The 115,070-nt window shown below is 37.2% G+C and overlaps 2 protein-coding genes across 4 annotated transcripts; both read left to right on the plus strand.

Moving 5' to 3' along the window:
• Nucleotides 1–1,263: 1,263 nt before the first annotated feature.
• LOC145684037 (uncharacterized) lies at nucleotides 1,264–45,912 on the plus strand. 2 transcript variants are annotated; one of them, XM_081755865.1, is made up of 2 exons: nucleotides 1,264–1,372; nucleotides 40,514–45,912. In XM_081755865.1, exon 2 carries the CDS (start codon nucleotides 40,883–40,885, stop codon nucleotides 45,638–45,640), a length of 4,758 nt encoding a protein of 1,585 aa, XP_081611991.1. In that variant the 5' UTR covers nucleotides 1,264–1,372; nucleotides 40,514–40,882; the 3' UTR covers nucleotides 45,641–45,912. The 2 variants fall into 2 exon arrangements, with proteins under 2 accessions (XP_081611991.1, XP_081611999.1); XM_081755873.1 differs by lacking the exon at nucleotides 40,514–45,912 and adding an exon at nucleotides 29,498–34,330.
• Nucleotides 45,913–50,501: 4,589 nt separating this feature from the next.
• On the plus strand, nucleotides 50,502–83,334 carry LOC145684049 (uncharacterized). Of its 2 annotated transcripts, XM_081755893.1 has the most exons (3): nucleotides 50,502–50,614; nucleotides 55,060–55,178; nucleotides 79,447–83,334. In XM_081755893.1, exon 3 carries the CDS (start codon nucleotides 79,770–79,772, stop codon nucleotides 83,217–83,219), a length of 3,450 nt encoding a protein of 1,149 aa, XP_081612019.1. In that variant the 5' UTR covers nucleotides 50,502–50,614; nucleotides 55,060–55,178; nucleotides 79,447–79,769; the 3' UTR covers nucleotides 83,220–83,334. The 2 variants fall into 2 exon arrangements, with proteins under 2 accessions (XP_081612019.1, XP_081612012.1); XM_081755886.1 differs by lacking the exons at nucleotides 50,502–50,614; nucleotides 55,060–55,178 and adding an exon at nucleotides 62,539–62,660.
• The last annotated feature ends 31,736 nt before the right edge of the window (nucleotides 83,335–115,070 follow it).

Genomic DNA, 115,070 nt, shown 5'->3' on the forward strand with positions numbered 1-115,070 from the left:
TAGAATTTTAAAAATGCCCACAATCATTAATAATATTAGCCTGGCAACATAGATTTCAGTTACACTTGTTAAAGAAATTTTCAATTTCGCGATAATACTAATCCATTTTATATGATGTCTTTACTGCCAAAAGAAATCTCGTTGCCAGTGCCGTGCCGTAGAAAATCAGCGCCCGGGGCGAGAGGATACCATGGTGCCCCGTACATAATATTTCCTCTCTTTTTTTCTTTCTTTTCTTTTCTCCACTGAATTTTGCGTCCCCTTACTTCGGCGCCTGAGGCCGCCGCCCTGCTCGCCCTTTCCACGGCACGGTACTGCTCGTTGCTATCCCTGACGGCATTAAACGAAGATAAGTAAAATGAGACAAGAAGCACCAAATTCGAATGACCTCGGAAGACTATATCTTTTTTAATACTTTAAAAATATTTTTACTCGAGACTTCTTCATAGTTTATTAAAATACTCACCAGTTAACATACCATCATTTTATTGTCCTAACAAACCAATATGGGTATGTTGCCGGTAAAATAGTTTAGATTGATCGAGCCCCTTGTGTGTAACCACAGTATTTCATGTCACTCCCCCCCCATTACGAAATATTGGCTAAACTAACCAGTATATGTTGCCAATAAAATAGTTTAGAATGATCGAGATAACCACAGTACTTCGTCATGAACCCCCGATATTACTAAATTCTGGCTACGTGCCTGACCCCAGCGCTAATTCGGCTACATAACATTCGTGCATGTTCGTGCAGGGCTATAGTCGATGGTACACCGCGGTACACGCTGTATACCCTCTGCTTAATCTTAGTAGTTAGAGTGTACCTTCTGCTTCAAAGCGTACAGTACTTTCTATTTTTGTTTCGTTTATTTATTTATTTAATCGGGCCATGACTCCAATGATAAAGTCACTGTATTACATTTTTCTCTTATATTCTTACCAGGGATACAAATATGAGTCATGAGAAAATAGCATGAAATGCTTTTAGACTATAAAACAATAATGCACCTTTTATATTTTAATTGAATTAATTAATACATTCGTTTTACATTGTTCATTAAAAAATGCCTTCTATGTCTTTTATGATAATCATAGATGATCACAAATCAGCGTATACCCTCCGAAAATTCTAGGACTACAGCACTGTATTCGTGACTTAAATAGGATATAACATGAAGAATTATTTATAACAAAACCTTGTGGTATAGTTGACTGGAATCTACGTCTGGTCCTGAAGATACGAAACCTTAATTCAGGTTAAGGAAGAAGAAACTCCTCGCGAGTGCATGTTACCACTTTCGCAACTTGTTTAGAACAAAATGGTCTTAGTCAAATTAGAGAGTTTTACTTGAAACATATAATATTCATAAGTAAGTATAGCATCATAAGTGAAATAGAGTCATGGTGTACGTTAGTTATATGTAATGTAAACCAAACATTGTGAGTTCACTAAAATGCGTCCTAAAATAGTGGAGAACTCCATGCAGATTAGCAATTTTAGGTACAGTTTTATGAGATGAGGTTATATATATATATATATATATATATATATATATATATATATATATATATATATATATAGGGTAAATGTGCCAATAGTCGTCACTTTTTGATTGCAACTTTGCCTTTTACTTCATAACTTTTAACAGATACAGGTGAATGCTTAAATTGTACATTGGTTCTAATATTTGTAGCTTATTGTGTGATACAGGATCATACTTTTGATATAAAACACATAGAACAAAGTTTACAATTAAAACAATCCAAACATGCGAAAAATGCCTATAGTCGTCACAAAAATTCTCATAGTCGTCACCTTAAACTTCCAGTGTTCGTCACTCTTTCAAATTCTTATAGTTCAAGCTTATGCAAGTATTAACGCTTAAGATGAGTGGCTAGCATGTAAAAGACGGTCAATATCATCATCACTATCACGCACATCGAAACAATTTTCGCACATGAATTCCACATCTGAATCAGAATCATCCACACGTGGGAAAAATTCTTTGTGTGATTTGCTAATACAATTAGCGTGAAAGATTTTGTTGCGTTTGATACATGTAGGGTTATCAGTAAGTATTACTAACTCATTACAGTTGGCACATAACTGAGATTCATTGCGTGGCTTTGTAATTGTTGTTTTCTTTCTTGTTTCAGCTTCGAGTCTTTTTCGTTTTCTTGCTTCTTGAGAGAGAGATTTTTCTCTTTTCTCAGCTTCCTTTTTCTCATAGAATTGCTTCCATTCACTAGACGAAACAGCTGATGGGAACTTCTTAGTTGATCTTCTGGTTTTCTTGCGTTCCACCTCTCTTGGCCACCAGAGATGTTTCTTAAACGGAGAAGGAAGAGCGACTTTTGATTTGATAAGAGAATCTCCATTAGAACTGCCTTCCTTCACGGGAGTTTGCGACGGTTTAGTTAATATTGGCTCACTTCCCACACTCGAAGACACAGAATCTTTGAGCAGATGATCGCTTATTTCTGCTTTCTTCTTAATTGATTCCCAGATATTGTAGAGCTTTTGGAGTTCAGGGTCGATAGTAGATTTTCCTCCCAAGACGTCGTTAAATTTAACAACTGTATCATGACCGATTTCATTCTGTAAAACATTAAGAGCCGTGTGATATTCTTCGATACTATACTTCATTGAGATGGTGCTTTGATGTTCGATAGTTTCTCCCCGTGTGTGGTGATCCAAACATTTCGAATAATCAACTGCATCTACATTTAAAGGGGCAAGTCCACACACCCGAAAGCTATTCTTTATCGTCTCCGGTGTGGCTTTGGTTTCTACAACGTCCACTAGAATTGGTGCAAAATCTGCTTTGGTCACTGTTCGATTTGGATTAAGCTTCTGCCACTCATAAACAGCTTTCCTCTAATGTTGTTTTATTGGTTTATAAACCCCTACATCTGCAGGCTGGATTATATGTGTGGCATTTGAATGAAGAGCATAAAGAACAATTCCATTCTTGTTGCAGAAACTGGGTTTATTAGTTAACTATTTAAATGACAAACGAAATGAATCAAAACTTATCTTTCCACGTGTAACAAAACTTATTACTACACGATAATTTGTCTCATTTCCTGGTTGTAACTGTACAAGTAAAGTCCTAGCTAGTGGGACGAAATACCTATAGTAATATTTTTTACGTGTGGAAGGATTCGTTTTAATTCATACTGTTTTTAATAACATGAGCAGAGTTAATTTTCGAAATTTTATCAGTTATTAACTCAATCATACGCAGAAAGGGCTTGTAAAGTATTTTATAATGTTACGGTCAAGCTAACAATGAATTGAAACAAACTTTCGTCCCTCAAAAATTGAAAAAAATGGCGAGGTAATAGGAACATTTTTGAAATGGAAATTAAGACATTTGTCCAGACGCAAATTGTACACCTAAGAAAGTTACATCAAGTAGGACGAAATATACTGTAATATTTTGTTTGCACATGAAACTGTTAGTTTTAATCCATACTGTTTACTAATAAAGCTAGCAGCATTAAGTTTGGAAATTTCATCAGATTTGCAATTAGTTAATCAAGAATAGAAATAAAACCTGGCATTACTTACTTTGTACCATTTTTCACCAGGTCTCCCCTCTGCAAAAGGTGACTTCCGGCCATCTGATTTAATTATTTTCTGCACAGTATCCAGGAGATCGTGCTTTTTCCTTGGAAATCCTTTCTTTGCAAGATCTACCAACAATGTCCTCTTCTTGTGGTGAGAGTACAGTTTTTGGTCCCATTTTTCTTTGTTCAGGCACTTTTCCACTAGCTTAATCTGATAACGTCATACGAGGAACACCAAAAATTGCAGCAGCCTTCTTGATACTCATAGACTTTGACCGTACTTCAGAAATGGCTTTGTGCATCGCATCTTCAGAATCTTGTAAAATCTTCCGTCTTTTGGTATTTTCGTTCACGGTTGCAGCACCTGAAAAAAAAAAATATATATATATATATATATATATATATATATATATATATATATATATATAAAAGAATATTAATATCGTAGGTAAGAAAAAGTCAGGTTCTAAGACGTTTCACCACCTACCAATAGCTCATAAATAAGCGAGGTAAGATTTTTAAATAAAACGGGAGTTAAATTCAAAATTCTGGTTCTAATGAAAACATGGCAAAATGATACAGTTAATTTGCTTTTCTTAAAATATTATCTCGTTATAAGACAATTTTAAATTTATACATTTGAAAATCAGTTACAGATATGAAACTTCTATAGTTTAGTCACCCCGGAGAGGAAAGAAGGCAAAATTATCCAAAAGAAATAAATTATTTCTAATTACTCTGTAGTCGTTACCCACTCAACCAGTGTTCGTCACCACTATGACGCCCTTTGGAAGGATACAAGATATTGGCGCCAAAATTTTGTAGCTGATACCACGCTGATAGAACTCTTTATTAGGCATTAGCCAACATAGCAGCAATAGACTTCGTCAATAATATCCATTATTACAACTCACTGATGATTATTAGTAACTAACTAACGCTAACTAACTCTATGGCTTATGGAACCCGGAGGTTCAATGCCGCATTCACAAAAGCTCTCGGCATTTATTCCGAAGTTGATCGTCCGCCTAGTTTTTAGTGGAAAGCGTAATAATGAGTTCCGTCGGTACCAAAGTTTAATATTTAATTCAAATAGAATTGCCGAGCGAGCGTTAGCGAGTGAAGGCGGGTTAGATCCCTGCAGGGCACGTTGTTTTCTGTCTTTATTACAATTAAATGGGAAGTGGGACCTGTATTCTAGAACCTTGCTATCATGTTTGTTATGTTACCGTTACATTGACAAGTATAACTTTCTCCACGTTTGTTTACAGTTATTTGCTTACCACATTTTCTACCATCTATTTTTAGATTTATTAAGCCATGACTTTTACTTACTTTTAATAGGATTTTCCTGATTATCACCAGCCTTGTTTACAAAACAAATGCTCATTTCATTCCCATAATCCTACCATGAAGTAACCTTGCGCCAAGTAGTTCCCTCCGCTTTCCAAATAGTTCCATGTTTAGAACCGTTTATATAAGAAAATAAACACAACTTTTACTCTCCTTATACATTATCAAGCACACAAACAAGCAAATTATTCATTTCTTCATGGTAAATTTTGAAAATTTTGCTAGAAACGGACGACCAACTTTGGAACTTAACCCAAGCTCTCCACTAACTTCTATCCTTAGCCAATTGGATCCAATTTCTACTTTGTATTCCTATCTCTGCCAGATCCATCTTAATATTGTCCTTAAATATGCAGCTAGGTCTTCAAAATGCCCGTTTTCCGATTGGTCTTCCAGTCAAGACTGAAAGCGTTTTTACTTTCTTCAATCCTAGCTACATGACCTGCCCACCTAAGCCTCCTCCTTGACCCTAAGAACTTGATGAACCTAACAATGTTTGGTAAACCGTATAAATTATGTAGTTCCTCGTTATGAAGTTTCCGCCATTCTCCATTCCCGTTCCTCTTGGGTCCGAATATTCGTCTCAGGTTCTTTTTCTCAAATACTTTCAGTCTATGTTCTCTCAGAGTAAGCTACCATGTTTCGCAATCATATAGAACAACAGGCATGATTATCGTTTTATATATTTTAAGCTCCAAATTCCTCGACAGAATTCGCGACGACAAGAGATTTTGAACTGAATAATAACACGAATTCCCTGCTTTTAGTCGACATTTAATTTCTTCGTGAATATGATTTTCGTCTGTTAATATTGATTCTAGATATTTGAAAGTATCCACTTTATCAAAAGTATTATTTGATATTTTAACTCATCCATATTTTGCCGTATTACGGTCCCGACGCACTTCCATGCATTTAGTTTTCTCTGCATTTACTTCTAAGGCTATGTCCCTGCAATCTTTTAATAAGATCTCTGGGTCATTCTACGTCAGTTGGTCAGTTCAACCAATGATTGTTTAATCCACTATCTCTGATTTGGATGAAATTTGGTAGTTATTAAACTTTTTATGCTAATTGGATGTGTGTGATTTTATTGCAATAGCATCAGCCCCAGCCGTTCAGAAGTTACTGCATTTCAAAAATGAGAAGAAAATCAATTTTTAACAGTCGCTACATGATATTTCTCCGTTCTGTAAGAACACTTAAAAAAATCGGGATACGGACAAAATCTCGGCCGAAACATCGCCGCCCAAAATCTCGCCGGCCAAAACCTCGCGGGACAAAATCTCGCCGGGCCAAAACCTCGCGTTGCCAAAACCTCGCCGCCCAAAACCTCGCCGCCCAAAACCTCGCCTGGCCAAAACCTCGCCGGCCAAAACCTCGCGGGACAAAATCTCGCCGGGCCAAAACCTCGCGTGGCCAAAACCTCGCCGCCCAAAACCTCGCGGGACAAAATCTCGCCGGGCCAAAACCTCGCGTTGCCAAAACCTCGCCACCCAAAACATCGCGTGGCCAAAACCTCGCTGCGAATGAAACTTTTCTTTAAAATTTACTCTATAAGTTTCTTAATATGCAATTCCACATTACAAATAATAATAATAAAAATCAAAATAATAATAATAATAATAATAATAATAATAATAATAATAATAATAATAATAATAATAAGAAGAAGAAGAAGAAGAAGAAGAAGAAGAAGAAGATACAAAACATCGTGTGCGTGGGCTTTCTCGGGTTATTCCCGTTTCGTCCCACTTTCTTTATTCGATCATTTCCTTTATCCTGGCCATCTACGTCTCCTTTAATCTACAGGACATAATAAAGGGACGTCGCAAAAACTCATATATTATTTCATACTTTCATAAATATTATTAGATTTTTGTTAAAATTTTAAGTTTTTGGATGTTCCAAAGTTCACGAAACTAACCCCGTTAGTTGTCATTACTTTCCTTATGCAGACTTTCTTTCCCTATAACCAGTTTAAAAACATCATCTCGCCTTACCTTCACATTGAAATCCTCTAATAATGAAATAGAATTTTCATATGGTATCGCGGGAATTGGTCAAATACCCGTGATACTTCTTCTGAAACAGCGTCTTGTATACCGACATCCTTATCATCTGTTGGAACATTTACATTTTGGTCTGGCGAGATTTTGGGTATGGCGATATTTTGGGGCGCGAGGTTTTGGCCCGCGACGTTTTGGCCAGGCGAGGTTTTGGCCCCGCGAGATTTTGGCCCGCGACGTTTTGGGCGGCGAGGTTTTGGCCAGGCGGGGTTTTGGCCCGGCGAGATTTTGTCCCGCGAGGTTTTGGGCGGCGAGGTTTTGGCCAGGCGAGGTTTCGGCCCGGCGAGATTTTGGGCCGCGAGGTTTTGGCCAGGCGAGGTTTTGGTCCGCGACGTTGTCGCCGCGAGGTTCTGGCCGCGAGGTTTTGTACCCAAACCAAAAAAATCATACTTTTTTCCTATTAATGCTAGAAACTTGTTTCGTTTGTATTCAGATTGTCTTGAAATTGTTTACCATGAAAAAATGAAAACTTTCCATAGAGCTGATAGAAAATTTATAAAGTCATTTGAAAGGTAAGATTTTGAGAAACAAACGAGAACGCCATTTTGTAAATTTCAAACCTTTGTTTCTCAAAATCCCCGTGATGGATTTCAATGAATTTGTTTTGGTTTGAAAGCTTATTACATCTAGTTTCACATATACAAAAATTGTGATGGGCCATCCAAGCACTGAGAAGATATCTCAGTCAGTGTTGCCAACTAATTGCGAAATAAACTTTTTTCAATAACTTCTATACGATTTAATATATCCACTCCAAAATTGGTATAAGTACTTTTCAGTATCCTAGAAACACGTCTGTGAGCATTACCACTCCTCCCAAGCAACCCAGTTGTCAGAGTTGCCAACTAATTTCAGGGTTACCTGTCATAGCTTTAGACGTATCTGCGCCACATTTTGCAGTAAGCTTATTACATCTATTTTCACTATACAAAAATTGTGATGAGCCATCCGTGCACGGAGGGGAAATAGTGTTTCGAAAATTTAAAATTAAGGGTAAAAAATATAATAATCTACACAATAATTGGGCATTAGCATCTTTTAATGTTAATCAGAATAACTACCAAAGAAGCAAATATAATAACCCTGGCAGTATTATGGGCCTACATGTTATGACACATAAAAAAATCTTCGGTTTTCCTGTAATTAAATATTAACATCAAGTACTTTTTGTAAACGTTTCCCAAATTGAAGTAACTTCTTTTAGAGACTTTGGAGATAACTGGTATACTCTGCCAGAAGCAGTTGTTACATTCACTTTACATAAGATGTGTTTAAATCGAACACAATAGGAGTCATTTTCAGCCCAATAAATGAGGGAGATGGACAATGGGGATGTAGAAATTTTACTGGTGCATCGCCTTAATCACTATTCATTGACTAAATCTTCATCCAGACTTAGGCTTTGCTCCAATCTTGAATGGACCAATTTTTTTCTTTTCAAAAAATGCATTGCATGTGTCCCCAGAATCGTTTTTGCTCTCACAAATCTTTGTTTAAGTGGGGCACGAAAACAGTCATTTCTTCTTTGTGCACAAAGAAAAACTTGGTGCTAAAGATGTTTTCTTCACAGAAGTAAAACATGCATTTATTTTAACAGACACTGGTGTCTGAAGACTTGCTTTTATCACAACCCACTTCCATCGTATGGGGACTTTCCATGGTTGGTAGAAAAAAAAGATAATTTTGCCACCATACCATGGAAATCACTTAGGTGGAACATTTAAGAAGGCTTTGTAGTTTTTTTTTTTTATATTGGACTCCACACCCATCATTGAAATATTCCACTTTTGTTGTGTGAGGAAAGTTTTGTTTTAAAAATCCGACATTACAAGTTTCTATGTGTGAAAGACCGTTGATACGTCATGTTCCACAGCATCTGAAAGAATGGAGTAAGTTTTTTGTTGAATAGTCATAATTAGTTGATGGAATCACATTGGGATAGAATAGTTTCCTTAATTCTAACGTTAACCATATACGTATACTACATTACAACAGCAGCATACGACTTTACTTGTTATAGATATACAAGCTTATACGCTCTCCGTTGTGTGGGGAAAACAATATTTGGAAGATGTTAAAATTCATTCACTAACTCTGACTTTCGGAAAGATTTGGAACTTTGAACCATGTAGTATTTTTCCTAGTGTCATGGACATACGAATTTCGCGTTTGTTTAGAAATGAGAGCAGAGTGAATACGGGTTTTGAACCCTACGTACAGGTTAGTAGGGCGTCGAGCACATAGTGTACTGTATAATATATATATAATGTTTTAACGAAATGTGTAGTTCAGTAATAAATTAGGGTATTTAGTTCACGCGATTTCGTATGTTAAATCGGCTTATTGCAGAAAGAGGCCTGAGCCACTTTTTCATAATTCTGAGAAAAAGGGGAATAATCGTATAACATTGATACTGCAACAAAAATATATCATTTTTGGCTCAAAGATAAAGCATAGTGAAAGTGTAATTTTTCAACCCTCAATGCGCCCCCTTGCACTTCGCTGCTAGAGACAGTGTGGATGAAAAAGTTGACTCCGGTACTGTTCTGCAATAAAAGTAAAAACTGTGGGAAATAAGACGAGAAATGTCCTACAAACGCTTGTTGTTGACGCTTTACCATAAGTTAAGTTATATGACAGAAAATTGTAGATTTGTCAACAATTACATACACCTAATACACCTGTCACTTACCTAATATCTTACAAATGCCTGTTGTAGTGACCTGACCGCATGAGTTAGGTTATATTTTCCACAGAAAATTAGAGTTTCGTTAATGAGTGACAGTGTAATGCATTTTCTGGATTTTATTATCGGTGTTTCAAGTACAATAGTGTACCAGCTCATACATACATGTGTTATTTAACATCTGAGTCTGCTTCATTGTCGCCTGCAGTGGACCACTGAAGAAGCTCTTTATAAAATCCTTTGACGTCGTCAGGTGCATACGACAAGGCAGTTCGTACATCCTTCAATTAGCAACCTTGATCGACATTCTTACACCTTTGGACAGGTAGAAGGTGTGAGACATCAAACCTTTAATGAACTCTGACATTTTGACAGTACTCTTATGTTCCACGCAGTATTCAAAGTATTGATACTTAGAAATCTGGAAATACTGCCTATTCTTGTGAGAACGCATGGTAATTTCCACAGATGGCACTTTTTTGTGTGTGTGGACATGAGGCCACGACGTTGCAAAATCAGTAATGTAACTGGTGCCGATAAGTTTGACAGTATTTTGACCACAACGAGTTGCATTACAGATTAACGTGCACAGTTCGTACAATGTATAAATTCGGCTGCAACAGGACGTCAAATAACACAAAACTTCCGGTCGCATGGAGGATATAAATAATCTCTGAGTGGAAAATGATGCACGATCTTCTGAAATCGCTCACAAGGAGGCTTACGGAAGTGTCACTCACCAATTTGAATGAAACTTTGCACACTTGTAGTACATCGAAAATGAATCGACACGTATTTTTTTTTATTTCGGCAATGGTGCGGGTTTAAGGATAGGAACCACCCTTTGAACGGTAGGCGTGGTATCGAAACATAGACAGAAAACAATCATTTAGTGTAGAAGAAAACATACTACCATGGGGGGTTTAGGACAACTGATTCAGAATCTGACGTCAAAATTACAAAATTCAAAATAGCGGATCCAATATGGCGATTACAATTACAAAAAGTCTTGTAGTTTGAAATGCTATATATTTAACCAAGAATAATCATAATTGGCAGGAATTACTGCGAAGAGGTTGCAGACCGATTAAAAACCCCTTGCTGTACTTATTTTAAGGAGATGCTTCATTAAAGTGCGTATCTGTAACTTCATTATTCGGGTTGCGTATTTAAAGTGACTACCCTTGCGTACCATTATTCGGGGTACTCATTGAAAGTGACTCCCTTCCCCTCTCACTAGTCGGGGTGCATATTTAATGTGAGTTCCCTCTCCTCTCACTATTCGGAGTGCTTATTTAAAGTTACTCCCTCTCTTCTTACTGTTCCGTGTGTTTATCCCAGTGTCTAATGCGAAGTCTAGTTTGTTATTAGATTCGTGAAATGGTCACGATTCATCAACTTTTGAACATATTTTAAGAACATAAGAGTACCTCAAAATACAAACCTATCCTGCAGAAATAACTAGTAGGATTCAACCTCTTGATGTATTGTTCTTTAGGCGATAGAAAAAAAAAACTTCTTGAGACACTTTTCTGACGTCCTTTTTTTTACAACTATAACATTAATTTACATCTCCGTAATAATATAACTAAAATAGATCCAACCACTGATTGATAATCAGTATTCTTCTTCCAGATTTGCAAATCTTATTAGGTATGCGTGGTATAAAAGTGATTATTTAGAAGAAAAACCACCTGCATTTGAAAATCATATAACATTTTGTTTCAATGGTTGTGCAGTATTTTGGGATTTGGGCACAGTTATTGCCGTAATAAGGTGTGTGTGTGTGTGTGTGGTATAAACAATGTTTATGCATCACACACCTTTTTCTTTTACGGAATATCATTACTGCAAAACGTTTTCTCAATAAATTCATAATTATAACATTTGAGAATGCATGAAGTTCTGACATAGTGAGAGGCGAGGGGACTCAGTATACATGAGCACCTCGAATGATGAGAGGTGCAGAGACTCACTTTAATCAAAATATCATGTTAAAAGAAGTACAGAAAGGGTTTTTCAAATCAGTCTGCAACTTTCTCGCAGTAACTGCCAACTATGATTGTTCTTGGCTAACTGCACAACATTTCAAACTAGAAGACATTTTGTAATTCTAATCGCCATATTAGATCCAGCATTTTGTATTTTGTAAATTTGACGTCAGATTCTGAATCAGCTGTTCTAAAACTACGTGGCATTATGTTTTCTTCTACATTAAATGATTGTTTTCTTTATATGCTTCGAGAACTCCCCTAACGTTCAAAGGTAGGTTTCTACCCTTAAACCCGCACCATTGCCGAAACAAAAAAATACGTGTCGATTATTTCTCGATGTTCTACAAGTGTGCAAAGTTTCATTCAAATCAGTGAGTGACACTTCTGTAAGTCTCCTTGTCAGGGTCCGATAATGCTAGTAGAACGCGACAGATTGTATGTTTTTTTTTTTTTTTTTTCATTTTGTCCAGGACAATTGTTCGAGGAAAAATGGAATTCTTTTACACAACGAGGCACATAGTATGCACTATAGAGCCTTATCAAGTGGAGTGAGGTTAGGTTTATATTGTAATTGCACCATTAGTGTCCGTCGCTACAGAGTAGCCAAGTTTATTGCAGAAAGGGCTCCGAGTCAGTGGCGGCGTAAGGGCGGGGCGAGCGGTGTCCACACCTCGGGCCCCACTTTCTGCGGCCCAACGACGGTAGGTAAAAAATAATTACTAAGGAACTTTGTTAGCATGAGCCGTACAAGGGCTGTCGATGTTTATAATCCACTCCTTCCCTAAAAGGAAACGCAATTAATTGTCAATCAATATTATACCAAATAACGGATGAAACAACAGAAATATCTGTCTAATAAAGCTAATCAGTGCCGGATTTCCGTATAAGCTATAAGCTTCGGGCCTCACTCTCTTGGAAACCCGAAAGAAATTTAAAGAAAAAACTGAATGTAGGTTAAAAATAAATAAAATAAAAGTTTCACTCTCTTGGGGCCCCAAAGAAATTTAAAGGAAAATATGTAGGTGGATTAAAATATGAATAAAATAAAAGATTCACTTTGTTCAATAACCTCAAAGAAATTTAAAGGACAAACCTGTGTAGAATAAAATATAATAAAAGAAAGTCAAAGTATATTGATTTGTTTACATTCTAAGATCTTATGATGCAAGTAATGGAGCCCCATCTGCTAGCCTGCTTCCTAAAACATCACTGTTTATTTATTTATTTATTCAATATCAGTCCAAAAGAAGGGTAGAAAGAAAGGATTAACGTAATGCTTTATTAGGGTACTAGCATTCTGTTGCTGACTGAAAGCTCTTAGGAGCAGACGCTATAGCCGCATATTCACTTCTTTTTCTTCTGTCTTTTTCTTTTGTCCTTTACAAGTCGAATTTTCAGCGAACGAAACCCTTTTGCTCAGCTGGTTTCCCCTTTTCTGCTCTTCTGTTTTAGCGTGTGAATTTACATTTCAGCCCACAAATTTAGAATGAAGAAAATGTTCAATAAGAAAATAGGTGTTCAAATATTCAAAATACTTCAGCATTATATTTAATTCAACTCCTGATTGTAGAACAGTTCTCACAAATCATTCGATTTGTTGGCATACAACGTGATTCTGTTCAAGTTCGGGAAGCATTTATTGATTTTATCTCTGTCGAAGGAAAGATTGCTGAGAGTATTTCTGCTGAAATACTGAAGTAACTTCAACGTGATAGGCTTGATATTAAGATTGCAGAGGCCAATCTTGTGATAAAATCAGCCTACAATGACCCGATAATATTCTGGAGTTCAAACTTTGGTACAGAATATAAGTCCTTTGGCCATTTTCGTTCCTTGTAACAATATTTCATTGAACCTTGCGGCTTACATGCTGCGCACGTTAACGTTCTGGCGGTCACTTTGTTTGGAGCAATGTAACGTTTTTGGTATTCTTCTCTAGATCTACTCATCGATGGAATGTGCTGCAAAATCACGTAAAGATTGGTCTGAAACGTAAAACTAACACTGGATGGAGTTCAAAAGCAGAAGTTTTGGAGACACTTTCTAGTCAATTGGATGAAGTAATTGATATGTTGGAAGATCTGCGTGACACTTCGACTGAAACACTTGATACCAGAAGAGATGCTGGTCTTCTTCTTGCAAGCATCCAGTCATTTAACTTCATCACTTTATTACATTTCTGGTCTGCAAATCTCTCATATATTGATCGGATCCAAAAATTCCTTCAATCTCAGGATATGAGTTTCAATCAAACTCTTATTCAGTTACAGAGCCTGGTTGACACCACTGATACCTGAAGATTTGAGCTGGGCAAGGAAATCATATCTGCAGCTGAAGGAAGTTGCAGGTCATTTAACATATCTGTAGATACACACAGGAGAAAGAGATGCATGCCTGGAGAAGCAAAGAATGAACCCCTGACTGCACAGACCAAAGTGAAGCGCTCTATCAATGAAATTCTAGATGAAATGAGACAACAAATAAATGATCATATTACTCAGATGCATGACCTGAACGACAGATTTGGATTCCTGTGTTGCATGGCCAACTTTGTGCAGCAGCTAGATTGTGAGAGCAAGGAAAGGCTAAAAGCATGTTGATCTGATTTGGCTTTGTTCTACCCGAATGACCTGGATGGCTTGGAATTATTTCAGGATTGTAAGGATATAATCCGTTCACTAAGGTGTGCTCAAAAAGCTAAAGAACAGCTTGACTTTTTCCCACAAGACATCCTGAAATATGTATCTTCAATAGGGCTTGAAATTTACTAAAGTTTGCCAACCGCTCTTCAGATTTTGATAACACTGCACGTAACTGTCGCATCGTGCGAAAGGTCTTTCAGCAAAACGAAATTGATCAAATTATACTTGCGTTCCACAGTGAGTCAAGAAAGATTCACGAATCTGGACATTCTTTCTATCGAAAATGAAATAGCATCTACTTTGGATTTTGATAATATAGTTGAGACTTTCGCTGCTACCAAAGCAAGAAAGGTATCATTCTGAAAGTTGGTGGAACACAGGCTAATATGCTAGTGGAACTACTGTCGAAAGTAGTTTCATGTTTGAAGTGAAGGCAATAAAAATACAAACATACCGAAAGAGCAATATAATAAAAAGCTGTTAAGATATGTCAATTGACTGGTGATAGTTGGTAATGAAAAGTAGGAGGTATAACCCGTAGTAGAATTCTGTGCTTACATATTTAATCTATAATATATTCCCAATTCAATACATTCAGGATTATTTGTTATAATGTATTCTAATACTATGTTGGTAAGAGGTAATGGAAATAATCATAAGTGACAGAATATAAACATGACTGAATTATTAAATACAAAATAATATAATCATAAAACAGGTATGAAATCTGGAAACAATAGTAAAATAAACAAGCAGGAGAAAAATATTCTAGTGCTTAACTATTCATTAATACTTCGGCAAAAGTAGTGGGACTAAATAGATAGTACATTATCACTGGAGAGAAACCTAGTGAAAGATAAATGGAAAAGACACGCAGGATAGAAATCTATTCTAGCTGTTATTTACTGATAGTTCGGTAAAAAAAGTGTTTAAGTATTGTGTATGATCACTGGAGAGGAACCTAATGTTAAAGTGAGTGAGGCTAATTGCAAAAGAAAAATCTAATCAAATAAAACCCATGTTGCGCAAATTCAGACAAGGAGAAACTATGAATAAACTGACTCATATGAGAAATTGCACAGGAGAAACACCAAAGGAGAGAACCAAACAAAGAATTCTAGAAAACATAGAGCTTACATTTAGAAATCCCATCGATTATATTATTATTTGTATTTTTTTCAATATCAGCTCATTGGTACATTTTGTAGGTAAATTTGTCTCTAAATGTATTATTAGGAGTATTACTTCCACTATTCCATCTAATTAAAGTACGCGTTGATACTAGGATAGTATAGGTGTAGGATAAATTCTGGATTCTTGGTTGTTAAGTTTTGTTTGTTCTTAAGATTATGTTATTTTTGACCTAGGTTGTAGTTTCCGTTACACTTGTATCCCTAATCCTTTTTCTACCGTGTCCTTTGTTTAAAAATGAATAAAGGGGAAACAATATGCAATGATAGTCTTGGTCCAGTTTTATTTTTAGATACCAGCCTGAAGGAGGTTCTAAGTATTAAAAAATAGACAGGGATGCTGAATGTCATCCCATTTGTTTAAATATAGGGGAAGTATTTTACAATTACTTATTGTTTTCGGATGCAGAATAATACCCGTTCATTATTACATAGTCATGGATTTTGGAAACATCACGGACTTTGATGAAGATCCACCCACTTCAACCGTTTGATCAGTGTTACTTTCCAAAAACATATTCCGGGGAATAGTATATTACTACTATTAACAAAGTCTACAGCTATTTGTTTTACATTTTTCTAAAGTACGTGCAACAAGACGTTCAAAATTGTCACTTATCTGTTCAAGCTTGGCAGTTAGAGACACATGGTACCAACCAGTTTCTGAATATGAAAAATAATGGCTTCAGCACGAGCTCTAGAACACTTGTAAAGTTGCAATAAATTTTATTTATTTATTTATTTGATTCCGAAACTATTTATCTCCCGGTGCTGGTATTATTCTAGTACGTATTAACCTGATCTCCAAAAAAACATGCCTGAACGAACACTGCTTAAGATTACCGTAGCAGATCGCCTTTTCATCAAAACTAACAATCTAGTGCATAAAATTTCCTGGGCATTCCTTACATTCAAAGAGCTACACACATTCAAAGAGCGGTTCTTCTTGGTCGGTGTCAACTCATGTGGCATCCAGGAGACCAACTTTTTAAATACAGACAACGCTTTTGTTGGCTGTGGCAACTCATGTGATATCCGTGAGTCCAGCTTCTTCACCTCCAGAACGATTTTGTTGACCGTGTGAACTCATATATCCGTTCAACCAAAATTTGTAAATAGGAACTTTTTTATATTCGTATGTATATTTTGTTAAAACATCAATATAACTCTTATATAATCCAAAGTCTTTTATCCAAAGAAAGCGTCTTACTATGTATCGTGATGAAGACAAATCCTACTTTGTTTCTGTTTAAGCATCCGAAGTTTCGATTTTAATGTTGCCCAGGAGCTGACACCTTCTTTTTGCCCTCTCGTTTCCTTTCGGACACAAATTCTTCGAAAGTAGTCCTTTCTTTTTCTTTTCCTACAACTTCAGTATGCTTATTTACATTCCAATAGGACGTAATATTGAGGTCTTAAATCTTCAGTAATAATAATAATAAATATAATATAATAATAATAATAATAATAATAATAATAATAATAATAATAATAATAATAATAATAATAATAATAATAATAATTGTATTAACATTTTTAAAGGTGCCCTAAAATTAGACAAAACTTACAGATAAGTCGGGATTTCGGGAATTTGTCCGAACCTCCAGGACACACCTCTGCAACTACGAAAATTTTAAACGAAAGCGTTCCACTATAGTTTCATGTAGAAATTATTCTACTGTACGTTTTAAGGAAAATAACTGCAATAAAAGTAACTGAATATCACTGAAGAGTAAAGCAAATAATAAAGTAACTTTTAGTATATGCAGAAGCAATTATAAAATCTTTGCTACAAAAATACCTACATAGAATATAATAAATTCTATGAGCTCCGAAATACAAAGTAACAAACTAGTGTATAAGATTCATTCTAAAAAGCAATTATTACTTAAAGAATGGACATAAACTATTTTGAGAATCGAGATAAAACGAAAAATGTTTACGATACTTTTCGCCTCGTCTCAATTCTCGTCTTCAAAAAGAGACAATAATTTGAATTAACCTTGTCCCGTCTCGAATGTACAATGTTAATTCTCGTCTCAATTTTCTTTGTTTTGTTTTAGAGACGAGATGAGAAATTCCTCTTCTCGTGGGCAACACTAAACAAAACCCTAATATTCTTGCCAAATATCACGTTTCTGGTTGTAACGTTATACCCTGAGTGATAATAAGCTCCTAACTTTTAATCTTCTATGAGACACTAATAATTATTATTAGTTTATTTTTATTAATGCTTTTGTTATTCCTAAAGATTTGATAGTTCAAGTATTGAAACATCCGAGTATTCAAATATCTGAAGATAATAGAACATGTGTCATCGCTGATCAATCGCCACCGCAAATTCTAATGTAAAAAAATGTACTTGTCGTTTGTGGTGGATAAGAGTTGATTACCTTCAGATTATTGGTCAAGCACCTTGACCACTGAACCACGATTACTACGCAGTAATTGATTCATATTTAGTTTGTTTACGACTATAATATCTGCGCCGTAATTCATTCAAAATAATGGACTTTTGTATTTTTTTTTTTTTAAATCTGAAATGTTAATGATTTAATGAATACAGTGATATAATACCCTTCGAGTTCTTAATTGCATATTTATGTGTTCTGAATTTGACTATTAACAAGCCACTGTTTTGAGCGAAAAAAGGCTCTTTATTTAACCGCACCCAACTAAGTAACGCTTTAGGTGAGTGGTTAGCATTGTGGTCTTCTAAACCGGTGATCCGAGTTCGAGTCTCCCCCTCGCCGTTTACAACTTTTTAAAAATATTTCATTTACAAGGCTGAGCTCCAGTTGGATGCTGCTAAATGAAAGATAATCTCCAGTATAGAAATTCAGTGATGATGTAATCCTAAAAATAAAGGAAGAAAAATGAATACAGAAGACGAGTTCCAGAGTTAATTCTGTTAATGGTACTATATTTGATATTAACCGTTCATTTCATGCATTTTTAAATTGTTGTTTATTGACACTATATTCTCCTCTTTCCTCCGCGTGTCTCAATGTGTAAATTTTCACAAATATTATTCAAATCAGAACCTTCAGTTATATTTATAATCTAAGGGGAAATACGGTTAGTACGGATGGGTTCTCCAACTCGTTTGAATGTTATCGAATTTTGCATTTTTAATATTTACAAATAAATTACTGCCTACCAAAATTTATCAGTTTAAAATGTCATTTAATGAATAATGAAATCGGACAAGTTCATCTTTCGAAGTAATATTACGTATCAATCAGTGGCGCCGGAACCTAAGAGGTCAGGCCCTGTTAGACACCCAAAATTTTCATTAGAGACTGGGTTCTTCCCCTTAATGATCCATTCATACTTTAATTGATTAGCAGGTAGGACTACTGTTAATAGTTTCAAAACTCTCCGCAAGGCTTTGTGTTTACTTAAAAAATAACCTACTACATATACCGCACCATCTACCCGTATATTATTTGATACGCATATATGTATAGTCATTTGAAGTAAATTAACTTGTTTATTATCCCTCATTTGAGTTAATTATAAGATTATTTAAGTCCCCTGACTGTTATCTTCTCATCGGTGCTTCTGGTGTCCGTATGTTTTTTTCTGGTATTGTGCTGTTTACTGTGAGTACAAGTATCCAAATACTCTCTTTTGTCATTTCGTCAGCCAGCGTATCGCTCCACTTCTACACAAAACACTCTTTACGATTTGTTCTTTTAACAGTTGGGGGCAACTTCACGATGCTGTGCTAGCTACTACCAGGCGTAATTAATCTTGGAGCAGACGTTAGTTGGGTTGCCTATCTCACGGATTTTCTACATCAAGAATTTCTGTGGCCCGCTGTACACTCATGTCCAAAATGATTGTCGCATATCTAAAACTGTCTTCATGTAAGAATAAAATTTGATAATGATTTTGCAGGGCACTTTTAATACATGTTTATAGTTGGGAAATATATTTCGTGGTAAATTTCATAAGAAAAGAATTATAAATAGGAAAATTGGAATGAGTAAAACAAAATGTTGCTAAATGGACAAGAAAGTTTTATTTTCGTTTTATTGTTCTTATTTACAGCTCTTGTGACATGAAATTTGCCACATACATGTCTTTGCCAATTATACAGATACTAACATTGTAAGAAATACCGGGCGAATTCGTTATCAAATTTTATTCCTACAACATATTTATAGACATACGACAATAATTTTGGCATGAGTGTACATGACAAATATTCAATATCTTTGGGTCTAAGAGTTCAGACAACTTCCTTTACAGGTGAAATGCCAACAACACAAAATTACGTCATCCGTATCAACCTTCGTTCGTAACTGGCTGGCAAGTAACGTATTTGCACAAGAATTGGTGAACACATAAGGGCTAAACACGTCTTTACTGCTGTAGTATGGGCAAAAAATGAGTTTCAAGGAATTGTCCTAGCTGTGCACAAATTGCAAATAGTGATCGAACTTGCAATAGAGATCGATAGTCACAAGAATGATCCTATTTAAGATGTCACCTCACCTTTCTACTTACAAGAGAGGCGAAACACAATTCATTACTATTATCAGCTAATAAATCTTTATATTCCATTTGTTGTTGTCATAAAATGATAATTCTATCTGTAAATCTATAAATCTAGTAATATTATTGCGTTCATGTGTAAACCTAAGAAACATCTAACTTCTGTATGTCTTTTCTGTTTCTATGAATACCTTCGACTATGTTACTTTTGCTTTCCATTGTGATAATAATAATAATAATAATAATAATAATAATAATAATAATAATAATAATAATAATAATAATAATAATAATAATAATAATAATAATAATAATAAAGGAATAACATAATTACAATACCAATTACATAAACATTATCTTCCCATTTAGAAAAAAATAATTGTCACGACGGGATTTGAACCCAAGTAGTTGCACCTGCAATAGGACTTTCTTGCTTTTACAATTTTTTAAAAAACAAATCGCCCCAACCGGAGTATTTTTCGCGTCTGGCACCTTAAGTCCTTTCGACGTATTCCAAACACTACAGGAACACGAACACAGAAATATTGAGGACAGTTAAAATTCCGACCTTGCTCTTCAGAGGAATTCGAACCCCTAGTGGATTGCGCCTCATGATCAGAAACCGAACGCCCGACATCACTCGGCTAGTGCCACTGGCTCAATTTGCAACGAATTTCTCATATGAATATAAGAACTAGTAGTTATGGAACATAAACATAGAAGTGTCTATTTCTACACTTGTTGATACAATTCAAAGAATGTGAAAATAATTTCTGTCGTCTTTTCTTCTTTGGATATTAGAAGTTATGGTAAAGACGAAATGTAATGCAAATCGGAACCATCTCTACAACGGATGACCAGCGCCGTAACTTAGATTCTTTTCTGGGGGCATTAATAAGCTTTTTTTGGCCCCTAGAAAAAGTTGTTTTTCTAATTCTTGGGCCACCTCTTTCCAACTTTCTCTTAATCTTTATGGGCTCCCCGGAGCCTGTGCACCGTCCCGCACGCCAAAATCTGCGATTCCGTTAGTTATTCCATGGGCCCATTTCATACATGACAAAATTATTAAGCAGACAATATTGATAAATCTCAAAGCCATACGAATAAATATAATTTCTAGAGCCCCTAATAGTAGACATTTTTTACTGAATTGGGTCCAAGACTCATTTTTGTTCTATTTACCTTTTGTGTGCTGTTTTGTTTATGTAATGTAGGGGCCCATTTTGAGGCAAAATTTTCTTACTCCATATACGATACGAACATAAAATTAAAAATGAAGCATCATTTCTAATTTCATGTTCGTATCGTATATGGAGTAAGAAAATTTTGTCTCAAAATGGGCCCCCTCGAACGGTGGGGAGCTTCTCTGGGGGGCAGTTGGTCCTCCACACGTTACGGCTTTGCCGATGACGTAGCCTCAACTTGAAGAACCTTTCGTGATATTTTCCTCATTCAGGAACGTCTATATAACTTGTTTTTTAGTTAAACAAGTACAAGTAAATCTCGAATGAGTCATTAAGAAACTCACACAAGTTGTTTATATTTTCTTATTTATATTTTTATTTATATTTTGTTTATATTTGTTTGTTTTGGTTATATTTGAGTATCTTGTTTATATTTTTCCATGAAGCGATTTTAACTAGGTATTAGTTTCGGTGGAAAGTTAAGTGGCGCGGTAGGTGACTGGTTAGCGCATTCAACTTCTATTCGGTAGACTCGGGTTCCAATTCTGGCCAGGTTGAAACTTTTTCAAATGTTCCTTTTTCAATTTCAATTTCAATGCATACTCAGTGTGACAAGCAAGATGTTGGAGTATAGAGAATTGAAGAAGGTCTGTCAATGGAGACAGTAATTTACAAACTTATTCCCAGCAGTTGTCTAGATTTGATATTTTCGTCTACTTTCAAGCATTTTCTGATTCATGTACGATCAGTGTTTTTATTTCTTTGAATTACAGTATATAATGAAATAATACATTGCATACACAGCAATATTGAAATTAACATATGATGTTCATTGAACAACACGCTCTGAACCAGAGAGATTGATCTCAGAATGGAGAAATGTTTCGTGCGTCATCTACTCACAATTTTACTTGCATAAAGACTTGACTCAGTGCTACCAACTTCTGTCAGTGCCAAGAAAAGTTACGTGTAATTTAGATTGCATCTATCTAGGCGTTCGCACAACAGCAAATGACCTGGACCCTTCTAAGTAGTGGAATTAGAGCGCTTAGGGGGGAAATACTTTTGTGAGTGGCTGTACAACCGGTAATAATACTATTCAAAGCAAAACAAGTGTGGTTGCCTCGCCTTCCCAAAATTTTTCTTGCCTCTGCTCTTGCCCCCTACTATTACAAGCTTAGCTCCGCTAGTGCATATTATAACATCGTTTCGTCCTGTTTACAGCCAGGGGCGGTGATAACGATGCTCTGTCAAATATAATTTGTACTAAATCTTTCTGGTTCGTGCCTACATCGGAGATGTTTGCTTTCTGGAGCGCTGAACCTCAATGATAACTAGCAACGGTACCTCTTGCGTGAGACAACCTCTTGCCTCAAACGGTGGAAGCGTGAACCTGTACCTCACTGGAATTCAAATCAGAATCATCCACGAATGGTTTAGTTTAATTGATTTTATTGGGTCCATCAAGTGACATAGGTGCTGAATTACTAAGAGATGTTAGAGTTTCAGAGGTGTGTGTCCGGAGAAGATAGACATGTGATTCTATGGAATAAGATTGCAGAAGACAAGGGACTGAGTCTCTATTATTATACTCTCAGTATTCTACAACTTGATGAAACAAAGACGGAAATTCTACAAATAGTTGATTGTCTGAGAGTACGGGATTGATAAAAAGTTTGAAGAATAAAATGATTAAATGTTTTCAAAATTCTTTAGAATTAAATATTCAATTGAAGTAGTTTGCGGGGGCAATCAAATACCTTCACAATTTAACTTGACCTATGTAGGCATTACATGTTTCGCGTATGGAATTAAGCTTAAATATGATTGTGATTGCCCTTCCTATGACATTGTCGTGAGTGGAAGAGGAATTTCCAAAGAGGTAACGTGTCTCTTACAGATGAGCCAAGACCTGTACTTTCATCAATAGTGAGGCGAATCGAAAAGCGATTCTTGAATACAACGAACAATTACTCATAACATCATGCAGCAAAATGGGCTCAGTTATGAAAGGGTGAGAAAATTAATTCATAAAGAATTGCATATGTCTAAGGTGTCAGCACATTGGGTAAACGTTTGCTGACTCCTCCTTAAGGACAAACACGGCGTGGCATCTCGAATCAGCTGTTAGGTATGGCATTCATATGAAGCGCAAGGTGTGGATAACTTTTTCCCGTCTGATAACTTATTGACTATCTTCAGAACGGTGGTACTATCTCTGCAATATACTTCTGCTCAGTTGTGAGGACGTTACGAGATGCTGTTAACCAAAAACTTCGCCGTGTGTTCACTAAGGAGATCCATCTCCTTGCGGACAATACAGCCTCTCATGCATCCCGAGTAATGTCTGTGGAAGCTGCTAGACGTATGTTTGAAATATGACTGCATCCGCTCTATTCTCCTGACCCGGTACTAAGCAACTTCTTCCTGTTTCTACAAATGAAGAATTCACTTCAGAGTCGCCATTTTGACAATACAGATGACGCCATAATGAAGATAGAACAATGATTCTCCATGCACTCTGCAGTTCTGCAATGATGGCTATCCTCAGACCAAAAAGCGGTGCAAGAAGTGTGTAACTCTGCATGGAGACTACTTATAAAAGTCTTAAGAAAGAACATAAAACTAAAGAACTCTGTGTCTATTAATTGAAGATGATAATTTTAGTTTACGATAGCCCTTTGTAGTCTACCAGCCACTATCTACTTATTTACCTAAGAAATTTTCAACATTCATCTGTAGCGCCACATTTCAAAGCCTGTATTCTCCGTTTATTCTCTAATTCTCGAGTTCATGTCTTACATCCATATGTCACCACGTGTCATGCAAATACTTTCTTAAGTTCCACATCAATGTTACTATTTAGAAGCTTTTGTTTCTCTTCAAATGTTTTCTTCGACAATCAATTCTGAATTTTAAATCTTGTTTGCTCGTGTTAATGTTCGTTAGAGTACTCTGTAAGTAGCAGAACTCCTACACCCCTTCCACCAGATGATCTCCTATTTTGATCTTCACTTTCTATTAATCTATTTTCTTGCGAATTTCAAAAGTTATATTTTGGTCTTGTTCGTCTTTATGTTGAATTTGCATTATACAAGACACTGCTTTGTTTTATTTAGTTATTTACCTATTTACATATTTATTCTTCAGTTTTTCGTCCTCCAACTCTGCATTTCAAACCTGAAGTACACGATGAATAATGACAGATGATAATAAAATTGAATCCTGAAAGGATGATGTTCCGTGCTAAACGGGTTAATGTCAGATACTACAGGGTGCGGCACGTAAAACCGGTCCGTCGTAATATTCTGGTATATTGTGTTTTTGGCGACACTTAAATAATCTACCTTCCTACCAAGAGATGGCGTGTCGAGGTCGGGTCGACTTACGTGACCTGCAGCAGTCACGTGCAGCCGCAGCCAGTGAAACTTGTCGAAACCAGTTGAGAAAAAGGCCTCGTTGTGTTAAGCCGGGTGAGTGTCTGTGTGTGATAACGCAGTATTCGATACTCGAGCGTGTTGCCATTGTTGAAGGGTTCATTCTCACTGGATCTTTTGTGAAAACAAAGAATTTGTTTCGGGAGAAATTTCCAGGACGTTGTGTGCCAGCAAAAAGCACCATTCAGGAATTGATTGAAAAATGGCGGCGTACAGGATCGGTTCAAAATGCTCCCAGGAACAGACGACCATCTGTCTGCACACCTGAATTAAAGATGCAGGTGGAGGAGATAATGACAAGAAGTCCTCGAAAATCAACCAGGAGATTGAGTCAACAGGTTCATGCGAGTGAGAGAAGTTGCAGACGTGTTTTAAGGGGACTGAAGTTAAAACCGTACCGGATAAGTATTGTGCAAGAACTGAAGGAGCCTGACCTGCAGAAGAGGGTGCATTTCTGTTCATGGCTGTTGAGCAATGTTGCCAGTGGTTTCTTGGATCCACTAATGCTCATCATGAGTGACGAGGCGTGGTTCCACCTGTCTGGGTACGTAAATTCCCAAAACAACCGGTATTGGTCGACAGAAAATCCACACGCAATCCACCAGGTACCCTTGCATGATGAGAAGATTGGTGTTTGGTGTGCCATTTCCGCCACACGCGTTATTGGGCCCATATTCTTTGAGACGACAGTGAACAGTGACGTGTATATGGGAATCCTGGAGGAGTTTTATACATACTTGACCGAAGAGGAGCGTCAGTTATGTTACTTTCAGCAGGACGGTGCAACATGCCACACATCAGCTGCATCATTGTCCCTTGTGCATGAGATGTTTACACCAGAGAGGACAATCAGCAAAGGCTTGTGGCCTCCTCGGTCACCAGACTTGTCCACGTGTGACTTTTACTTATGGGGACTGTTAAAGGGAAGAGTATACGAAACAAGTCCACACACAATTGAAGAACTCAAGACCAGGATCCAGGATGTCACCAATAGCATTACAACACAAGAACTGACAAGGGTATATATGAATCTCCTCAATCGTGCTCACATGTGTGTTGAAGTGGGCGGAGGACACTTTCAGCACCTGCTGTGAAGGCGAGTAGTCATATTCAATACATTACATTTCATTTATGTGTTGTAGTTAATCATATTCAATACATTACATTTCATTTTATGTGTTCACTTTACGGGCCGGTTTTACGTGCCGCACCCTGTACTTTATACTCTTACCAAAGAAATATCTGATTTTCAGAGTAAAACATGTGTATTACCGCGGTATTACAGTAACTATACAATATAAAATTAAGCTTAGTGTGAGCATTCAGTACTCACCTACTTTCGTATTGTTTTGTTATTAGTTAAAGTTGACGCTAAATGAACTGGCAAAGGTTTCAGAACTCTGTAGCAAATATCGATCAAACGAATGATAGTAAAATTATGGAAAGAATTTAATCTTTCTTGGTGACGTTATTCTAGTAAAGATTCTCGGTCTACCACTACCAGTCAGGTAAAAAAATATTGATGTTTTCACCTGGCTGATAGCCCGAGGAAATTTACTAGAATAAAATAGTAGTTTCGCAACAAAACGATGCAAGTACCAGTGACAAGGGGAGGAAAGTATTGGGTGGCTTTCTTACAAGCTATAGACGATTCGTGACCGCGTTCAGAAGTTCATCGAAGGCGGAATAAATGTTGCATAAAGTCGCGGATGTTCTCATAATATTGAGCATGATAGGGTTGAAACATTCGCCAAATAAGGGGAAATTGTGTCAATCAAAAATTTGGAATGCACTTGAATTTACTTATGAAACTGAACTCTCAAACAGAACTATTTTATGCAAAAAAAAAAAAAAAAAGATTTGTGGATTAAGAAATTACTTTACAAGTGGTTCCCACATGAATTTACATAAGATCAAATTAAATTCTGGAAAAAAATGTATGCCGCAACAATCTCTTTCCTTGCTGTCATCTACGGCTGTCATCAGAAAACCGGACGATGATGAAATTAGAATGGGCTTGTATATCCACCCAAGGGAAGTTTTGTGCTAAATCTTGAGTGTGCTCTGAGTGAGATATACCGTCAGCAATAGCACATGAAGACTTGCGTCCGAAGAAGGGGGTATTGTTCTTGACCATGGATTTCGATAGTATAGCATTCTGGGAATTCTAACTTTGATGAACTAAAAGCAACTATGATAATGAGAATAAACATGGCTTCTTTCAGGTACCAGCATGTATCCGCAGATTAAGTCAACAGTGACTGACACTACCTGTGAATATACTGATATCGCAGTTTTGTAGTATTTCCTGTTTGTTCTATATTGAAATAAATACATAGGCACGTTTGGCTGGGACAATCAGTAAATTACCGGCAATAGTCTTCTCATCTAAAGCTGAAGAAGATTGTTGCGTTACTTATTTATTTATATTTTTATTTGATAAACATAAAATTTAATTTCTCAAACTGCGAGTATTTCCAAATTACATTTTAATCAAGTATTATATTGCGTTAACTTTAAAGATGATACATTACTAAATTGTTAATTACAGAGGTTGTTCAGTCTACATTTGGCCATTTTCGACTTACCTAAAAATTTAGAAGAATCCATGGCGCCAGGTCCGTAAGTGCTCGATGTGTTTCCCTTGGTTGCTAACAATAGCCCGACAGCGTAATTTCCACTGTAATAGGCTTCTCTCAAGAACTGGGAGGGGAATCTTGTCCCATTCCCTTTGCACAGCTTTCCAAAGTCCTTCCACAGCTGTTACACGCCGTTTTCCCAAAGCCCGCTTCAGCAATTCAAATCCACAATAGTCCATAGGACTTGCATCTGGAGATTTAACAGGGTACCTCATTGAAAGGTGTCACCTGTATACCACTTGCCCCCTCCATCTCTCTGTAGAATGCGAGGGACGATTGTGAGGTATGTGATGAGGACTTGTTCATGTGAAAGCGCACCAGATTGGCGTCATTTCCGTACATTGTTGGAATCTCATGCTTGTAGATCGGCCGCATGATCTGCTCCTGAAAATACTGCGAATTTATTATGCAGTTCTTCGCCACCCTACGAATATTCAGTTTACCTCGGTAACAGTAGCCAGTAACGACCATGAAACCTTTTGGGAAGCATTCTTTACAGACATGGACCCACCTTTTGAAGTTCTTGGTGCCTTTCTCTCGGTACATTATGGCTCTCGGGTTTGTCGCAGTCGGAAAGGGAAATCCATGCTTCATCGAGCGTTACGATGTACATCCACCTTTGTTTTGCCAGATGCCGTTCGTAAAGCCTCCGGGCGTTACACTTTCGTTCCTTTTGGTGGGCATCCGTGAGAAGATGGCCGCGAGTTTTCATGACTTTTTCCAGCTTGAGTTGATGGTTAAGGTCCGGCTCACAGTCCCCAAAGACACGTTCAAGACGATTAGTCATACACCTTTGTGTTGGCGGATTTTCTTGATTTGCCATTTTGCGAAGTTTCCTCTGCATGGTGGAGGTGGCCTTGGTGCATTCCGGCTTCCTAGGCAACTTCGTTAGTGATCCAAATGGTGGAGCTTCATTGCCCATGTACTTTTTAATAACATTTTTATTCCACTTAAACTGATGTTGCAACCATTCTTCTTGCACTGTTTTCTAATGACAGAAACACTAAAGTGGGTGTCATAAAGAGGAGCAACATAGCCTTCCCAAAACCGGCTTAGTTTGGGCGGCATTTTGGTCACAGAGCGGAAATTCACACACTTGCAAACAAATTTAACACAACTCTCACAACAATGGTCCTGTTTTGTGCGTTATCGTCGTCCGCGCGGAAGAACAACTCCGTTCCCAGGAAGCCTTGCAAAACACTGCAGGACACCACGAGCCAGGTCGGGTGAGTCCATTCTGCCCGGGAGGGGGAAGGAACGAAATCCGCCAAACGTAAGCTGAACAACCTCTATATTCTTGCACTTAGTCGGATTTCTACATTGATGCGTTAGGCGCTTGCTCGACTGTGTAGTTATCTGATGTCTTTCCTGTTGATGACAACCGCAAATTGCGCTGAAGCAAACAGATTTCTACTCGCAAGTAGCCGTCGTGTCATAACTGCGAAGTATTAATTTCGTTTGTACTTAACACATACAGTTAACGCACTCACGAAAACTTGTCTTTATTTATAATAATATATACGGATATATGGACGGGTTGAGTTAGAGCGGTGTAAGTCACTTTCTCAAAAAGGAAGACTTAAACACAGAAACCAGATGTTTTGATTGTTCAATCTGTTAACCGAAGATACGAGAGACAGTGTTGTAAGTAACTTTCTCAAAAAGGAAGACTTAGACACAGAAACCAGATCTAGATGATAAGACAATTTGCTAAAATAATTCGTAACTTACAGTGGTGTAAGTCACTTTTCCAAAAAAGAAGCCTTAGACACAGAAACAAGATCTAGAAAAGTCAATCTGTTAACAGAAGATATAAGAGAAAGTGGTGTAAGTTACTTTTTTTCAAAAAGGAAACCTTAGGCACAGAAACCAGATCTAGATGAAATGAAATCATTCAGTTTTAGGCTAAGGAAGACACGAAATCTAGAGAAGTAAATCTTCTAACAGAGGACGTAAGCCACAATAGTGTAAGTCAGTTTTTCAAAAAGAAAGACTTAGACACAAGAATCAGAATTTATTACAATACCTTGTTAACAGAAAACGTAAATTAAAGCTTCATTCAACTTCCAACAGATGGCAGTGAAAATCGTAGTGATAAATATAACTGTTATAATACCTTTTGCATTAATATGTGGAAAATTGAGGAAAATGTGACTTACACCGCTGCAACTTTGCAGATATTACTATTAGTATTATACAAATTATTGCATTTCTTTTCCTTTCAGTTTTGAATATTGCCCATGGAAAATAGATGTTCAAGATAGCAATAATAGGATAATTTTACAATCGAATTGAACAAGTCAGTATGTATACTCTCTTCGTTAATATAAAATGCGTGTCATAAATATTACATATTTCCTTTGAGAGTCAATATGTTGTTATGAAAAAGTAGAAACTTATTTTCAAATTAGAATTTATTACTTGTATCCAGTTTCTCGCAGAGAACTTTGCCGGAACATTTATGTCAAAATTTCGAAGATATGGAGGAAGATCCCTTATCTGGCGAGGACTTTTCTATTAAGTGTTCGTAATCAACTTACTGCCAATCCATATATTATTCAAATATTTTACAAACTTCTTACAATTAAAAAAAAATGCTGCATGCTGTCAAAGGTCTCATATCAACAAGAGAGCGCAACACTAAATCTTTAGTCGCATCGAAGAAGAAGAAGAAAAAGAAGAAGAAGAAAGGAAGCACTGATGCTAGTCAATTTGACATAAATGGAATGTTTAGAAAACGTAGAGCAGATGTAGCAGGTGGAAGCTCATCTCAAAATATAACCTTGTCTGAATGTCAGTGTAAAACACAACCAAATAATAAGAATATTGCTACACTATTATCACAATCTACAGAGGTCCCCGCAAATAGTGGTTCTCTTGATATTCCATACTATGAAAACACATCTCATAATTTTCGAGATACATCAGATTCAGCTGGAAGCTCACACATGTCCATTAAGAATCGAAAGCAGTATCTTTCGTTCATAAATCCGAAAATAGTCCAAATAGAGTCTATTACGGATAGAAGTGAGCTCTCTGGAAGCAGTTACTCCTTCAATGGCAGTCAATCATGGCGCATGGACAATATAGCAAGGGAACTGGAAGCAAATACTAAATTTTCTTCATGTACTTCTGATTCGCCATTTCCATCTTTACTCTCGTTTCTGAGTGGTTTAAGAACAACTTCAGAGGAAAAATTAAGTGAATGTATCTGCTCAAAAAATAATATACCAAGTACTTCAATGTATGGCAAGTTTTGGAACTCAAGTATAGGAAAGCAAGAATTACCGTCAAATGTAAATGTTTCCTATGCAGATAACTTGCTGAAAGATTTACATGAACGAGTTGAAAAGCGTACAACTCCATTTGAACGTTCGATTACCAATTACGAAGTGTATTCTTTGACTTCAAGTGGATATCAAAAGCAGCCATTGAAGATTGAAGAGCTATGTCCGGAGAACAGAGGACGAGATTGCCCTGCTAAGAAAGGCAGAAGATGCCCTGTAATTGATGCTTATTCTCAAAATAACCTCCATTCATCTCTCGAGAAGAAAGTATGTGCAAGTGTTTCAGGTAGGAGTTGCCCGAGTCGAGTAGAATATGACCTTCCGTGTTCTAGAACGCATGATACATACGGACAAAAAATGTATGTTTCTAATATATTCAGTTCAAGTAATGATATTTCAAATCCATCATTTGCTGCAAGCAATTTGTTACCAGTTGAGAAAACATCTCGAAGCGAAAGACCACTATACCAACTTGGGAGCTTGCTTGCAAACAATTTACCTGTACGTCCACCTAATGAAGAAGAGATATTTCTCAAAGATAGTGAGGTACATTCATTGACTGATAGGGAGAAAAGTACAAATGAAAGCTTCATATGCACACAGAATCTTAGTGTATGTCCAGCTACTAACAGTGAGAAGTGTCCAGCTACTGAGGGAAAACAATGTCCAAGATGTATCCAGAAACCTTTGTATACTGATTTAGCAGATGAATATTCCGCTGTTACGATGTCATCAAGTTCATATTCAAGTGACATTACACAGAGTGACAGTTCGACTTCGTGTTCAATGTTCTCTGTTGATCAAACTCAAACTGGATCAGGAATAACCAATGAAGAATCTGCAAGATCTGTATGTCCTGCTACTCGAGGCGAAAAGTGTCCATTTAAACTAAGGGGACATCCCAAAACAGATAGATCAGAAACAAATTATGAATATAAAACCAGTATTGAGACTGAACAACGAATTCAAAAGAATATTGTATATCCTGCTTTCCTGCTGTCCTGCTGCCCGATGAAAAGGAGAAGAGCAAGTAAAAGCGGATATGGTCAAGGAGCTGAGGACGAATCGACTGAAAACCGTATTGAATCTTTTAATCGGGAAAGATCTATGCAAGTTGAGGATAAAAAGCTTGGAAAGGATGGAAGGATGAAAACTGTCCGTACACAACATCCTGATATATGTCCGGATGAACTTAGTTTACAATGTCCAATAGTTGAAGGTAAAACACTGCCGGCTAAAAAAAATATTTCGAGTGATAGACTTGATTGTTCAGGTCTCGAGTACCAAGAAGGAAGTTCTAATATATATGATTCAAGTGGCAACCTTAACCGGGGATCAGAATTAGGAAACAGGCTTCATGAAGGTTTAACGTTACAAAGTGGTAGTGATTCAAAATTTGGTGATCAAGGTACAACATCTGTATCTCGAATAGGGGACGGAACTCAAGAAGAATCTGCTATAGAAACTAAAAGAGGTTTTGGAAGTAGGAGAGAACAATCTGCTGGTATTCAAGTTAAAGGCAAGACTGCTGGAAAGCTATCTGCTTCTGAAGGAAAATTACTTATAGATGAGAAGGAGACAAGTTCACTTATTCCTAAAGGAGACAAATCGTATGGAAGGAAATCAAAAACTGAAGAACTCGGTCAAACTGGAACAAGACAGTCGTCTCCTGATCGGAAAACTGAATCAAATAAGTTAAATAAAGGAACACCTTCTGCGGATGGAAAAGAATCCTCTTCAACTAGAAAGAAATCACAGGTTGGCGATTCAGATGGAGTAGGATCTAAACGTTCGCTTGTTACTGTCACGGAAGCATCTCATCCAATTGGAAAGAAATCACATACAGCGGCTTCAAGTACAAGACGTTCTGAAACATTAGACACAGGCAAAATACCTTCAGATGTAACAGCATCTGGAGATATAAGCCACAATAGTCGGAAGTCGAGTTTCACGCAGCAAAATGGTGGAGACTCGCCAAAACAAGGAAAAACTACAACACGTACAAAACAACCAGGTAAAAGGACTTCAGGGAGACTGTCCAGTACGGAAGATGCTCGTCACCCTTCAAAGGATACGAAGGGAACACATTCCAAACATAATGCAGGACGATTATCGAAAGGAATGCCTTCTTCTACGGACGAAGTGCATCGCCACCGTTCGAAGAGTATCGGTGGTGGTCGAAATGTTTCTATGGGTAGAAAAAGCACAACAGCTAAAGGGTACGACATGGGTCCTCCACCATCAATGAGTTTCACAGTTGGTGTCAGTGCAGAGCGTGGAATGGACGATAGTAGGGAAAGGATGTCGAACATAGAGTGCTACTGCACTGGAGGAACGAGGAGCTGTCCTGCTATCGAACGCGAAAGACGAAATATATGTTTATGTGCTGAACGAAGTCCTTTGTCAGATTATAGGATACGTACACGCTTATCCTCTGTACATAAAGCGTATTCAGAAAATGAATTAAGACATTCATCTCATGACCAACGTCATATATGCTCTGACATTAGAAGAAACACATGTGTCGTATGTGATGATAATAGTTATTGGAGCTCTCCCATAGATCAAAATAAATACTTATTTCACGATGACGATCGTGTTGACATGGTTCCTTGCTTTTATCCAACAGCCACATATGTGAACCCATGTCCAGCTGTTCGATCTAAATTGTGTCCAGCCAACACCAATTTGAAATTACTGTTAAAAAAGCCAGGTAGATCACATCCATATACTCATCAGAAGCTAAAACGAAATAGGCTGCATTCAAATGTGCAAAGATTTAAAAGTTATTCTACAGTTTGTGGCAGTGAAGCTTCAACAACGAGAAGCATATACCAGAGAAGTCGAATAAACAATGAAACGCGTACACAATTTCAGAAAATTAAGTCTATTGAAGAAGATAGGTTTTATAATCCATCTCTGATGTCTTCTTGGAACTATAAGTGGGCATCAGCTCCAAGAGCTGGTACCAGTTATAGACGCCCTGTCCAATATGGGCCGTGCATAGCATATGATAAAATGACATCAGCAAGCGATGATACATATCACTATTGTCCCAGTTCAGATCTTTCTTCATGCGTACCATTCTCCTGGTGTGCAATTCTTGACACGATTGAAAGAATTCCATGCGACGTTATATGTCAATCAAATGACAATGAATCATCATCAGCATCGACAGCAACAAGATATGATATGTAATATATGTCCAACATTTCCCTCCGCATTCTCAGCCAAAGCAAGAGGCTGTATCTACAAGGTCAAACCTTGTTTTTAAGTTTCCTTAAAATAATAACAGAATTCCAATTCGAAACATAAATATTTATTGGATATTTTTTCTCTAATTCTTTGTATGACAATAAGTTTTCACGAATTTCTAGAATTATAAAATTTTGTTTTATTTACAAAACGAGGTAAATTTAATGTGGTGCATAAACTGCTTTCTTCATTATTACAAGATACAAATTACTTACCAAAATAAGCCATAATAAACAATACAAACATGATATTTTCTTTGTATTTAAAAGGGATGATTTGCGATGCACTATACTATAGTATCATCAGCTTTTAGTGACAAAAAACTCGCCTTTTATAAGCGAGATTGCAAAATTGATTTAGGCTTGCGTAAGATTTCTGGTACACAAAAATTGTGTCCACGGTATTTTTCGGTGTCGTTTCTTTGCGTTTTTACATTTCTTTTACGAATTGTGTAATAATAATTTGTTTGAATTTAATGTAACTTTCTTTAGAGTATATCCATGAGATATTAAATTTACTTCTAAAATAACTTGCAGTTATTTTGTCCTGCACAGGCTAAAAAAAATATGGAATATTAAATTGAATTCTAAGCTTATCAGCACTTACTTTGTGCTAAACTGCCGAAAAGATATGGATTATTTTATATTTAATTCTAAGCTAAGTAGCATTTATTTCGTATTAAATATGCTAGAAGATACGAAATATGAAATTAAATTCTAAGGTAAGTAAACATTTTCGTGCTAAACAGGCTAACAATACACAGGGTGATTGAGGAGGAACGTAACAGAATTTGTGAGGTGATTCTACATGTGAAAATAAGCCGATAAAGTCCTATAAACATGTGTTCGATTTTCGATCGTTACGGAACTGGAGCGGGTTTGAAGACTACAGACATCCATGAGTGATTATGAAGACAAGTGTGAATATTGCTTACCGAAGTGCTGTGTAGGCAGTGCGATGGACAGAATAATTGTGGGACAGATGACTCATCCATCCTACAAGAGGTCTGGCGTTCTCTAACAGATAGCAGCACTGTGACTTCGCACCGAGGCAATAGCTGCAAGCGTACCTAGTGTGCAATCGTAGATTGAATCTGTGAGCAATTGTGAGACCGTCTGTGTATCGTACTTGAGTGTTACACCGACTTACTGTAGCAGGGAAGTATCCCAGTATCTGAATAACACATTTCTTTAACGGTGGGTTGGTCGTGACGGACCCACTAACTGGCCTTCCAGACCACCCGATCTAACCCTATTAGACTTCTCTTTATGGGCTGGTTAAAGGGGGATGTATATACTACAGAAGTGGATCCACGTGAAGAACCTATCGTTCGCATCGCCGATGCTGTTGCCCGCATCAAAGCTCGTTGAGATGATGTTCAATGTTCAACACAACACACACCCTCCAACGCGTTGAACGTGCGTTGAGATTGGTGGGGGACTTTTTGAACACTTCTTGTAGGATGGATCAGTCATTTGTCCCACATTATTCTGTCCACCACATCGCCTACACAGCGTTTCGGTAAGTAATATTCACACTTGGCTTCATAATCATTCATGGATGTGTGGAGTCTTCAACCCGCACCAGTTCCGTAACGATCGAAAATCGGACACATGTTCATAGGACTTTTCTGGTTTATTTTCACATGTAGAATCACCTCACAAATTATATGAAATTCCTCCTGAATCACCCTGTACGAATTAATAAATTGGAATCTAACCTAAGCATCACTTATTTGTATTTATATTCTTAAAATATGGAATATTAACTTGAATTCTAAACTAAGTAGCACTTATTTCATGCTAAAAGGTTAAAGTATACTATTTAAGTAGCCGCGATCGCTACATATCCACTCGGTATGCTTTGAACAAAATATATAGTGGGGAACGTATTCACTTGTACCCATGTCACTAACTTAATAGGTTGATCATCTCTGGTGCATGGGTTCCTAGGTTCGATACCAGCACCAGCTAAGTGGGATTTGTAATAGACAAACACCGTTTGTGGGTTTCTCCCGTGTCCTCCCACTTTCTTCATTCCATCATTTCATTCATTACACTGGAGAACAACGTTTTTGTTGCATTGAAACCAACACCACATTTACTTTAATTTGGATGTGTTGTGTGTAAGCTCAAGTTTTTTGCAATTCGATGTTTTGTATTTGTTTTTTTTACTATCATGTCAATTTATGGAATTTATATTTTTACAATTGGAGCTTGTCGTATTGTGAAACAATGAACTTTAAGAAATATGGTAGGCCTAATATAGTCTCTATGCAAAATATATACAGGAAATATGCAAAATAAAATGCATTTGTTTGTGGGCATTACATATGGACCCTGTGAATATGAATATAAGTATTTACGAAAAAATGAACTTATATGTCTGAATACAAATCACGTCTATTACAGAAAGATGATATTAAGCGTTGCAAAATTAAGAAGAAAAAAATATATATCATATATACGTTAAAAATTGGAACTATACCACATTTCAGTGGTATTACGTACAAACTCGATATAGTAGTATAAAAATGTAAACTTAAGGCGTTTACGTGAGAATGGCACATTGGTCTACATAAAGAACACATGTATTAGAAAATGATAATATTGATAATTTAAAGTTCATAAATATGCATTACAGATTATATATATATTCCAATACGAAATTATTTGTATGTAGTAATTACACTCTTACATCTAATCAGTGGCGAAGCGTAGTATGAGGCTCTGAGGCCGGGCCTACCCTGTTTTCTACCGTATATTTTATTTATCTTTAGTTTCTTATAAAATAAAGTCAATACTTCAACATTTCGTTTGTTTTAGTGACAAAATAGTAGGTTAGAAACACTCGGAGTCCCTTCCCTCTGAGTCTCACCAGCTCGCTAGACAGGCTTATTTGCTATGCTGATCAGGGAGCGAAGCTATTATTGCTCGGAATTGCACGCATTGTTTGGGAAGGTGCGAAGGCTCGCCTCTGGGAGTTAAGTTTTAGCGTTGAAGGCATCTTTCAATGCCAGTATGTTATAAAATGATTTCCTTAGCACAGAGTAAGAATTTCGGTGTAGAATTATGTATTTTTGTTAGTGATCACTTATTTAATTTAGATATATACTATCTGGAGTTATTCAGAGTAGCTGTTTTTTCCCCTACATGGGGTCTGGACCATAATAGCTTGTAGAATATAAGTCTGATATATATAAATTTACCATACGCTACCGTACAAGATAAAATAATAATATTTGTGTGTAATTTTAATTGAATTTTCCATTTCATAGAATCAGTGAGGTATTTACGATTTCGTTTCGGGGTACTTTGCTTGTTTCGGGAGGAACTTTGCTAACTTTATTCCAGAAATGTGAAAACTCTGTAATATATAAAAAGCAATAAAAGGTTGCGATAAGATTTCGGTGAGTGCTTAAGTCCGGGAGTCACCCCCTTAAATATGGCACTCCATAGAATACAATATTAAATATCTTGCTTTGACTCAAAGTACCTTCTGATCATTAACATTTCTAATAAAGTCTTTATCATGTGATGCATTAATTAAATGCAGTGTTGTAGTTACTTTAAAGTGATAAAGTAACAAACGCTTATCCAATAAATTTGACAGCTAATTGTAAGCATGTACTCTTTTTTTCCTCTCCCTCCATTTTCAAATATGCAGGAAATGAAAACAGCAACTGAGGAGGAAATTTCCCTCATTCCCCCTGCAAATCCCAGACAGAAGAAAGTATGAACTGCACAGACCCTCAACCAGAGGGAGGCTAGGGGGCATGGACCCCCTAAACTTTTCGTGGCTCCTCCAAACCTCATTACAAAATGCTATTATTAATACAAAAAAACACACACACACACACAATTTCGATATTTGTAAGAGAATTTTAATGACTAGCCCCCATAACATATTTATGACCGCCATAGTTCTGTGGCTGGTTCTGTGAACTGCACTTCAAAATATTTGTAGTGGTGCTAAATGGGAATATTCTATTATAATGATGGATTATTTTCCGTCTATTTTTGCTTATATATTCATTCTTTCTTGTTAATTTAAATAACAAGAACAAAAAGTACTATGTATACCTGCACATAAATTCAACTCTAAACAGTGTTAGAAGTATAGCTAAGAATATTCTTTAAAATAAATAGATTTGGTACTTTTTTTTTTTGTTTAACTCAATAAGGAAAATAGAATTCTGGCTGTAATTTTAAACATTTTATAATACATTAAATGCTACTTGTGTTATTAGTTTGTCGGGCCTAATCTACTTGTGGGATTACGCTTCGCCACTGCATCTAATATAGAAATATATTTAAGGCCTTTTTCCTGATAATAACATATTTATCTAGACAAAGGACACAGTAATACAAAAACTCATGAAATCATGGAAAGTTCAAACACTTTCTATTCAGGCAAAAACTTGCGCTTATGGGGAACCACAGGTCACTCCAGCAGTAATCTGCCAACATATTTTTGTTTCATCGCCTTTGATAACGCTCTTCCATCGTTTTCATGTCTTGATGGAAACGCTTTCCTTGTTCATCGCTAGAACCCCCAAGGTTCTCAGGGAACTGTTCAAGCTGACTGTATAGAAAATAAATCTTTACACTCATGTTGCACCCAAGATCGTGAAAGGCAGATAACATTCTCTTATCCAGACCTTATAGTTATCCGACTTCTGCCTAGGAATTTTTGTTTATGACAGCCATGCTGCTTCCTCCTTGTAGTTCATCCTAGAAAATTCCTCATCACGCAAAACACGAATTTGAGGTCCATCGAACACGCCTGCTTTGATCTTCTCGTAAGACAAGGAAGGAAATTTAGAAATTAGATACTGAAAGCAGTCACTGTCAGTATTTAGTGCCTTCACAGACTGTTTCATCAAGCCAAGCCCTATGGGGAATGGGGGGAAATAATTGTATCTCTTCTGACAATTGGTTCATTCATAGTATTTATCATTCCTACTTTCAGAATGTCACGGATAGACCATTTTTTTGTGTGTTCAGTGCTGCTCTCGAGCTTGACTGTCCCATATACATAGACAGCACGGATATGTTTGTTGTCTAAGCAGAAAGTTGATAATTTTGAGATCAATACAAATGATCAAAGTATACTCCTCGTACTTGAGTAATCCGTCACATCTGTTTTCGCAAACGCACTGAATGACCAATTAGAACCGACCCGTAAGCATTGCCGTTGTGAGAAAGAACACACTTGAGATTGCGCTTCGAACTGTCAATAAATAACCTCCATTCAGTTGGACTACAAGAGCAAACGCTTAATTCAGTTAGAAGACCTGGGATATCATTGCAGTAAACAAAGTTGTTTTCTGAAAAGCATTCTACAAAACCCTTTTCTCGCTTTCGGAAATATGACGCTCGTGCTGAATGATGCAACAGATTCTTTTTCTCGTAGTCTGCAAGCTAATGGGTCATCAGCTTCCTTGGAGAGACCCAAATCGCGCAGTGTCATTCGGTTCAGACTGGATGAACTGCTGAGGTAGAAATGACTGTTCAGTGTCGGATGAGTCTTTGGATGCCATAGCTGTTTCTTCACAAACTTTATCACAAGCCGTGCGACCCTCCGTGCCTTATCACCCTTCCACTTTCTTCATTTCGGAAGTGCCGAAACCATTAATAACTGGAACCGGGAGTTCATGCGAGTGAGAAATCGGTCGAATTGCTGAGGAAATATTCGGATACAAAATAGAATGTCGTTTTCTGTTGCCAATGCCCTTCGTATTGACCAGGCAAAAATGACAGTCACCTAGATGGTCTTTCGGTTCTCGCCAGACCATGGGAACGCCGAAAGGCATGTCCTTTCGCTTTCCTTTCGACTATCATCTAACATTTCCTCGGAATTATGACACACAATATGAGGAGACCACTTTCTTTCTTGGTCAAAAAGGGAAACTTGAAAATATGTTCTTTAGGCACGCCTAACAAATGATGTTATATTCCGTCTTTGGCGGGGAAGTGTGTATAGCAGCCACGTACATAACAAAATACGTCAGGTTTGTTCTCGCTAGCAGGCTCCGTATCATAACTGCGACATGTAGTTAATTTCATTAATTGTTTGTAATTAACACATACAGTTAACGTACTTATGAAACATTGTCTTTATTTATGATAATAGATATAGTATATGGATGAGTTGAGTTACAACGGTGTAAGTCACTTTTTCAAAGAGGAAGACTTAAACAGAAACCTGATCTAGAGGATAAGTCAATCTGTTAATAGAAGACGTAAGAGACAGTGGTGTAACTTTCAAAAAGGAAGACTTAGACACAGAAACCAGATCTACTTATGTAAATCTGCTAACAGAAGATATAAGAGATAGTGGTGTAAGTAACTTTTTCAAAAAGGAAGACAAACACAGAAACCAGATCTAAATAAGAAAATCTGTTAAAATTAGACGTAAGTTGCAGTGATGTAAGCCTCTTTTCCAAAAAGAAGGACTTAGAGACAGAAAAACAAATCTAGATAGGTCAATCTGTTAACAGAAAACACAAGTCAGGGCTTCAAGCAGCTCCCAACAAATGGCAGTGAAATTTGTAGTGATAAAAATAACAGCTTTACCGAATATACTACAATACCTTTTGCATTAATTACTGAAAGTCAAAGAAATGTGACTTACACCGCTGCAGCTCCGAAAATATTACTATTATTATTATACAAATTATTGAATTTTTTCTTTCAGTTTTGATTATCGTACCATGGAAAAAAGACGTTCAAGATGGCAATAATAGGATAATTTTACAATCGAATTGAAGAAGTCAGTATGTATACTCTTTTCGTTAATATAAAATGCGTGCCATAAATATGACATTGTTCCCTTTGAGAGTAAATATGTTGTTATTAAAAAGTGGAAACTTATTTGCAAATTAGAATTTATTACCTGTATCCAGTTTCTCGCAGAAAACTTCGCCGAAACAACCATGTCAAAATTTCGAAGATATGGAGGAAGATCCTTTATTCTGCGAGGATATATCTATTAATTGTTCGTAATCAACTTTCGGTCAACGCATGTGCTATTCAAATATTTTACGAACGTCTTACAATTAAGGAAATGCTACGTACCATGAAATATAGAAAAAGAAGTAGAAATGCACAGTCTTCCAAACGTGCCATATCAACAAGAGGGCGAAACTCTAAATCTTTAATCACATCGAAGAAGAAGAAGAAAACAAGCACTGATTCTAGTCAATTGGACATAAATGGAATGTTTAAAAACCGTAGAGCAGATGAAGTAGGAGGGAGATCATCCCAAAATGAAGCCTTGTCCGAATGCCAGTGTAAAACACTACCAAATAGTGAGAATACTGCTACACTATTATCACAATCTACTGAGGGTCCCGCAAATAGTGCTTCTTTAATGATACCATGCGATGAAAATATACCTTATAATTTTCCAGATGCATTTGATTCAGCTGGAAACCCACAAATGTCCGTTAAGGATCGAAAGCAGCATCTTTCGTTGATAAATCCGAAAATAGTCCAAATAGACTTTATTACGGATAGAAGTGAGCTCTCAGGAAGCAGTTACTCCTTCAATGGCAGTGAATCATGGCGGATGGGCGATATAGCAAGAAAACTGGAGACAAATACTAGATTTTCCTCATGTACCTCTGATTCACAATTTCAATCTGCATTCTCGTTTCCGAGTAGTTTAAATACAACGTCAGAAAGAAGATTAAGTGAATGTGCCTGCTCAAAAAATAATATACCAAGTACTTCAATGTGTGGGAAGTTTAGGAACTCAATTATAGGAAAGCAAGAATTACCGTCAAATGTAAATGTTTCCTATGCAGATAACTTGCTGAAAGATTTACATGAACGAGTTGAAAAGCGTACAACTCCATTGGAACGTTCGATTACCAATTACGAAGTGTATTCTTTGACTTCAAGTGGATATCAACAGCAGCCATTGAAGATTGAAAAGCTACGTCCGGAGAACAGAGGACGAGATTGCCCTGCTAAGAAAAGCAGAAGATGTCCTTTAATTGATGCTTATTCTCAAAATAAAAGTTACGAAAATAATCACTATTCATCTCTCGAGAAGAAAGTGTGTCCAACTGTTTCAGGTAGAAGTTGCCCAAGTCGAGTGGAATATGACCTTTCGTGTTCTAGAACAATAGATACATACGGACAAAAAATGTATGTTTCTAATATATTCGGTTCAAGTAATGATATGTCAAACCCCTCATTTGCTGCAGGTAGTTTGTTTCCACTTGACAAGACATCTCGAAGCGAAGGACCACTGTACCAACTAGGGAGCTTGCTTGCAAACAATTTACCGGTATGTCCATCTAATGAGGAAAAGATGTCTCTTAAAGATAGTGACATACATGCATCGGCTGATAGGGACAAAAACGCAAATGAAAGCTTCATATGCACACAGAATGTTAGTGTATGTCCAGCTACTAGCAGTGAGAAATGTCCAGCTACTGAGGGAAAACAGTGTCCAAGAAGTATGCAGAAGCCTTTGTATAGTGACTTAGGAGATAAATATTCCGCTGTTACGATGTCATCAAGATCATATTCAAGTGCCATTACACAGAGTGATAGTTTGACTTCGTGTTCAATGTTCTCTGTTGATCAAACTCAAACTGCATCAGGAATAACCAATGAAGAATCTGCAAGATCTGTATGCCCTGCTACTCGAGGTGAAAAGTGTCCATTTAAATTAAGCGAACATTCAAAAACAGATCGTTCAGAGACAAATTATGGACATCAAACCCGTATAGAGAGTGAACAACGCGTTCAAAAGAATGTTGTATGTCCTGCTGGTCAAAAAGGAACTTGCCTGTTTCAACAAAGCAAATATTCAGTAAACGACAATGCCAAACAGAATTCTAATGATCGAACGTCATCTCATCTAGAGACTGAACTACATAGTTTTGAAGATAAGTCTATATGTCCAACTAAACGAGGAGAAATGTGTCCGTTTAAACAAGGTAGACATCTTGGAGTGCAAACTGTAGCACCAAAGTCAAGTCACAAAAGCAGATATCGTCCAGAAGCTGATGACCAACTGATTAAAAGACATATTAATTGTCCTGCTACTTGTGCCTTTAAACTTGAAAAATGTATACGAGTAGAGGGCAAAGAACTTGGAAAGGATGGAAGGAGAAAAACTGTCTGTACACAGCGTCCTGATATATGTCCGGGTGAACTTGGTTTAGAATGTCCAGTAGTTGAAGGTAAAACATGTCCGGCTAAAAAAAGGATTTCGCTTGATAGACTTGATAGTTCAGGTCTCGAGTACCAAGAAAAAGGTTCCCATATATATGATTCAAGTGGCAACCTAATAAGGGAACCAGTACTAGGAAACAGGCTTCATGAAGGTTTAACGTTAAAAAGTGGCCGTGATGCAGAATTAGGTGATGGCTCAATATCACCGACCAAACAAGGTAAATATCCATTCAGTGGCCGTGATGCAGAATTAGGTGATGGCTCAATATCACCGACCAAACAAGGTAAATATCCATTCAGTGGCGATCTGGAAAATAAGCTCCTCCCTGGTAAAGAAACAGAAGGATTATATTCTGGTAAGATAGGAACAGAAATTTTACATTCGGGCGACAAAACTTCCAAACAACCTCTTTCTGGTGAGCAACTGAATCAATCGACATCACTTAAAGTTAAATCTAATAAATTTTCAGAAAGTTCAGTAGCGAAAGGAACTGATTCACGTCCTCAAGGGACAACATCGATATCTGGAATAGGGGACAGTAGTAAAGCAAAATCTGCTATTGAAAGGGAAATAGGTTTTGCAAGTAGGACAAAAGAATCTGCTAGTATTCAAGGTAAAGGTGGTGATTCCGGTAAGGCTGATGGAAAGGCATCTGTTTCTGGAGGTAAATTGCCTATAGATGAGACAAAGAAAATTTCATCTGTTACTGAAGGAGACAGATCATATGGAAGAAAATCAAAAGCTGAACTAGGTCAAACTGGAGCAAAACAGTCGTCTGCTGATCGTAAAACTGAATCAAATAAGCTAAGGAAAGGAACACCTGCTGTTGATGGAGAAGAATCCTCCTCAACTAGAAAAAAATCACAAGTTGGCGATTCAGGTGGAACAGGACCTAAACGTTCGTCTGCTGTTGGGGAAAAGCAGTCAAATAAATTAAAGAAAGAAAGATCTGGTGCGGATGGAGGATTCTCTTCAACTAGAAAGAAATCACAGGTTGGCGATTCAGATGGAGCAGGATCTAAACGTTCGCCTTTTACTGGCAGGGAAGGATCTCATTCAATTGAAAAGAAATCAGGTACAAGAGCTTCAGGCACCAGACCTTCTAAAATATTAGACACAGGCAAAAGACCTTCAGATGTAACAGCATCTGGAGATATAAGACACAAAAGTCGAAAGTCAAGTTTCACACAGCAAAATGCACAACAGCCACTAAAACGTGCGAAATCCTCAATAAATGAAGGTTCGAAATCTGCGGGTCCTCGAAACAAAGTCAGTCAGTCCGGGGTACAAAAAGGTAGAGGTTTTGCAGCAAGTGATAAAGATGTGAGATATAAGTCCTCTGGTGCACAACGATCTGGACAAGGAGCTAATAAAAGCTCGACTCGTTCTGGAACCGAAGTTGGAGACTCGGCAAGACAAGGAAAAACTACAACACGTACAAAACAACCAGGCAAAAGCACATCAGGGAGATTGTCCAGTATAGAAGATGCTCGTCACCCTTCAAAGGGTACGAGAGGAACACATTTAAAACAAGAAGCAGGACGCCAATCAAAAGGATCACCTTCTACGGATGGAATGAGTCGCCACCGTTCAAAGAGTATCGGTGGCCGTCGAAATCTTTCTACAAGTAAAAAAAGCCCAACAGCTAGAGGGTTTGACATGGGTCCTCCACCATCAATGGGTTTTAGAGGTGGTGTAAGTGTAGAGCGTGAAATGGACGATAGCAGAGAAAGGATGTCGAACATAGAGTGCTACTGCACTGGAGGAACGAGAAGCTGTCCTGCTATTGAACGCGAAAGACGAAATATATGTTTATGTGCTGAACGAAGTCCTTTGTCAGATTACAGGATACGTACACGATTATGTTCTGTACATGAAGCTTATTCAGGCAATAAAATAAGACATTCATCTCATGACCAACGTCATATATGCTCTGACATTAGAAGAAACACATGTGTCGTATGTGATGATAATAGTTATTGGAGCTCTCCCATAGATCAAAATAAACACTTATTTTACGATGACGATCGTGTTGACATGGTTCCTTGCTATTGTCCAGCAACCACATATGTGAACCCATGTCCAGCTGTTCGATCTAAATTGTGTCCAGCCAACACCAATTTGAAATTACTGTTAACCAAGCCAGGTAGATCACATCCATATACTCACCAGAAGCTAAAACGAAATGGTCTGCATTCAAATGTGCAAAGATTTAAAAGTTATTCTACAGTTTGTGGTAGGGAAACTTCAACAAGGAGAAGCATATACCAAAGAAATCTAATAAACAATGAAACGCGTACACAATTTCAGAAAATTAAGTCTATTGAAGAAGATAGGTTTTATAATCCATCTCTGATGTCTTCTTGGAACTATAAGTGGCCATCACCTCACAGAGGTGCTACCTGTTGTAGACAGCCAATGCAATATGAACCATACACAGCATATGATAAAATGACATCAGCAAGCGATGATACACACCACTACTGTCCCAGTTCGGATCTTTTTTCATGTGTACCATGTTCCTGGTGTGCAATTCTTGACACGATTGAAAAAATTCCATACTACGGTTTGCGTCCATTAAACGATAATGGTTCGTCAACATCATCAACAACAACAAGATATGATATGTAATATATGTCCAACATTTCTCTCCGCATTCTCAGCCAAAGCAAGAGGTTGTATCTACAAGGTCAAACCTTGTTTTTAAGTTTCTTTAAAATAATAACACAATTCCAATTCGAAACATAAATATTTATTGGAGATTTTTCCCTCTAATTCCTTGTATGCAGAAGTTTTTAACGAATTTCTAGAATCATAAAATTTTATTTTATTTATAAAACGAAATAAATTTAATGTGGTGCATAAACTGCTTTCTTCACTATTACAAGATACAAATTACAGTACTTATCGAAACAAGTAGTAATAAAGAATACAAACATAATACTGTCTTTGTATTTAAAAAGGATAATTTGGGATACGCTATTATAATTATACCATCATTAACTTATAGGCTTATTTATTATTTTAGTGGCAAAAACTCAACGTTTTATGAGCGAGATTGCAAAATTGATTTAAGCTTGTGTAAGATTTGTCATAGACAAAATTGTATCCATGCTATTTATCGGAGTTCTTTCTTTATCTGTTTGGATCAATAGATTCAATATATTTCAATTTAGAAAACTCTTCTAGGCCTTATATCTGGAGACCTACATACAGTGCGGCCTAACCCAAACTATCACTTAACACAGTATGACGTGTTTATTCCATAGAAAATACGAAAACTTGATTTAGGGACCGTTCAAATCTTTTATGGCCCCTGATCCAATTGGCCCAAAAGATCCAATATATTTAAACAAAAATTTTCTTGTAGGCCTTATATGTGGAGAACTACATATAGTGAAGCGAAACTCAAACTATCAGTTAACTTAGAGGAAGGTCCATAAACCGTGAGAGTTGAATTTTGATGAAAATTTGTGACAAGATTCAGTTCGAGTTGCTAAGTAACGTAGTAATAGTCACTCGATGCGCAAATGCTTCGTTGAACTGCTACACCGACGCCATCTTGAAATCCAATAGGCAATGTCCAAGAATACCCTTTTGGCACAAAAATGAAAAAGCTTTTGATAGATCTGACTTCAGTATTGTAAACCAAGGTAGATCATCTACATGTGGGAGTACTTCCAGTGCATGATCGCCATCTTGGAAGGCGCCATATTGAATCGCGGTCAAATATGATAAATGGTAAGGGGGTCATGTGGGGTATCAAATAGCACTGGAATTTACTCCTAAATCCATTTCCGGAACCAAAGTTTACATATCTGTTTTCATTTCAGAGTTAAGAGCTCTCTCGCTCACAGGAACATATAAAACCTGTGCAAGTAAAATTTGTGTAATGAAATGCAGTTGTGCGAGCACTTGCAGGATTTTAACTAATGCAGTAGTAGGCACTTGATCTACAATAGCCACTATACCAATCAGATCTTGAGACTAGTGAGAGAAATCGTTAATTAAATTGAAATTCCTGCAGTGAAAAATGGAATAGCAGCATGCTACAAGTTATACCTATTTCAAAGTGCCACGGAATAGACTGCTCGTCGATGAAACATATGCCTTACTGACGAGCAGAGAATACCAAAGGGGTTGTTTGGATATATATTAGAAAAATGATATAAACTGGTGAATATTAGTTGAACGACCAAAATGGTTCGGATTCCACTATAATCAGTAGGTGCACGTCTCCTTTAGCGTAGCAGGCATAAGTTTGGGGCGTTGGACTGAATCAAACCAAAAATCTATTTTAGGCAATTTTACGTGGTCTGTTATAGTGTCTTAAGTTTTCTTCTTCAATCTTGAAACCTTAGGCAAAGACCATCATTGTTGCAGAATATTGCGTTCTTTTCCAATACTTATACTTGACAACCTATAATTTACCGTGCATATTACGAAGTTAAAATACTTTAATGCATTTATTGCCAGTTTGTCTAAATACAATCGATTTATTGCTGACGCATTCAACAATTAAGGGGATTTAAATTATCAGTTCACAGTTCTTAGAAAAAGATACATACACTTGGAAACTTAGAATTCACTTTTCTTGTGTCTGCTCTGCTATTAGTGATAAGAGAATGCATACACACCTACTATAGCACGGCCAACAAGAGATGGTCTCTGACGTTTCTTACCACATGCTGTGGGACATTGCAGCCCCTACTTTGATACCAGTGTTACCAACCACGATCACTCTGTCTTATACCATTAATTAAATTGCCACTACAGTTGCACCGAAAAAAACCTTGACACGCGAGTAGTGGCAATGTCACTGCGAGCTGTCAGAGACGTTCTCTTACCGTACGCACTATAAGAATAGATGATAAGAAAGATTATTACAAGATTCAATAGCAAATTGCAATCCATAAAATAAGCCTCTTCCTTGCCTTTTCCTTCAATATTAAATATCTGCAACCTTCCACCGTCAACGATAAAACACTTGTTTATAATAAGGGCAAGACTAGTTTTCATATCAAAACTGTGATAAATAACTGTGATAAATAATTGTAGCAGGTGTTCGCTTGTTCGGTGTACAAGTTATATGGCAGAATTTTCATAATAAAGATGTATTCTGTTGTATATAATCAATTTTGTGCGCCAGTCCTAAAGGACATGCTTGCATATGCATGGCAGAAATGTGGGTACGACACAGGAGCAATAGTTGGTTCATTTACAAATGTTTTGGAGCAGTGCCGGATTTACGTATAAGCTAAACAAGCTACAGCTTAGGGCCCGATACTTTTGGTGGCCCAAAAAGTTCACGGAAAAAATTGAATGTACATTTTCAAAATATAAGAAAAACAATAAATAAAATAACATCTACATATAGCAACAGTGCTTCGTTTGTGTAGGGCCCTATGATGTAAGTAATGGGGCCCCTTCTGCTAGTCTGCTTCGTAAAATATCACTGGTTTCTTCATTTCTATATATAGGGTCCAACGTTCATCTGGACACATAAAGGGCCCCCATTATCTTCAGTAACTTAGGGCCGCATCAAACCTAAATCCAGCTCTGGAGACTAGTAGAAAATAGTGTCTGTGGTCATGAAGATTGTGACGTAAGTGCATTTGTTAATTGTTTGTACTTCTCCACGATACTGTGTGCTAATCACTTCGTTTTGGATCTCCATCATCACAACTGAAGAGCAAAAGGTTGGTAGGTTAATATTTGCTTATGTGCATCAGTTTATATTATTTTACTAATAATTTTTCTATTAATTTTCTAGTAACTTCAAGAAATATTCTTGTAAAGTCATATGTGCCGTTGCACCTAACTTATATTACAGCATTTAAATGCTATGCATAATCGCAACACACATAGACTCATATATAGCACACTTTGAAATAGGTATAATTTGTTACAGTGCTGCTATTCCATTTTTCACTACAGGAATTTCAATTTAATTAACGATTTCTCTCACTAGTCTCAAGATCTGATTGGTATAGTGGCTATTGTAGATCAAGTGCCTACTACTGCATTAGTTAAAATCCTGCAAGTGCTCGCACAACTGCATTTCATTACACAAATTTTACTTGCACAGGTTTTATATGTTCCTGTGAGCGAGAGAGCTCTTAACTCTGAAGTGAAAACAGATATGTAAACTTTGGTTCCGGAAATGGATTTAGGAGTAAATTCCAGTGCTATTTGATACCCCACATGACCCCCTTACCATTTATCATATTTGACCGCGATTCAATATGGCACCTTCCAAGATGGCGATCATGCACTGGAAGTACTCCCACATGTAGATGATCTACCTTGATTTACAATACTGAAGTCAGATCTATCAAATGCTTTTTCATTTTTGTACCAAAAGGGTATTCTTGGACATTGCCTACAGGATTTCAAGATGGCGTCGGTGTAGCAGTTCAACGAAGTATTTGCGCATCGAGAGACTATTACTACGTTACTTAGCAACTCGAACTGAATCTTGTCACAAATTTTCATCAAAATTCAACTCTCACGGTTTATGGACCTTCCTCGTTAGTATGATGTGCTTATTCCGTAGAAAACATGAAAACTCGATTTACGGGCCGTTCAAAAATTTTGTGGTCCCTGATTCAAAAACTAATTATTGGCCGAGATTGCAATCTTTTGATCCATTTTTAGTTTTCCTAAAATTCTTGTTTTACATTTCTTTTACGTATCGTTTAATAAAATTCGTTTCAATTTATCATAGCTTTCTTTAGACTACATAACGCTATCAATGGAATATTGAATTGAATTCTAAATTAATCAGCATTTACTTTGCGTTAGACATTGGAGAAGATATTGATTATTACATTACATTCTAAGCTAAGTAGCATTTAAATCGTATTAAACATTGTGGCGTATGTTGGTTTGACGACTTGGACTACCACTAACCTTTATAACACCTTGTACAATAATAATAATAATAATAATAATAATAATAATAATAATAATAATAATAATAATAATAATAATAATAATTATTATTATTATTATTATTATTATTATTATTATTATTATTATTATTATTATTATTATTATTTAATATACAGTTTTCAAAATAAGAAGAAAGCTTAAAACACACTTTCCTTTTATCAGGTACATAAGTGTGATTTTTTCTTCATTAAGAAGATTTATATGATCTTATTAGTATTACGGAAAGACTATCGTACATTTCTATCTTCATTTGCTGCATGAAACGTCCTTACATTTTACTTTGGATACGTGGTAACTCTACTCATCAGAGTAAACAGAAATTATGCCTGTAATATAGAATGCTGAAATAGAGGATTAACCAACGAAGAAACCTCAGTTTGTAAGAGCTTTAGCAACGAAACGCAAATAATGCCGACTATCGCAAAATACTGTAGAAAATTGTGTATTGCATTGACGCAAACCGCTATGGAACGAGGCTCAATTATGTTCAAGACAATTCCCGGCGAAACCTCAAAATGCGCTATCATTACTCGTATAACTTCTCTTTACCTTCCCATAAAGCCGATTATTCTGCAGGCAGCCCGTGCGAACGCTGTGGTTGGAGGTGGAGCGAAAGATAATGCACTCGTTAACTACACGACTCTTCCTGCAGTAAGTAATTAGTGAGTAGTTTCTGCTTCGTTGTCAAATCGAAGATGTATTAAAGAAGCGATACAGACTCCGTGCAAAGGATTTAGTGGATGTTCCTAAATGCATACAGTTCTCAGAAACTCCTATCGTTGAAAGAAGATACTAAAGTATAAGTTTATCGATATAAATTAGTTTTTATTATAATAACTTTATTTTGTAATATTGCAGGGCTACCGCCGGTAGGCCCGTTAGCCCAAAAAATACGCTACTGATTAAACAGGCTAAAAGATAAGGAATATGAAATTGAATTCTAAGCTAAGTAAACTTTTCGTGCTAAACAGGCCAAAGTATATGAATTATTAAAGTGAATTCTAACGTAAGCAGCACTTATGTGTATTTATACTCTAAAAATATGAGATATAAACTAACAAGTAGTAAGTAGATCTATTTTGTGTTAAGAAGGCTAAAATTAAGGAATATTGATTTGAATTCTGAACTAACAAGGGAAGTTATCCAACTCCTCGGCAAGAACCACATTGAAACATGCACAAGTGGAAGATGGAAACGTACTTACTTCGACGATTCGCAGTGTCGTCGAACAGGAAGTACAATGATTTCCCTCCGCCATAGCCCCTGAGAATTATGTTCCCTGGTCATACATGCCTTGGATGGGATATAAATCTGGTACACTGGAACTTGCTCTCTCACGAAGACAAATGTTCCAAACTCAAGATGATAACATCTTGATGAATCGGTGATGATTGTGATCTCAGGTACGTCATTGATGCGAATCGATGTCAAATGGAACATAATATTTTACCCGATGGAGAAAAGGGATACGCTGAAACCACAACACAAAAATGACTTTCTATGATAATTATTATTATTATTATTAATAGTAGTAGTAGTAGTGTGATTAGTATTATTAATAGCAGTAGTATTACTATTAGTAATGTGATAAGTAATAATAATAATAATAATAATAATAATAATAACGAAAAGAAGAAGAAGACAACAACTTTATTCTTGGGCCAGTTCAGTAACGAAGGACTTCGTCCCATCTTGAATGTTCTCTAGCATTGCTACGGAGGTTTGAAAATCCACAAACCATATCGCAACCGGGATTCGAAGCCGGGACCTTGGAATCGCTGGCTTGGCGCCTCAACCCACACGAACGCCAGATCGGTAAGAAAACAAAGACTACTACTACTACTCATAATAATAATAAGCTAACGGGTGACTGGGGTTTCCAGCCAAATGCAAACTGACCCGGAGAGCTATCTACAACTTCGTCGGATGTAACCAGAAGTGATTTCTGAACGGCATAGAGATTGAAGAGCTGGCCAAACCGTATATTAGGAGTTGGCAGGCTATTATGAGCACGAATGTATGCAGGTTGATCTCACTTCCAGTTGGAAATCTCGGACCGGAAGTGGTCGCAGGGCAGCCGGATTCACATATTGTGGGTCCCCAGGCCATTAAATGTGAGAATATATATAGGGTGACCCAACGTCCGAGTGGTCACTTCCAACTGGAAATGGTCAGCATGTACACCCCCTGTTAATCTCCGGAATCGGTAGTGAGATTGGAAAACAGATTGCATATTTGGAAGCTTGATTGGATGGAGACGGTAACGAATATACAAGGTGCGGCAGAACCAACTAAGCAGTTTTAAGGAGGAATAAAAAAATAAATCTGGATATATAGAGAAAAAAATGTTTTTATTTTCTAAATTAGTAAATATACCATTTTACATTCATTTTGTTTTGAAAATAATGTCCTCAAGATGGCGGCTGTTAGCATCAATACATTGTTGTAGACGATCCCTGAAGTTTCGAGCAGCTCCTGCACACATATCGCGGGGTATGGCATTCACTTCGTCAATAATCCGCTGTTTTAACTCTGGTAGGGTGTGGGGGCGGCTTTTGAAAATCTTTTCCTTTAGATATCCCCAAAGAAAGTAGTCACAAATGCTTAATCTGGTGACCGCGCAGGCCACTCGACATCACCTCTCAAAGAAACGAGGTTGTGATCACAGATCTGTTGTTTTCATAATAAGCGCGAACGACAAAATCACGATGTGCACTGGTCCAGACCATATTAGCTACTCAAACGGGGTCAACGACTGAACAAAGGTAAACCACGTGCAACTGCCTACCCCCCACCACAGCTCTCGCGGTAATCGATAGAAACTGCTTAGTCGGTTCTGCCGCACCCTGTATTACGATCCTAATTTGGCCACTTCCGGCCGGACGTGGCCTCTCGAAATCCAACCAGAAGTGGGTTTCTTCTTCTTGTGTTCTCATTATTATTATTTTTACTCCTACTTACTAATATTATCGTACTACTTACTAATATTAATAATACTAATCATGCTACTACTAGTATTACTACCACTAATAAAAAATGATAATAATAATAATGACAATAATAATAATAATAATAATAATAATAATAATAATAATAATAATAATAATAATAATAATAATAATAATAATAATAATAATAATAATAATAATAATAATAATAGAAAGTCATTTTTGCGTTGTGGTTTCAGCGTGTCCCTTTTCTCCATCGGGTAAAGTATCGTGTTCCATTGGACATCGATTCGCATCAATGACATACCTCAGATCACAATCACCACCGACTATTATCATGTTGAGTTTGCAACATTTATCTTCGTGAGAAAACAAGTTCCAGTGTATAAGATTCATATCCCATCCAAGGCATGTATGACCAGAGTACATAACTTTCAAAGGATATGGGGGGAAATCATTGTACTTCCTATTCGACGACACTGCGAATCGTCGGAGTAAGCATGTGTCCATTTTTCAACATGTCCTTCCACTTGTGCACGTTTCAATGCGGTACTCGTCGAGGAGTTAGATAGCTTCCTTTGTAAGTAGCTCTTATTTCATGCTAAAAGGTTAAATATATTATTTAAGTAGCCGCGATCGTTACATATCTACTCGATAAACTTTGAGCAAAGTTTATAGTGCAAACCGTAATCACTAGTATACATATCACCAACTTAATAGGTGATCATCTCTGGTGCACGAGTTCCTCGGTTCCACTCCAGCATTTGCTGAGTGGGATTTGTGATAGAGACAAACACCGTTTGCGTGGGTTTCTTCTGTCTCCTCTCACTGTTTTCATTCCATCATTTCATGCACTATCAACATCACTATATCCTGCAGCCTTGAACCATAATTGTGGGTTGTTAAAGTAAAAAGAACACTATCTCAATGTACGCGACTGAAGTGCCATAAGAAACAGCAAGAGTGAAACTAATCTAATATAAATAAGATAAAGAGTTTGTTTGTGTATTTGTCTGTCTGTCTGCGGCCTGGGGACCAGACGAGTGGACAGAGAGTTACCAAATTTTGGTCAGGGGTATCTTGGCCCAGGCCACAGATCAAGACGAAGCCCTTTTTCCAAAATTCGAACCAGGGGGGTCTGAGGGGAGTGTTTACCGGGACATGTAAAAGTAGTAGAAAATGACCGATATTAGTGTTGAATTCATAGTTTTCGCGATATCTGAAATCAATGGTGAAACTCCGATCGCATTAACTTCCAAATTCACGCCATTCGGCTCCGGGCCGGGGGTCACCGGGGGAAGGGGGATACCGAGACATGTAAAAGTAATCAAAAATGTTCGATATTAGTGTCAAATCCATAGTTTTCGCGGTCACTAAGATCAATGGTGATACTTCCATTAGCGATGACTTGCAAATTCAGCTACAATTCTATGCGGGACGGGGTCGGCGGGGGGATACCAAGACATGTAAGAAATAGCCCAAAATGACCGATGTTAGTATCAAGTCCATAGTTTTCGCGGTCGTTGAAATCAATGACGAAACACCGATCGGATTAACTTCCAAATTCACGCTATTCGGCTCCGGGCCGGGGGTCACCGGGGGAGGGGATGAGATACCGAGACATACAAGAGTAATCCAAAATGACCGATATTAGTGTTAAGTCCATAGTTTTCGCGGTCGCTGAAATCAAAGGCCGAACACCGATCTGATTAACTTCCAAATTCACGCTATTCGGCTCCAGGCCGGGGGTCACCGGGGGAGGGAGGAAGAATACCAAGACATGGAAAAATAGCCCAAAATGACCGATATTAGTATCAAATCCATAGCTTTTGCGGTCGCTGAGACCAAGGGTGATACTCCCACAAGCGTTAACTTCCAAATACAGCCCCCGTGCGAAGCATGGGTATATTCAACAAGTTGGACAATTTTAAAAAATGTAAATTTTAAATAACCCACTAAATAGGAATGCATTCCATATGGTAACAGAGTAGAAAAACTGTCGGTCGAGCTACTACATTGTTTATGAGTACTACGTTTCAAAACGAGGGTACCCTGTGAAAACATTTTGAGTAAGGCAACTCTACTGATCATGCATTAGTTAAATGCTAATCTTGATTTTAGTTTAACGTACCGTAATTATGCTTCTAGGCTAAGAAATAAAGAAATTGTAAGAAGATTGGAGAATCCGGAGAAAATGCATCCCCACAGGGTTTGTCTACCACAGAAGCAACTAGGCAAGAGCAGAACAAGGATTCCCACGTTTACAGGTCAGCACACTACCATTGAGCTGCATGCCATTGTCTCTAAATTTCAATTACTAGGCATTCCTTGTGAGAATATTTCGAACAAGGCTAGTATACTAATCATGTATTAGTTATGGATATTTAGTTCCGATTGTTCGCCATTCCTTGTAAAAAAATAAAAAAAAAAACTTTGAATAAGGCTACTTTATCGAACATGCATTATAGTGATCACACGGAGTCACGAATCTTGACCTAAACCTACCATTTTACCACTCAATAGAAAGCAAAAGTGTGTCCCGGTCGTCAACCCGTATCCATGAAATTTTGCCAGTGTTGTCTCTTGCGCTGTACGGAGTACACCTCCCGAGAGTACAGTGTTGCCGGATTGCCGCTAAGTTTCGTTTAATTTATTTTTGTTGTTGTTGATGATGTTTTTAATATTTTTTACTATTGTTACTGTTACCGTTTAGTTCGAATAATTGTTAGTTGTTAAAGTTCTTTCAGTTCTGTTTCTCTTTTTCTCGCTCATTCACCGTGTCTTGTAATTTAGGGAACATTTCTGCTATTTCACCTTTACTCAAATGTGCTTTCGGAAGGCGACCCCACGAATAGTACCGAACTCATTCGATGCATCACACTATGATTGTAAAGCAGTTCTATGATTGGTGTAGAGTCCGGGCTTCACGTGTCGTTGCGGTCACTATAGTCACTGATATTTAGTTATGACTTTTCGGCATTCTTTGTGGAAACACTTTGAGCAAGGCTCCTATCACAATCATACACTGATTATGGACGCCAATTAATTAATGCCAATTAACACTGCTATGACGATCTTCACATAAAATCAGTAACACTTCTTTTAAATAAGAAAAAGATCTTTAAGACCAATATGCTAAATTTCAATGAAAGCATCTTACTTTAATTTTACAATTAAAATTTTGCAATGTAATATCGCATCGTTTCTAAAAAGGGCACAGAAAAAAAATAACCATGCTCCACAATTATTATGCTTTGCATGTAATGGTGATTAGCGTATTGCACAAAGTTACTTCCTACGATATAATTGAGGCCATCGGGTTTCATTTGTGGCACTGATTTTAATAAATTTTCGTATATGAGAACTATATCCTCACGGGAGGTAATAGAAATAAATAACTGTTTCACGCTGGCTTAGATAGTGCTTTTTTTCCCCTTCATATCGTCGCATGAAAACCAGAGGAACGTAACTCCTAAAATGCGATTTCCGTTTTCTTAATGTTTGGACATAATTTTGAAAGCCCCTGTTGGTGTAAATGGAACGTAACGCCATCTGTTCTCCTTGTCGATCATCTGTTGTCATGTAGCTCAATCTTATTAAAAAACCATCTTTCTAAGAAAACAATATTTTTGCCCTCTCGCCTGTAAACCTACGAAAATGGAGTTACGTTCCTCTGGTCCTCATGTGACGATATTTAAGTTTTTGGTGGATAATTTGTTTTATCACACATCACATTTGAGAGTTAAAGACATGGTGCATGGAAAGCTTCTCAGTTGCGGTAAGTGACCTTAAAATAATGACAGAATGTCCTTGATGATGATGATGAAGAAGAAGAAGAAGAAGAAGATTACTTTTGATAATGCTTTCCTCTCGTTGTTAGCATTTATATGCAGTGAAAGTTTAAATGGTTATATGAGAGTGAACTTACAGTTTAAAGTCGAATCCGAACCGCCATAATACGTTCCATACCATCTCACAGGGAATTGGCTTCAGGACCACGTGCACCAACTAAATACTACTCACAAGACAGCCAGGAGGGTTCAAACCGTTATTCTGAGAGAGAGAGAGAGAGAGAGAGAGACAAAAAAAAAAGGTTGCACTTCAATTTCTAGTTTTGGTCGTGGCAAATTTCACTGCTGATCTTGAATCCAAATTTCAAAGTACAGCCTACTTGTATTTAGAGAGCTTCGAAATGTGTTGTTGGAGGAATATGGAGAAGATAAAATGGACAGAGAGAATAAAAAAAAAAAAAAACGAAGATGTTTTAAAATGGATAGAAGAGAAGAGGATGGTTTTAGCCAGCATTCTTCGTAGGAAGACCAATTGGATTGGACAACCTTGCGAGGAAATTGTCGTCTTCATATAGCCATACAAAGAAAGATGGAAAGAACGCGAGGAATAGGAGGAAGAAGAACACAGCTGATTGATGTCTTGAACAACACAAGAAAATATTGGGAGTTAAAAGAGAAAGCTGAAGATCGAGAAACGTGGAAGCACCATTCCCAGGCCCAAACTTAAAAAAAAAAATATATTTAAAAAAAACTAAAGCCTGTGACAAACATCTTGGTATTTCAGGCTAAACGAACAGAACTCAAGCTCTGACGCGACGTTACCGAGTGCTAAGGGGTGTGGCTATGGCTAAGCAGACGAACTACAGCGCGATCAGGTGGCAGAGGATAGACGTGGACGTGTACAAAATAAACGTAGCAATACCGCTGGCCTCTCATTTGCTAGCAGCATTTCAAGGGAACTTGGAGCGCTGCCTTCAAATGCCAAAATGTTTGTCACGCCGTTTAAGACCTGTCAGAAGGCAGAATACTTAATAATAGTAGCCTACTTGTTGCAACTTATCAGACCGCTCAGCTACATTCACCAGCACACTTTTCCCTTGTGCCAATCTATATGCGAGATTTGAATATACCAATTGAAGCTTTCATAAGCAAGATTCAAACATTGGGTATACCTCATTTAGTGTTTCCCATAAAACGAGACAAGAAATGAGGCTGTTCAGTCTGTTCTCGTAAATTTTGTAGGAGTTTTGTCTCGTCTCGATTCTCGTAAAGCTTTAATTATCTTTAATTATCTAATTTATTAATTCATCACTTGATTTTTTTCTTCTTCATTTAATCTGAAAGTTATCAGAATCCATCTGCATAACAAGAGTTCCACAAATGGTGTGATATAACAACAATATTTAAACCATCTTTATAATTGGAGTATATTGAATATTGACTTGGGTATCTTTAAGCGTTGATAGATGCTTTTCTCACTGTGTTCGTACAACCACTTTATCAGATATATAGTTATATGGTGAGACTCATGCAACACTAAAACATTGTTTGAGATCTAAGGCCTCTTTCACACTACATGCCGTGCCGTAAACAGCACCGAGCTATGTGTATAAAAGTCGTGCCCTGGAACATATGTCGTGCTTGTGTCGTGAACATCACTGCAGCTTTTTTTTTTTTTTTTTGCCGGCCAGACTGATTTGTCGTTTTTACGATAGAGACAGTATGGATGAATCGAGGTAGGTTATTATATTTGTGCTGGTTCTACTTAAAATCTAAAAGATGAGGGCATAGAAGAAGGAAATGAACTCATTTCTTGAATATTCAAAGACCTATAGCTGGTGCTATTATTTAGTGACTTACGAAGTGATGGAAGAAAGTTTTTTTTTTTTTTTAATTACTTTCGTATGTCGATAGCAACCTTTGATGAATTGTTAGAGAAAATAAATTGGAATTCAATCTGTTGCAAATCTCCCACCAAGTAGCTGTTGTTTCCTTTTTGGGCCTTTCTGCACCAAACTAAGTAATATTTCTATATCTTCCATGAAATCAATTTCTTAAGATAACCAAAAGTAACTCTTTCTAGCACCTTTCAATAAACTAACAAATAGAATTTTGTCAGGCGCGCGCCGTCTAGTCTGAAGAGAACCATAAGCAACAATAGTAATCAACATACCGCACCGCGCCACGTCTTGAAGGGCGTCGTGATGTTTACGGCAGCCGCAAGCGGCGAAACGCCGTAGCCGGACAATCTGAAAAGCCTCATATATACTAATGGTAATCAAGTAATCACGGCGCCGTGCCAGATGCACCACGCGGCGAACGCCGCATAGTCTGAAAGAGGCTTAAGACTTGAACGAAGTAATGTTCTTTACGAGATTCGTGAAATTTCTCGTCTCGATTTGAATTTTAAAAGGTACAGGGTGGCGCAGTGAAACGGGAAATTTTGAATCCAGAATTAGCAACACTGTATGACTGGCATTTATTTGGGACTGATGCAACATCGAGAAGACTTTGCCATTTGCATATATCCGAAATACACTCAGCCCTAGCCAGAAGGCATTAGGTTTGGCAACATCGCACGGAAACGAATGCTCAATTGCATTCTAACCAGTTCCTACTACTACTACTACTACTATTATTACTATTATTATTATTATTATTATTATTATTATTATTATTATTATTATTATTATTATTATTATTATTATTATTATTATTACTACTACTACTACTTTTACTATGGATCTGTATAAGTACAAGGGCAAACTTATTTTAAGGAAAGAAGTTTAATGAAAATTTTAAAAAATAATCGTTAAATCACTTTTTCAATATTATTTTAATCTTATTTTAACGAAAGAAGTATTATAAAAAATTTTTTAAAGTAGTAAAAAAACTTTCCTAAAGCAGGACTTGAACCCACGCCAACAACGATATTCCTTACTAGTAGGTTGCGCTAACCCACTCGGCTACCAGGACCGACACCAGTTGGCGTTTACTTTGTGGTATATGTAGGTCATGACTCGTGATCGCGATATAAACGTCATTCATTTTTCCTACATTGTTGCCAAGCGTAACCCCGTTCACAATGCCTTCTGGCTAGAGTTCAGTGTATTTCGAAAATATGCTTGCCATTTAGTAATAACGAAGCATTGAAGTTATGCGCAACCTGTGTTCGCTGTGAAAGAGTTTGATAAGAACGGTAACTTCTATGGCCCATTCAATGACCCCTGAATTGTGCGACTTCTCTCTGTGGTGAATCTATGGGGACATCTCGAAAGCAAAGTGCATAGTACAAGTCCTGCAAACATCTTGAATTGCAACTGGGAATTAAAGAAGGATTCACTGGCTTTCCTCAAAACGTATTTCTTGTTTAATCTCACGAGACGAGATGAGAACATTTTTGTCGTATGTATTTTTGTTTTTCAACTACTAGGAGATCTGGAAATGGCATTAATCGGTTCTACTATCGAACACGAGCTCAGAAATTTGCAAAAGTTTGGGGGAAAAAATTGTTACTTCACCAAGGAATAGTGACCCTGCACTGTAGTTGTTCAGGTAGATATGACTGGTTACACGATACTGGGTTCATTTTACTTTTTGTAGAATTAATAGCACAGGAGTTTTTATATACCCTTTGAACATCCGATATTCTATTATATGCTATTTTATTTATAGTATTTGTATTTTTACTTTCGATAGGAGAGAACAAAATACGGTGGTCGTGAAATACATCGAATTTGAGATTTCAATGGTTTCATTGCTCTACATGCCGAGAAAGTGGCTTTTGGATGTATCCTTTTCCGTTCATTCGTTCATCTCAATGTATAGACGCCATACTGTTTTATCTCTCCAGGCCAAATATTAAAGTTTTATAAGATTTTCTAGTGTTTTTTCTATATCTCTACCTATCCCCGAAAACAAGGATAGTTTACAGGAGGGCATGATCAAAATTTGCTATTTTCTCGATGACGGCTCTAACGATTTTGTTTATAACCCTATAATATGGTAGGCAATAAGTTTGGAAAGTAGTGAGCTGATTTGCTCAGGTAATCTGCTAGAGGTTGTTACGAGCAAATCAGCAAACTAATGTCAGTGTTTTCACTCCGACATTTCTGACACCACATCGACTAGTTCAAGTGGAGCGGACTGCTTAAAAAGTCAAACAGTAAAACGTAGTAAATTCGTTAATTTAATTTGGAATTTAGCATTCTGTTGAGCACCGAGGCTACATGAGGCGTGGATGCACAGTTTAACATGGGATCCGAGCCACAAGAGCTCCTACCAGAAATCGAACCCGAAACTTGCGCTCTAACCAAGGATCTTGTAAAATAGAGGATCTGCCCATATATATATATATATTCATCCTATTAAATAATGAAGCCAAAAAAACAACCAAGCATCGGCACGTCTGATTGTCTACTTTCGTTTCCGCCATGTTTGTTGGCTCAAAACATTGCGATCCTATTGGGTGGAGTGAGCAGAGCACGGGTGGCGAAACTGTGACGTATGACTTCAAGATTTTGTTGTAAGGGCAGATCCTCTATTTTATAAGATCCTTGGCTCTAACAGTAGCTTGAAACGTAACGCAGAATTAAGCATACGGAAAAACAACTGAAACACAAGTCACCAATGCTAAGTTCATTCAATCCCTCTTGTAAGGATTTGTATTTTTTTTTTTCGTAAAGACAGAAAATAATGACATAAATGTTTTATGTGTCGAAGAACGTTAAGTACTTGCCCAAAGAAGTTTAACATCAAGCGATATCATTTGATTTATCATGCAAAAAAAAAAAAAAAAAAAAACGATAACTTTGAAGGCGAGGAGAGAGCCCAGGTTGCTGCAGAAATGAAAGGAAAAGAATGTTAGTAAATGTAAGTAACAACTATTCTACATAAATCGTGAATATTGTTTATTTATTTACTTATTTATTGGTAGTTCAAAGATAAGCAGTAACATTGTAGTACATTATACAATACTTACATTCATGCTCAATATTTAGAAATGTGTTTCTTAAAGTGTCTGAGGTTAGAAGCGGCCAACCCTCAAGAACTTGGGCACAACGCCCCAAATTCCCATTCTTTTCACCAAATCTACAATCCTGCTCTCATATTTACCATTATTCCCATCAAATCTACAATCCTGCACCTAAATTTACCATTCTCCCCACCAAATCTACAATCGTCCCCCAAATATACTATTCTTCCCCCAAAAAATCTACAATCATACCCCCAAATTTATCATTCTTCCCACCAAATCTACAATTCTGCCAACAAATTTATCATCTTACCAAATCTATAATCCTGTCCCCAAATTTATCATACTTCCACCAAATCTATAATCCTGCCCCCAAATTTACCTTTTTTCTCACCAAATCTACAATCCTGCTCCCAAATTTACCATTCTTCCCACCAAATCTATAATCCTACCCCCAAATTTACCTTTCTTCCCACCTTCCCCCAAATTTACTATTCTTCCCACTAAATCTACAATCCTACCCCAAATTTATAATTCTTCCCACCAAATCTACAATCATGTCTCCAAATTTATTATTCTTCCTACCAAATCTACAATCCTGCACCCAAATTGTCCATTCTTTTCACGAAATCTACAATCATGCCCCCAAATTTACCATTCTTCCCACTAAATCTAAATTCCTACCCCCAAATATACCCTTTATCCATCCGAAAGCTTTGGACCCTTCTCGAAATAAATTTCTCCCTACGTCCCTGGTCTCACATGTGAACACATGCCAAAGCTCACTAGAAATTGGACATTTATCGCCTAGAAGTGGTGTAGCTTAAATACATACCCATCTTGTTCTTGTTCTATGATTGAAGAAGAGAAAATAATCTAGTTGTCGTACCTAAATGGTACTTCTTATTTGTCCCTGTAACAAACGGATGAATCTTTAAGTAGACCTCCAGTTTCTTCTCTTAGGATCCTCACAGTGTTCATGAGTAAGAATAATTATTAGTCATTTCATTATATATTATTGTAGTATGTATAAGGTGTGGGAACTTCTGCTGTTGGATAAAATTCTCTTAAGGAAAGTTCCAACGACTATATCATTAGAACACTATACATTTTAAGTATCGTATTCTTTGTATGCTATTCTCCCATAGTCATTGCTATGGGGTGTGCCTGTGCAGATTCTAATGAAAGAGTGTAAATTTTTCTTTTTTCTTCAATTGTCATATTCTAAAAGTTTATCTGCGTGCAGATAGGAAATATGGGGGCCATTTTATAAAATTATTTTACTTCAATACTAATATGTATATTCTAGTGACCATATCCGTGTAGGTCAAGTTTAGGCACATCACTCAAAATAATAGTTACTAAATTATAATTCTTTCGTATTGACCTCCAAAAGATTTACTGTGGGAGATATGACAATATCACACTTAGCATAGATGCAGTTCAACGGGCTCACCGGAAGTATTTCCTCAAAAAGAACGAATCTTTCACGATTTGCGTATAAATACAGTGTCCGGATTACAGGATAAAAACTACAGTGCAAAATACGGAACAACCTATACTAAGTGGCACCAAGAAATCACAAATGCTATATCGTAGAGTCAGCGCAGGGCGAAGATGGTGGGACCTCGGTGGTGCGCCCGAAAGGAGTAGGCGCGTCAGGTGCATTGAATATACACGTAAGCAAAGGTAGTGAAAACCAGGGTCGTAACTTATGGAGAGCAGGGGGACAACTGCCCCCCAGAGAAGCTTCTCGCTGTTCGAGGGGAGCCCATTTTATGGCAAAATTTTCTTACTCCATGTACGATACGAATATGAAATTATAAATGAAGCATCAAACAGGTTCACTACATTACATAAACAAAACAGCACACAAAAAGTAAATGAAACAAAAATGAGTCGTGGGGTCATTTCAGTAAAAAATGTCTACTATTAGGTGCCCTACGGCGGCAATTCAAAACCTGCTATGTGCATTTTGCAGGAGAAGCGAAAAACAGTATCCTGGTTAGCTTTTTGGCTTTATAAAAGTGATGTTATAAGTAATATTTGATGCTGCACGTAACTTGATACCTTTTCAAGTAACTTGAGAAGGTACCAGTTACGTGCAGCATCAAATATTACTTATAACATCACTTTTATAAAGCCAAAAAGCTAACCAGGATACTGTTTTTCGCTTCTCCTGCAAAATGCACATAGCAGGTTTTGAATTGCCGCCGACGAATTCCTATGGCTTTGAGATTTGTCAATATTGTCCCCTTAATTAATTTGTCATGTATTGACAATGTCCACGGGCGTAACTAACGGCCCCGAAGACCTTGCCGTACAGAAAAGCCCACAGGCTCCGGGGGTCCATAAAGAGTAAGATGGAAAGAGGGGGCCCAAATTAGGAAAACAACTTTTCTAGGGAGCCCAAATAGGCGTATTAATGCTTACCCCACAGAAAAAATCTAAGTTACGGCGCTGGTGAAAGCGCGTGGATTTTCATAGTAACATCAGTTGCTATACAACTTGTAATGATTTCATACTAGTAATGCTATGCTTATAAATATATATACACTGTGCAAAAATACTTCACCGGCAGAAAATAGTTTCCAATACATTCATCTTTCATACGCATGTTCATTCATTTTTCTTGTTTTAACCATTGTAAAGCACTTCAAATGATTTTATGCTAGTAATCCTACAATTGTAAACGTGTTCATTCATTTTTCTTGTTTTAACCATTGTAAAGCACTTCAAATGATTTTATGCTAGTAATCCTACAATTGTAAACATAAATACTGCTGTAGAACTTACTGTCACCTGGAGAAACTAGTTCCTTTTAAACATATGTTTCCATTATTATTATTATTATTATTATTATTATTATTATTATTATTATTATTATTATTATTATTATTCAAAATGTGATGTACCTAAACTTCACCAGCACCGTTATTTCTTAGAGCATACACAAAAAATTATGTGCAGATTGATGATATGCTAGCAGATTGATATACCATGAAATAGAAAATGGTTGTTCATATTCATAATGAACAAACTCCGTGGCTCTGGATAAGTAGAGTAACAAATAAAACACAGTTCTGACCAGAGCAGAATGAAATATATTAAAATGAAACACATTGTAAGTATAGTTTTTAAAATATTTCATTCTGCTCTGCTCAGAACTGTGTTTTATTTGTTTCATATTCATACAATAAGAAAAATGATATTTATTCCTTTAACCCTTTATTTACATTTTGAAACAATGGAGTTAGACATGAACTTATAAGATGTTTTTGCTTGAATTGGTCCATAATGAAATATTTTTGCGTAATAACTGCAAAAAAGTCATTCCTGAATTTTTGGCGGTCCCTTTGACTCCAAAAGTACCATCAGGTTAGATATGCCAATTTTCTAAAATGCACAGCATATGAGGAAATTATTATTATTTTTTTTCTGTATGTCTTTAATAAATTTTGACATTGTAAATGAATTTTTGACTTTTATTAGCACTCAGAAATAAATTTGGACATTACTAACAGACCAAAGTAGCCTAAGTACCGATAGTAATAATGTCGAACTTACAATATGTACATCAATATTTTTTCCACCATATTTCGACCCTACAGGAATTACATAATTATCGTACAAATAAATTTATTTAGGTACAGGGCATTCAAATACTGCTGGACATTCCCACTTCCCCTCCCCCTGCCGCTTGCTCCCACATGTCATTTTGATTCCTAACAAAAAATGCGACATATATTTCATGCCATTGTTAACAATTGACTGGAAGATTTTATACTGAGTAGCGCCCGGTATTTGTTTTCCTCCTTTTTCAATATTACGGGAAACGGAAAATAGAAGTGAGGGTGAATGAAACAGTGTTGTATTTATCTTACACGAACACAGGTACTGTAGAAATATACACGTATAGAGGACAGGGAGAAACAAAAATGAAAAATCAGCCCAAGAAAAGTGTTGCAAAATGATACGAACGATGACATATTTAGTTTAATAACATGTAGCTAGGTCTCTGCTACGAACATAGAGGACGCTAGACAAGAAGGCAAAATGTATAGCAGACGAGTGATAGAAATGTAGGCTAGTTTACTACGGCGAGGACATCTGTGTCAGGTGACGAGTAAGAGAAGCATAATGGGCCCTGGCAAAGTATTATCTGAGTGCGAAAATTGCCAAATAATGGCATATAAAGAAGAAGGTGTATCTGTTAATGAAATCGCACGTCGAATTGGGCAATGTGATTGTGTCCTGAACAATTTTCTTAAACTTGGGATGCGGTATGAAGTAAGGAAATCATCAGGAAGGCCGCGTTAATTAACGCCACAACAGCAAAGACAGGTTGTTCGAAAGCTAAGTTGTGCTGGAATATCCCTTACACAGTTGGCACAAGACCCTAACATTCGTGTACATAAGTCTACCCTATCAAGACCTGTGAAACGTTGTAATCATATCTCTGATATAAGAAGCGTAAACGTCAGCCACAACTCACCGCACAGCACAAGGAGCGACGGGTGATCTGGACCAAAATACATGTGACCTGGAAGCAGAACGCGTCGTGTCATCTTCAGGACGAAAAGAAATTTAATTTGAATGGTCCGGATAGCTGATGATATTATTGACACGATCTGCGGAAATCGGAGCAGATGTACTCCAAGCGATAGCAAGGACAGTCGGTAATTATATGTTGGGGGAGGGCTTCGGTTGTTATAGTACAACAAATCACGAATTTCTTTCATCTCATATGAGATCAACCACGTACTAAACAGTACTTGCAGACAATTTCTTGTCATTTACCTCGAAAATTGCTCGTCCCGAGTGGATCTTCCAACAGGATAATGCTACTATCCACGTTGTTGGAACTACCAAGGATTGCTTTCGGGAGAAAGACGTGATTGTACTTGATTGGCCTTTCAATTTCCCAGACAAAAACCCGATGGGAAATCTTTAGGAAATGTGTCGCTCAGTGATCGCCATCGGTACCCAGTACAACAATGTTCGTGAGTTGCAGGATGCCATCATCGCTGCATGGAATCAAATTGATGTGACTCTGCTGCAAACGCTGGTAAACATCATGTTTAATCGAGTGTTCAAGCTGGTCTTATGCAGTGGTTCATTTATTGTCTATTAGAACTAGCTTTTGTATTGCGTTCGTATCATTTTGCAACAGTCATTATCATGTTGTTTTGATTGTTTTTTGTTTTCAATTTGGTTAGCCGTGGAAATAAATGAACTATGCATGGTCTGTAAACATATCCTCTTTATACATATCTACATATCACGTATTTCATCCGTGACGTGCACTTACTAAAGTTATGCCACATATTTGGATCATTCGTATCATTTTGCAACATACCTTACATCAATTTACGACTAAATAATATGAATATCTACTTTCATTTATCTGAAACCCCTCACGTTGTATGTTTGATATCCATTTTCCAGATTATTTCCAAATATACATTATATGTGATAAACAAAAAATATGCAGAGAAATGACCCCTTATCCCTACATGCGCCATTGCTTACATCTGAGTCAGATATATGTTTGCTTCAATTATTCAATGAAGTTTCAAACACAATTCGTAGAGAAGGGTACTCCAAATTCTTCCTAAAGAAATCAAAAAAGAAAGTAAAAAGAGCCATAAAGTATACCTTTCAGCCCGGACGATACTTCTAAGTCAAAAAAAAAAAAAGCAATTGGCTCACTCGCACACAACACTCAAAGAATTCCGAAACGTAATCAATACATGACTACCAAGCGTGTTGACAAAAATAAAAAAAAAAAAATCCGAGCACTAACTTTATTAGATTAAGTTAGTAGGTCTCTCAAACACTGGATAGTGAAAACAGCAACTCAGCCCTTATGACTATCTGAAAGAAAATAGCTTTAGTGTGAAAAATTCTTTCTTCTACATCAAGTTGCCAGCTCTTAATCGATTTGCAAAACAAAGAAAATTGTTTCCAAGGAGTACCGTTCGAACACAACGTAGAGTCCTTTTCGGTGGAATTTTAAAATACCGTTAGTAAATAAAGGGTTAACTTCCGTCAATTTTTCAGCATAACATATTGAAAACGTATCGATTAAAATTAAAAACATAAACCAACTTATGCCAAGTTGGCACTAGTCACGAATGCAAAATGTTTGCTGTAGAAGGGGCGATACATTATTATACGATGTTAGGAACTATCATTTCACAGGTATTTTCTATTTTCTCAGATTAGGACAAGTACTTGACCGCGTTAAAAACCTAATAAATACATTTTTGCTATAATGGATCATGTATAAACGTATATTTCTGTTACTAATATTACTGAATATCAATCGCTCCGATTTCTTTGTAACTTTTGGGGGAGGGGGAGAATTCAGATATGTGTTTGATTGCAAAGAAAACATATTTTGTGGGAATTTTAAGACAAATTGAATTCAATTTATGCTAAATATTGTATATTCATAAAAAATACATAGAGCCTATAGCAATACGTAAATATAACGATGAAAATACATATTCATAAAAATATATGGGGGACTCATAAGCTGTGGGGTCTCGGGCCCCTCGCCCCCTGGGATCGGCGACCTTCCTGAATATGTATGGTGTATCGTTATTTACATAGCACAATGTGATGGTATTAGAGCTAGCTTACATTCATGATTCTACGTTAATATTTGAGTTATTGCTCTTCTACATACATAAATTCCTTAAATATTATTCGTGTTTTATAAATTTACACATTATACTTGTAAGTTCCCCGTGTTTCCTATCTGGCCCGTTATCTGTCTCTTCAATGCCTTTGAGAATGAAACACTATCCAGTAGGGTATTGTGTACAAACGGCTTGTAATGCTGATTTCACATGGTCAAAGAAAGCTTGAACTAAAACATTCAATACTTCAAATTTATACGTTCAAAGGAATATTTTTCAAGAGATTCGAATGAAATGGAAACCATTTCACTGGCTTTTAACACTCTTAAAACCCAAAAAACTGGACCGTGAGGATGTTATAGTAGTGGAGCAGATAAAAAGCAATTTTTAGGAAAATCGTGAAAATGGTAATACAAGCACCAAATTTAATTCTCTTACGGTTATTGGTCACATCTGTCAGGTTGGCCACTTGAAAATTAAAGATGGCGTCCATTTTTCAAGATGGCCGCCAAATTGACCTGAAAAAAGTCAATTTGTGTCATAAAATTTGAACTATATGCTCGATTTCTGCCATCTTAATGCCGATTTCAATACTAATGAAATTTATAGAATTGTTTTTATTCCATTCTTCAGTTCCATGTTTGTAAAATAGCCAAATATACACAAATTTAATAAAAAAATATACAATCTTACATTCTTACAATAATAAGTATCAGTGTTACAAATGTTACATTAAACAAGTAATCTTACATGAAACGAATAATCTACAACTAGTCCGTATGTAATTGGGCGAAATAACATTCACGTAAGAAGCAGTGGCGCAAATCTGTCTTCAACATTGGAGGGGGGGGGGGCGGATAAGACCGTTCCCAATAGACTTTTTTTAAGCGATGTTCAAAATATTTATGAAGTTAAAAAACAATGATGTGGAGGATGAGGGGGGCAGAGTTGTCTTCAACATTGAAAGGCGGGCAGTTTTGAGGCTTATTCTGGGGGGGCATCAATTTCATCTCACTTTCCTTTGTGTCAATCGGACATAAATCATCACATTTTCCCCCAGAAACATATGTCAAATCAGATTATTGAGAAATTAAGTCTCCCCTCCAGTTCCAAGATTGGAGGGAACATGTCCTCCTATCCTCCGAGATTTTCGCCAATGGTAAGGAGTATATTTTAAGAATAGTATGCTCTCTGTATGCTTTTGTATATCAGGGAAATTAATGGTGGTCACACACACAAACTACAGAGTATGTACAGGGAAGCCTTGCGCTAAAGCACGTGCATCTTCAATTGCAATCGTTTTATGCAGGAACACGTTGTAAGTTGTAGTGCAAATGCAACCACTGCCATTTAGTAGTGTTCCAAGAAACCTCAACGCAGCCATTTCTATGTGAAGTCCCCCCAAATATAATCACAAACTTATTCTCTCCAAGTTCCGGCCATTCCCACTGAATCTGTTTTGCCAGAGCATGCAGTGGTTGTCAGCAGCTACGACTGGAATCTGACCTAGATTTAGAAAACTCACCGTATCTCTAACCTTACAGTGACATGTTTTATGGTTGCTATAGATTGCGCCTGATCTCAAATTAACGGCATCAATGAAATAATGCTTACTTCAAATGACTCACTTCTTTCCTGTGCTGCGTGGTGTGCAGTCCAAGTGTTGGGAGCTTTCATTATCCTCACTCTTGATAAGTGATACCTCTTCTAGCCATGTTATTTTTCTTTCATGTGTGACTTAATAGATTCAGAAGCTGGCAATGATGGTACTGTTGTTTTTGGAGAATCAGGGTTCTTTGCAATGTATGGTGGGCGAAAATTTCTGTATGCTTTGGGAAGTTGTCGGAATTTTTTTAATGACTCAACTGTGTTCTGTATTGATTTCTCTCGCTTTTCACCAGGGTAGTTTTCGTTTGGATGTTAAAAGATTGACACACTGGTACCATGAAAGGGCGTTTTAGCCGTTGTTGATGTCGGATTATGGTAAATATAATCTATTTCTGCAGTCGTAAATAATTGTTTTCTTAAGACTGGTGAACGCACTACTCCGTCTTCCGCGTACGCCGTTTTATGCTACTACTGCTTCACCTAGTTGGGCAGATATTTCCAAGACTCTGTCGTATGAGATGGCCACACCCTTTTCATGCAACATATCGATAAGCTGCCTCTTTCTCGTCTTGGCAAACACTAACATACCGACATAGATAGGAAAAAGTTTCACGGTCTTTAGAGTGTCTGTGGGTGGGTCTTCCCACTTTTGGATTAGCAATACAGTTGTACTGTAAGAGCTGAGACAAAGCAAAGTCAAATTTCGAAGCTCCATGTTGAAGCGCTCAATGCATTCGTCTTGAAACGATCCAATGAAATATAACTTATATTGAAACCTTTGCCAGATGGACCGCATCGCTGTACTTACTTGCCTGTGTTAGGATTTCGCCAACATCCTTTTCAAAAGCCAGCAACACATCTCTTCCTTGATGATGGGCTTGCAGCTGATGTATATGGAAAAGTAACTTGTCTTACAGATGAATTGCATGAACTTCAGGTGATTTAACTCCTAGTAGTTCCAGCCTCTGCCTATAAAGAGAAGTCATGTCTGCAAATTTAGAAATGGGAGGCTCTTCACCAGTTCAGTAAAAGCTCTAGAGAATAATTCTTTATCTTGATAATTATCTTGCACTTCATCTTGCTGTTGAGTCTTACGATGTGCTCGTTCTCGGTTGTAAAGCTGTGCCAGGCAATGAGGATAATATTCCAATTCTTGCGTCACAACGTCTCCTGCACTTAACTTTGCGAGAGTTTCCCGTCATTAAGTGTCTTAGCACACTCATTGAGTCTCTGATTTACTTTCATTGTCATCGCGCACCTTAAATCACCTTCATAGCTTTGTTTCCACGCAGGAAACATTCTGTTGCTTTGGGAATTCTAACTTTTCGAGAGATCTTAACTAGCTAGGCTTATCTCTGTAAGGACAGAAGAAATTGATCTCTTCATAACTCAGTTTAGTTTTGTGTTATTAAACAGTAGCCTGCAACTTTCATAATACTGAGCCTTATTTCTCCTCAGACTTACCTCTAGTCCATTACTCTCATCAAGTCTTGCAGGGTCAAACTTGATTGTCATGTAGGCGTAATTAACTGAATGAAACTGCGGAATATTTCTTGCCAAGGTCTTGTAACCATCATCGCATTTTTTATTAGGGTTTGCATGTGAAGATTTCAGATGTTCCTTGGCAGCCTCTTGACAAAGACACATTGGCGGATTAAACCAAACGTCTTGGGGGGTTGCTCTTTGTTGTGGAGTGGGATAATCCCACCCCAAATCCGAAATCCCCCCCCCAAAAAAATAAAGGTAAAATGGATTCAGGAAAAGAGGGTAAAGGATATAATTGCTACGGAATTTTCACCACAATGCCCCCTCCCCCAAAACGATATTCTGTCTACAGCCTGGTCGTGGCTATGCTTTAGTAAATATTTCGCTAGAAAAAATATCAGGTTAAACATTTTTTAGAACGCTTATAATGTTTCTGTATTTTAGTAAAATGAATTAAACAAAAGGACAAAAGAACTTAGAAGTTACACTCAAAACACGCTTTTCGGCGAATACTACCCAAGGCGTATCTGTCGATATAATATTGTCGCAATCTACGATAATGTCCCTATGATATTTAAAAGTGCTAGTTTCTTCAGCCGCTTTTCGCCAGAACGAGATCGCAACCACGTTTCCAGTTGGTGCAATGTGGATTAAGATCGTTCTGCGCTGGCCACGCTCGAATGCAGGGTTACAAGTTGAGTTGATGTTGAGTTAAACGTTCCTTTCAGCAGCGAGGCTATATGAGACCTACTGATTAACGTGGAATCCGTACCACAGAGTTACATGTATGCGCAGCAGTTTTCGAATAGTCACGTGAAGATCGTCGCTGGTGGTCAAGGCCTCCAACACAGTCCGTGATAGAGTTTCACCTTCTTTAATTCTCTTCAGTTTAGAAGTGCAGATTGCAAATTCAGAACTAAAGAGGGAAAACAGCATTTTCTCTTGAGTTCCGATAGTTTTGTAAAATCTTTCTGCTAGAATGCGGAAGTTGTTGCTCAGAGTTTAGTCAGTTGCTCGTGTTGACAATAAAATGTTGAGTCCGTATACCTTGAAAACTTCCTGCGCAAGACGAGTTTTGAGGTCTTCTACAACCGACTCTATCAACAGAATGTAGACAGTTCTTCAGTAGTAAGATGCCGTGTCATCTGGCCTGAAGTTCGTACGATGTGTTGTCTTTGGGTGAGATGAGGAGTTTGAATCTGCACGTCGACACTGGTAACCATTCTGGATATTGCTTCGAAGGTTGCCTTGAATTCTTTGCTGTTTGAACGCTTCTTGTTTAATGCTGCAATAGTGTCCTGAATGGCATCTGACGTTGCGTTCATGTCTAAATTTGTCTTCTGCAAAAGTCGATTGAGGGGAGGGTTATCGTGAGAACACCCTGAAGACACGTAATAATTACGATAAACTCGCTGTCGTGCATGGCAGAAGAAAGTGCCCATGCTTTGGGTGCTGTATCTAACTCGGACCACTTGGAACACACTGTAGAGCCTCACTTATTTATTGAAATTTCACGTGAAATTGTAATACCGCGTCATTCCGTTCAACCCATCTCGTTTCACACAATGTCTCCAACTGGCCACTAACCGTAAGCTCAAGGACAGTATTACGTTTTGAGATGCGGTGAAAAACGCAATGATCTCTTTCGTTGTTCCCAGACAGTTCCTCACGCACTGTACTGACGACGATCTTGAAGATGGACATGTTGAGGCTGTGACTACAATATGAACAGTGCAGTGCGTTTGAAACCTCCTTCTGGATCTCCTGCACTGTCCGGCGACTTTGAGAGGTCGTAAAGGCGCAACCATCTGTACCAATGCCAACGCAGTTTATCGGGTCTAGTGAGAAATCTCGTAACAAAGATAGACAATTTCTCCAATTTTTCCTCCAGTCAGTGAGAGTTTGGGCGGTTCTGCGTCTTCGGATTCCAAGCTCGAACCAATGTCCTCACCTTTCGACTCTGCTGGTGGAGGATCAATGAAACCGAAGCCGTCTTCTCTTATTTCACCCATGTGTTCGTACCTTAGAATCAAAGACAGCTGAGATGTGTGGGAAGCGATCGTAGTCTCATCAAACATAATAGAATAAAACTTATCCTCTCGCACTCGATTGACAATTTTACAGACGCTATTTCTCATCCACAACCCTTATTGAGGGTATTTTGTGTGGTTTTATTGGCAAAAATGGTCCTTTTCGATGCTTTCTTCCAGTGATTCTTTAAGAGATCGTCACTACAAGCCATTCTAAATTTGAGCAATTCTCGAAAATTGCACTCGTTGAACTTAGTTTCTGCACCGTCACCATCTGAGGTCCAATTATCCGCACAAGCATCGTCCCTGTGGCCTTGAAAAGCAATGCCTTGCCTTCCAAGGAATATCACATTCCGCAACATTAATTTCACTTTATCGCAATTTTGGATGGCTTGTCTTCTTGACGAGTTGATTTGATTCTCGATTGATTTCACTGGTTCCCAGTAGTTTTTCAGAAACACTTTTCCGACCTCAAGAGCGTTAATCTGATGTTGTGCCTTGTTGTGAGTTTCTAAAATACCGTAGAAAGTAGCGAATTTCTTCAAAGGTTTAGTCCCAAGAGTTTGGAGGGGCACGTTTCTTCGATAGCCCCCCAAAAAACCCATTGCAAAAAGTGACCAATATTTACAAAAAAGATCCCTCTCCTTATGGGAAAGAATCAGCCATGGATAGTTTTCCAGATGCTCTAGCCTCAAGTAACACCGTCCTTCTTCCTGAGATTTATCTGATATTATGACTCGAGTTATCGTTAGCGTAAACGCGTCATGCCAGATAGAGACTATTTTTAAATAGAATTTAAAGAATTAACCCTCTTGAAATAACGCAAGAACGATCCCAAACTTTCGCTCTTGTGGCGGTAAGCTACAAGCGGCAATGTATCTAATTTTAATATTTAAGAGGGCTCTTGGGGGGGGCGATCGCCCCCCTCGCCCCCTCCTTTAATCCGCCCCTGCAAAGACAACACTTATCCCAGTCACTGTGCCACGATTTGCTGGTAGATTCTGTAGCAGTCTCCATTTTGAATTTTATACTTTAACTTTTTAGAGTTTTGGTACCTTCACGGCTGATTTGGGAACTGGTTAAAACAACACTTGGGACACTTATTCATGCAGTATAAATATCATTTACTAATCTGACGCTGTTGTTCTGAATTGCTCGCCAGTAATGTCACCAGTGTCATCTGTAGTCCCTCTCAATCTCTTAATTAAGAAAAGGTGCATCATCACTTATTCATCCTTGGAAAAAAAAAGAAAAACAAGTAGAAGAAGCACTCGAATGCAAGAAACACATTAATTAGTAAATCAAAACAAGAGAAAAATAAACTTCTCATGGTTAAAAACATATAAATCAGCACCAAGATCATTCGAATCGGCCAATAACTTTACATTTTTTAAAGGAAAATCAACTTAAACAGACCAGTTTGGCAGCCATCTTGAAAAATGTCCGTCATCTTAGAATTTCAAGTGGCCAATCTGGCAGATTCGATCAGAGACTTTTCGAGAATTACCATGCTAATTTTGATGCTTGTATCACAATTTCCTCGATTCTTTTGTTATCTGCCCCACTATAGTGAGAGTGTGGGTGGGCTTTAATCACCTATCTGCTTCCATAAGAAAATTTCTCGTTTGGCTTTAAAATTCCACATATTTTTTCTTATATCTCCAGAACAGAACGCTCATTAAGAGCCTGGCTTACTAAAAATATTACAAAATTTATCATTTTTCTTTTGCTTGTTTCTTCATAAGTGAAAGGAGATAATGAAATGCAACTTACCACAATCACAGATAATATTATTCTACAACAGAAAATATGAACCTGAAGAATTTGCAGTGTTGCCATCTATAGAAATTACAGTGTTTCTAGAATAATAATTCCCCCCAAATTTAAGTTAAGGCAACGACTAGAGGAACGAACTGAACTTCATTTGATTACGTATCATGTTGTTTTGGTATCCTGTGAACTACTTTTTAAATAACATTATTATTTAATAACTGTATGTTAAAACTATTTTGTTATTACAAACTAAATACAACTATTATTTAAAAGGTAGTTCACAGGATACCAAAACAACATTATGCGTAATCAAATGCAGATGAGTTCGTTCCTCTAGTCGTTGGCTTAACTTAATTTTTGCGGAACTGTTATTCTGGCAACACTGTAATTTCTATGGGTGGCTACACTGCAAATTCTTCAGGTTCATATTTTCTGTTGTAGAATAACATTATCTGTGATCGTGGTTAAGTTACATTTCATTATCTCCTTTCACTTATGAAGAAACAAGCAAACGAAAAATCATAAATTTTGTATTATTTTTAGTATCAGGGTCTTAATAGGTACCAATTGATGAGCAGTTGGCAGAAATTTGACAATTTTTCTGTTCAGATTTATTACCTAAAAATGAAATGAAAAGGAAACCAAGTAGTTTGCACCAGTTTTTCTATCACTTCTGTGCATATTTACTACACGCGTGCACAAACATAATGGATATAAGAATTACGTTCTTAAGTGGTCAAGGGGAGAGACACCTATGCTGGTAGAAAGAGACAAGGAGAGTATTACTGATACAATTTGGTTGGTTAGTTGAATTGCATTAGATTGGAGCTTAGCAGTGGCGTAACTAAAGGCTTGGGGGGCCCTTCCGCAGACATCGTGGAATGAGACCCCTTCTCTATATCCCACTTCCTGATTTGGGGGCCCCCAGATGGCTTGGGGCCCTCCCGCAATGCAGGACCCTTATTTACGCCCCTGGAGCTTAGCGTTCCTTTTCATCTCCGAAGCTATATGAGATGTCGATCTCTAGTTTAAGGTGAAATGTATACCACTGTAATGCACTAAAATTTCAAAATTCTCCCACCAATAGAACTGCGGTGAAAGCTGCTGGTTAGTTGAAATTTGATATTCCTTTTTTAGTACCGATGCTTTATGAAACGTGGACTCAACGTAAGATTCGAACGACATAAGTCTCTCACATGGCCAGACGCGGGTTCGATTCCCGGCGGGAGCTCATGTGGTTCGGATTCCACGTTAATCAGTAGGTCCACGTCTCATATAGCCTCGCTGCTGAACGGGACGTAAAATTCAAAAATCAAACAATCTCTCACAGGGCCGTATTAACTAATCTGGAGATCCGGGGCTAGAAAAAACAAGTAGCCTCTGCTGACTTCGCCTAATACATTTCTGTGAAAGTACAGTAGGAAAGTTAAGGGAGCACACGTAGTTCTACATCAACTATACCATGCATTAGATCAGTGGTTGCCAAAGTTATGAAGATTCTGAGCTAGAATACCGCTTTTAAATCCTACTGTGAGCTATCGACTTTTAAAAATCTTACATTTGTTTATTGCTTATAGACTTACATTTTTAGTAAATATGAAACCAAACTATCCAAGTTAGCAAATGTCTAATGCATACACGAGAAACATAACAAATGTCTAATATACACACGAAAAACATAGCAAATGTCTAATATACACACGAAAAACATAGCAAATGTCTAATATACACACGAAAAACATAGCAAATGTCTAATATACACACAAAAAACATAGCAAATGTCTAATATACACACAAAAAACATAACAAATCTCTAATATACACACGAAAAACATAGCAAATGTCTAATATACACACGAAAAACAGCAAATGTCTAATATACACACGAAAAACATAGCAAATATCTAATGCACACACGAGAAACATAACGTGCACAACCCCACCCGTATACAATCAACTGTGAGATGAGACTGACAATGGCAGTTGCGCGAGAGAAATAAGCAGTTGTTGTCGTCAGCGTACCTTGTCGCAAATGTCATATACTTAAGTGTCATCATTATAATATGATTCACCTCAGTGGAAGAATCAAGGTTAGCCAACCGGAGCGTTAACGCGAGATCTATAGGAAATGTCCCCGCTGCCGCGAGCTACTAGTAGCTCGCGCTCGACAGTTTTTTCAATCACTTCATTAGAACATATTATACCTAATGGAACTTTCCGAATGCATAAAAACACAGAGTTACGCTATTACATAAATTAATATGTATTTCTCAAAAATTTGTTTTGCTAGCTTTCGTCCTAGCGAAGTCATCTGTCATATCTTGGAATTCAAGATAATTTGGTCACTGCACAAATGTGTTTGAAGTAAACCGTCTACTATTGTAGTCGAAAATTCTACCCAACTCCACGCATACAGAATAGAGACCTGCACGGGCCGAATTTTTCGGCCCGAGCCCAATCCAGCCCGAATGTGCCTAGGCCCGGCCCAGCCCGGGCCCGAAAAGTTTTGCAGATTTTCGGCCCGAGCCCGGCCCGGCCCGATAGGTTTTTTAAAATTCTTGGCCCAAGCCTTGCCCGGGCCCGAAAATTTTAAGTTTCATTTTGTAAAATTTTTCACGGGCACACTTCTTCAACGTTTCCCTTTATTCTAATTATCGTTTAATGAAAGTCAATAATTATTGCAATCAATCGGCCCCAGCCCGGCCCGACCTGAAGAGAAATCAGTGTCGGCCCGCCCAAGCCCGGCCCGGCCTAAAGAAATAACAGAGTCGGCCCGCCCAAGCCCGGCCCGCGGGCCGGGCCGGGTTTCGGGCCTTGGGCCGAGCCCAGCCCGTGCAGGTCTCTAATACAGAATTTATTAACAGACGGAACCGGTTGACCTAAAAAGGAACATAACCTATTGTGCATCTACGCAGTGACAATTTTTCTGCCGTATTGGGACTAGATATTCTATATTACTTGAGACTGCAGAACACTTCTATTCAATAAGAAAATATGAATCACGATTCTCATGCACTATATTCCATCTTCTTTTTTAAAACTAATTTATGTTAATTTATTAAGATGGCAGACTACAAAAATTGATACAAAAGCTAACCATTTTTTCTTTTGCCCTTTTTTCATAAGTGATAAAAGATAATGAAATGTTACTTAGCACAATAATACATAATGTTATTCTACGCCCGAAAATACAAATCGGAAGAATTTTCAGTGTTGCTCTCCATAGAAATTACAGTTTGGCCAGAATATGAATTACCTAAAAATCTAAGTTAAGGCAGCGACTAGAAAAATGAACTCAACGGTAATTGATGATTTATCATGTTGTCCTGGTTCCTTGTTAACTACTTTTTAAATAATATTTTTATTTGTTTTGTACTGTTTATTACAAAATAAATACAAATGTTTTGTTTTGTTTATTACAAAATAAATACAAATATTATTTAAAAAGTAGTTAACAAGGAGCCAAGACATGATAAATCATCAATTACCGTTGAATTCATTTTTCTAGTCGCTGCCTTAACCTAGATTTTTAGGTAATTCACATTCTGGACACACTGTAATTTCTATGGATAGCAACACTGAAAATTCTTCCGATTTGTATTTTCGGGCGTAGAATAACATTATATATTATTGTGCTAAGTTACATTTCATGATCTCTTTTCACTTATGAAAAATGTGCAAAAGAAAAATGGTTAGCTTTTGTATCAGTTTTAGTAGTCTGCCCCCATAAGACGGTGGATATAACAAACGAAGAAATTTGTTTCATGTTTTTGGTTATATTTTATCTTATGATGATGACTGTATCGCGTATGATTCATCCAGTCGGGATTTTGTCAGATCGGAGACTCCTGTCTACTTGGAGACCCGGGTCTACAATACCCCTGAGTCCGCCTTAATCCGGCCGTGGTCTCTCTTATCGAAGGCGTGTATATTACCGAAATAGCCAGAAAGGGGTTCTACTGTACGATTTGTAGAACTACATATTTCTTGAAATTGAAAATTTCTCAAATGGATTTAAATTTGATTTTCTAAAAAAAAAAAAAAAAAAAAAAAAAAAAGAGTTATTTAAAAGAAAAAAAAGAGTTAGATCTCTGTCCATACCTCTTGCATTCTCTTTTAAGATTAGTTAGTATTGACCCCACTTAAATTTTATTTCTAATTAAATTTTATTTCTTAAACACTAATTATTTCTTACTAATTTGCATTTTCTATTTGTTTGTTACTAGATTTCACTATAAGACGATGGGAAAACTCGTTGTAGTAACTATTCTATATGCAAACCTGCAAAGGCAAACCATTCAACAGGTTACTCGGATACGTAATATGCAGATCGATATGCTTACATTCTACATGATACATAAAGGAAAATATCACTCATGAGGACAATATTCCTTCATGTGCTTTTGGATCTTATATGTATGCATGTTAAAGTATGTTTTAAAGTATGAAATTAGTCTAATTAAAATTCTTGTAATTTCCATTCATCTGTAACTTTTTTTAAAATAAAGTAGATAAATTTAAACAGGTACCGTGGTAAAGTGAAAACACAATGGTGGCTGAAAAAGATTTACGCTCTGTGCAAAAGTCACTTGACTCTGAAAAATCTAAATGTTTATCCTCTACAAAAGACGCAGAAAACCATGTGAACAGTTTAGATGTACAAAATAATAAACAATTGTATTGTACAAGGTATTCCCTACCTTCAATGCCAGCAGATGAGGAAAACACCAAGCCATCTGATAATGGGCTAAACTCTGATTTTTACTCGAAAGCTACAATAGGCTTTCTGTGTCCTATGTGGACCAAAGATAACATCTTACGTAGAAGCAGTTCGGATTCAGCAGCCGGTTATGTAACTGAGAATGTGTTAGTTGAATGTGGTTGTCAAGATGAGACACCAGAGAGCTATTCTTCATTTTCTCCGGATCCAAGTATGTGCAAATGCCACGAAGATGAATCCAAGATACCTATCATTTCTCTTGATGATGATGATGATGAAGAAGAAGAAGGTGCATCTTCGATGAACTCATGTATATGTGAAAGTGTCGCAGAACAAGAATATCTAGACATTAATGAAGATGATTGGAGTAATCCTGCGGATCAAGGTGTTTTCTATTGTACAAATGATGAATCAGAAGGAACACAAACTCTTTGTTTGTGTTCTGAAATACCTGGCACTTTTCTCCAATCTCTAGCTGTCAATGATGAAATTGATGCAAACGAAGAAAGTGGAATTCCTCCGAAAATTACGTCATCAGTCAACATAAGTAATCAATTCAATAGTGGAAAACAAGACTCGGCTAATATAAATAATAAAACTTTATCCACAAATGGCCGTTCGCCTTTAGGAGCTAGAACCCTCGAACAATCTGTTAATGTCAAAGTTGGTCCAGATAAAGGAAATGTAGTCCGTCCGAAAAGTAAAGAGGAAGCACATGCAAAGTATGAGAGGTTGCGCTCATCAGTGCCAAGAAATAGTCAATCCAAAGGTAAAAGACCACCACCCACAAGTTTTAAAAGCAATAATCCATCTACAAAATATTCTACATCCCCAGGCGCTAGGAACCTGAAGCCATCCTTCAATGCAAATTCTACAGATAATTCTGACGAAAAATGCCGTAATCTCGAACTGGGCTTTGAATGCCCATTTGAAGAGAATGGTGTATGTCTCGCTGCAAAAGGTTGGAAACATGTCGTTAGTGACATAACATTTCCAATTGCAAAAGACAAGAAAACTGCCACAACTCCAAAGAAACACGTAGGTAATGAAAAGGACTACGATCCAACTGATTGTCAATTTGAACTTTCTCCAAACAAAACAATATCGTCTTTCGATCAGTGTAACATATGTTCCAATCTTAAAAGAACTATGAGTAAAGCAATTCAGTGCAAGGTTTGTGTTTGTTCTAAAATGCAGGTATGTTCATGTGAGAGCAAGCCCTGTTCTATGAAAAGCACTAACCCATCTGATGCAGCTGTAATGGATGAAGCCAGCGAATGGTGGAATTCAATATTTAGGCAGGCGGAGAAAACTTGCATAGAAAGGTCAAAGTCTAAAACTCATAATATAATAGTTCATAGACCATGTAGGCCATGTCCAGCTGATTGCAATATATCCCAAGTGTCAGATCGAAAGAGCACCTGTCCAGCTGTTGCAAGAATTATTAACAGTCCAAGTATTAACGGTAAAAGATGTCCAACGGTGTGCAAACCCTCATCAAAGCCATTCACGCAAGACGTATGTCCACCTATCAAAGCAGCAAGTGATGTTCCTATCTTATGCCCAAAGCCTTCAGAACATTTTGTTAATTGTGGGGTCCCTTTAACTCAGAGAGAAACCAGTAAAAATGTATTTGAAATCCAAACCAAAGGAGACTCTATAGAAGAAAATATTTTCGTAGATATAGAATGTCCAGCGATTCAAGGTATAAGTTATTGCCCAAGTCATCATAGCAGAAAATGTCCAGCAAGTATCAAGTGTAACATGTTACGAAATAAACGTTGGAAGTGTTACTCTCCTGCTTATGGTAAAATATGTACTAATAAGGAATATTTTCCATCTCAATTTTCTGACAAAAGCCATTATCTTCCTTGTACTAAAACTGACGTAACTGAAGTAAATTCGAGCTTAAGGGCTTCTGAGATAAGTAAAGCGCCTACATCTACCAGATGCATGAGTGATAGTGCAACAGAATATACAGGAGTAAGTGAATGTCTGTGTAAACCAAGTAAACAAGATTCAGTAAGTAAAGCACCTAGCAAAACAGGAAGTTCAACCACAGTAAGTAAAGCGCCTAGCAAAACAGGAAGTTCAACCACAGTAAGTAATGAGTCTAGGAAAACAGGAAGTTCAACCATAGTAAGCAAAGCGCCTAGCAAAACAGGAGGTTCAACCACAGTAAGCAAAGCGCCTAGCAAAACAGGAGGTTCAACCACAGTAAGCAAAGCGCCTAACAAAACAGGAGATTCAATCACAGTAAGCAAAACGCCTAGCAAACTAGGAGGTTCAACCACAGTAAGCAAAGCGTCTAGCAAAACAGGAGGTTCAACCACAGTAAGCAAAACGCCTAGCAAAACAGGAAATTCAACTACTCTAGGCGGCAGAAAATATCAAGATGGTAGCAGATCTAGAATACGAGTGTCAGGAATCGAGCCAAAGAGTGAGGTTGTCGGTAGTAGGTTCGATCACAAGGATAAAAAGCAAAGACCAAAGACGCACGCATTGCCGAGAGAAAAGGAATTTTCCGCGATAAGAACGCCAGAAGAGCCTTTACGAAATTATATGTGTCCGGCTCTACTTGAAGGTAATGTGTGCCCAGTTGTTTATGGACAGAAATGTCCTGCGGGAAGAACTTCAAACATGAAGGCCTCTCAAAACCTTGCCAATAAACTATCAAATACAAAGTCCTTTCAACAAAACAAATTAAACAAAATGCCTTCTGGAAGAGCGAACATTAGTTCTGTAAGTCCGGCTGTTATAGGAGAAAAACATCCTGTCTATAATATTTCTAATGCAATGTTGCCACAACAGGAAAAAATAAGTCGAACAGCATTAAGCAAATCAAATCCTCAGAATAAGGTGTCGAATAGTAAGGTATTCCAAGAAAATAAATTATATACAACTCCCTCTGGCAAAGTGAGACCAAGTCCTATCCCTAAAATATCGCGAACACATGTCTACCAATACCAAACAACTAGCACAATGTATCCAACAGGAAACTTGCCAGATAGAATGTTTGCATCTGGTTCGGGCAACATATGTCCTAGATATATAGCATGGCAAAGCAGATTTCGTCCAAATACTTATTCAAATGCTTGGGAGAAATCCTCTTCATCAAAGACTCGTATCAAGCCATGCACAGCTCAGAAGATCAGAAATGCAAGTCGCTTCTTTCCAACTGCAAACCCTCGACAGCATGAAGCTATGGAAAGGAGATCAAATCCAATGCGAAAAGAAAATAAAAAGGCAGTTTCATTTGCAAATCAATATTGGAGGTAGTAAGGTATATATTGTATCAATACTGCAAACTGATTTGTTGTTCATTTGTTGTAGTCACTATACCTAGGTAATTGTCAATAAATATTTTTTTTTTTTTTTGCTTTCTTTCATATGACATTTTCTCTTTTTCAGTCTTTCATTCCACGATTAAGGTTAAAGGAGACGGATGATTGATGTGAAAGCGAAGGATTATGAAATTATTGGTGGAATGAGAATTGAGGAAGAAACGAAAGGACCTCGAGAAATTCCACAGACATGAGGTTATCGACCACAAATTCAAGCATGTGACTTTGTTGTTACACCAGTCTGCAATGTGAGAATTAACGTTCCGTAGAAGCCAGTATACTGACCACATATCACTCTGTTGGCTGTACACCAGATGGGTGTCCATAATCTTCCATGGAACAATGTTTTAATTGGATGGAACGATGTTTTAATTAATTGGATGTTTTTAATTATCTGATTATCTTTTACCTTCAAATATACAGAAAAGGGTTCGAAGAGAATCAACAGTCTTAATACTTGTGTGAAAATATCAGTGTTTAGTGATTAGCATTGATCACTCATCTATCGATTTATTGGAAAACGAAGAACTTTACTCATCGCAAGGAAATTGACATTGTTTGTGTGAGACTTGTTCTCTTTTCTTTTCAGTTAGGATTTAGATGTCTGAGTTTTCGGCATCCATGGCCATTTAGCCAATCACGTATGAGAGATGACGTCCCTCGGCGTGCACACTATCCGGGAAAGGGAAGGAAGAAAGAGTTGAAGAAGGAACGAAGCGTCCTGGGACCTGTAAGTTAGGTACCACACCGGCATTTGAATGGTGTGAATAAGGAAAATCTCATTCTGGATGATTAGCCTGGAAAAGGTTTTTACTTTTTCGACCGAGTGCCTCCACCGGGAATCAAACTCGGGACCGTCTTTTCAGTTACATAAAGCTGTTTGCCAGAATTGAGACTAACAAGATACGGAAGAACAGACATTAATAGACTGAAATTCGTTTTAATCTGAGAATTCATGATATGGTTTCTTCCCCACTTTAATGTTTTCTTGCAGATTTGAAAATATGTTTGTTTATGTTAGGTAATTATTGTGTCAGTGTACATCTTTATCTTGTATATAAAAAAAAAAAGCTGAGAGAGCTTCTTCCCGATTATCTAACCTTTTTCTGACCTCAAGTGCCTGTCGACATGATGCCTGACTCATCAACAGCACTAGGAAATTTGGCTTTAAAAACCCAGGGAAACTCAGGAGCAGTCAGTCAGTTTGGGAGATTCGTTGCAGTCAGTCTGTCGGAAGATTTTAGACCAGCAAGTTCAGTCATTCAGTCAATTTATCCCAGTGGCCAAAGAGATAGTCGTGAGATAGTCAATTGGACGGATAGCCGCACTTGCTAACAGTAACGCAAGTCTGAGATACGGTAATTTTTAGAATAATTAGATCTGACATATTTGGAGTTCTGCTCACCTATCGCAAGATAAGAATCCAGCCAACACCAACATGCAGGAGGACGACAAGGGATCCAGCCGATTCAGGTAGAGTCGACAAGTACTGTGATTCATAGAAGCATTCCTTCCAACCCCTTCAGCCAATAATTTCTCATCGATTTTTCTAAACTCTCATTTTTTGTATTTTCAGACGGGTGTCGCCCGATCCAAAAGTACCTACTCCCAAGCCTTCTATTTGGCGACGCAGCTTAAATGATTCATTGTTTCAATATAAGCACCCGTAAAACTTGTAAGGATATCCAAGGAACAAATTTTGGATTTATTAATGTTATACAGTGGAGTCCCGATAATTCGAACAGGTCCAAGAGGAAAATTTTATTTTTGGTGCGAAAATACACAATTTTTAGGAAATTAATAACTAAAAGGATGAAAATGGTTGCATGTCTTCGTAGAAAACAAAGTGAACTTTATTTAAATACAGTTTTTATATTATTATTAATTAATACCTGTATTTAGCCCTTAAGCCACATTACGACAATTACACAAAGTTTGAAATAGAATAAATGCATCAAGTTTTTCCAACATTTTCAACATTTTTCCAGTACAGTACATAGACTGTAGTCAGAAAACGTACTTTGAAGTACTATACACTATACATTACAACACAATAGACTCGTTCACCCGCTTCAAACCGTGATTACTGCTATTCCGGCTAATCCGAACAATCACGTAATCCGAACGGAGTTCGGTACCAATTAGTTCGGATTAGCGCGATTCCACTGTATTTATTATTAAATATTAATAATATTATTAATAATAATAATGTGCATCCTTAAATATATGAACAAATAATCCGTGACACTAGATTAAAATATAAACAATTCAAGATCTGAAACAAATTTACTTTCTTGCAAACTAATCAAGAATAAATTGTCCACTGGATATTTGGATCGGACGTCACAGGAACATGAGATTTTCGTATAATATCCACTTCTACAATATACCGTCACTATGTTGCTCTGCTATAGCTCTGTGAACAAGTAGTGGATACATGTGGTTGTTTCCTAATGAGCAATGACGTTAGTAGGCTATTCATTTGAGAGATTATATACAATGTGTAACTTAATTAATGTAATAAACGTCGGGAATTGATTCCTGACACCGAGATAAGACGAAAAGTATACACCAACTTGGGTGTAGAAATGCTTCCTTTCGACGCTATGACAACCCGAAAATTTGTCGGAAAAATGCAAAAACAGCCATAACTCGAGAACAAAATGTCGGATCGAAGTAAGGTAAAAGGGAATGTCCATTATTGTTATTATTATTATTTTGCCGTAATTTCTAATAATGTACAGGGATGACGTAGTGCAGGTGCGGCGTAAGGAGGGTAGTCCCCAAAAGAAATTGAAGTATTCCTTCGAGTATTTTATAAAAACTTGAATTCTTCCATTAATATTGAATTTCTGAGAAAATTTCATACGAAAACAAGGTATTACAACGTATGGTTTCTATTTAAGAAAATGAAAGTGAATTCAAAATGGTGGATTTCAAGATAGCGGCCATCGACATCTCATGTCCTAAAAGCTTTTCCCATCTATACTGCTAACCTACGTTGCTATTTTTGCAATTATTTTAAAATCCTTCTTTTATTTAGTTTTTCCACACTTTTGGGCCACCCTGTATTATGGAAAAATAAACATTTATTTTATTCAGATAACACTTGTACTGAAAAGATGACATTGCGTGCTTGAACCATCTCTCCTTTACAAAATTCTGCATACACCACTGACGAAAACAAGCTTAAAGAAATCATACTAATTAGCAAAACTTTTTTTTTTTATTTTTACGAGGGCAGTTCAAAAAATCTCCGTTTGTGGATGTGCGAGAAATGGCCGGGAAGAACGACGTCAATCCAGTGGCGCTGTGTGCAGCAGTGTAGTAGACAGTGGAAGGGAAAGGTTGTGTTCCAGTTCACTCGGTCCGCTATAACAATTGCAAATGAACGCTCCAATAGAAAACCCGCTAAATGTGAAGCGCATGCGGTCATACAATTTCTGAGTGCGAAAAAAACTTTCGGCAGCTGACATTCCTCGCGAACTGTGGTGTTTACGAGTCGCATGTGATGAATGAAGGGTGATGAACGTGAATAGTGAAATGCTTAAAGATGGACGAACTGATGTGCACAATGCGACAACAAGTGGGCGCCTGTCTGTAGTCAGCAATGAACTCGGCTGCATCTCTTCAGGCACATGAAACAGTGGCTTGCCTCGCATCGCTTCGACAATGACAATGCGCTTCACAATGCTGTTAGCAAATGGTTTCTCTCACAGGCGGGAGATTTTTTTTTTTTTTAACAAGGAATTTCAGACCTTGTAAAAGATTATGACAAGTGCCTCAGTTTGAATGGTGAATATGTTGAAAAGTAATGTAATATATTACTTTTCTAATGTGTGTAATACAAGTTCTGTATCTACGAGTGTATGTCATCGATAATCAAACGGCGTTTTGTATTTTTTTTTTTTTTTTTCGAATTGATTTCGTAGTTATAAGACTAAAATGGTACCGACATTCTTGTTATCCAAAATAATACATATTCACATACTTCACCATTGTTGCTACATTGTAATTTACGAATACATCAGTATGAGAGATAGTAAAATAAAATCAACAATTCGTGATTTCGTTTCGTTTCTAGGTTATGACTAAATAAAAAATAAACCAGTTAAAATTTAGTGTTGACATAAAGACCATTATAAAATCAAGATGTAAGATTACAATATTATTTCACGACAATTTCCAACTATTTTCAAAATTTTCTGTGTTTTGTAAAACTAATTAAATTGTTCGTGAATACGTTCGGCTACTGCTCCCAGAAGATCAAGTAAAAATTTCTGAAACTAGACTGTTTGCTATAGTATAATACCTGCATTATTAACAAGAGAAGAATAGTCATGGCAGAAAGTAAGAGCACGAACTGTATCTGTGGTTCACACCACGCTGACGGAGTTCCTCTGTATAAACCATACCCACCTATGATATCAAAATGTCCAAACAAAATGAATTTTTACGAGAAAACTCATTTACCGGAGGACTGTGAGTTTATCTGTGGGTGTAAAAATAAGAAGAAAACCGGTCATGGGCATCAAGCACCGAAGACACAACCAGAACCAGTCGAGCAAACATATTATCCGCATGTAACTCTGTCAGAATTGCATAAAAAGAAGGAGACGAAGCGAAAACATCAGCCACCAAAAGTCTCAACGCCAGATATGTCGTATCACTTCGACAAGAATGACAAAGAACAGTATTCTTGTCTGGAGGACCCGAATGATGTCCCGTTAATTACTGGACTCTCTACCGTCGAAACGAGACCAACTACAAACCCACATTTGTTACGTGACGGCAATTACTTGGGCGTCGAATATAAGCATCCGGAAGATATCAGAGAAAGTTCTAAGAAGCCTGAGATGAAACGAGGAAAATGTCCAGGTTTAGATGACCACTACGCTGACAGTGAGGTGATCAGATGCCCAGCTGTGAAAGAACATGAAGATGACTAAACTGTGAACACGTCTAGAAGTAGACTTGAACAATGATACCGTAAACTTGACAAGTTATACGGAGATTTGGACTAATGGTATGATACAACTAAAATATGAGTTATCTTTTCGAGATTTTAATTTTGTATGTAATCCTCTTTATGAAATGCATTTTCACTTAAATTGTATAATTTTTTTTTAAGTTTATAATCACATTAAATACATCTTTTTCAACATACCGCAACTCCCTTTCATTTGGTATCAAAAAACACTTCTTCATATTATCATCTTAAATAACGATGACAAAGAAATTTAGATCAATATCTCTGCAATTCCATTGCACAGGAATCAATAGACGGTTTAGGAGTTCTATGTAATAAAGGCCCATAACATAAACCATGCTTGTAAACATTTTAAACATATATATATATATATATATATATATATATATATATATATATATATATATATATATATATATATATATATATATATACAGGGTGGTTCAGTAATGTTGGACAGCCCTGAATAAATCGGAAACCAGAAGAGATATTAGCAAGAGTTTGGTGGATCCAGATACTTGTGGAAGGGGGACGTCTTTTGAGGTACCACACATTGTTACCAGGTCAACAGTGTTGCCAGCTCAGTACAAAGTTGTATTTTTTTTAAATGGAACATATAGAAGTTTATGCCATCAAAAGAGTTAGTACAGAATGTGAATACCAACAAGCGAAACCGCACCTGTCAGTGTTGCCAAATAAGGAAGTTATAAAGCTTCAAAGGTCAAGAAATTAAAGTGTCCGTAGAGCAAAACTAGCAAAAAGGCAAGAAAAATAATACTACGGAATGAAAAGAAGTAACCGAAAGAGTAAACCAAAGAACGCACAGCATCCAGTGAGTAACAGGGTTGCCGCAGCAAAGGGGGAAAAAATTGAAAATTTTGCAGTTGCTATAGGAGGAAAAGTGCCCATATGACATAATGCTGGAAACACCATAGAAAGTCTATGTAAGATTCAGGAATCCTAATAGCGTTTGTTCGAAAGCGATATCTCTAACCGTTTCCGAGATACCCCAAAGGTGTGCGGAGTTTGCAACACTGCATAATAATTCCCTCGCCCTCCAAACTACAGGAACGAGTAATGAAAATGATACGCCCAACAAAATGTAAGAACTGCACGGGTCTAATCGTCAAATCAATTATGCAGTGTTGCAAACCCCGCACACCTTTGGTGTATCTCGAAAACGGTTAGAGATATCGCTTTCGAACAAACGCTATTAGAATTCCTGAATCTTACATAGACTTTCTATGGTGTTTCCAGCATTATGTCATATGGGCACTTTTCCTCCTATAGCAACTGCAAAATTTTCAATTTTTTCCCCTTTGCTGTGGCAACCCTGTTACTCACTGGATGTTGTGCGTTCTTTGGTTTACTCTTTCGGTTACTCCTTTTCATTCCGTAGTATTATTTTTCTTGCCTTTTTGCCAGTTTTGCTCTACGGACACTTTAATTTCTTGATCTTTGAAGCTTTATAACTTCCTTATTTGGCAACACTGACAGGTGCGGTTTCGCTTGTTGGTATTCACATTCTGTACTAATTCTTTTGATGGCATAAACTTCTATATGTTCCATTTAAAAAAAATACAACTTTGTACTGGGCTGGCAACACTGTTGACCTGGTAACATTGTGTGGTACCTCAAAAGACGTCCCCCTTCCACAAGTATCTGGATCCACCACACTCTTGCTAATATCTCTTCTGGTTTCCGATTTATTCAGGGCTGTCCAACATTACTGAACCACCCTGTATATATATATATATATATATATATATATATATATATATATATATATATATATATATATATATATATATATATATATATAGATAGATAGATAGATAGATAGATAGATAGATAGATAACGTTTGTAGATGTGCACCCTACAAGGGAAACATAGATTTATTCTATTTCTTCTACAAAATACAAAGGAATTAACAGCTCAATATAACATAAATATGAATGTTTTTAGAAAGGTTTTTATAGGTCCTTGTTAAGGAGAACGACTTTGTAGGATTCTCATGTATATGTATCACAACAGTTGAATGATACACTTTGTGAAAATGAATAAAGAAACGTAATTACAAAGTAAAGGACACAGATAAAGTAAACAGAACAACATGCGTGTAACAATAACACATTAAAGTAGTCCATGTATTATGTAGAAACTGGACATGTAACAATCTTGGGCACTGGAAACAGTCTATGCATTATGTACAGCTTGTAAAATCTACCCATGAAGATCACCCTATGCATCCCCGATGTTTGGCTTGACGGAACATTTTCTCGTACGAAGTAACAGCATCTGGATCCAGAAAACCAAGGATCTTATAAAATAGAGGATCTGCCCTTACAACAAAATCTTGAAGCCATACGTCACAGTTTCGCCAGCCCTACTCTGCCCACTCCGCCCAATAGGATTGCAATGTTTTGAGCCAACAATCATGGCGGAAACGAAAGTAGCCAATCAGACGATGGCAGAAACGAGAGTAACCAATCAGACGTGCCGATGCTCGGTTGTTTTTCGTCTTCATCGATTTAATAGGATGAAGATACATATGGGCAGATCCTCTATTTATAACATCCTTGCAGAAAATGGACAAACTCCGTACGTCTCGTTCTTTAGGTGGGTTCGGGCTGCAGTGGGTGACTTCTTAACAATGTATCTGCAAGATTTATGTCACTGTCCGATCGAGTAAAGCATTTAATCGGTATGTACGCACCAGTATATGCATCAGCAGCTAGAATACCACCTGATGATTTGAAACAAAGTCATATACATGACTTAATCTTGAAAGGATGTCGAGTTGCTGATGGTTTACTTTTCGTTATAGTTGTGAATTCATCCTTCCACTGTTTGATAACAGGTGCCCTATGGTTTACCATAAAAGTCTGATTGTCGTTCAAAAAAGTTATTCTTTACGCTGGTGGTGAAAGGTATAAGAGAATAACATCAAGAAACATGATATTAACATAGGAGAGAATAACTAATAAAATTCAATTAGATTAAAATCGGGTGAGAAACAATAGAACCAGATAATACCTGTTTTAAACTAATTACTAATTTGTTTCTCATTGTATTTACAGCTTATATCTTAACAGATTTTACACATGTATTTACTGCTAAGTATGTTTATCTTTTTGATTTCGTAAAGAAAAGAAAGAAAGAATGGGACATACTTGCAAAAGTCTTAAGTATCATGCCAAAAAAAAAAAAAAAAAAAAAAAACAGCCTTACTTCACCCTAACTGGAGCCAATTATTAAAAGAAGAAGAGGAAAATCATATGAATTTTCTAAAAAGTGGTAGAGAGAAAATTATAAGTAAGAGGCAGTTATGTCTGCCATTTAGAAAGATCGTCTGAAATGACAACAACAGAAGGAAGCGGAGACTATAAATATGTTTAAGAAAGGAGAGAGATGCATACGCAGTGATCACCGAAAAGTAAATTGCGCAAAGGAACCATACTACGGAATGATGTATTTTGTCCGCTTCGCCGTGACAGACGATACAGCGTCGTTCCCAGTATTAGTTGACGAAGCACGGAAACGATGTGAACTTGTCTGTGTGGATGGTTCTATGGTATTTGCTGAACAATGAAGAACTGTAACACGCATGTCTGTACGTCAGCTTTCATGCATCTGAAACCACTAACGCCAAAAGTTAATTGGGAGAGTGGACAGACATTGCCGTGCAAGTGAGAAAGGATCGTGTTTTCGGGCAGAATCCTCTTCAACTTTCGTTCCAATGACGGCTACATACACGTTAGATGCTATCATAGTAAGCGCAATCTCCCAGCGTACGTTGTCGAGCGTCATAACAGCAGTATGGCAGGTATGATAGCACAGGAGACTATTGGGTGTAGCTTGCGTTATCAGTTGCTAAGCATTGAGGAATACTTCATAAGTGATCACTACATCAGGGGTGTTCTAGAGAACATCAAAACTTGGAACGCCATATTTTAGCAGAACAATGGCTAGCCACTTATATTTTGAAATGTGTAACCGGTGTTCGAGTAATGGCGAGTACCGCCGCTAGCCTGACCTGACATGTCGCCTATCGAACACATGTGGAATATGGTTGGTCAGCATCTTGTTTGTCACGATCCTCCAACAGGCAGGGTCGATGTGTTGTGGATTCCTATATAAGGCACACACCTAACTTCTGTTTGATTATATTAAATACCGTGCAGTATAGAGATTCTGATTGCAGCACGTGGAGGATACATACTCTAGAAAGAAACGAATATACAAGTGAAATTACTTATTCGGAAAGAGAAAATTGTTTCGTATGATTTTTTTTTTTCAATACTTATCTCTAATTGCTATTGGTTTATAGTAGCCATGTGCAACAGCCGGCCATCGGGCCAGTTGCGGCGCACTAAACACTTTCATCCGGCTCTGCTGATCCGGCCCTGGTGATTATATGTATTTCTTACATAATTTCTTAACCTGAATCGATTTTTTTTGGGGGGGGGGATCATTGATGTCCACTTTGAAAATATCCTTCTCGTTGGAATATCCAATTTACAATCGAACACTGAGAGACTAGTTCAAAACATGAAGGATCTAGTTTCCCACTGAAATAGTAAGTAAATAGATTTTTCTGCGTTTCTTTACTATTATAAGTAAATATTTGGTTACTGTTATGGAGTTTTTCTGTTCCTGTGGTATTACTGTACGATGAGCAAGTTTCTTCACTGATCATAGCTACTTAAGGTGAATCACCACCCGAAAGGCAATATATATTTTAGCTCATTCCCTTAACTACTGCGCAATGAAACGTTACATATCGTCCCTTTGTTTGCAGTGTCGTATCTTTTAAAAAAAATCGATTTTTGAGTTAAGACAAGTTCCGAATTCCTCTTTAGAAGTTCTATAATTCACTTTAACAGCCGTATCTAAATTCCAAAATATAATTCTGGAATAAGCAGTTTGATGTTCGTTGTATCTCAATTGTAGAGAATTAAATTTCTCTCAAACTGCCGTAACTCAAGATACAACAGTTTGCAAGAAAAATTAAGGTAAGTTTCTATTGTTCACACAGAGTTGTATCTCAAAGGACATTCTATTTGTGTGTATGTGTGTGTGTGTTAACCTTAATGCGTAATTTGTTTGAATATGTTCTTTAAGCAAGCAGGAAATGTTTATGTGCCTTCACAACGTATGGCAAGATAGCCCCCGCACACACACACACACACACTTTAGAAAATTGAAACAATGACTAGGTCATTCGTTTGTACCGTTTGTATCGAAAATATTTTCGTGTGTACCATTTTCCTGGATAGGTGCTGATTGCCACGGGTGCTGACTGCCACAGCCGATTATTGGTGCTTACTGCCACGACTGTCGCTGATTGCAAATATGAAGGTGCTGACTGCCACGACGGCGTGCTGACTGCCACGAGCCTGGGAGAAACTGTATTTGGAGAGGAATTAATCCCTCATACTAAATTTATGATTATTAATTAATTTAGTAGGGATTAATTTAGTAGTCATCACAGCAAATCTATGTGGCATCCTATAAGTTACAAAGTTGCTCACTAAGTGGAACGACATACACTTGGATGTTTATAAAGGGATTGTCTTTTCTGTTATATGTACAATTTGCACATTTCATTGTTTATATTAATTGTTTTATTGTATTATTTAATGGATATGATGGTCTGAAGCCAGCTGACAAGGGAAGTTTGGGAGAAGCACTCGCCTGCAGAGAAATAAGCATGTCATTTGAAGGACCAATTCATGCTGATTACAACAAGTAATAAAACTCCTGTACGTTGAGAACTGTTCGAGATATTCAGCTTGAAAATTTATATGAGAAAATGAGTGGATGCACGTTTCAATGCGTTAAGTATTCTCACTCATGGCGAAGCCTGATGGTTTGAAGTTGCTATTCCTTGATCACTGGGGTCCATTCACAGACAATTTGTCCATTACAAGTTGCATGACGGATGGCAAAGACCTAATGGTTGAGAAGATACCAAAGAATTCCACACGATTTGTACAACCATTTGATGTGTTTTGATTCCGATCAATCAAAGATTATGGCAGGAGATTTGTACATAGTATGAATCTTCTTCATCTTGACGTTATAATGTACCAACGAAACAATCAAATAAATTTCTTGTCTATACGAATCACTTCCGATCACCGCGATACATTGGATTGTTTCAGTTTGCATTCTGCAAGGCAGGTTACGAACAAATTATAGGGAGGTTACGAACTTTTGAATCACTTGTCGAATTTGCTTTTTGCTTTGGTTCTGCGAACTGTTCTCTTGACGGATGCAACACAATTGCACAAATAAAATGTTCATGGTGCAAGGGAGTATTTTGCCTGCGTCATTTCTTCATAAAACAAAAGAACAACAGTGATCAATTTTCATCTCTAACCTATGATTATTGTGAACAATGTAATGACTAATTGTATCTAACAAACCCGTTAGTTATTACGAAACACTTTTTTCTGTTACTTCCGATAACTTTCGATTCGTATGTCAATATTCGTTACTAATTATGTTGTACTTAACGCGTATAAATGCGTATATCTTCATTTTCTCATATAAACTTCCAAGTTGAATATCTCGAACCGTTCTCAACTGTACAGGAATTTTATTACCTTGTTATAATCAGCATGAATTGGAACTTCAAATGGCATGCTTAGTTTCTCTGCAGGTGAGTGCTTTCTCCTGAACTTCCCTTGTGAGGTATAGCCAGCAGTGCTTTTTTGATGGAACTTTCAAGAGCTGCTCGAAACAATTTGCACAGCTGTACACAATTCATGCTGACATAGGGAGTTCGAGTGAGAATACATAAATCGTACCAATTTTGTACGCACCGCTCCCTGACAAAACTGAAAGTACACTCATATCCAAAATTATTGTCGCATATCTATAACTGTCTTCTTGTAAGAATATAATTTGATAATTTTGCAGAGTACTTTTAATATTTATATTATGTGTATAACACTAGTTAACAAATTTAAACTTTTTGTTTGTTACATAAGAAAAATCACCTGATCTTAAAGGAACTTTTTGCGCTTAATTCGAATATGCACTCGGTTTCTCTCCATCACGTACAGTTTTCCCGTAACAGAGGGATTTCCGGAAAATTCCCTCAAAAGTTTCCCTTTTTCAGATATTTTATTCCCCTAGCTCCTGTCCCCTTACATATAGTAACATAGAAATTATACCTATGTATACCTTGATTTATATTTAATAAACCCTAAAAGTTTCGTAAAAATCGCTTTGTTCTTTCTAGAGAAATAAATATATTTGTATGTATACTGTGTGCACTGTTTATTGCACCTGATAGTAATGCTTTCAGATCTCCTGAGTTGGGGTAAAAACGATTTGCTTTATTACTATAAACACAGACATAAAAACGAATATTTACAATAGTCAACAACACACTTTCCCCCCTCCCGGTATCGTTTCCCCCCTCCCCCCGCGCATTTCTTTCTTTTTTGTGTTCTTGACACCTGGTGAGGGAGTTTTGTACATTTTTATATTGACGTGTGGTTTAACACTACTTCACTTTCAAAGTTGTCTTTGCTGCTAAGAGTGCTTTCATGTTTGATCTTAACGGCATTATACCCAACTAAGAAGAGAAGTTTAGTTTGTGATCAGTACAATGGCGTCAAGAGGACGGCGTTCGTGTGTTAACTCACCAAAGATTTTTTGTTATGTGTGTGGCCAGTTTGTAGTTAAAGGACAGTGTAGATCCATTACGCCATCGGTGAAACTAGCATATTATATATATTTCGGATGTCGTGTGGGAGATCAGGACAAAACTTGGGCACCCAACATAATTTGTGCGTCGTGCTACGTCACTTTACTTGCATGGGGCAAAGGGAAACGGAGGTTCATGAAATTTGCTGTACCAATGGTGTGGAGAGAACCCACCAACCATCCGGATGATTGTTATTTTTGTCTCACAGTAGTTAAGGGACATTCTAAAAAAAAGCAAATACACAATAAGTTATCCCAACGTTAAATCCGCAATTAGACCTATTCCGCACGGGGATGAACTTCCACTTCCCGAGCCCCCTACCAACTGGGAAGAGATATGGCCAAAAGACTCTGATGATGATCATGACCTTGATGAACCATCGACATCAACATGTACATCCAAGGACCCAACGTTCATCCCTGACTGTGTTCGCGAGCCACATTTCATCCGGCAATGTGAACTTAATGACCTAGTCCGTGATTTGCACCTGACAAAACAAGAGGCGGAACTTCTGGGATCAATGCTCCAGCAGTGGAACTTATTGGATGCAGAGACGAACATATCAGTGTACAGGGAAAGGCATGTTCAATTTTCAAGCTATTTCTCAATGCAAGATAATGTGTGCGTATGTACGGATATAAATGGGTTGATGGCGGAGCTAGGAATTCCTTACGTTCCAGAAGAATGGAGGTTATTTATCGACGCGTCAAAGGTCAGCCTTAAAGCTGTCCTTTTACATAATGGAAATAAAAAACCTTCTATACCACTTGCGCACTCAGTGAAGATTAAGGAATCCTATGACACCATGTCAACTTTGCTAAATCTTATAAATTACAAGGACCATTGTTGGCAAATATGTTGTGATCTCAAGGTAGTTTGTATTTTATTAGGACTGCAGTGCAGTTACATGAAGTACCAATGATTTTTATGTTTATGGGATAGCCGAGCTGATGACAAACATTATGAAGTGAAGGAATGGGAACCTAGAGTGAATTACGTACCTGTCAAATACGCTCCTTTGGTAGATCCTAATAAGATATTACTACCGCCACTTCATATCAAGTTAGGACTTATGAAAAACTTTGTCAAAGCCATGGACACATCTGGTGAAGGTTTCAAGTATTTGCGAGATACGTTCCTTAACCTGAGTGATGCTAAGATTTCAGCGGGAGTGTTTATTGGTCCCCAAATTAGGAAATTAATGCTTGATGATAGCTTTGACAGCAAGTTAAACAGTGCTGAGCTAGCTGCCTGGACAGCATTTAAGTGTGTTGTGCGCAACTTTCTGGGCAATAACAAAGCTGAGAGTTACACAGAAATCGTACAGGACATGATACAGAAATACAAAGAGTTGGGTTGTAGGATGTCATTAAAAATCCACTTTTTGCACTCCCACCTCAGCTTCTTTCCTGCTAACCTAGGTGCTCTCAGCGACGAACAGGGGGAAAGATTCCTCCAAGATATAATGGCAATGGAGAAAAGGTACCAGGGACGATGGGATCCTTCAATGATGGGGGACTATTGTTGGGGTCTTGTTAGAGAATGAAACATTTCTTACAAAAGAAGGAAGTAGTGTACTTTTTTGTAACCCAATGGAAGTTTCATATATTGTGATAGTTTTGATTGTCTTTTCATGACCTTTTGGTACATTTGTATTATTGTTTATTGTAAATTGTCACACTTGTAAATTATATTGTATTATATTTTATATATGTGTTTGTGGTAATAAAGCAAAACGTTTTACCTCAACTTAAGAGATCTGAAAGCATTACTATAAGGTGCAATAAACAGTACACACAGTATACATACAAACATATTTATTTCTCTAGAAAGAATAAAGCGATTATTACGAAACTTGGAGGGTTTGTTAAATATGAATCAAAGTATACTTAGGTATAATTTCTATGTTAGTATATGCAAGGGGACAAGATCTTGGGGTGTAAAATAAACGAAAAGATAAATTTTTGAGGGATTTTCCCGAAAATCCCTCTGTTACGGGAAAATCGTACGTGATGGAGAAAAACCGAGTGCATATTCGAATTCAGCGCAAAAAGTTCCTTTAAGAACAGGCATTTCCTTTTATGTAACAAAACCTTTGTTAACTAGTGTAATCAGGAAATTTATATTTATGATAAATTTCATATGAAAAGAATTATAAATACGAAAATCATAATGAGTAAAATAAAATGTAAGTAAATGGACAAGAAAATTTTGTTTTCGTTTTATTTTTCTTATTTACTGCTCTTTTGACATGAAATTTACCACATACTTGTCTTTGCCGATTATACACATACTAACATTATAAGAAATACCGGGCGAATTCGTTATCAAATTATATTACTAGAACAACATATTTATAATCATGTGACAATAATTTTGGACATGAGTGTACATACAGAGACCTGTTTACCTTTGTTAGGTGTTGGTCTGAACAACACGATCATAAGGATCATCTAGTTTCTTTCATGCTTCTTGGCGTCCTGTAATGTTACGTTTAGCAACTTTCTCTCAGGCTCGTGGCAGTCAGCACGCCATCGTGGCAGTCAGCACCTTGATATTGGCAATCAGCGTCAGTCGTGGCAATCAGCACCATTAATTGGCTGTGGCAGTCAGCACCCGTGGCAGTCAGCACCCCACCATTTTCCTTATGGGGTTACTTGAGAGGTCAACTGAGGGGGGGGGGAGGCTACGCCAAGATAGCCCTCCGTATCACAGCACAAAAAATTGAAATACACCATTTGAAAGCAAATCGTTTGTACCGAAAAAAGTTTTATTTGTACCCTGATAGTTTTCGAGAAAGAGGGGATGATATTGGGGGGCGCTATCTTGGCACCAAGATAGCCCCTGTATCACAGCACAAAAAATTGAAATACACCATAGTACAAACGAATGACCTAGTCATTGTTTCAATTTTCTAAAGTGTGTGTGTGGGGGGAGGGCTATCATGCCATACGTGCCTTCACAACTGGTCCCTGTGATCAAGCTGGCTCGTTGAGTGCAGCCTTTTGAGGCAGTGGAACTACGGCATAGTGACTTCCTCAACTACAAGTAGCTCTCCAAAGAAATTAGAATTCTACAAATTCGAGAATACGAGATGGAAGTAATGCAAATGACGTAAACTGGAAGAACATGATGGAAATAAGAGTTTTGAAGAGCTCATCGCCGACCAGCGACGCAACTACGCTAGTTTTGCTAGTTTTCGCCCGAGGCAAGAACTCGCCTTAGCACCCCTCCCTGACCAACCAAACCAAAACGCTCCTCGTCTATACCTGGTATTGGCATCACACAGTAATTCTCCTATTCCAATTTTTTCTTGAAATGGTAATGCTTGATTTCAAAATTGCAGTACATAATTTAATTTAAGATAAAACACCAAACTAATTAGAAGTTGATTGCTAAATAATCTGAGAATAGTACGCTTGACATTCTTATAGTCTTATCATAATAACTTCAAACCACATTTTTTGGGGGGAGTTATATCGGAATGTGTATATGTATAGAATGAATCAACAGTTTTTTGCTTTAGAATAGAATATTTAATTATGACGAACAGTCAAGTTTTTGTCTCAAGCATTATACTCGCATATTTTGAAAATCTCTTGAATCGAATTTAGTTAAATGAAAACACAAAAAAACTAGAACTAAAATTTAACTTTGTGGGCTCTTTTGGTGGTAAAAGTTTTTATAATGTCCTCAAAAGATAACTTTGAAGCTAATATGCTCTTTGGATATGATCCTAAGATTGGTGAGTCGTTGTTGTCCTGTTAAGTTTCTGAGGTTTTTTTTAAAGATCTTTAGTTTGCTAAAACTCCTTCCCTTGGCTTACAATGGAAACAAATATTTGCCCAGTTTTGCGCCCTCACAATCCGGTGCCCGTGGTACAAGCCCCGTTTGCCACCCCTTACTTACGTCAGTGCCGACAACTACCAGCCACCTACAATTAGACTACAAGGAACTTCAACTTAAGCGCCTCAAGAGGAACGTAAAACATTTTAAGGTCGGAAAGCTTAACCTGCGAAAGCTGAAAGTCGCCCACGACAAATATGCAGACTTAATATTTCTGTGCAACGTACCTACCCCTGTCATAGAAATGTCTGGGCACCAGCAATTTTACTTGCATTTCGACCATTAGGGTGATTACAGGCAAAAACGAGTTTTTCTTTTTGTAGTTTTCTTAACTTCAGGCTGTTTTTTTGCCAATTACTTTATGGACATGGTTCAGTAATTTTCAGTATTGTGGAAAGGTGCTACTAACTGTACTCATTTAAGTTATAGTCTACTCATGTTTACTTAAAACAATGCTATCATAGGGGGTCTACTCTAGTTTGGTTCGATAACTTATTTTTAATTTCATTATTTAGACGCTGTCTTGAATTTTATTTTCTTTCAAACTGCTTTATATTCACTTCATATTGTTAATTTGTAGTATTCATTTTATACCACATTGTTTCCTTTTTTGGTGAAAGGTCGTAAGCCTTATTAGTTTGTTCTTTTACTATTAATTTCTAAACGTGTTTAATTAATTAATGAAAGAAATAAGACTTTTTAGTTATATCGTTTTTTACTATTTTAATAACTTACTCTGTCAAAGATGAAAACAACAACTTAGATGGACACAAATGGACAAATTTAAAGTTTTCCAACTTCAATTTTGCATTATTCTTATATCCAAAGAACTATGGACAGTGACGTAACTCATTCTTAAAACAAACTTTTTTTTTTTTTTGCAAAGTGACGTATCTCAAACAACACATTTTTTTTATGGTTTAATATTACAATATTATATAATTTGAACATGTGGTATTAAAGAATATACTACATTGTGTCAAAAATTGGTAAATATTTGTTAGCAAACACGAGCGTAACAGGAAAGTAAAACAGATGCAAAATTTCAAATCGCTCTCCTGAAAAATGAGGAAAACTGAGATACGACACTTTGCAAACAAAGGGACGATATTATAAATATTGTACTATAAGATAGAGTAATGTTTTAGCTACAACACAGGACACTGATTAATTTGGTTGTATCTCCTGATATCAAAAAAATTAACAAATAAAAAAACTATTTGATTCGTTTTACAATGAGCACACAAGATGGTACTTACTGTTAGATCTTGCTAGAAGTGCTCCGTTTTATGAAATATGTATTTGTATGTGTAAAGTACAGAGTTATTCAAAAAGAAAGAACAGATTTCAAACATTTATTTCTTCCAAACTACAAAAGATAGAAACATCATTCGAACGTTACTTGATTAAGAAAAGTTTACTATTGAAACAGCCCGGATAGAAGTTCCAATCACGGCCGCATTGGCGCTGTTGTTTATTGTTGCTTGTAGTGAAATGGCGGCGTCACCACAGGAGAAGTGTTGTGTGCTACAATTGGCAAAACTTGAGTCCATTGTTGCAGTTCAGCGAGCATTTTGCCGTCAATTTAATAAACAACCGCCGCATTATAAGCAAATTTACGAGTGGCATCAAAAATTCGTAGAAGATGGTTGCATCTGCAAAGAGAAAAGCATGGGACGTCCACGCACATCGAACGAGAAGATCGAGCGTATTCGTACACTTTACGAAAGGAGCCCAAAGCAGTGACGACGCCAGAGGGGGGGCAAGGGGGGCGAGCGCCCCCCTAGTAGCTACTTCTGCCCCCCTGACTGCCACCTAGACTGCCCCCCCCCCAGACTCCTACAATCTTTAAACATTCTACATGTAGTATTTTATATCAGTATCATAACCAATCTCATTGTCAAATTGTAGTCTACTGTACTTTCCATGCATTTACTGTACTATGTGGCAGATAAGTCCTCAAGCTTTCTTCTTTGAGCGTCTGAGTATTTCTGTTTTCTAATTTAGCGCCTTTTGAGGTAAATTTTAGTTATACTTCTTATGATTTTTAATTATTGTGCCTAGCGAGCAATAGTAGATTTGGTCGATTTGTTTTCTTCTCATTGAGTCAACTTCGACTGGAAACAAAAGAAAGGTAAAATCAGTTACGTAACTTGTTTGTATTTATCCAGGTTTGAAGTTTTGTTTTATTTAAAGGTTCTATACTTATTTTTTCTGAAACATTATTCTCGGCTTTCAATATTCAGAGGATGTGCTTATAACAGCTTAGTTTGCAACTACCAGGGCTTAATTTTTTGAAGGGGATAAAAAGAGTTGTGTTTTCCCTTCCTGTAAATGATAATAATAAATTTATGGAATTAAATTGATTCCCAATAAAACGTATTGTCAGAGTGCTGATCTTTAGTTAGTAATTGGCTTACACTATTGCTCCCTTACTTATTTTGTTTCAAAGTACTGATGTGACGTCTACCATATTGACTAGGAACTGCTGAAAAATTCGTAGCCCAACCCAGAAGGAGTGCACGTGGAATGGTAAAGTTTTACTTCTTCTACACTTTCCCCGAGAGTCAATATACTACCTTGTGCAGTGCTCCAGTTTTTGCAGAAAAGTTAAAAAAATCTGAAGATTTCCTCGCACCACCTCTATCAGATCTAAAATGGCGTTCTTTCAAGTGTTATTTAAGTTTGGGAAATAAGTACACGTAATAGTTAGACGGAGCTAAATCTGCGGAATAATAATGATGATCTAGACATTGAAATCCTAGATTATGCAATTTCAGTTGTGTTCGCAGGGGCTTGATGGACAGATGTATTCTCCTGTAAAAACAGAATTCCTTTCTTTTCATTTTCCGCGCCGTTGAAATTTGATTTTTCTTTCAGTTTTGTAAGTAATGTAGAGATTCTGGATTAAATATTTGACTGTTGCAGAGGTAGTCTATGAGTACGACTCCATACTTATCCCAGAAGAATGTTGCAAACAGTTTCTCAACCTACTTCTGTGTCTTGAACTTCTTGGGGCGTTGGAGAAATGAGTGCTACTACTCCATTGACTGTTGTTTCGATTCAGGATCATAGTGATACAACCATATTTCATCTATGGTTACTATTCGTGAGCGAAATTGATCAACATTACGGTCAAATTGAAAGAAGATTTCTCTTAATGCCGTCACTCTTTTATTCTCCTGACAGATAGTTTGGGAACCCATTATGTCGAGAACTTGCACATACCCAAGCCATTCTGAATTATGTTACCGACGAGTTCCAAAGAAATGCCCAGAACTGATAAAGCAGGGTGCGGCAGACCTCAGACTATAATAAGTATATCGTGAGTTTACTATACACTTTAAAAACTATATAAAGAATAGCTTAAATTATTTTTGTCACTCAAAGACTGGGGTGGCCTAGGCCCTCCGGCCCCGGGCTATATCCACCACTGGCTGAAATGCTGCAATTTTCAAGAATAATGTCACAAATTGCATCCATGATTTCGGGAAGAATCATTGCTTTTAATCATCCTGGATGTAAAGCATAATTTGTTGAGAAATCGCCACGTTTATACTAAGCCACTTACTTCTTCACCACTGTATACAACGGAGGAAAGTCCCGTAGTGTTTCACTGATTTCCTAATTAATTTACTTCGGTGACTTTCCTTGGTGGAACAAAAATGTTATAACAGTTAGGATCTGGATGTTCGTGAAATTCGCTGCTTGGGTACACTTAATTACTTCAGAGGCCTGAGAAACAATAAGAATTTCATTATTAATATGCAAATTTGTATTTGTACATACAGAGATATGTTTTTCTAAACTACGGTTTCATTTCTCTACCTAGGACCTACACTCCTTCTGGATTGGACTAGGACATTTTCAGCAGCTCCTCGTAAATTCTCTCTCTCTCTCGATATATATATATATATATATATATATATATATATATATATATATATATATATATATATATATATATAGAGAGAGAGAGAGAGAGAGAGAGAGAGAGGGAGGGAGAGATAGGTAGCATATAGTACTGGACGAATGTGTTACTCGTAGCATACGCGAAAGTAATTCAACTTATGTTTAGATTTCAAAAGTTTCATTGAAAAATATTTCATATGCAGACGTTACTTATTTGTTAGTTACAAATTTTACCTGAAATAAGTTTAATTTATAATCATATAGGTCTAATATAAAAACAGCAACGAAATTACACAATGTAATGTAAAATAAGTCAAACGTAATAAATATGTCATATTTGGCATGGCAAATAGCAGCCCCCCTGAAAATGTATGTGCCCCTCCTTTGCCCCCCTAAGAACTTAAAGCTGGCGTCGTCACTGGCCCAAAGAAATCCACATCACGAGGAAGCAAAAAAACTTAACATTCCTCAACCAACGCTATGGCAAGTTCTAAAACATCGTCTACACATGAAGCCATACAAACTTTGAATTCGATAACTAGAGACCAGCTGATTCGTGTGTGGCAAGAAATGAGCCACCGTTTTGACATTTGTCGTGTAACACACGGTGCTCATATTGAATGCACACCATAATTACTAACAATAATTTGTAAACTTTTCTTAATCAAGTAACGTTCGAATCATGTTTCTATCTTTTGTAGTTTGAAAGAAATAAATGTTTGAAATCTGTTTCTTTTTTCTTTTTGAATAACCCTGTATTTTAAAGTAACGATCTCCTCACGAAATAGATATATTGCTTGACAGTTTTTCGTGTTATGTTTCATATTTTATTTAAATATTAATTTATATTTAAGGAAATAGATTTTAAGACGAAACTTGCGCAGAAAACCATAATGCGTTGTTGCCAAATTTGTACGTTTTACTGTAGTAGTCACAGTAAGAAAATTCCTGGATTCTAGCGTTGCAGTTCGAGAAGCGGAATGGCGGTAAGAGTCGAAAACTAATTTCTCCATTAAGTATCCAGCAGAATTCCATGATTACTTCCTTTATTATCTGGCATCAGGAAATACTCGACACTATCTGGCAACGCCACAGTATTCAAGCAGCGTTTAGCATAGCACTGGAAACACCTAGTGATCCACCTTAATTCTTGTGAAAGTGCTATATATATATATATCTGTACATTGTCTCATACGGCCCTCGACACCAGTAAGTCCTTTGTGATCGGCCTACTCCCTATTCCAACTTGCACATACCAGGTTTAGAGTTTTGCGCATAACTTAGGTACCAAAATTTGACCGCTGATAACACAGGGACCAAATGCCTGCTCAAACACGCTTATGTAGCAGATCAAGGTCTATCATCATGCTAAGTTTCATCTCCATTGCATAAGTTGAGCTGAATTCGTACGATGGATATCGCCCTTGATTTTTCAGAGGAAGTCAAATTATGGATGATAAATGATACGAAACGAGTCATGAATAAAGGATCATGTTTATTTCTTTCAAACAATCATAATTTCGTCGCGAATAAAGTAAAAATTCTTATATCCGTATTTTTCTGAGAGCACACACTACCAGGAAATGGTTTAAACTAGATAATGAATAACTGAACAAAGCAACTTTTATTTTAAAAATAACAACTGTGTAACAGTTTCGCCAAGTAACTGAACATATTGCCTTCACCACACACCGTAAAAACAAGAGTCTGATGAAGCCAATATGGCGAAACTGGTACACAGTTATTTGTTTTCTAATTTAAATTATTTAGGATAGTAAAGCTGATATGAAAACCAGATAGTTATCAGAAAATGGTATCATATTTTATAGTTTCCATTTAATAATTTTATCCCTAACGATGGCATTCAAGATGGTCGACGAGGGCACTCATGTAGTATCCCTACCATGTTTGCCTTTTCTCCGATAAGCTTTGATTTCATATTTTCTACGCCGTTCCAATTTACAATGGATGTCTCTGTACTTTTGAATCATTATTCTTGCGGAATTCGTAGTTAAGGTTCGTCTTACTAAAGCAAAAATCAACTGAAGAAAAATCAACTGAATTGATTTGGTGATACTTTTGTGAACATTACACTATCAAAGCATGGTAGCTGACATCATGATTATTCTACAAGTCTGTATAATGTAGTCTTAAGCTAACATATCCAGTCTTGAAATATTTCAAAGGTAGCCTTTATTCCAAGTTCCGTTTGTCCCTCAGAATGCTGGAGCTCCTTCGTGGCTAAGCGGTTAGCGTACGCGCCTTTGGCGTGGGACACCCGGGTTCGAATCCCGGCAGGCACTCATGTGGTTCAGATTCCACGTTAATCAGTAGGTCCCGTCTCATTTAGCCTTGCTGCTGAAAGGGACGTTAAACTCAAAATAAACTCAACTCAACCCTTAGAATGCTTATTTAAATCGAAATGAATTATTAGAACCCGGCTTCACCCGAGTACAAAGTATACACGGTGCCAGGGCCGGCTTTACCATAATGTACAACACGTGCATTTGAAATGGGCCGAAAAATCTGTTATAACTATATTATTTAAAATAAATATTTCTTGTTGAAAACAGACTTCATGATGATGGCAGTTCAATTTATTAAGCTGGTCTTCTATTTGAATATTACATTCATAAATCATGTTGTCGCATTAGTTTAAGATTACATGGATAGTGCTAAAGCAAATGACCAGACAAATCCCAGCATAAATTGCTTGATTGTTGTCAAATACAAGAATTCAATTCTTAAACAGTAGCCAACACCTGTTCTATTTAGTTAATCACAGTTTTGATATGAAAATTAGTATTTGTCACAAACAAGTTCCTTATCATTTAAGTTTTTTTTTTTTTTTAATTCTTTGGCAGATGTAGAAGGAAAATCAAGAAATCAAGATAAAAGAGCTAGTTACACTGGAATTTCAAACTGATATATTGATATTGAAGTTCGATATTGAATTCTATAAAAAGGATTACCACCATTTATCTGCAAGTGTGTCTGCTTTATCTTTTACTAATATAATATTTGGTCTAGGAATTAATTCGTGCGGGTGGACAAGAGATGGCGCAACGAACGGAGCGTCCCACAGTTCCGTGTATCCACACATGTGTTGCAAACCCCTGTCATCGCGTATCGTTCGTAGTATAGGGCAGTGGATTAAAGCGTCAACAACACCAGTTTGTAGTTAAGTGAACATGGCGCAATTTGTGCCTGATAAAGTGTTTTTGCGGGGTGTCCTGCTGCATTACTTTAACATGCAGAAAAGTGCGACTGAAAGTCATCGTATTTTGGTGGAAGTGTATGGTGACCATGCTCTAGCTGAGCGAACGTGTCAGAAGTGGTTTGCACGGTTTAGAAGTGGTGATTTCGGCTTGGCAGACCAAGAGCGAGCTGGACAGCCAAAAAAATTTCAAGACGAAGAATTGACAGCATTACTCGAGCAGGATTCGTGTCAAACGCAGGAACAACTTGCAGCAGCATTAGGCGTTGATCAAACAACAATCTCCAAACGCTTGAAAGCCATGGGAATGATTCAAAAGATGTCACATTGGGTTCCACATGAATTGAAAGACAGAGACGTTGAAAGACGAAAAACCATTTGCGAATTGCTGCTTCAACGACAGAGCAGAAAGGGGTTTCTGCATCGAATTATTACGGGTGATGAGAAGTGGATCCATTACGAGGACCCTAAACGAAAAAAGGCCTGGGTGAAACCAGGTGAACCAGGTCCATCACAACCAAAACGAGATATTCACTGTGCAAAGGTTATGCTGTGCATATGGTGGGATATGAAAGGTGTGGTGTACTATGAGCTACTGCAACCGAGTGAAACTATGAATGGAGAACGTTATCGACGACAATTAATGCGTTTGAAGCAAGCTCTGGCCAGAACACGACCAGAATGGGAGAACAGACATGATAAACTTATTGTTCAACATGATAACGCTCGCCCACATGTCGCAAAACCGGTCAAAACCTATTTAGAAAATGTCGGATGGGAAGTTTTACCCCACCCGCCGTATTCACCAGACGTTGCTCCTTCGGACTACTACTTGTTCGATTGCATGAACAACGATTTGATTGGACAGCGGTTTACTTCTTCAGAAGATATCGAAACATGGGTCTCTGACTGGATCGCTTCCAAGGATGAGGACTTCTTTCGCCACGGAATCCGTACATTGCCTGACATATGGGCGAAAGTGGTGGCTAGCGATGGACAATATTTTTCTTAAGGTATTTATGTATTTTGTGTTTGTACTACAGCTTCAATGTGTGCGTACCAACCGCACGAATTGATTCCTAGACCAAATAGATCATCATTTAAAGAAAAAAACAGACTCAGCGAGATTGTATTTGCAGTGTTTAGGTATTTCTGAGTGCGCGTGTACTTTCCCTTCCCTTCGCTGTTCATCATGAGGTAGCATACTTAAAATCTTGGATTTTAAGATTTGTTTCTCTGGAGAAACGGGGGCGGTAAATGATGCAATTGCACGGGGCAGAAAATCGCCTAGGGCTAGCCCTGGCGGCAATAACCACCCCCTCAAGCATGAGCGTTTCTTGCCGGAGGAACAGGAGGTGGGGCCTGCAACTCGGTTAGGAGGAAAACATTGTATATACAACATTCCTACTGGAGTACTGAAAAAGCTAGTTAGATAAATTAAGATGTGTTTAAATGAATAACAACGTAAGGTCCGGGTAGGAAAATACTTGTCCACGAGAATGGCCTGAAACAAGGAGATGCGTTGTCGCCACTATTATTCAACTTTGTTCTAGATCGCGCTATAAGGAAAATCAAAGATAGCATCCAGCGCCCAGAGCTGAATGGTATTCACCAAGTTATGGCGCATACTGATGATGTAAATCTGATGGCGAATGACAGCAAAACAATAGAAAGAAATGCAGAGTCCTTATTAAATTCTTGCAGGAACATGGGTTTAGAAGTAAATACAGAGAAAACTAAAACATGGAAGTTCGTCGAGATCGTAATACTGCACATTTATAAATGTTAAAAAAAAAAAAAAAATGAAATGAAATCTTTGAGTTTTACGTCCCACGGTGTGTCAGATTTGTCCAGAAATTTGAAGCTTTAAATATAATAATCAAATCAATAATCATACCACTGTGCTGTATCGTTGCAAAACATGGTCGCTTACTTTGAAGGAAGAACGCCGACTGAAAATATTTCAGAATAAAATTCTGAGGCAAATATTCAGACCCAAGAGGAATGGGAATGGAGAATAGCAGAAACTTCATTGAACTACATAATTTATACTGTTTACCAAACATTGTTAGAATCATGAAGTCTAGGAGGCTCAGATGGGCAGGTCATGTATCCAGAATGGAAGAAAGTAGGAACGCTTTCAAAGTTTGGACTGGAAATCCTACCTGAAAACGTCCATTAGGAAGACCTAGGGGCAGGTGGGAGAACAATAGATCTCCCAGATATAGAAATACAAAGTAGAAACTGATCCAGTTGACTAAGGACAGAAGTCAATGGAGAGCTTTTGTGAACGCGACATTGAACCTTAAGGGGCCATATGGTTGGTTGGTTAGTTAGTTCTTAGTTCTAAAGTACGTACGCTCTAAAAGTCATACGTATTTGGGACAAAAAGAGAAATAATTTATGTATACTCCCCCTTAACAAAATTCTTTCTACGGACTTGCCAAATACACATGCTTTTTTATATTTTTTTATTTAAGCCGTGCAGCAGTTGGTATTGCGATGGATAATTTCAGAAATCCTTACCTAACTAAAGTTCCGTTGTCTGTAGTATCGTATAAATATCACTGGCGCAAATCCCGGGGGAATGAAGGGGACATGTCCCCTCCAATCTTGGAATTGAAGGTACTGCCCCCCCAATAATCCGATTTGAAATGCATATTTTGGGGAGAAATCTGATAAATTGTGTCCGATTGCCACAAAGGAAAGTGAGATGAAATTGATGTCCCCCAGAATAAGTCTCAAATCTGCCCGCCTCCCGATGTTAAAGACAACTCTACTCCCCTGATCCTCCTCAGCATTTTTATTTAACTTCATAAATATTTTAAACATCGGTTTAAAAAAAAAATGTTATGGGAACGATCTTACCCGTTCTTCCAATGTTAAAGACAGATTTGCGCCGCTGATAAAGATATAGTTATGTAGTTTCGTACACTATCTATGCTGGGCGAAAACAAACAACGACATCTGTGATATAGACCAATAAAATTGATTTTTTTTTTTTTAAGAGAAAGAAAGAAAGAAAATCGGGCAGTATTCCTTTTCTTGATACCTCCAGACATTGAAAAATGTTTAAATAAATATTTTAAGGGACATTTTATAATAATGTTTTACATTTATTTTTGAATTTAAATAGTAAAACTTGTATTTTAGTGAAAATTCCTATACTTGGACCTAGGTATGCATCTGCAGATATAAAACCTCGTTTGAGCGTCTAAAATAAAGAAAGAAAGAACCAGTACCAGAGTCTCAGCATATACAATGCACAAAGTTATCTTACTTCATGAATTCACTTTGCAACCTGCTCACAGATTATCATATCAATGTAGAAGTTACAGGCTAAACAAAAATTTAATGTATGTGTCTGTTGCCCTTTGATTTGACAAGAAATCTAAGAAAGCCAAGCCATTTGTTGGCAGCCAATCCCAAGAGAGGGAAGCAACCAGTAGCTAGATCATTTTGTAAGTCACGTCATGTCGTAGAGTTTGTGTTCGAGGACTGTGAGTGGAATAAATGCTCTTGCTTGGCATTGAAGAATGACACCTTGAAATGGTTAGAACTATTCATAACACGTTTTTACAAGTCGCTTGAATATTTACTCAGAATCAAGTGCCTACACATTCCATCGTAGATCAACATTTGCTTTGCTTCCAAAAAAAAGTAAATAAGAAAACGACAATCGTAGAACAGTGCTGCCATCCCACTATCTCAGAATTAGTTAAGTACATCTAAACTCACTTTGACCTCTTTTGTCCTTAATTCGATCTTTCCCTGAAAAAAAAACAAACGAGAACACTATAGAAATATATATACAAGGTGAGTCAAAATGATGTCCCGATTTCTATTATTATTATTATTATTATTATTATTATTATTATTATTATTATTATTATTATTATTATTATTATTATTATTATTATTATAACACGTATGTAAACAGAGATTACACACACTGATTGATAAACTCAAGTTTTTTTTTTTTTTTAACATATTATAAGTGTTCAATATGCGATCCATGAGTTACACGACACACATGTAGTCCATAATCAAGCTCCTACTAAACTCTTCCTATAATGTCAGGGTCGAGATCGGCCGCAGGTGCAGTAATTCGCTCACACAATTCAACCACAGTCGTAGCAATTGGCGGCACAAAGACCCTAAATTTTCCACAGAAACGCCGTTGAGCTTCCACAAGGGACTTGCCAATGCCGTCACATAAAAATCAAGCATACTGAACGTTTTCTACTGGCCTGTAGAAGCCATATATTGCTCATTTCGACTAAACTTACTTCCAGTGGACGCCTATGTAACTACGCCTCCACAATAGAAAGAGAAACAATCTTTTACATTATATTCTAGAAAAAAAATATGTTGGCCAGAAAAGTTCATTACTAGAGACCGGATGTTAGGCAAAATGCCTATATTCTTTAATATTAAAGATATGATCAAAAATAACGTTTTAAAGTTTATATGGGGGGTTATAGTTACGATTTAAGCCCATTTTATTTTGACTATTTTGACTATTTCGTCCGTTACTGCCTAAATAATTGTGTTAGTGCCTAATGTTGCCTATTCTATGCATTTTCTTCAAAATAAGCCTTCATTAGAAAGATATAGTATAACTTATATAATATCAATAACACACACATGTATATATATATATATATATATATATATATATATATATATATATATATATATATATATATATATATATATATATATATATTAGGTGTTTATAAATAAAAACATGTGGTACATTACTATATATATATATTGTAAAGTAAAAGAAGTCATTAACAAACAGGTATATTTCTATATTCATTGAACATTATCTGTGACTTGAATCTATTTTTTAATCGTTTTCACTATTTATCTCCATTATTTCGAATTACATTTTAGTGCCTATTTTTTACATTTTAAGTGCCTATTTGCCTGCCTATTTCCAGGTTTTTAGTGCCTAAACATCCGGTCTCTACTCATTACTATTCGAATAATAGTATCAGGAAAATTATTTTGACTCACCATTATGCGAGACGATGATAAACACAAGTGAAAGATGACGGAAAATTGGTGGAATTTGAAAGTGGGAGAAAATGGGAGTATCCCGAGAAAACCCCCAAACACTATGTTGTCCACTACAAATTTAACGGGGATCGAACCGGGGAGAGGTAAGCACTCTATTACTGAGGCACTGTGCCCCATATATATATATATATATATATATATATATATATATATATATATATATATATATATATATATATATATATATATATATATATATATATATATATATCATACAAGTTCAACTGAAGTTTCCTATCGAGATCAAACTTGGCATGGTGGAAGACCTTGTTCTGTTGTATAAGCGTGTGAAATATGCTCTCCAGGCTTTCGGTTCCCGAATTATGAACGATCGAAGTTTGAGTTATACTTTCGAAAACAAAACGTAATACATCGAACTCATTTGATTGTGTTCAAACTTGACCTAGTGGTAATATTTGACGCATTATATAACCGTTGTACAGGCTTTTTTGGTTACCCAGTTATGAGAGGTCAAAATTTGAGTTAAGCCTATACTTTCAAAAAGAAAAAAGTCATACACGATACATCTAACTCATCTGATCGAAATCAAACTTGGCACTCGATACACCTTGACCTGCAATATGAGAAAATATAATATTTATATTCACAAGTTATCAAGTCTAGTAGAGGCTCAGATGGGCAGTAATGTAGTCAGAATGGAACAAAATAAAATGCTTTCACAATTTTAATTGGAAATCCTATCGGAAAACGGTCATTAGGTAGTCCTAGGCGCAGATGGGAGGACAACATTAAGATGAATCTCGCAGAAATATGAATACAAAGTAGAAGCTGGATCCAGTTGGCTAAGGACAGAAATCAATAGAGAGCTTTTGTAAACGCGACATTGAACTTCTGAGTGTCATAGGCTATCGAGTTAGTTAGTTAGAGCCAAGAAAAGTAGCTGGAGAGACTACTAGCAAAGCAAAGAGACAACAGTGATTCCCGAGGCACATCCCAAAAGCAAGTTTCCTCGCCTGAGAACAATTATTATGATTATTATTAAGTATTCTGCATCTTTGCAGCTCCTGGAACTAATGAGGTATTGTTAGGTTTGGGCCTGGGAATGTTTCTTCCAATTTCTCGAGCTTCAACTTTCTTTTTTAATACCCAATATTGTCTTCTACTTTCCAAATCATCTTGGGGGCCGCGGTGGCTCAGTGGTAGAGCGTTCACCTCTGGTGCTTGGGGTCCCGGGTTCGATCCCTGCCCCCGCCAAGTGAACTTTGTGGTGGACAAACACCGTGTGCGTGGGTTTTCTCGGGGTTCTCCCGTTTCCTCCCACTTTCTTCATTCCACCATTTCATTCATTACTCATCATCACCGTCTCCTTTAGCCTAACCGGCATAACCGTGGGACGTAAAACTCAAAGATTTCATTTTTTTTTCAAATCATCGATCAGTTGCTTTCTTCTTCTTCCTATTCCTCGCTTTCCTTCCATCTTTCCTTCTATGACAGTATGAAGAAGACAATTTATTCTCAAGATGTGTCCAATCCAATTGGCCTTCCTGCTAAGCATGCTGGCTTAAAGTGTTCTCTTCTCTCCTATCCGTTTTAAAACATATTCATTTGTTACTTACTTTCTCTGTCCCTTTTATCTTCTCCATCTTTCTCCAACACCAGACTTCGAAGCTTTCAAAGTATTTCTTCTCTAACTTCCGCAGTGCTCAAGTCTCTGAACCACGCAGTCCAATAAGCCAGACAAAGGGAAAAGGTCATTAAATGGCCAAAAGACCACCTGTTTTTTGAGAATGCTTTCGCCTGAGCCATTTTAAGCATGGGTTGTACGATAAAAGTTAAACAAGCTCTAACCTCTTCTGTATAAGAAACAAAAATTGAATGCATGTTACGGAGAACCGCATACAACTCCATTTCGAAAGCTTTCCAACAAGAGTAGCGTAAAAAATTATGATTACGGGCGTAAAATGACGGTAGTATGTGGGAAACTTAACAGAACAGTGCATAGAACTACTTCTTGCAGCACGAAACTATAACTATTTCTTCATCATTTTTATATCTTATTCATGTCTTGGATATAGTCTAAAGAACCGTTGAATCTCAAATACTGTTCTACATTCCATTTACTGATGTACCTTTAAGATTTATGTTTTCTTCAATTTGTTTTAACAGATCGAGTTTGAAATTCCTCGTATTTTCAGTTACACATTCATTTCAATATTTTACTGTCTTCGATAGCTCTACTTATCGTTTTCTTTCTTTCTTTGTCTCTTTCTCGTTAATGTTGAATTTTTTATTGTTAATCTGAGTTTCTTTCCTTTTTTTAAAAAAAATAAAATCAAACGGTGTTTCTTCTGGGAGTTTCTTCTCATTCTTCTTAGTCATAGCAAGTTGTATTCAAGGGTCGCGGCAGCTCAGTGGTTCAGCTCTCAACTCTGGTGCTTGAGGTCCCTGATTCGTACTCAACTCGCCGCGACACATGGGCTTTATGGTGCGCAAATATCTTCTGGATGAGTTTTCTCAGGGTTCTCCTGCTTCCTTTCACTTTCTGTATTCCACTATTATCATCCGTCTCATTACTGCCGTCTCCTTTAGCCTCTGGGCATAGTTCTGGGACATTAAAGTAAAAAAAGAAAGAAAGAAAAGAAGAGAAATTTCCAGTTTCGGATCGACGGGAGGGGCGAAGGGAACACTGAATCCTCTCCAAATATTTTTTTTTTTTTTTTAATTTTTATTTATTTATTCGTGCGACTGGGACACAAGTCTGGTAAAGGAGCCTTACTAAAATTGGTGATACTTAGGCACGCATCATTTGAACTGTGAACATGATCTGCTTTACTGTATATGCAACACGTGCATTTGCAGTGGTGGCAAGTTTTGGTGGGCAGCAAAAAACTAGCATAAAATACACAAAACTGAAATTAATGAAAAATTTATTACATAAAATACGTGTTTGTAATTCAAAGTTGATTCCTGAGAAATTTACTGTAACTTCTCCGGAATTCTTTGTAAATTCTCACCGACCTACAATTCCTCTTATTAATTGTTTATTAT

This window comes from Thermobia domestica, chromosome 1, assembly GCF_964235325.1.
Source record: "Thermobia domestica chromosome 1, izTheDome1.hap1.1, whole genome shotgun sequence".
NCBI lineage: Eukaryota > Metazoa > Arthropoda > Insecta > Zygentoma > Lepismatidae > Thermobia > Thermobia domestica.

What these genes read in the sequence shown, in the direction of transcription:
- LOC145684049 (XM_081755893.1), top strand. Translation starts at nt 79,770, where the DNA reads ATGGTGGCTGAAAAAGATTTACGCTCTGTGCAAAAGTCACTTGACTCT.
- LOC145684037 (XM_081755865.1), top strand. Translation starts at nt 40,883, where the DNA reads ATGCTACGTACCATGAAATATAGAAAAAGAAGTAGAAATGCACAGTCT.